Source organism: Tinamus guttatus, unplaced genomic scaffold, assembly GCF_059628265.1.
Source record: "Tinamus guttatus ecotype Peru unplaced genomic scaffold, ASM5962826v1 Tinamus_guttatus_pri_ptg000472l, whole genome shotgun sequence".
NCBI classification, from domain to species: domain Eukaryota; kingdom Metazoa; phylum Chordata; class Aves; order Tinamiformes; family Tinamidae; genus Tinamus; species Tinamus guttatus.
Genome location: NW_028289006.1, coordinates 347,323 through 488,110, shown reverse-complemented (window position 1 = coordinate 488,110; position 140,788 = coordinate 347,323). Strand labels below are relative to the sequence as shown.

The 140,788-nt window shown below is 45.6% G+C and overlaps 2 protein-coding genes across 6 annotated transcripts; one reads left to right on the top strand and one right to left on the bottom strand.

Moving 5' to 3' along the window:
- The first annotated feature begins 29,865 nt into the window (after positions 1-29,865).
- On the top strand, positions 29,866-117,822 carry MRTFA (myocardin related transcription factor A). 4 transcript variants are annotated; one of them, XM_088532789.1, is made up of 17 exons: positions 29,866-29,956; positions 37,516-37,579; positions 46,868-47,129; positions 92,832-92,897; positions 105,696-105,751; positions 107,364-107,439; positions 108,106-108,267; positions 109,458-109,633; positions 110,064-110,219; positions 110,730-110,983; positions 111,315-111,486; positions 111,816-112,934; positions 114,069-114,188; positions 115,277-115,441; positions 116,281-116,457; positions 116,857-116,917; positions 117,287-117,822. In XM_088532789.1, exons 4-17 carry the CDS (start codon positions 92,891-92,893, stop codon positions 117,784-117,786), a joined length of 3,201 nt encoding a protein of 1,066 aa, XP_088388915.1. In that variant the 5' UTR covers positions 29,866-29,956; positions 37,516-37,579; positions 46,868-47,129; positions 92,832-92,890; the 3' UTR covers positions 117,787-117,822. The 4 variants fall into 4 exon arrangements, with proteins under 4 accessions (XP_088388915.1, XP_088388916.1, XP_088388917.1 ...); XM_088532790.1 differs by lacking the exon at positions 115,277-115,441; XM_088532791.1 differs by lacking the exons at positions 29,866-29,956; positions 37,516-37,579; positions 46,868-47,129 and adding an exon at positions 74,520-74,820.
- A 3,913-nt stretch (positions 117,823-121,735) lies between these two features.
- On the bottom strand, positions 121,736-140,080 carry SGSM3 (small G protein signaling modulator 3). Of its 2 annotated transcripts, XM_010221349.2 has the most exons (21): positions 139,737-140,080; positions 138,436-138,521; positions 137,167-137,233; positions 135,547-135,755; positions 135,301-135,408; positions 134,606-134,749; positions 134,044-134,239; positions 133,695-133,840; positions 132,531-132,758; positions 131,509-131,563; positions 128,187-128,314; positions 127,744-127,899; positions 127,092-127,146; positions 126,625-126,674; positions 125,103-125,255; positions 124,951-125,021; positions 124,561-124,609; positions 124,179-124,264; positions 123,720-123,842; positions 122,491-122,551; positions 121,736-122,146 (listed from the first exon to the last, which is right to left on the bottom strand). In XM_010221349.2, exons 1-21 carry the CDS (start codon positions 139,741-139,743, stop codon positions 122,063-122,065), a joined length of 2,262 nt encoding a protein of 753 aa, XP_010219651.1. In that variant the 5' UTR covers positions 139,744-140,080; the 3' UTR covers positions 121,736-122,062. The 2 variants fall into 2 exon arrangements, with proteins under 2 accessions (XP_010219651.1, XP_088388920.1); XM_088532794.1 differs by lacking the exon at positions 138,436-138,521 and having other exon boundaries at positions 121,842-122,146; positions 139,737-139,813.
- Positions 140,081-140,788: the final 708 nt, after the last annotated feature.

Genomic DNA, 140,788 nt, shown 5'->3' with positions numbered 1-140,788 from the left:
TCACAGAATGGTTGTGGTTGGAAAAGACATCTAGAGGAGTTACTACAAAGTAGTTCTAATGCCATTTTGGTTGAAATGTGTGGCTGCTAGATGTTTTAATTCAGTGTCCTATGTTTTGGCCTGTATGACTTGAAGGAGCAATTTTATTTTTTCTGGATGCTATACCTGTAAGAAGAAAGTAAATATTGTTACCTAACTGAAAAAACGCTCGTCTATCAGCCAGTGTGGTTTCAAAGAAATAAAACAGTACCTGACATCTTTCCAAATACAGTAAAAACTGCAACATGGAGTGCTGACCCTTGCTGGGTCTTAGCTAATCTTAGAAATTTTGCATTAGATTCTGCTCAGCTCTCCTGACCAACTGTGCTATTAGTTTCATAATAGGATGAAAGCAAAAGCGACTGAAGGTGGGAGTATATCTAAATGCCTCAGTGATTATATAAATATCAGGTGAATAAGGTACATCTTGTTTTGAAACTTCATTGCTTCCATCTTTTTGTAATGTTGATTTAGATACTAGACTGAATCCACCAAAAAGCAGCTTAACCGCAGATGACTGAGCAAAATGAGACAGTTTAGGAATTGTTCAGTCATTTGCTCAATCAGCAGGTAGAAGTTCATGTTTCAGGTGGTGTCTTAACTGATGATGAAATTCAGAATTGCTAAAATCATTTCAACAGGGCCACTAACCCGTGTGGCGTTGGCGTTGGGAGCCGCAGACATGGAGTGCGAAGCGCCACGGCCACGAGCGCTCGCAGTGAAACCCTCAGCTCCAGAATGGCTGAGGCTTGTGCCCTGCCTTTCCCTTGTGTGCCCAGCGTGTAACAAAAAATATCTTGTTACTTCACTACTAGAGAACTTTCAGAAGATACCTTAATCTCAAAGTGAAAAATATATATATTTTTCCTTAATACTGTTTTTGAGGGGAGGAAAAAGGGAGTGATTATCAAAAAGGTAGTTGTAGAGCAGGTCCTCTGTCTTTAGCCCATCATGGATCTATCCTTGACCTTAGTTTAGGAGATTTAAATGTAATCCTTGTTCCCCCACCTTCCTTTTGGCCCAAGTGAGGAGACTATTGTGGCATCGTTGTGCTATCTGAGGCACTTACCTGAGTACCACTTTGCTACTCAGCCTAGTGCATTCAGGACTGAATTTTGTTCCTGCTGGTACTCAGGAGAAGCATGTTCTAGCATATGTTCACTCTTTGCCTAGTAATTAATACTGGGATCATCCTTAATACATTTTAGCTTAGTGTTACTCAGAAGTTGTAACCTGGGAGGACCGGTACCCTGTAACCTGGGAGGACCGGTACCCTGTAACCTGCTAGTTCTTACAGGCCATATCTCTATAGACTAGTAAGAAACCTCAGATTAGAAGCTGAGCTGAGGGTATAAAGTACACTTTTTGTCTTAAGTAATGTTGAATTGCTGAATACTGCTAAGTTGTGCGACCTGTTCCAGAGCTCCTCGTACATTCTTGGAAGAATGAGTCATTCCACAGTTCAGTTTGCTGGCTAACCCAAACAAAACTATTAAAATGTGAAAGCTGTGAGGGAAGAAATACAAGCTTTGCCTCCAGTCTGTCCAAGAGGAATACTGCTTGCTGCTCTGCAAAGCCTCTAGAACAGATTAATTTTTCCGTTACATATCTCATTGCTCATCTGCTGAGGAAGGGGAAGGGAGGACTGCTGACCCGGCTCCTTACCCACCTTTTGTAGTGACAGCAGTGAAATACAGCTCGTTCAGAGGTGTAGGGGCAGCGTCAAAGCAAGTTTTCATAATGTAGAGGGGGCTCATGTCAGTTACAAAAACTAAGGCAGCAGCGAATCACAGAATCACCGAATGGATGAGGTTGGAAGGGCTCTCTAGAGATCATCTAGTCCAATCCCCCTGCTCCAGCAGGGACACCCAGAGCATGTGGCACAGGGTGGCATCCAGGCAGGTTGGGAAGATCTCCAGAGAAGGAGACTCCACAGCCTCTCTGGGCAGCCTGTTCCAGGGCTCTGTCACCCTCACAGGAAAGTAGTTCTTCCTCACATGGAACTTCCTGGGTTTCAACTTGTACCCATTACCTCTTGTCCTATATAATATGTATGAGGTTGTTCATACACCCAATGTATAACTTCACTAGTGTCTAATATAAGGGTATGATTTGCTTAATTACTTTTATTATTATTATTTGTAGCACTAGATCAAGTAAGGTTTGGTTTCAGGATTCAATAAAAACTAGCAAAATAGAGCTCATTTTGAATTCCTGCTGCGCCATGTAATAAATTGCCTAGTACAGTATTTCTTCTAATGGCTCTGCTCTTTCTTTGGCTTGTGTTTTGAAGAAACAGGCTCCAGGACTTCTTGGAAAATAATAATTTTAATAAAAGTTATGTCCATTGTCTTATTTTTTTTTGGTATCTGGTTACCAACAGTCTTCTCTGCTGTTCATAAAACTGCAACAAATCCGTCAAGACGGCCAGGAGTGCAGAGCAGTCAGTTTCAGGCAGGGAGCACAAGGCTGTGCAAGAGGGATTTGCAGTAGCGATTTGTTTGCGTGTCCTGGAGATACGGGTGCAATTGCTGCAGTTGGAGGAGGAGGCGACGATTAGAATTTGAAGTTGGTCCAGACCGGAGAGCTCAGCAAGAGAACAGCCTGCCACCATGTTGGCAGCCGTGGAGCTGTGCGTGTGATAGCCGGGGCCAGCGCTATTTACAGGATGTTCCCAGATGTACAACTTCAGCATGTTAAAAGACACTGACGTAGCATTTATGTGGTGGGAACCTGCTTGCAGAAATGCTATCAAAGCAGTAGGGAACTGCACGGTTCGCATTATAATCTGAGCCATATCAGCTGCACGAGTCTGCCTTAAAAGATTTTGCAATAGCTAGCTGGAGAAATTAGGCATGTATTCTTTTACTTTGGTGCTGGAAGGGCTTGGGTGGGCATTTTTTTCTAAAAGAATTCCCCATTACCCCATTACTTTGCATTTTCCATTCACAGAGTTGCTCGATAGAGTTTGGCGGTAATTTTCGAAGCAGCTGGAGGAAGTAACGTGTGTGCCTAGATTCCCAGGACTTTCATTTGGATTTTGGTTCCCCAGGCTGCTTTAAATTCTTTGGAAGGTCTCACAGCAGCAGTGATAGGATATTGTAACCGAGTCTGGAATGACTTAAAAGCACAAAGTTGGCTTATCACATTAGGGACAGCATCTTGGATGAACAGATGTTTAACAACAGAGATCTTTTTTCAAAATGTTGCAATTGCAGATTTATCTATAATGCTGCATGCCAGCTGGCTACACGTGTGCTGCACTTGAGACATTTGTGAATGAAGAACCTGGAATCAAAACCTGTTTGATTCAGTGTTGTGGCATCAGCTTCGGTTTATCCTAGGAAAGCGCGTTTTTCCGACCTCCCCCGTGATCGGCTTACACCATAAGAGTGGTGATCATCAGCACTTGTTACCCTGCTGTCGTCACTGTGGATGTTGGTTTTATTTTTGGTAACAGCTAATCTCTTTGTATGCTTACGTCCAGGTACGGAGCATGCAGTTCTCTTTCTTTCAATAGGATTTATTTGGAATTAAGAGACAAATGCTCGCCGGTCTTTTGGCATGCTTCATTATTGCTCCCTTACTGAAAATAGTCACTTTAAATTTCTTGGCTTGGCCTACTTAATCTTAACCTGTGACTATTAGAGGATTTCAGTGTGTCCATGTGGATTAGAGAGATGATAGGGCCTAGTAGCCTGTTTTATTAGCCCAGGCGTGATGCAATGTTGAGAAGCCTGGACAAAACATCTCGACTATCTTGTTCTTAGGAAGTTTGCTGGGATTTTTTTAGCATCCTTCAAGAGCTATGGTGACTTGCCTGTGTGAAGCTTGTATACAGCACTCTCCTTCCCAAAGGCTGATGTGAGAAAGCTGATTTGATGGATTTTTGCCATTTTCTTTTCTCATGCAAATGCCCGTGCGTTCTTAAGGCTCAAAGTGATTTGCTACATATGAAATAGGTATCTTGCCTTCTCCTGAGTTTCTATTATTTTGACTGTACATGAAAAAATATCTTGATACCATGTGTTACAGTTTTAAAACGGACCAGATTACGGTAGGCAATGTTTTCGCATTTTTCACAATGGGTGATTTTCACAACAGAAAGCTTTTTAACTCCCTGTTGCATTTTGCTCTTTCCTTAATACTTCAAATGGTATGGATTGGAGACTTTATGTGCTGTTTTCAAAACTCTGAACGTATTTAGCAGGAATAAGATATATTTTTCCAATAAAACTGCAATATTGTATTTAGTTTGTATGATAAAGTGGAAAAAATTCCTCCTTTCCTCGTAATTAGGGAAGAGGACAAAGAATTGAGGAGGGGGGAAGCTCTCATTTTTTCATTGCTTTTCTCCATAGCAAATACATATGTAGCTTATCAAAGTAGTGGAAGAAATATTCATGGAAACCCTTTGCTGTTGTTGGATGCATGTTGGACTGACCATAACGAAGGTGTCTGTTTGACTCACCTTTTAAAAATGAAAACTCCATGAAAACTCCTCTTGTAGCTCCTGTGTCTGTGAGGCACTAGCTGTTCCTGTAGCTTGTCAGCTTGTCACTGTTGTTACTAGCTGTAAGAGCTAATTATAAAAATTTACTGATTTTTGAAGCTCAGCAATCACCCTGTGCATGTGTTCTCCTTGAAGTCATATTTATTTTTGCTGTTTTTAGAGGAGTCTGACTCTGTTGAGCAAAAGGGCAATGCCTGTAATACTAAATATTATTTTTTTCTTTTATTAAATGTTATTAGACTTAATTTTTCTTCTTTTCTTTCTTTATTTTCTTTCTTTATTTATTGGTGTTGTGCATAGGAGGAAGAAGCCCTGCATACCACCAGAGGGCAGGCAAGCCCTGCTTCCTTGCCTGGGTAGTGCAGCTCGGTATTACCAGGGAAAAGAGGAACTAACTGCGTTGTCCTTAAAATGCATGCAGAGGGACTTTAAAATGATCAAAAGAAAATCCAGTGATGATCTTGAACCTGTGCTGGCTGAGGATTTCAATGAACCATGAGCCTTAGCCTGGAGGAAGAACACACAGGGGCTGAAAACGAGGATAAGATCTATGGTATTCTGCGTAGAAATGCTATATCTGACAGTTGTGCTAATGGGTACTTCCTTTTACACAACTCCCAATGCGTCATTTGCACAGTTGTACCAATTTAATTAATTTTTCCATGATGTGAGTGTAGCACACGTGATTTAAAACCCTAGATGAAGGCAAGGGCTTTGTTTTAAATATGAGTACAATTTTGTTAGATGTGTGTCAGAGTGTTAACAAACTGAGTATTTTGCCTATTGCATGAGATGTTCCTGAAAAGAAATGCTCTAGTTAGGTATATATATATTGTGCAGGCCAGTTTGGTGGGGAGAAAATTAAATCGCTAAGTGATGGGTTCCAGTGTACGGCATCTCAGATGCAGGTGTAAAATCAGAAACCCTGAAATTATACGGAATGGAACAAAACCAAGCTGCAGGGACAAAGAATTTGAAAGGTGCTTCTGGCTAAATGTTGTGTCTTGATTCAGGAGTTTCTGGGGATGTGGCAGGGATGGGAGGTTTATATTGCTGCCACCACCACGAAAATGTGTAAGTTCATTTCAGTGTGATCTTCATTTCACGGATTTGGCATGATTTTGCAAGAGGAATACCAAGCTACTTTAGCTGGCAAAAGTGTTTGTTGTTGCTGCGTGTGACACCGTGTTTGCATTTGGGGCGAGTTTCAAGCTGAAGCTTGGCTTAAAGATATTACCAGATAAGTTCACAGTGCCTGCTGCACTAGTGGTTTTTCTGTTTTTTGACTTGTGCAGTTACTTTCTGACTCCTTCCAGTTGTATTAGACCTGAGCAATCCCTTCTCTGCCCTCCTGACTAAGGAAGATAAGATATCTTATCTTCCCTTTTCTGATGAATATGCTTTTTTAGAAGCCTTATAGTCCAAAACCTTCCTTGTTTGTGGCAAAGACTTCAAAGCCCTGAGTTAAGTTCAGTTCAGTAACTAAGTTAAGTTCAGAAAGGAGTGGAATTTAGGAAATCTAGTTAGCTTTTACACAGCAGTTATCTTTTATTATATACTAGGACAAAATATTTATTATATACTAGAAGAAATTATTTATTATATGCTAGAAGAAATGCAAAAAAAAAAAAATCCAAACAATCTGTTAACTGCTCAGCAGAATGACTGTGAACCCTGACAGTGATAGTGGTAGCACATGATGGTGCTGCCTGCATTGCGCTACATCTCACTGGCTCTTCCATAGGATACAAAACATCTGCGTACGGGGCAAGCAATGTGCTTCAGTCCATGTGAAGAGACCTCAAGTGTCTCCTTAAGGAGCTATGTGGACTTCCCTGCTTAACAGCTTGGGCTCTATCCTCCAATCTTTTTATTTCGGTTCAGACCATGTCATAAATCTTTCCAAGGTCTCCCATGCTGGCAGGCAGTTGGGTATGCGGAAGCTCTGTGGATTGGGGGACGCTTGCAGCAGCAGCCCTGACAAGTCTGTGCAAAGAGTAGTTTGGGGAGGGGGAAGGGAGCACAAGATGCCTTTGGTTAAGGCCTCGGCTTAGGCAGCGGTGAGGAATGCTTGCCAGTCTGGTTTTCAAAAACATACAGTAAATCACATTGTTAAAAAAAAAAGTTTATTTTTAGGAGAGCTGTTCTGTGGCTAAGATGGAGAAGCATATAGATCACGCAGTGCATATAGCTACCTTCTGAGTTACCCATTTGTGTAGGGGAAAAAAAAAAAAAAAAAAAGGAACAAGTGTGTGATTCCACAACCAGATTTGGTCCTTTTGTGCGTCTCATTGTTAGTAAAACAGGGAGAGCACCTGGTCACACTTGCTGAGAGGAGATCACTTTGTAAAAACAATTCCATTGTTCAGTGCTTTGGAGTCAACACAAACACCATGTGAGCGTGAACTGCTTTCAAGATCAAAAAGTAAGATTGTTCAGCAATGATATTTGAAGTGGCATTGGCTAGCACAGATGTGGCCAAACCAAATTCCGGCCAGATTACAGAAAACCAAGTCCATCTCTAACAACCTACAGGCACAGTTCCATAACCCTGTCTACGCTGGTGGTGCTATCGATGAGACAAAGCAGGAATTTTGGCTTAGTACTCACTGCTAGTTCTTTATTCCCATCTAGATGCAGCTTCAAAAGGTCCCCTTGTCCAGCATACATTTAGTGAGAGATGTTACCTGAACGTTTCCTGTTTCTCTAACCACATGTGGAGGTGTTTAGAAAAGCCCAGCATGACCACCGGGAGAAGCTCGGAATTGCTCAGGGTGGCAGTTTAAGATTTTTCTTCTCTTGGCCATGATGCAAGTTCTGGCTGGGAGCCTTCTCAGCTGGTGAGTGATCTTTAGGAGACCTCCAGAACCTCAGCTCTGCCCACAGATGTCGTAACCAAAGGAGTTTCCCTGTGGCGGTGGCTTTGATAACTTGTGTTAACTGCGTTGTTGGATGCAACTGGCTGCCCCTGGACAGGACTCTATTCTGCACCACCACCATTACAGCTGGTAATGATTTACTTCTGCCCTGTCTTGCAAGGACTGTGGGAAGAGAAGCCCAAAGTTAAAGAGACTGTAAAAACTCCCTTCCTCCCAGTCTCCTGGTGCCTGGGCCTGCTGTGATGCAGCCTGTTACGGTAAGTTCATATTTTACCATGTTAACTAGTTCAAACTATAAGCTTTAGACTTTTTTGAAGGTGAAGTTTATGTTTTTCCTCTATGTGTGACTTTGATAGAAGTGTCTCTATGCAGAAAAGGAGACAAACTATATATAGTTTATTTCTCAATGGCTGGAATTACTTGTGCAAAGCAGACATTTATTCTTTCTCTCTACTTTTATCTACTAAAGAGTGTAAGAGTTGGGGGTGAGGTGAGTCAGTTGGCTGAGCTAATTCTCCCCTGGGGAGAAAACCTTTCTACTTGAGGAATCTTTGTCCCTGTCCTTTTTCACAGTGGACAGAGCAAAAATAGGATGTGAGCTAGAAATACTTGGACAATTTTCTTGTGATCCTCCTTATCTCGACCATCACTGCACTCAAGGGAGTCACAATATTGCAAATTGATCTTTCATAAAGCAGCTGGGATACATTAAGGGTTATTTTTGGCTAAGATTGACCAGAATGGAGTGTTCCTCTGTTGCTTTACACAAAGAGAGGACTTAATGTCCCAGGATAGGAAAGAAATAACCCTGTGGGCTAGTTAATAAGTTCATGTTGTTTCCTGCACGCTTGCATGAAAAGTTTTCATCTGCCCCCTTACTGCACTCGCTATTAATGTTTTACATTCCAAAACTTTTATTATATCCATTTTGCCTTCTTCTCAGGCTTCCCATCAAACCTGCACAGGGGAATTGCAGGTCACTCAGAAGAGCTTGGGACTCTGATGTAGAGTGAGAGTTGGTCCTGTGAAGTTTGGGCTCTTCAGTGAAAAATATTGATTAACTCAAAATGAAAATTGTAATGATGATTGAGCAAAGTTGTGGTGTGACTACTGACTCTTCCAAGCTTAATCTATTTCCTCAGTATGTATTTTTAGGTGCAAATTTAACATATTTTAAATCAAAAGAGGTACTTTTTTTTTTGTTCTCTCAGAGAGTTCTGTGGATTAAAATCAGATAGCAGTCACCAAACTCTTATTTTGAAATTATGTGTAGATAACTGCTTAAAAGAATCACATCAGGTAATTTAAAAATTTTTTAAATATAAGCTTACTCCAAAATCTCTTGTGCAGTTATATGTATATGACTTCCCCCCACCTTTTGCAACTTAAAGCACTTGTCAAAACATTGACAAGTCTGAACTGCGAGTATAGTGGTTGTTTGTTAGAGCTTATCTGCGCGTGAGACAGATGTTGGCACGCCAAACCAGCAGTAGTGGGAGGGTGTTGCTGGCACATGTGAGGCAGGCAAACTGGCCCTCTACCCATGCCAGCTGTGCACAAGCACGCTCCCAAGCAGTGTCTTTTGTACTCCTGCAGATGCTCCAACATCACCAAACATGCTGGCCAAAAGCTTGGCTTTCAGTGGGAAATAGGCACAATTCTCTAGGCCAATGAGGGGATGTCCCAAAGGGTCCAGTTCCTCCCAGCCCACAGACACATGGCCCTTTTCCCCCTTCCACCTCTGAGGAGATGAGAGAGCTGTAAATGGGAGGTTGCTGTGGCAGGAGGTAATTCATCAAAGGGGAAGGGATCTGATTCCCGTTTACGCAAAGGTCTGATTACGCTGCTGCGATTACATAAAGCACCTTCAGGGGATTGCAAGCTACAGTTTCACCCGCTTTGAGATTCCTATGAGATATCGGAGGGAAGAAATCTGGTTTAGGTTTTGCTTATATGGGGACTTGTTTGGGAACAGTTGATGAAAATGAATTTCCTGAGTAACTGCATCACTTTAGGAATAGCAGAGCCCACATGGGCAGAGTTTAAATTCCCACTGTTCTTCAGTTCCCATAAACTTTTGCAGATGGACAAGTCTGCAAAGACCACCAGCCCATGGCAGGCAGAGGCAGATTTTCCCATTACCTGCAAGAGCTGATACATTTTGCCTTTTTCTAAGCCCTTTCTTCTTATAAACCCACACTTCATTTACCCAATTGTCTAAAAAACAAAAAACACCCACACACCTTCTCTCTGGAAACAAACTGAAAAAAAAAAAACTAAGTGAACGAAAGCCACTTTTTGGAAACTAATGTACACAGCGCTGGCCTCCTCAGAAGGCTTGGTTTGCTCCAGCAGACACGGGCACCGTTTTCAAGCTAGACACATAGAGCAACCCTGCCCGTGGTAATTCTTTGCTGCCAGCTGTCTTATGTGTTCCTGCTTGCTGTAAATCACTACCTGAGAGAAATGCCCAACCACTATTCCAGACACATTTGCTACCTATAGAAAATTGACAGCTGCACCCACTGCTTATTGTAGGAACGGTGCCGGGCTCAATCTGCATCCTTAAATTTCACCTCTGATGTGCTGCATCCTGTAAGCTCGCAGTGAACAGAGCTAGGTGGAAGGCAGGTTGTCCTCATGATGGCCTGTAACATGAGCAAACTGCTAATCTGTGTGAAAAAATCCCATTGCATCCGCTGTGAACTCTTCCCTCTTGCCTGCTCGCCACTTCCTTCCACCACCAGGTCCTGCCTGTTAACCTGGGAGCTCTGTGGAGGCTGGGAATGTCACTCACTCTTTTTGTACAATGCCTGGACTTTCACATGGTTCTGACACCCACCTAAGCATACTGCTACGTAGCTACTGTTAAAATGCGCCTGGCATCATCCGGCGTTACTATAAAACTTTCAGCAAAAGCCCATCCTCATCTCTCCTTCTGCTGCACCTGGTTCACTGGGCATCCTTTCTTCCTGAGCAGCTTCCTTGTTTCCCCCAGAAAGCAGGGTATTTGGGTTGCTTTGGGCCAAAGGGGCTTGTAGCTTTCTGCCAAAGGCCGTTTCTGCTGAACACACCTAGAGCAGCCTTCTCTTTCAGTTTAAGGGAACCCCCAGTACTACAGGCTTTGTTGTCCTTGGAAAGTACAACACTATAATACAGCAAAAAATAAAAGAAAATGGGCCCTAAACCACGAAGTACCATGGAAGTCAAAACCAGCCAGTAGGTTGCTGCCCATGGTCTGTATCTCTTTGCATTGACTTAGACAAGCAGCCGCCTCTAGAAGGAGGAATGGAAGTTTCTCAAGCAAGCAAGAATCCCAAGGGGAGCTCAAAACCTTGACTGATTGACTGACCGCCCATTTCAGCCTGTTTCAGTGACAGCACATTGGGCTGTCACTGGGCACTAATGCCAGCATAAACACAGGTGGAAATGGAAATCTGCTCCAAAGCATCAGCAGCTGCAGCTGTGGGCACGCGACCTGCCCGCAGTCCCCCTGCCAAGCACCTACGACATCCCAGATGTGTGGTGCAGGGTAGCCAGGCCCATTGGCAGCCAGTCCCTCTGTCTGCCAAACATCTGTGGGAATTCCCACTCCCGTAACATTTGCAGATGTGGAGGAACAAGTGTTGGTGGGTGCCCAGATGTGTTTTGAAGCAGTGAGGAGGAATGGTTGTACATGAGCATCTTTCCCTTCATTCCCCTTCTCCGAGCCGACTCTTGGCCTGCCTCATTCCTGCTTGTCCGTTGTGAATTCTTCAGTTCTCTGCTGCTCGCCGGCCTCTTGTCCCTTCCCTGTGGCATCTGTCACTCAGTTTCCTGGGGCAGTTGTTGGCCTTTCTGGAGGTGTTGACCCAATGGGCACATTATTGGTATTGTCATTACTAGTTATTTTTGATTGCGGAATTTGATACTGTGGCCATGCACTTCCAGCAGCAGCTTCAGAAATCACAGGTGGTTTAGAGGTGTGAAAGGATGAGTTTCTTTTCCTGGCTTCTGAATTTAAAAGGCAGATATCCTCTCCATTTTATTTATTCTTAACAACAGGTGAAGGAGTTTTTATTACAGCCCCACTGAGTACTCTTTATATTTCACACCTACATGACCCTGCTTCCTCCTGTCCATGTCTCAGCCACCTTCCTACTAATTCTGCTGCGTCTTGTGAAACTCTTTTCTCTCTTCGGCAATCAGCGGACTCTTTCCCTCACTCTCCCTTCAACTGGCAAGAAGGATGTGCTTAAAGAAAAGGCCAGTTCTGTTGCTGTGGCAGCTGTAGGACATCCTCACTGCCAAATACCGCCTGCGTTATCAAGGAGGAAGGAGAGCAAGGGAGGAGAGCCTGGTGGGTGTCTTCTCTGTGCAGCTTCTGACTGATTTGCCTGTTATTTCCCTTACCACTCTGGAGTTGTTGTTCACAAGCATGGAATGGTGGGAAATGGGGATCCTCAGGCATTTCAAAACAAGTGACAGGAGGCTTGACCCCTCGTCCCACACCCAGGGCCTGGAGGGGACCCATGGGAGGTGACTGCAGCCCCTTCTTGGAGCTGTTGGCTCTGGGTTGGGAGCTCATCTTTAACATATACCCTTGTTGGGGCTGATCCTGACTCCTTTTGCTAGGGGCTCAGTGCAGTGATGTTAGTAGAAGGTCTCCAGTGAGACCTGCGAGTTTGGGACGTCGGAGCATACAAGGACCATGCTGAGGAGGAGGCCCGAGCATGGCCCGCCTGGCCGCGACACGGGGCCGGGAAGCAGGGCTGAGCAGGAGCGCGGGGGGAGACGTGCGCCCCGGCCGGAGCGGCACCCTGCTCTCCCTGCGGGCCGGGTCCTGGGGGAGCCTTCAAACGGCTGCGCCCGGAGTGCTACTGCTCTGGGGACTGGGCTTGGCCGAGGTTCAGAGCAACGGGAAAGAAAGAAGTAATTGTCTTGTACAGGACCTTTACATTGCTTTTACTTTTGAATATATGTGTGAGGGCAGGTGGGAGCAAGCCCACCACGTCCCTCGGGGCGGGTGTTTGGAGGCTGATTGCACGAACTACTGCGCTCATCCTTTTCCTGTTCATCCCTCCTCTGATTTCCCATCCCCTTTCTCATTTTCTCTTCCTCATTACTTTTTTTTTCTTGCCAGTTCAGCTGCTCTTGACAGGAGCGCTGCTTAGCAGGTTTAGCAGGGCCTACCAGTGCTGACACAGAAACACACTGATCTTTTCTCCTGTTGGTTTTCCCCTTTTCCTCTTCTAGGGTTAACTTGCCTGGTCATTTCCAGATACCAGCAACAGAAAACCTGACTTCTTGCTGAGAGAAGTCATTTTCCAGCACTATAACAGTTGCCAGGACCTGATATTGCTTCAGCAAAGGGAAATTTGAAATGGGAGAGACCTTCCAAAAAGACCTTCAGCTGTTCCCAGAGATTTAGAAACTGAGAGGCACCCACAGGCTCTGGCAGAGGGGATGGCGAACAGGCAAGGTCTTCAGAAGGAAAATTGCTTCGCTGGGTCAGCACTGGTCACACCAAGGGTTCAGAGCTGGTTAAGGAGTAGAGGGTCGACCCAGCTCCCTAGGAGCTAGTTTGGCTCCTGGGAGCAGGTGATCGGCAGCACCTGGAGCTCTGTATGGATTCACGTGTCACCTGATGGGAGCAGCTGGTCCCCATGGCATTCAGGTGGCTGCATAGAGGTGTCCGAGCCTTGGTGTTCAGGTCCTCACAGGGGAGCCCCTCGTATGCTGTGTCAGAAAGGAGTCCACCGAGGGTAGAGCTGGCTCAGTAAAGTGTGGGTGAAGCAGCAGATTGAAGCAAGGAGGGGAATAAGAAGCTCTAGGGCAGGTGAGCACAGGGCTGGTGACGCTGCACTGCTTCATCCAGGGGCACCAGTAATGAGGCCAAGACCTTCTCCTCATCTCCACAGGCTATTTCTATGCCATTGCTCTATGGGAGACTGATTTCAACACCTTTACCTTCAACTATCCAGATTTTGCCCATAAATAAATCCTATGCGCCTTGGTTTCAAATGGTAGCAGTCTAAAGGAAGGACCATCACCTTGATTTCTCCTTGGGTGGTTTCTAGGGTGAGTGTTTCTGAGTGTTTCCTGCACTTCTTTTTCTTCTGAAGGGGCCAAGGCACTTTGGACTCTAAACTCATGACTCACCAGCTTTTTCCTTCTGATCTCCTGCTTGCAAAGTAGGAGAAAGCTGTGTGGGTCATCCCATTTAGCATCTCCCACATGTTGGAGGGAAGTGTGAGACACATGCGGATGTCAGCATGAGCAGGATGCTGTTTAGCACCGCTGTTTCTGACACTGGCCACCTCCTCGCAGTGGGAATGAGGAGGTGTGAGCTCCTGTGGGAAAGGGATGCGGAATGAAGCAGCTCCAGAGCTGCTGGTACAACTGCTGTTCCAGCCAAGGCCGAGGGGGTGGCCTGCGTGAAGCTGAGCAGAGCTTGGGGATGTTGGGATGAAATCCTGCTGCCTCCAATACAAGGCTGTGCTGCGTCAGGGGCTGAGCTGCTATTCTTCAGCAGTCTCTGCTTTCTCCTGGGAAAAATGGGAGAAAAAATCCCATTCCCGTCCCATTATATGTGCAGGGGCCTACGCAGACCCAACTTATGACATGATGGGAGCGACGACTGCAGAAAAAGGGAAGGGTGCTCCAAATGCTTGGCTGTCCTTCCCCACCGCGCTAGGTGGGCGCGCTGTGCTGGGCCTGCCTGTATTGCAAGCCCCAGGCTCTCCTAATAGCACCTACCTGCCCGACTGCTTGAGGCGCCTGCCACATCAAAGCAATTTCTTCTGATGAGCTCTGCCGTTCCAGTGCAACAGCCCACAGGATGACCAAGGCTCCCCAGGGCGGCTAGGCTCCAGCAGAGGGAGTTTGTTGGCATTTAACAAAGTTAATACTTCTGTTTACATCTTTTTAGAAACAGAAATGAAGATTATTTCCCACAAAATTACCCCTCCTCCCCTTTTTTCTGAAATGCTCTTACTTAAAATTCCCTTTGGCTGTTATTAACTATATGCACAATTTTCTACGTAACTTAATCTGTCTCAATAAGGTGTGGGGAAGGGCCAAGATCCAACACATGTGTTGCCAGTATTCCTGCCACTTTAAGCAGAACAAATTGTATTAATCTTTATCTAGCAGTAGGAAAACAAAGCAATAGCTCAACAACAGGGAAGAGAAATATCTGCTATCAACGAAGCCAAATATACCACACCTTGGCCATGCAGCCAAGCTCACAAACACAACGCAGAGGACGCGCTATCAGGACACACTATCACGACAGGAGGTGTCTGTGTTTCAAAGGCACACCAGCACCACCACGGCTTGCAGGTCTGACACAGAAGTTGGGCGGCCACTCTGCCCTGAAGTCACTCGAACCGGCGTATTTACTTACGGCACACCAAAAACCCTTCGTGACTGATGTATGAGCAATCAAAAGATGGGATGAAATTAAGTGGGAGACCTGTCAGGCGCAGGGGTGATATTTCCAGTGCTGTCATTCACACCTGCAGCTCTGGAGGTCCTTTGAAGCGCTTGGTCTTTGGCTGCCTTGTGGCACGGCCCCTCCTGAAATTCTCAGTGCTGCAGTCAGAGCTGCCATTAGCCAGCACAGCCCAGCTGCTCCATATCTTCCTAGCTGTTTACTATCTATTTCCAACAAACCAGCCCAAATACAGAAAAACTCATTTATTATTTTATTAAGAAGTGAATTTATTGAGAAATCTGTGAAAAGTTTTTGTTTAGCTGACTGAAAACATTGCTTTTCAGCCTCAAAAGAAGCATGCGTGATCTCCTATAGTGCATGTGAAGCAATTAAAAGGGTGCTACTACTCAAGGTCATTTTTTTTCAGCAGTGAATGTAGTTCTCTTTTCTTTAAGAGGCAGATAACCATTCTCCCAGCTTCTGTAGGATGCAAAAATCAGCAGTTCTTGGTACAGTGACCGGGCAGGATCCCCCATCTACGTATCCTCTTTGCTGCCAAGATGTTGCTACCAGCATTTTATGATGTTTGCTTGGAGCACAGCTGCCCACTGGGGTTTTTCTCCGTCAGTCACTGGCAGAAGTCAATGAGACGGCAGCTCCAGTGGGCAAATAGTCATCATGGATGCTCTTCTGGGGGCCTGCATGCTTTTTTTGTGACTTTTGTTCATCTGTGGCAAGTGAAGGGAAAGCACCAGCTGGTGCAAATGCTGTAGCCCATGGTTTTTGTGACACTCGCCTATTTCAGTTCATTGGCTTCCTCTTTCCTCCTTGACCCTGTTGTGGGCTTGGCTGAACAAGGTGTCATCTCGGTGGCGTATGACATGAGAAGGTCAACGCAGAGGGTTTTCCTGGGGAATCTCATGTTCTTGCCTGAGGCAAAGAACAAGCCGTGCGGTTGGCAGGGGGGCATTTCATCTGCCGCTGGTGCCCAGCTGCGTCATGGCCTGGTGCGCACGGCAATGGCAGCGCTGGATCTAGGGCCGAGTGTCATAGCAGACTCGGTGCAGACGTCTTCTGCAGGTGCCACTAGTGATACCGGTGGCAGATCCCTTTGGGAGTCATCCACCTGGGCATGCACCAAGCTCTTTTCCCTTCCCATAAGGATTCATGGGCGCAGGCCGCCACGCTGAGCCCTGTCCTGTTTGCTGCCTCCGTGCGTGGTCTCCAACAGTTGCCATAACGACTGCGTTTCCCAGCACTGGAAATCGTCTTTCCTGTTGTTCGGTTTTTGTTCTTTTAATACCAATGGGAGTCTTTTGCTGTGTTTTTCTTTTTCCTTTTTTTTCTTTTTCCTTGTTCTACGGAAGAAGTCAATGCATTGCTTAGCTTCCTCTGGAGCAAACCAGCCGAGTTGGGAACTGAACTGTATATGGATGTATCCATGGCTGCAAACGAGGAGAGACAGATCTGGCGTGGCTACTCTAACACAAGGGCTGCACTGATTGGCACTAAAGACCATTGCCTCGTTTGCCTTCGGCCCCAAGTTCACCTGTCCCCATGGCACAGATGGGTTGAGTGGGAGAGGCAGCCTGCAGGACGTGATCTAAACGAGGCTCACTCACCGGGGAAATTGTCCTGGGGTGTTTGTGCGATCAAACATCTCACCGTGTCTTGGCTCCCAAGTTTTGCCTAGCGTATTTTGCATCTCTCTGTGTAACCCAGCAAGCAGCTGTGCAATCCCAGGGCAAGAGGGATGCAGGATGATGAGCAAGGGCACAGTGGCAGAGGGTGTGGAGCTGCTTTCATCAGACTTGCCCAGCCTGGCTGCAGGACCACTGCTCTTCCCTTCAGTGGGGAGTGATCCTAACTGAAGCCTTTAGTGACTCAGTCCAGGGAAAAGACCTGGCAGAAAGGGCTTTTTTGTTGGGACAGGATGGAGAGTCCTGACAGCCTGGAGGTGCTTTCCTGGCCACAAGTAAGATTTAGTGCTGGAGGAGTGCATCTCCACTTCCTAAACTACGAGTAACTCAGACCACCTCCTGTGGGGCTTTGCTTGGCCCGACTGTCCCTAGAGAAGCCAGAAATGCTTGGGGCAATAGGGGCTGAACTTTACTAGGGCCTCTTGGAGACGTTCCCGCTCAAACAAGGCTTGGAGGCAAGGGCCGGCTAAGTCACAGCTGCCGCCCTCAGATAAAAGGTCTGGGTCTCCAGGAGCTGCCAGTACGAGCACTAAATTAAGTGCAAGAGAAACATGTTGTGCCTTAAAGCCCAATTTGCTGCTCCTTTTCATCACGAGAGCTTGCCCTCATGCTTCTGTTCTGCCCCTTGCTTTTTAACTGTAGCGTGGGGAGCATTTACTATCATTGGCCATTTTAGCAACAATTTTTGCTCCATGTTCAGCCCACACCCATATGTGGGCAGCTCTTTTGGGACTGTGGTTTAAGTGAGTGGCATGCTTAAAAAAATATACTTGCAAAAACCTCTACACTGCTGGAGTAAGAAGAGCTCAGGCTGCAGGAGGCTTAGAAGCAGGGATAGCTGTCAGCTGTGCCAGGGGTGCCCAAGAGCTCGGTAAAAGGAAGCAGAAGTGCAATTAGAGCTGGGATCTGTGGCTGTGATTTGAGAGAGTGGTTTTTATTAGGATGTAACAGCATAAATGCCATCCGCTTTGGAGAGTTTTGTGTTCGCAAAGTGGAATTACCAGTGAAATCCCATGCATTGACTGTTTTCCTGTTACTCGGTCTTTTCTTGCTCTTGGAAATACTCTCTTTCACTGATTCTTTCTTCAGTTGCTCATAAGGCTCCTCAGTTGCATATAGGCCTCTCGAAGTAATGTTGGTAAGATCATTTCTCTTTCCTCATATTTCTCTTGAGTGTTATTCTTGCTGGTTTCTCACGCAACCATTCTTTCGCCCGTCACCAGAGGTCTTCAAGGGAACCAGCTTGATGTCAGTCTTTGACACAGAGGGAAAAAAATGCTGGTGAGGGAGGGCGCTTTTCTGATCACTTTTGTTTACTGAGTAGCAAAAAAAAGTGGACATCCCACTTTTTCCATTTGAAGGTTACCTCTTTGTGCAGTCGTGTGGAACAGGCTTAGTCAGGAGAACAAGTGAAACAACCACGCACCTGGGTTTTCTTCTGATGCATTTGTTCCCCCTGACACCGCCCACAGACTGTTATCTGGCTGGACGATGACATTTGTCTGAGATTTCCAGCTGCAGCCCTGACCCAATTCAGGACATCTGGAAAAGCCAGCACAGCCACAGACCATGCTGTGCCTGACTCCCAGCTTGGTCTGTTTGGGAATGCAGGCAGGAACATGGGATCCCTGATCTATTGCTTCCAGGCAGAACCGTTTGAGCCTCTGGGGCTTTATTTTCATCGAGGGCTTTTTGTGGTAACACCAGTTCTCCTCCTATTTATTTTTCTAGATTCTAAATCTGCTCCAACATTTGGATCTATAAACTATCGTGCTGGCACCGCAGAGGTGACGATGTCCTGAGATGTAGCTGAGAAAAGGAACAGTTGGAGGTGTAAGGGGGGAAGCTCTGGCTCCGTAAGGCAGTTACTACTAGTGAGGAGCTTGAATTGGGAGGGAATGGCCTCAGATTTATGTCCAGAGAATACCATACAGGTCCAGAAATAAAGCCTCCAAGCAGGATGGGAAGCATTTATAGCTTGTGTAGCCCAGCTCACAGCAAATCCCAAAGCACAAATAAGCACAGCTCGGGACACCCTGACCTCGCTGACATTTGGGCTCTCCCTATTGATGTTGCTAGTGAACTAGCTCTGTAATGAGCAAATTTAAGAACACTTTGCCTGTTTGGAACAGTGCCTGTTTTTTTCTTTGGATACCTTAGCTGTACCCTGTTGAAACAGCAAGGAAAGACGTGCATGCAGACTTATTTTTGCTGTGCAAAAAGCTTCTGATGTGGTCACATCCAGATACTTCCATGACTGCATTTTCACCAGCAAGGACAGAACCCATAATTAATTCATCAGTGTTGCAGATCCATCACTAGTAGCAATAACCCAGGTGGTATTCAGAGAGAATGGAAGTGTTCTTGCTCTGCACCACAAGCCATCCTAAATGACTGGATATCCCCTTTTAAATTAGCTTTGTCCTTTCACATTGCTGCCTTCGCCACAAGACTGAACGGTTTGCTAAATATACATTACAGCTTTCTGAAGGGATGTGTGGCTCCAAGCCTAACTGTATCACTGCAGATCTGGCAGCCAAAAAGGCTGCATTTAACTATAAGAATCACAGGCCATAAGACAAATGTAGAATAGCTGAGTTTACCCATCTCTTTTTCTTATCAAGTCTAGTTTAAAGTTGCTGATAACGTTTCCAAGTAGCTCAGGCAGAAACTTGCCTGAAACCCCATGTCGGGTATCTGTCTGTGGCCTGTTTGGCGCGTGGAAAGTTTCAGCTGAACAGCTCAGCTATTTCTCCAAACCTGACTAAGGAAAATGAGCTTTGCTAGTGTAAAAAGGCAAACCACATCCTTTTATTTCAAGAAATTGTAACATTGATGGTGCTTTGGATCAGGGACTTCGGATTTGAAGTTGGTCTCCCTGTTGTCCTCTGCTGCACAACTGCTGAGGTGAAAAGCTTCTAAGGGAAAACATGGAGCACCTGCACCTTCCTGCCTGCACCTCAGTCGGCATGTGGTGGTGGTGTCCCCAAAGTGTCCCCTGTGGCATGCGCCATCCTTGGAGCTTCTCCCAGAAACTGTTGGATTTGATGATCTTGAAGGTCTTTTCAGCCATAACGATTCTATGTTCCTCCCAAGGTGCAGGATTCTGTTGGGTTGTTGGTATTCCATTGCCTCTACTATAATGATGTTATCATGATTATCAGGATATGTTGTATTGACAGTAAAAATTATTCTTCTGCTGAGAGAGCCTTCTCAGGACTCCTGTTCAAGTGTAGGTAGGTAGGACAGAGAGGATAAAACAGCAAACAGGAATTAAAAACCAGGGGTAGAAGTTTGGAGCAAAAAGGATAACAAATAAGATCTGAACAGGAGGGAAGATGGGATGTGGAAGAGAGGAGAAGACACTACGCTCAGTGGCGCGACCAGGCATCTCCGGACTTTGCTGGTTCCTGGGGCTCGCAGCTCATTTCCTCAGCACCGCGTGTGTTGAAGCCGTCCAGAGACCTCGCTAACGTCGTGGCAGCAGTGCCATCCCAGGGCTGTCCTGTCAAGCAGAGACTGAGCAGGACGCCACGGCCATGATCCCTCTGCGCCGGGGGCTGGGACAGGGCTGCCGGCTCTGGCCTAGGGCCAGCCAGGGAGTGAAAAGAAAATAACCCCAGTGCAGCTTCCAGACAGATTTGTGCCATCTCAGGCTGGATGGTTTGTGCTGGGATGCAGTCTTGCCCAAGAAAACGTGCAGACACCAGTGCGTGCTGGTAGTTCTCTAGGCCTTGTATGTTCTCCTCATAGAAAAAAATAAAACAAGGATTTTCCCAGATAAAAAGGCACATCACTTGGCAGACAGCTACATATGAGTAAAAACATCCTGAGAATGCTGGCCTTGCCACAAAACATCTGAGAGCTCAAAAACACGAATGCCAGGGAACGCAGAGTGCCCCGATGCGACGTGTTGCCATCACATACCAGAAACCTGCAGTCACCGCTGACCATGTCTAGGGCAAAGGCCCGAGGGGACCCATGGGTTGGTGCTCACCAAGCAAGGCCTCAGTACCCAGAGCACGCGGGACCCTGTGCCCGCGCTCAGTGCCAGCGAGCGGTGCATAGACTGTGCCAGCTATTGCAATGTGCTGTTTTAAAGCTGTCAACCATCATCTCCAGAGAGCACGCCAAGCTCTTCGAGCTTACATACAGAGCAGCAAGTATCCATTGATTGCCCGTTTGCCTCTTTTAAGTGCAGAGGAGGCGAGGAGTTTATTTAGTTTAAAGCTTCTGCGCGTTGCAGAGTGTTTGATTTCACCAGCATGCCTAGTGACTTTTATGTGACACAGAAATGAGAAGCAGACCACTTTAGCGTGATCTAACAGTGGAATTATTTGATTTGGGGTTTGGTTACATACTGAAAATACAAACAGTTAGAACCCTGCAAACATGGCTCAGCGGCGCTTTGCCTCCCCGCTCCCACAGGAGCCAGCGGCTACTAGAAGCAGAAGCGGCTGCTCCCCTTGACGGCACCTGTCCCGCTGACCAGGGACAAGCCGTGTCTTAAAAGTATGTCTGCCAAAGCACAGCTATCAGCTATGCAGGTATTTCCAACCTTTGCTTAGAAACCATTAACAAAAAATGGAAAGTCTGCCTAGGAAGCTCAACTTTGACCTTCAAATAATATTTTTTGACCATTAAGATGACTTTAAATTTCCACTTTAAATGTTGTTCAAACATTTTCTTTAGCTACTGCTACATTTTTTTTCCAATACAGTGCATGAATTTAGACTATTAAGACTATTTCTGTTCTTAACTGGAGTTTTAACATTTTCTCCACTTGGACTAAATCCACTTTATCATATCATTTAAGACCCAGAAATACCCCAATGAAAAGAGGGTGCCCTAGATGTGAAAAGCAGCACCATTTTCTCAGTTTCAGATCCCTCATCTGTGCCAAACTTTCATACAGATTAGACTCCTTCTCCTTGCACTTAAAGCTCACCCGGGAAAGGAGGAAACAAACAGAGAAAAAGAGTGGATCAATTGTGCACTAAGAATACAAATCACTGTTGTCAAAATTATTCGTCTCCATAACTGGAAGAAATACTTTTTATAGACCAACAGATTTTAGAAATGGAAAATCATGATGTATTTGTCCTCTGCATGCAGTGCCCAATAGAAGATTGTGCCATTCTTATATGCGTCATTTGCTATATGTGCCAGGTTTCTGTTCAGTTTTAATTTACTGCTTTTAAGGACCTCAGTGTCTCCCTTTCAGGGTTTATTCAAAACAAGCAGAGATTATTGTCAGCTCATTCCATTTTAGGCAACCACCATCACCGTAATTTTTAAGTGGCTCCCATATAAAAATTCATAACAAGAGTGAAGTTCATAGAGAACTTAATGTAGTATCTAATACTTTTGCTTTTCCGAAATAACGACTTGGAGAAAAGGTTTTGTTTGGTTTCTTAGGCTTTGTAAAGTTACTTATTTTAGGTTGTTTTATTTAGCTGATACTTTTGTTCCCTGTTATTGAGCCAAAGTTTTCCTTTTCTCAAATACATTTGAGTTTTCCAAGCTATCATACTTGTAGCGCCAGGCATAAACAATCCTTCTTCCTTGACTTTTATATCCTCTAAAGTTTCATGAATAATCTTCACATTTTCTTCCAAGGGTGTCATTCAACCAAATTATATATTTGGCTAGTTTAGACCTTTAAAAGGATTCACAAGGAAAATGAAACACTCTTTGAAGTGCCTCTGAATTTGAGGCACCTGTACCCAAAACATGATACCTCTTTGTATCAAATACTTTTAGTCTTTGACTCGCTGGCTCCTCAGAAAAGTGTGATCAATCCCAGCCAGTCTTGGGCCATTAACTTGACTGAGAGACCCAGGTATTAGTGACAGGTCTCACGAAGCACAGTCTACATGTGGGAATGGGCCAGCTTGAATATATTCCAGGATGATGGGTACCTTTTAGGTGCGATAGAAGATAAGAGTCAGGTACTATAGGTATCCACCACAGCAAGTGATAGCTACAGCAGCAATAGCCCAGCAGATAAAGAAAATCAGATATACAGCAACTGCAGCGCATTTAGCTCACTTCAATCTCAGCTGAGCTGGAGCAACAGCCTAAATGTTTTAATGTATCTCCATGCAGGCAGTGGCAATGGGCACAAGATGAAGGGTGAAGGATCAGAAAAACTGGCATTATGCCCAGATAGGTCAAAACCTCTACTAACATGCCTTGGTAGTAAGAAGCATCCAGAAAAAACACTGCTGCAGGCTACTATCCTGTCTCTGGTGGAAACCAGCAAAAGATGTCTTCAGGAAAAGTTCAAGAAAAGGATAGGATAATTTGCCCACAAAAGAAGTTATTTCTAATCCTGGGCTTTACCAGGTTATTCTGTGCCCTCAGGTTATTCTGTGTTCTCAAACATGAAGGAGCTAATAAAAGTAACAGCCTCTAATTATATATATATATAGTTTTTATTCTAATCCTCTTTAAGACCTAAGCTAATTCTTGTTCTCAGTGATAGTCCATGAAATTCATACACATAACATTACTCTGTAGTAGATATACCTCCTGAACAAGCACAACATGATTCTGTAATAAACACAGCTCCTGTTTCCATTTTAAATGTGTCACCTTTCAGACCCACTGAGTCCTCCTTCTATACAGGAGCAAGCAACAGCCAGTAGAGCATCTTTATAGTCTTTTTTATTTTCTGCTTTCTTTATTATATTCTCTTTTCTGCATGCCTCCTTGGTCACAGGGGGTTTCAGCACAGCAGTCCCTCCACTCCTTTAATCATATCTGTCATTCAGTTCCAAACATATTCTCTTTTTTTCCAGTATCCTTTTCTGAAATGAGAGTCCCTGGGGTATTTCAGGCAAAGCTGCCTCCTGATGTTATATAATGGCACCAGACCCAGTTCTGGAGAAACCAGCTCTGCAGAGAGGCCTTTATCATCGAGCCCTTTAACTCGATGTTTAACTCTGACCCTAAGGGACGGCTCGCTGCAAGCCAACGGAGCCGCAGCGCGTCACCATCGAGGGCGCTGAACGGTCCCCAGCATTTACTAACCACCCAGGGGCTGCTGGCTCTGCAGGTCACAGGGGCTGGAGGGCAAAGCCCTGGCTGGGGGTGGCCAGCCCAGCCCTCTGCTCCAGATGTGCTGTCAGCAGCTGGGAGAGTCTTTGGAGTCTGACAGGCAGCGCTGCCACTCAAGGATATTTTTCCTTGGCAACAAACTCATATGGCTTCATCTGCTCAGCTTCAGTGTTGCTCTGAGTGGGGGCAGAGAAAAGTGGAAAGCAGCTCTGATATGCCAGAGAAAAAGAGCTGGTTGATGTTCTCGTTAGAGATGAATTTCAGTCCTACTTCCTTAGTTCTTGCCTCTTGTTTTCTGGGGTGCTCACTCCTGTATTTGCCTCTGCTGTGATCCCCAGATATTACTATCTTTCTTTTTTCCTTCTGTTTGATCCATCTCTCTCTTCTCAGACACAAATCAGCATACTCTCAGTTCCCTCTAGAGCTTTTATTTCCACTGTTTTTAATACATATTATAAATCACAGGTTTAAAATGTTTACTTTTTCAATTGTAAATCCTGGCACTAAGGCTGAAGGGCTAAATGTTATGCTAATAAGCCCTACACAGACGAGGGAGAGTTTGGGAAATACCAGACAGGGTAGTTGAATTTCAGGTAAACAGATCACCTGAGGCAGAAGGGGAGCCTGCAGTCAAGCTGGTGAATCCCTGCCACACTCAATGTATTCCTCAGTTGTGCCACACAGTTTCTGGTACTCCAGTGTGAAGTGTATTTTCCTGGGCACTGCCAAATTCCTGCTCCAGGGACTATGTGATGCAGCAAAGTGATCTGAAGGTGACAGGCGAGATCAGAACACTGAAGACTTTCCAGGGGGATGGTGGTTGCTCTGCCCAGTTTTCTGCCTTTGCAGTCCATTTGCTTTGAAGTCTGTGGGGTCACGGCAGCCTCCAGTTTCTGAGCGGGCCTCTCGGGCGCTCTTGGACAGCCTGTTCTCTGCCCACCACCTCTTCCAGCAAGAGGGACCCCGTGGTGCAGTTCCCTCGGGCGCTGAAAATAACTCTGAACTTTCCCAGCCTCTGCCCATGTTCCCTGGAGCTGTAGCCCTGGCGGGTGAGTCAGCTCTTTGGGGATGACATTGCAGCTGAGATCAGAAAGAAAAGCTCTGCAAAAAGGAATCTGAAAAGCCTCTTGTGCTCCCTGCTGCATCGGAGACATCTAAGCCAAGTAAACATGCGAGAATGACACACTTCCTCTCCCCAGGCAGATTACGCACCTCTCTGGGGAGCCCCCGGGTTGCGCCAGGATCGGATCTCCTCTTTCCAAATCCTCCAGCTGCACCTTTTCTAGGAAGGAAGTGGCTTGTCTTGCTTGGGGAACATAACTCCTTCAAGACTAGACTTCAGACACAGAATATCAGCTAGGAAAATAACATGAAAATGACAGGCCTTAGATTATGTGCTAAACCAGAGGAGGCTCCAACACCTCTTCTTTCTTCAGAGCAAGCTGCTGGGTAGGCGGCTCCATCCAAAAAAACTGGTCTGGCACATGAAAACCCGTCCCAACTCCCTCAACTGTTTGGTTGCCACCAGCTCTTGTTGTATGGATAAAGGACAGGGACTACTGTAAACGCAACCAGAGGCATCACCAGGATATTGCTGACAGTCTCAGTGCTTCGATTCTTCTTTTCTCGTCTAGTATGAACATTGAGTGGTAAGACAAGAGGAACAGCCCTCTAAATTTGAAGGCCTTTTGGGAAAATTAGCTCCTCTGCTAATTTTCGGGCTGGCAAAAGGGAACTCTGTATGTTTTCTCAGGCACCTCCACAACACTTCCAAGTCAAAGGTAATGAAAGCTGTTGCCAGATCAATAAAATCAGTGTGGTGATATTTACTTTTGCCCTTTGCTAGGGCATGAGTTGCTTTGCACTGTACAAAAGACAGAAGATACACGATGCCTTCCTTTGCCTTTGAACTGAGCAGGGAGCTCTGATTCATTGTCAGAAGGTTATCAATAACTTTTAAAATCCGAAGACTGGAAACGCTCACTTCTTACCCTGTAATGCTCTTACCCTCGCTCGGCTGACAGATGTTCCTGTCTTCCTTGTACCTTTCTATATCCTCTAATGCCTTATCCACTCAACTCTGCAGAAGAATGGACCCACAGCCAAAGCCCTGATATAACATTTAGTTTGGAAGGTAATATTTCCAACATCTGAAAAACATTTCCCCTTTGCTGTGTGGGAGGGTTGGTGCAGATTAGGGCTGTCTTGTACCACACTGTGGGCACCAACCTGGGAGACAGGGTGACAGTGTTAGCTGGGCAGTCCAAGGGAAAGAGCAGGGCATGGGACTTAGAGCTGCATGACCCAAACACTCCTGCTCCAGTTTTACTCTGTGATTTGGGGATGTTGTTGTGCTCATTGCTGGTGAGTTGTGTGCGGCTGGACTCTGTGAGTCTGGCTCCATCTATGGGGAGTAGTAAAACACTACAAGACTACAATAACTACAGAATTTTGTCAGTGAGAGGGCGTCAGCTCCATTCCTTTGGGACCCGAAGATTACGGCCACCCTTCAACTTCTTTCATGAACCACAATGTATCTTTAACACCACACTTTTGGACAGATGGTAAACACGTTTCCACCCATGTGCCTCATGACTTAGAAACCACAGCCTTAAGTTAATAATTTATATATTCTTTGATGGAATACACTGTGATTATTAAGCCTGAACTTTGATACCAGTCCAGTTATTTTTTATATACACTTGCCATTTCCTCAAACAACTTCCTTACCTGAAATTCTTGCACTTGGTGTCCGCCAAAAGAACCTTTATTATTATTATTACCATTTTACATTTCAACTGTTTTTTGCCCTCCTTTTCCTACATATTACTATTTTTTTGAGTAGGTGGATGAGCAGACAAAATCCTTTCCTGGAAAAGACAGACGGGAAGGTAGATCCCTTGCCTAGCACAGCTTACAATGACAGTGCAATGTTAGCATTTACCAAACTAAAACTGCTGGCCAACTTCAAAGAGAAAATCCCTTATAAGATAGGAAAACCAGTTGTTTCTTGTGCTTTGAACACAGCCACTGAAATACCTCTCTAGGATATTTATGTCCTCTCTCAAATGCCTTCTCAAGAGGTACTCGTGCTGTGGGGACTGCAGGATGGCAACGAGACACTGATGTGCAGGACATGAAGGACAAGAACAAATCCACATGAAATACCTGATTCTACTGAAAATCTGCAGGCAACAGCCACTGTGTCAACTACCTCCTCCCAACCATCTCTCATACTTACTTGTCAGGACTTGATTAAATACATCTGAGAACCCACCAGCTCCTCCTAGCTCAGCCACACAACCCCAAATTCAACTGCTGCCTCTGGGAGGAGTTTCCCCAGGGCCATGGAAAGCCCCTGCACCCAGTGGCTTACGTGGCTGGGGCCCTGCTGTTTAGGCTTCAATAAATTCAGCTACGAGTGCTGAGCAAATGCTGTTCTATCCAACAGGCCCATACAAACCCCTGGGAATGTCGGGAGAAACGGCAGAGATGAATACAACTAGTCAGAAGCCTAGTTAGCAGAATTCATTACTTCCACATAAAATAATGTTTCAAGCTGGAATGGTTAGCTGTGCCCACCAGGTTACTTTTTGTTTGATTTATTCATTAACCTAAAGCCAAGACAGTAAACATTATTAGGCATGTTCTGAGTTGTTGGGGCATTAAGGTTTCTTTAATAGCTTATGGTTTTAAGCACAGTCATCTTCAAATGTCTGTAGGCCATCCAGCCTTTCAGGTTGAGCTTAGTGCTGAGCCATTTTAAGCACTTTATCTTTAGAAAAACTCTGAAGGGCCCCTTTTACTGTTTTTTTCCCCCTTCTTTTCTTGCCTTTCTTTAAAAAGACAGGATCTCCAAATACTAAAATGAATGCAAAAAAAAAAAAAAAAAAAAAAAAAAAGAGTGCAAATGTTAAGTGAGTGATGACATCAGGTCTGGAAAACGTAAGTATTTCTCCACAAGATTCCAAGCTCAGTTACTCATGGTAGGTACCCAAGGGTGACTGATTTTGTAATCATGCAGTTGTGTTCAGAACTCTGAAAAGAAATTACTCAAAGGCACGTAGAATTAGCCTCACTGCAAGTAGGTTGAATTCTGCTGTATTCCGATATATCTCACTGGTGATTTCTCTGTTGAATATAAACCTTCATCTAACAGTAAGTCAAGTGGAGGATGCAACATACTCAATGTGCTGCCTTCACCATTATTGTGGACTGTTCTTATGCACGTTATAAAACCTTCGTAATTTTGTTTTAAATTGTAGTGAAACTGAAAGCTACTGAAAATAACAGAGAGGCCTTCAAAAGTAAAATAAAAACTACATTAATATCTGTTCTTCACTTTTTATTATGCTTGCTGAGGACAATAAGTTTTTACGGGCAAGCATATTTCTTTCTTCATATTTGATATCTCTTGTGTATTTATCACAGTCTGTAAATATCCTTGGAACTTTAGAAATATGTAGCAATAAATACCACGAATGACCCGTAGTATTGTCATAACACAACCACATTAGGGACCTTAGCAAAAAGACAATATCTAAGCACAAAGATAAAGACTTCCACCTCTCAAACGTTCATCTGTTTGAAGGAGGATAGGGCCTGATGAATGGGACACTAGCTTATGAACTAAAAATCTAGGAATTCCTGCGAGTTCTGCTGCCAAATTGTCAAATGCCCTTGGACACTTCTTTTCTCCTCAACTGTAAATGGATCTATTAACAAGTCTCCCAAGCAAATGATCTCAAAACCTAGTTATACACCACTGCTACACCAGGGTAGAAGGACATCCTTCCTTTCTCATCTGTTTGGAGCTACTCCCTCACAACCCTAAAGTGCTATTTTTAGAAAGCATGGGAGGAGAGGAAGGTAAATATTCGGAGCTAGCCACTAAACCTAAAACTCCCTGAAATACCATCATCCCTGGGAAAATCTCATGCTTTTGACTTTCCTCTTTCACTGAACTACCTCTGGAGGGCTAACTCTGTCAAAGAGCATGGAGGAGAATCATGTTACATGAAGATTTATGTGCGGAGCCGGAGCGGAGCAGGATCTGGGGAATGCTGGCACGGGGAAGCGGGGCCAGACAGCGGCTGGCGAGCAGTCACTGGCGACCCTGCTTGGGCCATCGAGCTTCTTGTCAGGGAATTCATAGCTTAACTGTGCTCAAACATTTTTGCCTACCTACTTCACATACATTTCTTTGCAGTTTTATCATAGCCCCCTCATTTGTTGATTCTAGAGTTGAATAAAGAAGGAGAAATCCCACCTTCTTTATGCCATTTGGTATTTTATAGCTCCCTTGTGCCCCTTCTTCTTGGTTTTGAAGGATGATCCCCATTTCTTCTGCACCTCAATGCAAGGCAATCCCTCCCTGAGTGTTTTCTGTGGTGATTTATGTCTGAAACACCATTTTGAGATACAATATCCAGAAGTAGGGGCAGTGTTGCAGGTAAGGATACATCTATTAGTTGTAACAATACTGCAGTACTCCAACTATCCCATCCTGCTCTTCAGGCACAGTTATCGCTCCTTGGCTTCCTTCGCTCCCCTAAAACCCCCAAACCTAAGGTTTAGTTATAGGTGGCTCACTGCTTTGCTCCCCCCTCCCCCCCCTTTTTTTCCCTGCAGACAGTATCCATTACTTTGAAATCAAGAATCATTGCTCTTTTCCTTAAAAAAAAAAAAAAAAAAAAAAAAAAGTGCAGCAGTAAATAACACGTAACTTGCCCGCTCCCCAGCCCCATGCTCGGCCACCCACCTCCGTACCCCCAAAATGGCCCCGGCAGTGGGTTTTGCCCCAAATTAATGGCTGCTAGACCAAGGGGGTCTGAGACCTTCAGGAAATACCACCCTCCTTCACAAATGAATTGGAAAATTAATAAAAAATAAACCCATCAGCCAGGCCCTCCCCGCAGCGAGTGACAGACCCACCCGCCCCGCCGCTGGCCCTTTAAGAGAGCAGACACGCCCTTCCCTCTGCCCCCGCCTCCGCGGGGCGCCCCGCCCCCCGCCGATGACATCATTCCCGCCTTGCGATTGGCTGCGCGGCTCGTCAGGCATCGTGCGCCCACCCCCCGGGCGCCGCTCGCCCCGCCTCCGCCCCGTTAGCTTCCCCAGGTGCCCGAGGTCGATTGGTCGGCGCTGCTGACACTCAGTCCCCGCTCTTCGCTCCCATTGGCGGAGTCCGACGCGTGTCTGCGGGCGAGGAGGCGGCGGGGCGGCAGCTTCCGCGGTTGCGAGGCGCCGGGCGGCGGCGAGGCCGGGGCGCCCGCGCGGGGGACGCGCCTTGGCGGTGGCGGCTCCGTCGGGGCAGGGCGGCGGCGCGAGATGGAGCCGTGACCAGGTGGGCACGGGGGACGGCGGGCGCGTGCCCGGGGGAGCCGCCCCGGCGCGGGCACTTCGGGGCTCGCGGCGGCAGTTGGGGTGGGGGGAGAAGCGCCCCCTCCCCCCCTTCCCTAACGGTTGCGGCGCAGCCGGCAGCTCCGCTCCGCGCCTCAGCGCGGGGGGTCCCCGCCCCGCAGCTCCCCCGTGCCCCGCGCCGGGGCTGGGTGCCCCGCGCTCCGCTTCCCTCGCGTCCCGGCTCCCGGCGAGTCGCTTTCTCCGGGCGCGGCGGTGGCGGCAGGAGCGCGATGGGGCTCGGCCCGGGCTCCTGGCCTCCGGGCCGGGTTGCGGTGCGCCGGCGGGGTGTGCGCGTGGGCACGGCTTGGACGTGCCTTGGTCCTGCGAGACCGTCCGGAGCTCCTTCCCGTGGCGGTGCAAGCCGGTGGGAGAGAGCAGCGTGTCGTTATGTGTCCCGCTCGTCATAACTGTGATTCAATCCAAAGCGTTTCATGTTAGGTGTAAGTGAAAACATCTACCATGTATTTGTCAGCAAAAATAATCTCTGGAGACTTTTATGGCTACATTTGTGCACCCCAGCAATATTTAATCCTGCAAACTTTGTGCTAAACACACTCCTGCCCTGGTTCTGTTTTACAAGGTGAACCTTGAGTGAGGTGAATATGGGCTTTCAGGTTTGCTGCTGCTTATAGCACTTCCTTTTGATATCTTATTTGTATCAACAGTGTGAGGGCTTCTGGCATCAACTGCATCTTAGTCCACACTGAACAGAAAATACATTGTCAAGGCATTAAAAATGCTTCTGTTTAAGCCTGCAGTGTAAGTGTAGATCATGGTAATCAAAACACACTTTCATTTCTTGGTAGCATTTGAAGACAGAGCTCTGTGTCTTTTGGAAAAGATAAACTGTAGTTATTCCAGGCTGAGAGAGTCTGCCTCAACATTTCAGCGTGGAGACTGAGAAAAATCAGTGTACGATTCTGTCTGTATTTTAAACTTGCATTTGACATTCTGGTTAGTTAGCCTTACCATAGCAGACTTATTAAAAGGGTGTAATTCTGAAAGTTAGTTTTTGTTTCAGGTAGCAGTACAAATGAATTTCAGCACTTATTCAAAGTGTGTCTGTCTGCTTGTGCATAAAACGTCAGTCAGAAAAACAGATTTTGTAAAACAAACAAACACCCCACTTACAATCCATACACTATAAGTGCCATTCCAAAAATACTTCATCCTTTGCTGAAGAAGAAATGAGAGGGAGGCCCATTTGTTCCTATTTGTTGCGGTTATTAAAGGAGTGATCTAATGGTTGTGATTAAATACATTCTAATAATAGATTTAAAAATAAGCATATGCTCGGAAGCTGACTGTGAATTCCTTTTTCTGATCTTTAGACTCCTACTTCCTGCTGAAAGGAGAAAGTGTCTCACAACTGAGAGTAAATGCCTTAAGCTTTTCACAAATGGGAGAATTTACACCTTCTCAGTCACTACATGGGAACCTACTGGGTGCTTTTCAGTACTTTCTCATTTATAATGTAGGTACCAAATAGGATTTCACAAAGAGTGAAATGTTAGTTATTGCTTTTTGAGCATTGTATTTTTTACATATGAAATTTAAGTAACACTGTGTTTGCTGTTTCCAACAGTTACAGAAATAAATTTCATTTCTATTTAGCTAAGGCCAGCCAATTTATCATCAGGTGGGAAATAAACACTTTTGAAATGAAAATGAAGAATCTTGGGGCAACAAAGCAGATGGTTAAACACAGAGCAAAGAGAAGGAGGATAGAAAATGCCTTGACATAGAACTGGATGAATATGGCAGTTGTCTAAATGTATTGTTTCAAACGACGTTAAATTTTCCTGCCTTCAAATACAAAATAATGGGGAAGTCTTGGAAAGGAGTGCTTGCTTGTGACTGTTTCAAAACTTGCTTCTGCTGGTGTGGTAAAGCAGAGGCATTTTGTGCCAGCTCGTTTATTCTTGAATCTCCAGGGGAAATGTACTTTCAAGCTGTCAGAGTACATCTAAAATTAAATAAAAACAAAACTCCAAACCTAGACTCGGCCTTCACTGTTGAGTCATGATTACTTTATTGTGTGGTATTTGGAGGAGGAAAGTAGAGAGGGACAGGAGGATCAGAACAAACTTGAAAGGTTTTGGCTAGTAGAGCAGAAAGCAGATAAATTCTTAGGATGTGTGTCAAAACCTCAGAACCTTATCAAGAGAAATTGTTTGCTTGTTTGGAGTGGATGAGATGTCCAAGTATATATGATGTGTTTCCATGTATACTTTTTTTGCCTAAGAAGTCGAATTTATAGTAATTCCAAGACTCTCCCGTCTTTGTGTACTCAGCTGTACTTCCTGTACTCCATGTGATGCAATCTGAATGTCTCAGGATCTTTTTCATTCTGACAGCTCAGTATTACACTTAAGATCCCTTTTGAAGAGTACAGTTAATTTCCTCTGTGTAAGAAGAGTAACAATTAGTAAATCTTACTATGGTTGTGCAATACTCTTCCTTGAAAGAATTTTATCAAAGATGTCCTGAGGGTCATTGTCTTTTCCTGAGAAACTACCGAGGAGGAAGCAGAAAAAGCAACTGTTCAGCAGTTTGAAACCATCAAATACCTACTCTGGGAAAGACAAATCTAATTATTTCCTGCTGGACACACAGCTGAGCTGAGACTGAAAACAGAGGATGTGGTTACACAGATGTTTCTTTTACTGGCGGGTCCGTCTTAAACGGCTTATATTCCCATGTACTTATTTTATTTCACTAGTTTTTTAATCACCGTGTACTATCACCTCAGTGCAATATGTCTGTATGCTGAATCAGATAAGAGAACTGGCTTTTAATCTATGTATGTTCTGTTCCTCACACCCTCAAAATGTAAAGGTGGAGGAGGGTAGAAGGAATGCCTTGCTGGAATGGGGGGAACGGAGAGCTAAAGCTGATTAGTAAGTTCTGTGGCCAAAAGTAACATATTTGGAGCCATAGCTGACAGCCAGCCCTGTGATTCATCTTTTATGAGCATGTTTCAAATAGCAGACAAAATGTGAGTTTGTGGCAGCTCAGAAATTCTAATTTCTTTGTCAAATATTCTGTTCTGTGCTTCAGGGAAGTGTGTGTGGTTAACGTGTATGTTCCACCTTGCCTCCTGTGAGTGCTTTATGGAGTGCAAACACAGTTAAGTGGCTTCTTCAAGGGAAATGAATGGCACTGTAGGGAAGAGAGTTTACATTACCAGGCTTAGGTATGTCAGAGTGGTCAGTCAATGTGTTGAGATTTCCAAATGTGTGTTGTTCTTGCAGAGGGCAAATGATGCATGCAGCTTATACAGGAACCTTCTATAAATCGGGTACTATGTTTTCAGATGTAAGAAATGGTGGTGGTTACAGTGACTCTTTTTTTTTTTTTTTTTTTTTTTTTCTTTTTTTGGATTCCTCTCTCATTTCTGCTTTGAGACATGGTAGGTAAATTTGAGTTTGTCCCTCAGCATGGTACTGTGCTTGTTTAAATTTGTTTGTTTTATGTTTCAGAAACTGAACTAGTGAGTTAAGCTTGTGCAGTGTTCCTTCTCTGCTCACACCTCCCCATTTTCTTGTGTGTGTACAGTATCGTTATTCCTGGGTGAAGAAATACTTGATTTAGGCACATAGCCATGTTGATAAGAGCTCTTAACAACGAAGAATGTGATTTATTTATTTATTTTTTTAATCTTGAAAACTAAAGGCTTAGGAGATCTTTTAATTCAAGACAGTTTTTGACCTTAACTGCCATCCATCCTTCTTTGCTCTCCTACCGCAAAGTAGCATCTTCACTACTTCTACTTACCCTTTTTAATTAACTTATGCTCCCTCTTTCAGCTTGTTTTGGCCCTGCTGATCCAGAAAAGCAGGGTTTTGGTGAAGCACATTCAAGGAAGCTTGTAGCTACAGCTGCTGGAATCAGCAAGCTGTTTGTAAAGAGCTGATTAACGGGGCTGCTTCTGCAGAAGTTTTAATTCACTCAAGTAAAAATTTTCCCCTTGAGCACGGTCAGGAGCTGCTGCTGCTGTCATCTGTGCTTGCCATGAGTGTATGCTGAAGTGTTTATATACCATAATACAGGAACCTCTGGTGTAAAGTGCAGAAAATAACTTGTTTTTTCATCTTCCAGTGAGGCAAATAAATATGCAGACATCACATCTTTACAGCACCTTCATATTTAGGGGGACATGAAACTGAAGTAATATGTCTGGTCTTGTGAAATGAGCTTTCTCTGTAGACAGGAGTCTACCCAGCAGATTGGTATAACCTTAAACTAATGTTTCCTGTACCATATGGCCGTTCTGACTTGTCTTAGCCATGCTAGGGAGGAGGAATGTGCGTGCTATGGTTCCTGGAGCGCTACCTTTTCTGTGGTGTAGCAGAGACGTTAGGATTTGGCTTCACAGTTGATCCATGCAGTTGACACCCTCTTTATCACGACTCGATTGACATCATCTCCTACACACAGTCATAACCATGTTATGATGAACTCATGCTCTCTGCAACTGTTCATGTGTGTGAAGGTACAGCTCAGTAAAGATGAGACAGGATTCACTTTCTGTTAATTACAGAGAACTTTTCTTCCTTCAAAAGGAAGGTGTTGGAAAAGCATTGAAAGACTCTTTCTGAATGCTTGTTTTTAAAACTCCCCTTGCTATTTTTTCTGTCTTCTAATAGGGATTTTCCCTACAGAATGTGATTGCAGTCTGTATTTTAATCTCTATTGCATTGTACAAGATAGACCTGGTTTACGATGTTTTTAAGCCTGCATGAAAGGCTTTTCTGGGTGATCGGTAGGGCCAAGTTAATGTTAGGCCTAATTTAACAACGTCTCTAAATTCTTTCTCATACCTCCTATCTTGCATACTTTACTGAAACGGCTCTCGTTGAATCTAAATCTTTTAAAAGCTTCCAGTTGAGAGGTAGTATGATTGTTAGAAAGATAGGGTATGAAATGTGCATTACCATGCTCGGGTCAGACTTGTGAATCGTGTTAGTGAATTTCTGTGTTGCTTAAATGCTTTCAAACTCCCAAGTCACCAGTGAAGGCAATAATCCATTGTAATCACTGGAATAGCAGCCATTTGGCTCGAACATGTAAACAGTGACGTATTAACATTTCCATTGGATGGAGAAGTTTATCAGCAAGATGAGCCTTCTGCATTTCTTAGAGATGACACTTTTTTTTTTCCTCCAGAAAATCTAGGACAGTAGAACTCAGCCTGCCATGACTGTATGGTCAGAGGAGAAAAGGAGGACTAAAGGAATGTTTTGATTATACTATAGGCAAGGAGTAATAAAAGCTGTTCAACCATGGAACTTAGCAAGAAAATACTTCAGTTATCAGATAAATCTTTGCTCACAGGCTGCAGTGTAGAAGGAGAAATGAAGAGTTGATTTTTCATTAGAACTGTAAGGATGCCTTGGTAAACTTATTGTGAAGTGCGACTTGATAACTGTGAATTGAATTTTGAAGGTTGCACGTGTCTGTTTTCTTTCTTCAAGTTGGATTGAAATTCCATACAATAATTAAATAAGGGTAGTGACAGAAATATGCTATATACCTGAAGCATCTCTTATTTGTATGGCACAGCTTGCCTATGGCAAGCCAAGTTATCTTCTTCCTGAGGTTCAGGTGACTAAAACGGTAAATCACACAGTCCTTTAACCACCTACTGGGGCTGAGCAGGAACTTTCTTGAGCCACAGGACTAAATGTTTTAATGCTGGTCTTTCACTGGCTCTTTTGGAGGATCTGGAAGAAAATTTTGGTTCCTGGGAGAGAAAGGAAGATAAGTGTGCTGCCCTGGAGGATGTTGTGAGAAGGGTAATGGAAGTGCTGGGAACTCTGGAGATATAAACAAACTCAGGCAAGGAAGGTATTGAAATAATTTGTCCTGTTTTCTGAGTTTGTGTGGATGGGTGTACATACACATGTATAGTAGCAAAGGGCCTCTGCCATGGGGTGCAACTGGCAGATCAAGAAGACGCTCTGTGCTAGAGCCATCTTGACTCAAGTGAGATTCTGGAGAACATGGATCTTCAGTCTGGAAACGAGAAGCTGAAGCATGATGATTATCCAGCTTTCAGTGGTGTGGCAACCTTAAATCAGAAGGGAATGTGCGGTGAACCAAGATTACTGGAAATTAGGGATTGATGAGCAGAAATAAAATATGTCACTAGTTGCTCTAAATTTTTGTGTGTGAAATGCAATTTCCAGAATGGTTTTATTTGTTCAGGAAGAATTTTGCTTGTTGGCTTATATCAAACTCCTACAGTGGTCAACTGCTTACTAGATTATTTTTTAAAAAAATTATTAATTTGAAAGGTTTTCCTTGGCTTCTTGAGGCTTCAGAACCAAGGCCCTTTTTGTCCTTGCATTTCTTAGGAAATCTAAGTTTTATAATTCTGTAAAAGGCACTGTGTAATTATAGACTTGTTTTTGAAACCTTTCGTCATTATTGTGTCTTAATTACTGTTGCATTAGTTTAGTCTCTTTAAAAATATATATATTTAGTCTCTTGCTGTGGATTCCCACTATTAATTAATTATTTAAATAATTATTTATTCTAAATATTGACTTGCCATGTCAATGCTGAGGTGTCCTTTGTTCATTTGGCCTGAAGTTTGCAATTGGGGAGGTGTCTAGTCTCTTGTTTTCTCTCACTGACAGAACATTATATCATCTCAGCTGTGGTACTGTGCTTCTGTAGAGTGGTACTGGTGCCGTAAAGCTTGGAAAGTCTTGAAGCCTGAAAGTTTGAGAAACTCAGAGGAGAAAATGGAATAAAAACTTTGTGGTGAAGCCTGCATGTGATAGCTCCTATTATTTTTTTAATGGAGTTAAGGAATGGGGTGAAAGTACAACAACTGCAAATCAGCTTCAAACCTTTACTTTTTTATTGCCATTTAAGACAATGGTTTTACAGAGGCTCTGAAGTAGCTTTTTTTTTTTTTTTTTTTAGTTAGTTAGCTAGCTAGCTATTGCCTCTACATGTATGTTAAGAGTGTCGCCAAATAAAAATGGCTGCATTACTTTAATGTGCTTTTATGGAAGGTGTTTCCTTCTGCGCCACAGAAACGGAATATCCACTGCAGTCTTGGCAAATCTCTGCAGTTTACTTTGTTACCTTTCTCTGTTTTTGTTTGGATGGATCACACAGTGTAACAAACTAGTCATAACAGTCTCCAACTTTCTCCATCCCATGTTAAAGAATGGTTCCAGTGCAAGGACAGGAAGATTGAGTGTATCGTTTGGTTAACGTTCAGGCTTAGTAAATCTCAAACAATGCATTCTTCAGAACTAACAAACCAGCAGTCCCAAAGTAAAATTTCCACTCTGGAAGTAACACAAGTATGGGTATAGCACGGTGGCTGTTTTCAATTGTATTTCAGTCCAACTTCTGTTCTGAATGTTAAATTATTTAAAGATAATGTAGGAAAAGAACACTAGATGAAGGATTGCTCCTTACTCTTAATGGGCTTTATTATTGGAAGGTCTCTGAATATTTGTCTCATGTTTTCCCTTTCAGTGACTGGGGAGAGAGCTGCTGGCATGGAAGTGAACTGGGTCTGCCCGTGGGAACTCTGAGTAAGGTATGTATTGTGTTCTCTTTGCTGCCTCTACTGTGAACCTTTTAGGTACTGAAGTCTTGCAACTACTAAAAATGAGTCAGGAATCTGTTGAAGGTGAAATATCTTCAGGTGCAACAGCTGTCTGGCAATGACAAGGCCAGTGGGCCCATTGATGCTGCTTTAGAGTTTAAATACACTCTTGTTCTCCTTTTGCTTCTGTCCAGTAATTAGTCACAAACTTGTCACCAGTTGACTTGTGCTCTTTGGCAAGCTTTCTCAGTACTACCTAGGCTGAATCTTATAGTAAAGAATAGAAAATGCTTTAGTATAGTTCTAATGCCTGAACAGAAGTCTTTATTTTAGATGTCCTCCAAGCACTGGCTTTCAGTATTGTTGTTTCAAAGCAAGAAAATTGTGGTCCTTATTTTATTTTATTTTCCTGTAGTGAAAGTTAAATCCTTTGAATTGGCAAAGAACAGCAGCAGTAGTACTGTTCCCCCCCACACATTTGCCCACATGCATTAGATTTACATACCAAGGAGCACGTCTTGAGTATTTAATACTTCTTTTTGATAAACTGGTTAGCCTAGACGGGACAGTGATATTGAGACCTGCTTCTCTAGGAATCACTGAAGACACTTCTGCTCTGCTCTTTTTTTTTTTTTTTTTTCAGTGGTGGGGCAATCCAAAGGTGCTAAGTCAGCTCTCACACTGAATAAAGGGAGCAGAAGAATTGGTAACAGTGTCAGTTGATGGACTTAGCACTTTAAATTAGTGTCATGTCAGGTAGCTACATGCCAGTGAATTTAAAGAAACTTAAATTCCATATCTAGTATTCATTGATGGGGAGGAGAAGGGAAGTCAGTTCAGATTGGTCTAATTTCTGGAGACAGACTGTTATACTGTCATGACTAAGGAATGTGACTGGGGTCAGAAAACTTCTTGCAGTCTTTGTTTCAGGGTTTAATTCCACACGATGCCTGTATGGGTAACTGAAAGCTATTGCTTTTCCGTGAGCCCTATTACCTTTTCTTCTTGTGTGTGTGTGTGTTTTTTCTTTCTTTTTTTTTCAACTGGCTGAAATCTAATTACTTTTCCTTCACTTTTTTTTTTTTTACTTGACTTTTTTTTTTTTTAATTTATTTTGGTTTTTACCTAGATTAGTTCCCTGAGCTATCTCACCTTGCAGCTCTGTGAATGGTAATGCCAGTACAAGGAAAGGGACTGAAATGCATGGCAAGAACAAGAAGACTGCAGCAGCTAGACTTGAGCTCAACTTAAGCTTCTGAAGCAGTAAAAAAAGAGAAAGGGAGATGGAAGTGGTATAGTGGATAAGGATACAGCAAATCCATTCCTACTTGCCCAAGTCCCCACTCTGTTACGCTCTGGATGCTCCAGTTCTTGTCCCAGAGTTCAGATCTCCTGGGGTTACAATCATTGGGCTATTGGGGAATTCCCGTCTCCTGTGCCTCTCTCTTGCCAGTGTGCCCTAAATCTACACTCTGCATGAGTTGCTTTAGTCCTTGCGAGACCTCGGTTTTCCTGACATGGATTCCCAAGTCAAAGCTCACAGCTGGCTGCAGATCTTCAGCATCCCTTTTTCTAGTTTGTTGGTGCTTCCCTGCTTCTGTTGATTGCTCGTCACATGCCTTTGCTGAATTCATTGATTCACCTGCTTGTCCTTTTGCAGGGGCAGGAGGATGCCTTGCCTCCTTCTCAAATAAATTAGAAAAAAAAGGAGCACCAGTCAGCAATTGCAAGGAAAGCAGGTGATAAAAAACAGGTACAGAGCAGTCCCATCCCATTCTGAATATGTCACAGTTTGTGCATTTCTTTGGCAGCAGTGCTGTCTTAAACAGCTTGCTCCCCTTTGCTGCTCCCTCTGTTTTACAGCGTAGCTCTTTGTGTGGCCATGGTGAGCCACTTTGGAGAGCAGATTCTTCTGGAAAGAAGTGGAGTTTTTTTGCTAGATTATTTTCATCTGGTCCAGTACACGGTGTCTCCATAAGCTTGATGCTAGTCTCACGTTGAGGAAGGTATGAGAGTGGGAACGTGTAGCAGGCTGCTTAAGCTGGCACTGCTGCTGGCTGTTTAAATGTGCTCTTTGACATTATAGTCAAGTTGCTCTTTTAGTGAACTGCTCTTGCAAAGGCTGGTCTCCCCTCCACACATCTGTGTGTTCATGCTTCTCCCTTGGCATCGGAGCTTGTGCAGCTGCAGGGCACGTCCATCTAGCTGACTGATCCCGTAGAAAAGGATTTCTAGTCTTTTTGCAGGTTGTTAATCTTGTGCTGATTCAGCTGCCCTGACTCACTCTGTGGGTGTACAATCATTAGATTAGACCAAAGGGGAACAGCAGGCATCCACAGAAGGCTGGATTCGCTTTTAGCTACAAAGATGATCTATATCATGACCAAGGCCTTATATATACACCAGTCAGTGGATACACTGACACATGAACTAAACATCAACATTTATTGTTCCTTGCAGTTGTATTTCAGGTTGTGGTTGCTATGGACCTCCAGTGGAAAATGTTATTTATTTGTGAGCTTTTATCTTTAGTCTCACAAACTAGGTTGTGAAGTATCACAGAATTAATTGCCTATAAGCAGCTACACCAGTTTAAGGCTTAGCATATCCTTCACTGAAATGAAAAGGATGTCTTGCTCGTTCACACTTGGACTTAAGTAAAAACTTAAGAAATCAAAGGACTCCATCCTCTTTGAGCTAGGATTGTTTATTATAACTCTCATTGTGATTCTTAAGACTAGTTTTGGTATTATCTGTTCTTATGTGTACCCAGAGTTCCAAGAGTTTGAAAACCAAAAAGTTCCTCCAAATACATACTGAATCATGAAGAATACTATTTAGAAAACATTTGGAATGTCAAACTACATTTTCAGACTATTTGTGGTTTTAAGAAATAGGTACTTAATAATGACTTTTTTGAGCCTTTTGAAAACTTTTCATCATTGTTGAACAGAGGAAAATGTATGCTATTATCTTATGAAGGAAACAGCTCTCAGAAAGAGGAATATGGTTCTTGATGAGCAATCTTTAAAACCATGTAGAAGGCTGTGTTTATCTGTAGTGATTTATCAACAGCATGATGCTGTTGATTTCTTTACACTAATCATGTTCTTTGCATTTTTTCCCCCCTCAAGCCCCAGCATCTCCAGACAGCTGTTTATGCCGTTTGTCTGATAAGCTTTCTTGCTATTCTTTTGCTGGCCCCAGCATGTCTTTTTGCATCTTGTGCTGGTGGATTTGCTGGAGGCTGTAGTGGAGAGACTTCTGGTGAGGACGGCATCTGTTGCTGTAAGGTTACTGGCACAGCATGCACACGGGTTCAGCTTCTTTGCCTCATGTAGGAAGCTGTGCCGATGGACTTACTGGCACCTTTGTTCATGTATTGCAGCCTTGCTTTTTTTAACAGAGGCCTTGAAGGATAGTGTCTCATGATCACTGTAAGACACACAAACGTCTTCAATCGCTGCTTCTAAGCAGAGGTGAGTTTTTTTTACTTTCTGACTGTTACTGTCTTTTGCCCTCTACCACCCCCAGTTACTGTGAGAGTGAAGGAAGATGATAACCAGGTCATTTTCCAGAAGACAAATGCATGTGTCAGCATGTGTATTAAAACCTTATCTAAGAAGATCTCTCAATAATGGCCCAAGTAATTGGGCTTCTTATTTTAAGATAGTTCCTCAAAAACAAGCTGTTGTGAGTGTGATATACTCAAGAAAGTAAAATCCTTTTTGCCTATGCTGTTGCAGACTGCACTGTGTGTACTTTATGGGCAGTGTCGTCAGTTTTAACTCTCAAACAGTCGGAGGGGTAATTCTGCCAGCATTTGCCTGCCTAGCTTCAGCTGCCTGACAGGAACCTGTTTTCTTTGACACAGACCTGATCTCCTACTGGTGACTTTGGTAGCTAAGATAAATGTGTGTGTGTCATTTCCCTCTGATCATCTCAGCCTCTCAGGCTACTGAGATCCTACTGCTTCCATCTGCCACAAACTTTTCTTCTCCTGGGTGGCTGTTGTGTGCTGACCTGGGGATAGCATTGCCTTTGGGCACAGCGTGCCATTCTCTTCCCATTTCCTCATTAATTTCAAAGATTCATCCACTTAAAGCCACTTTGCCCCAAGATTATCTCTTCTCTTGACTGGATGATCACAGCTGGCATAGTCGTTTAACAGAAGGCTGCTCTTAGGTTTAGAATAATAATAAAAAAAAATCCTGTCATCTTAAAATAGCCCAGCTGCACACACATGCTGTTGCTGTTAGCTGCTGCAGGTTGCTTAGCAATCCTTAAATTGGTAGGAAATTGCTATTACCCTGGCAACTCGGCCCCCAAAATGCAAACAAGATCTGAATGAGGGAAGAGCTGTTTATAGAGGTATCCTTGCTTTGAAAGTTATGCTGTGGATTTTTCTTTCTTTTTTTTTTTCTTTTCTCCTTATTTTTTGTGCCTCGCTGATTTTTATTTATTCTTCAATTCCTTTTGTTTTAGAAGTTTTACGCTGTTTATTGATGTTTCATGTCAGGGAAGCTAGTGCTGTTCTTTGACTCATTTAAATACTCATTTTCAATATTTTTGTTATACCATGAGTATGTGAATATCGCTAAAGTCAAGGGAAGTCTAATGCATGTGTCCAAGTCCAATGTGAATATGGGGCAGGGAAACTGTACAAGAACAGCTGGATTGTAGTCCTATAAGCATTTTAAGCTGATGCTGGTACCAAAAGTAGCTATCTTGATTTCTTTTTTCTTTCCTTGTACCTCTTTCTTCTTCAGCTAGCCCCTATATTTGTGTGGCTGGGTAGCAAGCCAGATCATGAACTGATGAAGATTAAAAGTAGCAATTTCTGTGGGTGTGTGTGTGTGTGGCCAGGTTAAATTTAACTCCAGTCAGCTCCTTGATCTGGTTTAGCTTGTACTGGCCCACAGCAGGCACGGAGTGAGGAAGCTGGTCTGCTGCTTTTGTTGGCAGTGCCACCTTAGTGCCTAAGCAGAGGATGTGGTCTTATGATGCAGCTAAGTTGACCTAAGAGCTAGCCCTTGCCAAAAAGAGCAGGTCTGGCTTCATGACCCTTTTGCTTAGTGCTTGTCTGGCCTTCTGATGGGCTGATTAATGGAGCTGAACTGGCAGAAAACTAATCCTACACCCCTTACTCTCCTTCCCTCCCTGCAAAAAGTTTTCTTCCACTTATCTCCACAAACTGGCTTACTGTGGGTCAGATGGGTGTCTGCCTCTGCTGTTTCCCTTTCCTATTTCAGGACTTTGAGCTGCTCTTGGGGGCTTCAGGATGAACAGCTTTATGAGTTAATGGATGTAGCTTTGTCACGTAGTAGAGTGCTCTTTTGCCAAGGAGTAAGCTAATCAGACTTGCCTGGCTTTTATTGTGATACAACATTGAGATGAGAGAGAGCTACCATGAAATAGCTGTAGAGTAACTTTATCAAACCTGCAAATTACAAAGGTTAAGATAACATTGTCCAAAATTTCTTACCGGCTGTGATTCTTAATCTTGCTGCTTGCTCAAAATTCTCTCTGCTGTGTTCGTCTGTCTGAATTTAAGTTTGACAGATGTCTCCAGAGCATCCAGAGATGAGAAAAGTAAGATTATTTGTATATTCAGGAGTGATGTCTAATGTTTCTTTCAAGAAACTTCATCCTGTCCCTAGTGCTGGGTCCATGTTTTCGTTGTTGAGGCAGTGGTTTTGTAGCTTATAGTAGAGTAATTTAAGCTCTCCTGGCTCCAAAGAGCTTGTTCCTGCTCCTGCATTATGGTGACACAGCTGTGTGTGTAACTGGCAAAGTCTAGGTTGGAGAACTGATTTTGCTGACTAATAGCCCAGGAAAAAAAAAATGTTGTTGTTTTTCAGTTGATTCAACTCCCTAGTCTAGTTCCCTGCATGGCAGCACACAGACATTTTGGCTGTTTGAAGAAGGGACACTGTAGAGACAGAAGTGAGGAGCTGGATATTGAAGATGATGAGGAGTGTTTAAACTGTTGCTGTAGAACATCTGTGGGATTTCTTTCTTGTTCCAGAAGTAGGAAAATGCCATGATAGGAAATTTCATTTGGTTAGGCAGCAGATATCAACTCTGGGGAGCACTCACCCTGAAACCCTTGCTGGTTATAAGGAATCTTTCCTCTTAAGATTATCCATCTGCTTCTGGATGAGTTATTTAAATTGTCTTCATTCAATGGTACATTTCTCTGTGGGAAAGTTTCTGGCATGTTTAAAAATGACAGGCAAACAAACATTTTAAAATTTTAATTAGGTTCTAAATATTAATGTACGTAGCTGATTCATTCTACAATGACACTTATGGAGTGTTGTAACTCTCTGGGAAGTCTAAAAACAGCCTTGCTTTTGGTTACAGAAAAGTACTCCATGTCTTTCACACGGTATCAGTGTTTTCCAAATAACGATGATAGTAAATCCTCAAAGCTTCTTCCAAATCCCTGTGTGCCCTCATCAGACTTTTAATTGAAAACACTAAAATTAAATCGACCCGATTAGAGCATGCTGTAGTCTTGTGGATCAGAGTTCAGGAACTATCACTTAAACACATTTCAAGCCTTGTACCAAGTTATACAGAGAAAGCCTAAATAAACCACTTGTTCCTTTCTTTCCTTTGAGGAGGTGATTTGAAGCTGTACTGCTATTTATTAATTATTTCTTTATGAAGTGGAGGTATGTTGCATATTAAAACTTGACATTGCTGTGGTATTAATGGTGTAAACAGATCTTGCCGTCATCATGCTGGCCCAGGTGTTGATGTGTCTGCAAGACACTGCCCCTGGGACCTGATTTAGTTGGAAGGAACCAAATATCTGGGTTTTACGCATGGATCAGTTTTCTCAGTAGTTCATGTGTTATTGTAAATGCTTGCGCTGGCCTGAAATGATAGGGAAAGGAGGAAATAAAGTTTTAGTGGCTGCAATGACTCGTTGCCGTTTAGCTTCGATGGAAGTGCAACTTTCTTCATCTGAAATCGAATAACACAGCAACTGGGATTCAGAAGACACCTTTTATCTGTATTATCTATCGCATGAGTTAGGAAACCTGCAGCTCAAGGTGCAACTCCTTAGTAATAATCCAGCCCTTGTTACAGTGCTTAAATTCCATGGCATACTTTACTAGGAGAACGGGTTTATATCAGGGTTTATAATCCCACTCTTAGTTAATCCACTTGCTATAGTGCTGTTTTACATGGCAGATTGGTGTGTGTGCGCTCATCGATTCCTGCCCCGGTCTGGACGAGGCCAGACAGCTTTTGCTGTAGCTTGGTGTTGTGCTTGAAGATAAAGGATGTAATTTCAGCAGACTGGCTAACGCGAAAGTACCTAGATTAGGAAAATAGTTTCCATTTTAAAACACCACTTTAAATTTGTTTGACAGGTGATTTGCCTAGTTTATAGGGGTTGTGAATTCCTATTTAAAAGAAAATCCAGGGTGTCAGAAGTTTCTAAGTATGTTTCCTATTTTTGTAGTCTATACAGATCTTACATCTGTGATATATTTCTCATTCCCTTAGAGAAAGGGACTATTTTTCTTTTTATTTTCTGTTCTAGGGTCGATTGAGTAGGTTGAGCTTCCTGCCATCCCAAACCCTTATTTGGCAGGGTTAGGCATCTCTGTTATCAGTCACTTCATTCAGGTTGGCTGCTCTTGTGCTCTCCTGTGATGTCCCCTACCCACCATTGGTACCCAGCAAAACATAGTGGCTCCAGTGCATCTCCTCAAGAAGGCTTTGCCTCCAGCTGGGTGTTTCTCCTGGAGTGACACCGGTACTTACAAGTCCAACTTGCAACCAAGCAGTTACTCTTCCTTTAGACCCTTTCCACAGGCCTCCTATCACTACAGGTACAGGGCCTAAGGCCAGCTAGGTTAGTCACCATTTAACTCTTTCCAGCCTTTACAAGGACTTTATAGTTTACCAAACTCAGACTAAGTCTGTGATTCAAGGGAGTGTGTATCTGTATTTTCAGGCTTTCTTTACCCACTGTAAATAAATGAAAGGGCACAATCACACTTTTTTTTTTCTCTTCGCTTGTTACTGTTAAAATTTACTTTTAAATAACTGAGTGATGTTTGTTTTGGACAGGGAATATATCAAGGAGGAGGCAGGCACATTCTAGCCCAACTGTAACTGAAGTAAAAGCAAATACTTAATACAGCAGTAAGCTTTGGCTCCATGTCATTTGTTTTGTTAAAACAAGCACCAGTTTCAGTTGGTGGTTTTTGTATTTTTTTTTCCCTCCACCCTTTTCCCTCATTCTCTTCAGACCATGACACAAGGTCCTGGGAATGAATGTGTGACAACATGGATTAAGTTGTGTGTATTCGCTGCCAGTTGCCTTGAATGTACCCTGAACATATTTTATAGGCGGGGATGGGGGGAAAGCACTACTGTTTATGACTTTGGTCTGGAGAGCACAGAGTAAACATTAGAAGTAGAGTGAAGTAGAAAAGAAAAAGTGAACAAAATATTAGAATCTTATTAAACAACATGTAAACAAGCAACAACTATTTGAGCTGCTTTATCATCTGTTGAATGTTGTCACGCTCATCCAGGTGAAATCTATATGTTAAGTAGGGGAATAGTTGTTAAAAAATATATTATTGTGGACTAGGGCTATCCTATGGGTTTTTGCTTTGCTTTTTTCCAGCTAAGCCTATTTGCTTCTTTTTGAAGATGGAGAGCCTCTGAAAAAAGACTTTTGCTTGATACCTGGCAAAAGAGTTATTTGTTGAAATGAAAATGATTTCATTTGAAACTCTTTGGCTGCTGCACTCTGCTGCCCGTTAGGGTTTATTACGTAGGATTACTTTAACTGACTAGATCTTAAATTAATAGTTTTCCTTTTAAAACCGCATCTTGGTTTAAGACAAGGAGAGTAATGAAGAAGTCAGCAAAATTTTAAATAAGCTGATTCTACTGACAGTATTGAGTATGGTAAACAACTCAAATCATGGTGATTACCTTCCTAGCCTTCTTAAAATTTGGTTTAAGTACCAGAAGTTGAGAATGTCCTCATAAGTTTTAAAGAAAATGATAATAATCAGTAGTTTCATCAGTAGTCTCTGCGGTGACCCTGTTGGAGGCTTCTACAGGCTTATAAACTGTTGATCTTAGCAAATTTGACATGCTTGCTGGATTTGAATTGATAATGGTGGTGCAAATATGGTGATAAAGAACATGCTGCTCTTGAATACAAAGGCACTGGAGATACAAGTTACGTCTGTCTAGTACAAGACTGACTTTTCTTTATTTTGCTTCCTCTTGCAGGTTGCCATCACGAAAGCCAAGGTGGATTTCTCCGGGGTGGTGTGCCTGCCCCCTTCCGTCATTGCTGGAAATGGGCTGGACGGAGGAGGGGCTGGCGAAAATGACGATGAGCCGGTGCTGGTGTCGCTTTCGGCGGCCCCCAGCCCGCAGAGCGAAGCGGTTGCCAATGAGCTGCAGGAGCTCTCCTTGCAGCCCGAGCTGACCCTCAGCCTCCACCATGGCCGAAACCCCAACCTGCCTCCCCTCAGCGAAAGGAAGAATGGTAAGTGGCACGGTGCGCTCACGTGGGACGCCCCTCCTGCTCACCGTTCTGGGGATTACAGGGGTGTTGACGTGGTAAACGTTCTCATGACAAAGCTGCTTCTTAGTAGTGTTTTATTTGTAGGAAGTAATCATAACCTAGGCCTGGGAAAAGTGGTTTACGTTGTTAGATGGGAAGGTTTCACATTGCTGGCTGTGGAAGTTCCAGAGAACGCTAGGAATGAATGCTCATGGGTTATTGTCTTAGATGAATACCGGAAATAACTCCCATGTGCTTTGTGGTGCCTAGAAGTTGTGCAAAATCAAGATGACAGAGTCAAAGGAGAGGCATTAGCTCATCCTCAGACTAGGGTCATCAAGGATTTGTACATTTTTCTGTGTCATCTTGGCCTGTACTTGGCCAGGGTGAGTTCCCTTTCTCACTGCCAATGTCCGAAAAGCTGTGACCAGACCGCTTCTCGAGTTGCAAACAACTTACAAACAGCTAAGCTATGAATCGCTCTGTCCTTTGACTGGCACCAGAGTCCCCAAGTATGGGGTCAGTAGTTGACCAGAACTCCTGCTTGTGGAAGAGCATGAACTGTTTGAACGTCGGGGTTACCAGGCTACCAAATGAAGCCCGTTGCCTATTGAGCCCCATTCTGTGGCAGGCTGGTGAACCACTTTGATAGTTGGTGGCTTCTGCCTGTCAATCCCTGTGGATGATCTCTGTTCAGTCTGCTCTCTGGGGTGTGTGTTTGGTGGCTCTCAGCAGTGTGAACGTTTGGGGTTTAGTTGCTAAAGTCAGAACTGCCTCAGGTTGCTGTGCATTGCAACGTAGTTGAGTCATAGGTGTCTTAAAGTGCTGAGCACTGTATGTTGCATCTTAGGGGTTATACAGAGTTGCATAGCGTGGAATGCTGGGGACATTTGGACTTCATAAGCAATACTCAGTGCTTATGGTAAAGTGCTTTAGAACATGCTAACTGTAGGGCAGTGATTTGTATCAGAGAGATACCTCACTTGATGTGCTTGGGCGTTTGGCTCCAGAAAATGAGCATGCTCTTCTCTGAAGAGTAAAACAGTGTTGTACTAGTTGAAAGAATTAATTGACTTCAAATGAAAATGTTATTTTTAACAGGATGAAAGCAGGGAAGTTTCCTTGTCTTATGCAATATGTGGTCTTTACATGATTACTGTTATGTTTAAAGGCTTTATGAATGGAGAAGCTAGAAACTGGACAAATATAGAACAAAAAGCTCCTATTCTTCAATATCTGTAGTCCTCCAAGTGTAAGATTGAAAACCAACAGGTGATTAGAGCTAAATGGTGGTAGCAGGAAATAAAAGAAGAAATTGCAGTATTAATGTGGTGAACTGTGGCCTCAGCACATTACAACAAGAAGTTGGCTTGAATATTTTATAGTAATGTTGGTAAGGAGGGATATATAATGAAATTTAAATATGATAGTTTTGAAGGTGGTAAAGGGCTTCCCAGTCAGAAGGCACCATGGGGAAAAAACATGAGTTTTTGTTTTCATCAGCCGACCAACTGAAGGGCACAGTATGAATTTATTGGAGACAGGATTCCCTTTTCCTAGTGAATAAGAAATGATGGAGACTTCTGAAGCGGGAACAAGTAGGTTACACTTACTGCCGGAGGGAAAGGGATGTCTGTCTTGGGAACTAACAGGAGTTCAGCAAAATGAACATTATGGCAGCAGTTTGAATGGATGCAAGCAGCACAAAACTGTCTTTTTATGGTCAGAGAATAGGATATTCTGGATATGATTCGGTTGTGTGGATAGGTATAAAAAAGGCGGTATCTTGGAAGCATTTTACAGAAATAGTTTCCCCTCTATCATATTAATGTTAATTTATGGACTTAAGCTGTAATATACGGGCTACAAGTCTACTTGATTGGAACAGGTAGTATGGAGTTTAAAAAGTATCTGGAATGGAGCCCCTCTGCCCTTAACTTTTGCCAGAGAAAATTAGAGTATTCCCGGAAATGACTCATCAGGTGGGTCTCTTCAGAGCCGATACTTTATCAGGACTGAGTACAATAGTGGGAATTTTACTGCTGGATGTGCTGCTTTTCAGACAAGGCAAAAAGTCCAAAGTCCCTGGTCTGAAGTACCTCAATGCTCCTTATCTTCAGATGTTACAATGTGCTTTTCTGCTAGGCTGTGGCCTGTTGCTGTGTGCCGTTTGTGTGCACATGCAATAAAGTGGCGTAAGGAAAAGTGCTGCACAAATATCATTACATTTACAAATTGTCACTACACAGACTCAGACTTGGCTTAATGAGTTGTTGAGAAACACAGCGGATGCATTTTGTTTTATCAGATTGTTCCCCCATACGGGAACTTTTTAGCTAAACTGGGGTAGACGTTGCACAGCTGTTAAGAGCTACCATTAAAGCGCCTTTTTTTTAATATGGTGTATTTTGTTGTTGTGTCTTTGGCTTCAAACACTTGCAAGAATGTTTGCAGTCGACTTGTCAGTTGAGATGGCAATCTAATTAAACATTTGAGCAATCCCAAGTGGTTGTAGAAACGTCTCGTGCAGTGAAACTGCTTCTGTGACAATTTGCCATATTCAATGTATGAGGAAGATTCAAGGTGAGCAGCAGCAGGAGGCGGGGAGATGGTAAAGTAAGAGACTTGCTGGAAGCTGCTTGTCTGTGTGAAAGGGTCTGTGTTTGCAGTTCTACACAGGCATTGCTGACTCACAGCTGAGCTAACTACTTATGCTGAGTGTTGCTCTAGCAGGTTAACCCTTTATATAACTTTTTTTCTTTACCTATGGATGTCTGTAGAATAATGTGACCTGGAGTTACAGGAGACTTATTTCAGGCAATGGGAATGGAACACAGACTGTCAGCTGCGATGAAACAAGTTTCTTCAGGCTATAGAGTGTCATAGAACTCTATATGGTGTAACTTGGAGAACTGGGAGTGCAGCCCTGTACACGCATGCCCAGGACAGCAAGTTGCTTTTATTCCTGTTCTTAGAGAACTGCAGAGCAGCAAGAGGTTTTGTTTTCTTCAGACCCAGGTTTCCCTTTTCTTCCTACTTAATGCAGGTGCATACAAATTATATGTCTCCAGAGAGATGGGTGTAAAGACTTTATAGCTATTGAGTGGATAGTTTGGTATCAAATTCTACTAAATGAAAATGAGATGAAAACTATTAAGGTAATGTGTAAAAACAGTGGAACATAAATTGTTTCCTGTCCATCCATTTTCTTTTTCTCTTCAGTGGAAGAAACTTCATGGGGTAAGGTGCTGGTAAAATAGGTAAAATATTTTGACGCTCTTTTTAGTTTCTAGTCTGACATCGTACTTAATGGAGCATTTAAAGGGTAGTTATTTAGCCTAAGTGTGCTTCAGAGCAAACTTTCTATCCCAAAGTTCACCTTCCATTTCACCTTTTTTACCCAAGGCCTTCTTCCCGCAACCTTCCTTACCCATGTGAGATTACCTGCAACTGACTCATTCCTTGTTGTACAATCCAAAAAAAGGTCATTACAGAGCCATGTAAAATGTATCTTGATTTTTCCCAGATGCCGAGATAACTTTCCCCAACCCTTAGGGCAGGGTTGAGAGCAAGGCCTTGATAGATGTGGTCACAAAAATGAAGGAAAAGCAAAACACGATCACACAAATAGTGTACAGTCCAATCAGTTTTGATCAAAGCTGTCCCTCTTATTTAATTTTCATTTGTAATTATGATAATTGCTCCTCTAGTTTACCGACGTTTTCTCAGCCCAATCTCCCTAGGAGAATTCATAATTACCTCTGTCCAGAGGTCATGAAAAACATTTTGCAAGCTGTCGAAGGCTCTTCCAGGTCCCTCTCAGTGCAGGCTTGTTTAAGGTTAGGTAAGATGGAACAGTTCATTCCAAAGAATGTGACGATTACAGGTTTGGCCAAAGCTTGTAGCAGCTTGTCAGCTTTTCAGTTTTACTTGTTCTGGGCTGATTGCCTTCTGCAAAGCACTGTGTGCCCTGGGAAGACAGAGACTGGGTGGAATGTGTGGAATTTCAGTACGACCCTAGGCCCTAAGTCGTTTAAGAGGCATGTGCCTTAAGTGTCAGGAGGCGCTCCCATTAGCGTAAAGGCAAGAGTGCTGCACAGAAAGCGTGGGGTTGTAGCTGGTTGTACCTGCTTACAAATTGCAGTGCTGAAGTTTTTTAATGCTTCTAAGGAGTTAATGTAGTATGGGCCTTTGTTCGTGTACTGTTAAAAGATAAGTAGTATTTTAGATATTTACTAGGGCACCTGGTTTTATTTTAAGGAAATCTGCTGGTGGTTGCACTTTTTTGTTAGATTACGTGTTCCTGTTTCCTTCCTCTTCTTACCCTGTCCTATCGTTGACTGTAGTTACATTGAGTGCGATCACACTGGGAAGTTATTTTCAAATAGAAGTTGCTAGGATGGTGTGTGTGTGTGTTTTTTTTTTTTTTTTTTCTCCCCCCTCATATTTTATAGCTTACCTTTTTGCTACTCTGACTTCAAAAACATTCATAATATATATTTTTTAAAATCATGCCATAAATTACTACTTTAAAGTGTCTGCTTAGACTCAAGGGTTTTTTTTAATAATCCCAAGGAAGGGTTTTTAAAGAAACAGGATTTTTCTGAGGTTATTTTCTTGAATTTCTTTGTTCAGATGTATAGAAGATTTCCGGAGCAGTGTGACTCAGAGTTGTGTTTCATTACCAAGTGGTGGTTATTGTCTCACCCAGAGGTTACATGTAAAGATTGTGCTTAAAGTATGTATTGGAACGAAAGAACCAAGGCAGGAAATATATAGCTTTCTGTGATGTGTCCCCACACATTCCAGTGAGGCTTGCTGTCCTCAGCTCTGTAGGAGGAATGTTTGCTAGAATAAAAACAACCCGTCTATCTTGGATGGATTTGTTAAGAGACGTTATGTCCCAGGAGGCTATAAATTCAGTATCTGTCTGAAATTTTCTGATAGAGCTAAGAAGTTCAGAGCTAGAAATGGATGGCTATTACTGATGGGAGTTACTGAACAGCTGAGAAGCAGTGATCTCTTGAAATACTTAAAACAAACATTTAAATAGTGATGGGAGAACAGATGAGCTGGAGGGAGTAATTCCAAAGACAGCTTTAATGTGGTGGATTTTAAAAGTTAGCTCTCATCACAGAGCTTGTTTGTTTTTGATGATGTTAACATCATTATAATGCCCTTCCCCAGCCACTGGCTTGTAATAATATTTTTTTTCTCCCCTCTGTTTCTCCCTTGCAGTTTCTCTCTTATTTGGGTTGGCCTTTGAGATTTCAAGGTTGAGGACTAATGGGTGAATATTAGGCATACAATTTGGTAACTGCCTTTTTCTTTTTTTTTTTTTTTTTTTTTTTTAATCCGTATTCAAACTGCTTGCAGAAAGGCCCAGAACTCGGCATTTATTTATTTAATGTTGGTAATGTTGGTTAGGTCTTGCTCTAAGCATCGAGGACAGTAATGAGGAGAGGAAGGCAGATTCTTTAAAGGCCACTCTGCAAGCCTCTTGCTTTGCTGTATTGAAGAAGTGAGTGTCTCTTTCAGCCACGAAAGACCCCTGCCCTGCTAGAACCCTGTAAACTGAGCCCAAGCTTTGGGTGATAGTCCTTTTCTGTAATGTGTGCTTTCTCCCAACAAAGAATTTCGGGTTCTGTGTAATTCTTTCATGCAAATTCTTTGTAATCTGCTGCGGTGTTCCATATTGCACCAGGGGAATGTGAGCTCTTGGGCCAAAAAAGGCTTTTTTTTGGTGGCAAGGCAAACTAATACTTTCAAATCGGATCCAAAGTTGCACTCTAATAGTGACATATTTACTTTTCAGCGTAGATCGGTCATGCCCTTTATTTTTCTCCTACCTTTAAGATGTCTGCTCTTACGTTGTATTTTTAAAATGTCTTCTGCTCCCTGTGCAACTGTGCTGCTTTGGTTTGTCCTGGTTAATGCCTTAAATCCCTGAAGTATCTATGTATGCAGTGTCAGCAGTGACAGATTGATGCTCCTGGATGCTGGTGGAGGCCCTTTCCCCTTGGGAAGGGGTATCGTTCTCTCTTTGTTCACGCTGCTTCCCCTCTATTGCCTTGTATCACCACAAAGATAAGGTTACATACTGCTAAAAATCACCTGTTTCTTAATTTGTAATAAATATGGATATCAGAGATAGGTATTTAAGGTTGTTATGATTCATTTCTGTGCCTAGGTCTCTTAATAAATTCCTAAGATCCAGTCCCTGAGTGCAGTTCCTCTCCATAAGGATTGCATAGCAAGAATTAGCATTTAGGCCTGTGTCTTTTTACACAGCCTGGCTGTGAATCTCGAGCTGCACAGGTGGCCCTTGAGAATGACAGAAACCCAAATGACCTGCATTCCTGTCCTTTTACAACACACTACTAGTGTAAGGAGGCTGGAAATCAGATAAATACCACAATATCTTCACTGCAAGGGATTTTCCTTGGTTTTTTACAGCTGCCGCATGAGTTTGGTGCCTCCTTTGAAGCCCCAGATATGTTTGTGCGGGGAAAGGAACCTGTCTCACTAAAACCTGGTGTGCTCTTCTCTCTGTTGTCTGTCAACAGCTGCTGGGAGTTAGGCATCATCTGGGAGGCAACATCTAGGGAGTTAGGCTGGGAATTAGTTCATCTGAGCAATGAAACAGTCCTGAAGTTATTTCAGATTGGAGGGGTCAGAAACCAGTGCAAAAGTAGTCTTGTACACTCAATTACTCATTGTCATGAATATGTCGTGACAGGATGGGGATTCTGACCTGCTCCAAAGGATTTTAAGTCTAAAATTGGTCTGTATCTTTGATACGGTACTCAAAATATTTTGGGGGTTGATATAAATATATGCAATTCCTTATTGGCAGGTGACCTAATGAGAAATGGTGATAAGCCTTGAGGAAAGATGTGGAATAAGGAAAGCTCCTCTGGGAAGAGAAGCATTGGAATTAGTTTGTTAAGATAATTAAATTATCTGATGAGCAAATTGCTTGAGACCCTTCAGAGACTGAAACTGAATTTACTTTCTGTTGGGAACTAAAATGATCTAGTAAGGAAAGGCTTTTATTTTTAGTTGAGAAATAGTTGAATATAAAAGTTCTGTCCGCTATCCCAAATCGTATGAAACTACATTATCTGAATGTGGGAAACATGGCCTTATTTATTTATTTTAAACCTAGTCATGTTAGATGAAAGGTGTGATCGCCAGTGAGGAAAATCTGAGGGAGAAAGCCTGTGTGCTTCTGTTCTTAAGAAGCAAGAGCTGCCATATATTTGGGAGATGTTCCGGTCCTCTATTACAGTGCCTCAAGTCTAGTGGCCAGCAAGGAGGCAGACTCTGGGGTAGGGAAGCAATGCAATTAGTAAGAAAAGCAGAGTGCTGAATTAATGCGACTGACCTGTGAGCAGCATGTAGCATGTTTTGGACTCTGCCGTTTCTAGGCTGAGGATCTGCATGTTTATGTTAACATTGGCTCTCCTTGTCCTTGGAATGAAATGGCCGCCTCAGCAGAACCCCTTAGGGGAATGAAAGTCTACCCAAGACGTCATCCTTCCCTCTCCAAAGGGGCAAAAACAGCCAGTTCTAGTGCTCTGACCCTTTCCTCCCTGCTTTGCTGGCAGAATAGCAAGGGGCAGACACCACTTTTGCAGCCAAGCATCTTACACTCCCCTCAGAGTATTCTTCAGTCTTCTCCTAGCAGTAATTTGGCTGTGGGCTGTCCCAACTTGCCTGTAGTGAGTAAGCTGGGAACAGCGTGTTAAAAAGACCAAGTTTCTTCAGTAACCAGATGTTTTCATCATACAAAGATGAGAATTTCTGGAAAGTTTTGGCCAAGATTGAAGTTGAGAGGTTCTATTTTTTATTTATTCATTTTTTATTACATATCTATAGCTGTCTGTCTATCTGTCTAGAAAAAGAGTTTCTAAGGCATTGTAAATGTTGAGATGACTCTTCTGGAACCAGAAAAGCCAGTGGCCACAGTCCAGTCGGGTATCTGACCGATCATGTCAGGGCTTCACAAGAGATGATTTTATCTTTCTGTTCTTCATTTGTTGGGCCCCAGCATTAAATTATGCCCTCTCTTGAGGGTCAGAAAATCCTCATCGAAACTAGGGCTTGTTTTAAAGAAAATACCTTCATTCAGGAGGATTTAGGTGGTTTTATTGTTAATTATATTTAGTGAAACATTCTTGATAGTTTGGGAGGAATTTTAAATGGTATCTTTTGGGAAAAAGACTTTGGTTTGAAAGCTTTCCAATACATTTTATGGCTTAAAAGATTGTTACCTTGAATTAATAATGTTATTGTTTCTATAATTTTGTCTCCAATATTTTTTTTTTCTTTTTGTGATCCTGCACTTTTCTGTCAGATGAGTGAGGAGTTGTGTTTCTGAGGTATAAATAAGACAGGGTAGAGTTAGAATTATCTGTTAGTAGTACTTTTATCTGTGACTTTTAGGACGTTTTGTAGTCACAAAACCTAACAAATGTGTAGATATGAGTGACCTCTGTTCCGTATATGTGAACAGAGACTGGACCATAACCTTGGGAAGATCTCTCAGTAAATTAGTAATAGCCTAGGAGTTTGGCATTTATGTATTCTTAATCTGTTAGGGAACACTGTCTAGAAAGCAGGACATCTGTAATGCCAGAAGTGTCAGACAGATTTGTTTTTAAAAGTTGAATGCTTTTTCCTTTCCCCCCCCCCCTTTTTTTTTTTACATATTTGTAGTGATTTGAAGGGAGACAAATAAAATAATAACTCCATGGATTTGCACATGCATTTCAGATTTCTTTCTTTTAAAAATTATTTATTTTCCTTTTTTGTGACTTTCACTTAGCATACAGTCTTATGTTTTGTACGATGTCTACAAAAATGTATGTGTCTGTACCTGTGCAATATTTTATAGTTTTAACATGATTGTATTGTTGTTTGTTTTTGTGCAAGCAAAATTGTATTTTCTATGTCCTGATGTAGGCAGAAAAGGCATGTGAGGGTGTTCTGGCAGGGCTCCATCTTATATGGAGTACTTAGTATCTGTGTTCATTCATAAAAATTACAGAAAAGTGGTTTGGACACAAGGCTGTCTGTCTTTCCTCTGGTGATACTCAGATCTATGAAGTCTGGAGCTAGGATTAAACCTCAGTAAGGTGCTTGGCACCGAGCAGGATGCATATGGCCAGCCAGTATGTAATTTCGTATGAAAAATTCATTTTTCCCTTGATATGACAATCTTCATGTGAAAGCCTGAAAAACAACACCTTAGTTACATCATCGATTTTGTAGATGATGTTTTAGTTCACTGCAGTATATTTTGTTTCTAATTGTGTTGATGTTTTGTATACAAGAAAGTCACAAAATCTACAGTTCAGGGCTTCATGTACTGGAATTTGTGCATATTTGGAGAAAATCATAGAATAATGCAAGGCCACTATTGACATAGGTACTAAAGTTCACTTTACACATTGATGAACACGTCCTTAATATTTTTGAGACAGCTTGGAGGGACGGGAGGAAGAATAGTACTTTATTATTTTGGAATGAAACATAAACAAGGAGGAAAGGCTTAATGCAGAACAGAAATAAGAGTGAAGCAGAAACAATACAGTGAGCGAGATGCATATCTTACTAAGACACTTAACTGTGTGTGTGATGTCTGATTGGGCTGCCGAACTTCATTTGAAGAACTACAGTTGCCTACCCATTCGAGAGAGTTGTGGAAGACAAGGCAAAATCCTACATTCCTGTTCAAGAACGTGGTTTGGGACGCCCTCCGTGTGCCAGTTTGCGTGTTTTTATTCTGTTGAAAATGCAAACCAATGCGTGGGGCTGTACCAAGCTCCTGGCAGTGGGAGATCCCTAATTATTCTATTTTTCTAGGGATTTCTTGGTCCTTTCTGCTGCCTTTTATCTCCCAGCTACCAACTCATTTGTTTTTCCTACATTTATTTGCTAATTTCGAAAGCTTGCCGTTTCCTTCTCATTATCCAATTCAATCTAATCTCCCTACGTACCCTCGTGTGCCCTGCCAGCCTTTGCTGTATTCATGTCACTGCTGAATTAGCCTGTGTGGAGGTTTTGCAAATTCCTTTTGTATTGGTCACTGTTCAGGTCACCATCTGAACTGAATGGTCTGTTGGCATCTGGCTTTGTGTTGTAACAGACTGACTCATTGAAGGACTGAGTCAAGAATATATATATATATATATATATATATATATATATATCAATATCTAGATATACACACATATATAGATATAGACACATACACCTTTATTTGTGCATGCATGTGTATATGTGTGCATGTGTGTGTGTGTATATATATATATACACACATACAAAATAAATATATACATACCCACACCCACCCACCGCCCCCCAAAAAAAAATAGAGGGAAGATGTCTGTAGGAATACTTTTGATGCAATCTCCAATGCAGTAACACTTAAAACAGGTTTTGAACAGTCATCTAAGAACTCATGAAAGTTAGAGCAATCTCTGTAGCTTTGGATGTGCTGCTGGCCCCCCCGGAAAGCTGGCAATAAAGAAACTTCCCATTGGAATGACATCTTTACCCATGACTTTTGACGTTTCTGGGTACCCTTGCAACCGTCTCCATATTTCAGAAGCGCACTGATCATAGTTGCAGCTCCCAGTATTTTTTTCCGTAGTGATAAGGAAGAACTGTGAGGTTACTGGGGTTGTTTGCTTCTTGCTTTGTTCTGTTCGTTTCAAGTTCTCCTTGTCGGAATAGTGCTGCCGGGTAAAGTCTTATCTACTGAAGGATAGATTTAATTTTTTTCATTCATAGTATTACTAAATTCTGCCTTTATTTATTTATTTATTAGTTCAGCAATCTTGGCAGAACTAGAGATTTTTTTAATATAAATGTTTTTACCTGCTTTGGCACTTCTGAGGAGGTTGCTTAAATGGCAAATGCTCACTTCTTAAAGATAATTTCTCTGTAATTATTCTTAGTTATTTTTGTTCACAACTTTAAAAAGACTTCTAGAAGGCGGCTGTGTGGAAATGTGTGTTGTGTGCACTCCCAGAGATGGAATCATTCAGGTAAAACTTGAATTTCAGACCACTTTTATACACACTTTGCATGGATGGCTAAGGGTTATGGTCCCTTTGGATCACTCAGGTTCTACAGTGCATTGTCAGAATTAATGCGCAGTAGCACAAACACCCTTGGCCAAATTCCTTCTTTTGTTAATCCGTTTCATTTTCCCCAAATCTTCCTCTGCACTTACTAACTTCTTCATTTACTGTTCTGGGTAACTGCAGTGCTTTGTTTCTGTGCACTGCATTGATATACGTTACTTGTTAATAATTGTCTCTGTAATCTTAATCTCTTTCTGTGAGTGTACAAAAGAAGCGAAGACTCTTCATCGCAGGGTGATCTCTGATACATTGCAATGTGTTGTTCTGTTGGTAGTCTGAAAAATCTTGGAATAGATTGGGGATGGAGCCAGGTGTGCAAACCAGAAGTTATTTTTCTAAACTGTTAGAGGGGTGATTTAAATGAATAAACGGGTTTTCTAGTGCATGCCTAGAAAACCAAAGAAGTGTTATTTTTGGGTCAGTGCTCTAAACAAGAGTAGACCAGAGAATTTTTTGAAGTTTTATCCTATTTAATTGTTAATTATTTTTAATTTGCTACATTGTAAACATTTCTGAAAAAAAAATAGTACAATAGAACAATAAATTCAACTGAAAATTAGTGTTATCCTGAACATAAGTCAGTTTTATTCAGTTGTGGGGGAAAAGTTGCGTTTTGAGCCCCTTCAGCCACTTTTATTTATATATATGTATATATAAAAATCTGCTTAGATTAAACTGATGCTCATTTCATTCTCTCTTCCGAAAGCATCTCCCAGGCTCTCTCTTTCTTCTTTGTAGTAGTCAGCTGAGGTGCCTTAGGGATGTCGGCTGCCAAACCATTTTTAATGGGCAGAAAAGGGACAGTGTGTCTGCAAGTTCAAAGAAGGAGGGTGGCCTCCTCTTCAATTCTTTCAGCAATGACAAGTGACAGTGCTGCAGCTCCTTTGGTTGGTTTTCTTTTTCCCCTTTTCAACTAAAATTGAAATTCTCTGCTGGATTTTGTTATTCATAGGAGTAATCTCTCATTCATGTACTAAAATATTTTCTAACTTAATCCTGTATTTAAAGCATCTTTTAGGTGATTAGATGATTTCCTTCCTTAGCTTTATATTTTCATTTAGCAGTAAGACGGATTTTTAATTGTGACTTTTTTTATTCCCTGTATTTTTGTCTTTTTTTGAATAGCAGAACTTAAACCCTGAATCCCCTTCTTGTTTTGAGCTGCAAGATTACAATGTGTTCTTGAATCAAAGCAAACGGGATTTTGGTTTTGGATGGAGAGGGAGGGAAAACGTTCCTGGCTTTATAGCTTACATCATCATCACTTTAAAAATAGCACTTTTGATTACAATTTGGAATCCGTGGCATTTGGAAATGTAACCTTTTGTATCTAGGTAGCAAGTTCCTGGGGAGTGTAAAGAGTTCCCTTGCTGCTGGTACAGCCGGGATGTGTATATTCTGAGTAGTGATAAAATGACTCTTTACTGGCTTTTAACCAGACTCCTGCATGTGATCCAGTGCCTGAACAAAGTTATGTGAACTTCATCGTCATCGTGCAGTGGGAATTCTTTCCGAAGCAGCAAATGGGATTTTCTTGAAGTCAGTTTTAAATATGGAAATCTTTACGCCAGAGCTACTAACTGCGTGCAGGTCTGTTGGCTCTTGGAAGAAATGGAGTGAGGAGTGCACAACTGTGAGCTGCAGCGTTACTGAGTTATTCCATTCATGAAAGATTTGAACACAGCCTTTTGCTGCCTTTTATCCCTGTGATTAACTATTAAGTAATCGAATCACTGTGGTGTTGTGTCAGCCAAACCAGAGTTAAAGGACTGTGCTAAAATTAAATATGTAAAGGATACCTTTTCATTTTTTTTTATTATAAGTGGTAGTCTGCAATAAAGACCACTCATTAGATTCACTTAATTGAGCAGAACCTTTTTCTTCTGAGATCTTAAATTTTAAAAGCAAAATGGATGGAAATCCTTTTTAAGACCTGGAGTAGATATTTGCTGAAGTGGTAAAATACCTTTTTTTTTTTTTTGAGGCCTTTGAAAATACTTTTATCATCGAGTTTCTGCAGTGAGTGCTGCACTGCAGGTTGAAACTGAGGAAAAAGGAGAAGAAACCCTGGGCAGCTCTTTGTCTTTATCCATTCAGCGACCTGAGATGAACTGCAGGAGCACAGGCACATCTGTCTGAAAGCAGTGAAGAGAGGGTAGACAAAAAGCAGTTACTCGCTGATAGTACATATTTTGTTTGTTTGTATTAGATTTAAGACACTATTCACCTAAACATTCTAATGTCTCCAGATTATTTTAAAATTTAACTAGCAAGAAATAATTTTAAAGTGTATGTGCATTTTAATTAGTTTCTGTCTCCATGCCATGATTATCATAGTGCATCTGCAAAGGAAAGTAATTTTTTGCATCATTCACCCATTGCTATTAAAACACTGAATAAAAGTTTAAAATGTTGACTCATAATGAATTTTATGGGCTGCAACTGTAATGATCAAAGCAGAATCTTCCCTGCTAAGAAATTAATGCATTGTGTTGTGGAGCATATTTAATTACTGTCACTGTATTCGGTGAGTTACCACTTCAGTTACGTGACAAATACGCACCAGCCTTTCAGGAGCACAGCTAAAGTGCACAGGGAAAATGAAGCAACAAAGAATTATTTAAATCACGACCTTTTTAGATGTCTCTAAGCACAACTGTATAAAAAAACATACTAGATGAACATCTTAGATTGACTCAACTTGACCGCTGGCATCTCTGTGGCCTGCCACTGATTGAGGCTCTGGGTTAGTATCTGGTCGTGTATAATGACAAGTGTTGGCAGACTGATGTGAGGACACAGCGTGGACACTCATTCTGCCTGTCTTCTAGGTGCCTGGTCACTCTTTGCTCTCCAGTGTTTGCCAGATTTAAGAGATGAGTAATGTTTAACAGGGCACTAAAGTTTCCAGTTCTATGTCACAACAGAAATTTTGATTAAGGTTTAGATTAGGATTCTTTTTAACAATGGCACGCGTGTCCAGCCGACACTTTGCTTATATGCCTGAAAACGTGAATTTCCAATATTTAGGAAACATTATCTTTGCTTTCCCTGAATCTTAAAGGGCTTCCGGAGCACTTAAAACAGCAGCAGCAAACCCCACGGCAGCCTCGTGTGATAGCGGGACGCTCCCTGCAGCAGTGCTGATGTGCCCTCGTCCAGCCTTACAGCACCCTCTGCTGTCCTCACCCTGGGAGGGATGCCCAAGGAGGCACCCAAACCAGCTTCTCATAGGGAGAAGTCTTAGCAGGTCAGCCCAAGAGGGTCCTAACTATCTTCATTTGTGATGAAATAAACATGAGCCCTGTTTTATGGAAGTGAGCTAGGTGGTTTTTTTCTTCATATATCTGAATGGAAGAAATTATTCCCCTCACTTTCTTCCCTGAATTAGTTTGTCAAGGGAATGTCGCTAACAGAATCAGTGCAGGAAACTAGTTTAATGATGCAGGTACTGCTCCCTTTTGTGATTAACTTTGGGGTGGTTTGTTGTGTAATTTAGCAGAAGTTTAAATAGGTAAAGAGGCATAAAGAAATGGGACTGGAAGGGTCCTTCAGGGTCCCAGACGCCAATCCTCTAATGTTGTAAATAATCAGGTTACGTCCCCCCCTTCCTAGTTTTACCAAGCATTCTTTTATGTATTTATTATTATTTCTCACTCCCAGCAACGTATGTGGGGAATCTGTCCCAGAGTCTTGTTCTTTGGTTAAAAGTCTTCCACTTTTCTGTATTAAATGGGTTGGCTTGGGGTTAAACTGCCAGGGACCTTAAAGCAAGGTAGATGCCATCACTAGGAGAAGCTGTACCCGCTTAAAGCAACCTAAACTGTAGACAAGCACTAAAGTCTGTTTTTGTGACCTGCTGAATAATGTTTTGCATCTTACTCTGAAGCTTTTTTTTTTTTTTTTTTTTATCCAGAGTCTCTAAATGATGTTAATGACACTTGCTACACATTATGCTGAGCATTAGAATCCCAACCTGTTAGGAGCCTATTTAATTATCCAGGTTGATAAATGTGTTTATGGTACTTTGTAGTCTTTATCATTTTCTCTGCCCTGATGGTTTTGGTCAGACAGAAGTGGATTCCAAATAAAGAAGCTACAGTTACTGATGAAACAGAGGCTGCCTGCAATCAGCTTTTAATAAAAAGCTGGGATTTTTTTTTTTTTTTTTTAGGGGAGGATTGCTTCTTTTTCTGCTGGAGATTCTCTAATTGAATCTGTTTCTCTTTGGCTTTCGTCTTGCAGTATTTGAGATTTGGAATATCAACTCAAAATTGAGAATGAATCATAGGGCTTTGATTTATTAAAGATGCTGTCTGATACACGAGTCTCTTCCGTTAAAAACACAAATCCCCAAACTTTTGCTTTATCTCTCCAGAATGTATCTTGCGCTTAACTAACTGCAGCTCTTAAGGTTCAGGCCTGCTGAAGCTCTTCCCCTGAAAGCTAAAATAAACAGAAAATGCTTTGCTGACCCCATGTTACCTCAACCCAAGCAAGAGCAAGATCCAGATTAGGAGGCTCTTTGTGGAGAAACCCCTATGGCTAATTTTACCTTGCAAATCCAGAGACTAAACGAAGGCTGGAGCAGTGTAGCGTAGGATACGGAAAGTAGTTTCTCAGGCAGGAAAATTCGGGCACATTTAGAGGTCAAAAATAAGGTGGAAGCTCATCGGTAGGTAACATAGATCAAAGAAGAAGAGCAGTTTTCAACATAAATGCTGTTTTCTACAGAAGCTTAAGTTCATTTTTGGAATTCTAATTTCTATATCAATTAAAATTTACAATCCTCCTTATTTTGGGTGTTTTTGTTATGTTGACAGAGTAAGTGGTAGATGGCTCCACTCCTCCCCCGTTTCCTTAGAGAGAGGCACGAGCTGTTTGCTCTGCTTGTTGATTTAGTGTCTGGGAAGAATGAGGGGGTTTGGGCCACTTCCTCATCACCCTATCACTAAGGGAGCCTGCGTCATTGAGAAATCTTTAACCTTCTGGCCCTGAAGCAGTACTGGAAACTTTGCTGACAAAATCTAGAAGCTAAAGCTACATCTTGAAAATGCTATTTATGCGAAATATCCTTTGATTTAATTAGGACAGGAGATTGCAGAGCTTGATTTAAGGGTTTGAGTAGCTAATAATCTAGAGACTGAGGGGGAGGGAAAAAATAGTTCTTTGGTGAAAGGTGGTGAGCCAGTGGTTTTATGGGGGAAGAGAGAAAAATTGGGGGAAGATGACAGTGTGAGAGGACTGCGTGGGGAAAGACTATCCTGCAATCCTAATTCTAGCATTTTCTGCTAGCTAAACTGTTCTCTCCAATTTGTGTAAAGAGACCGGCATTTTATTCATTTGACAGCAAATTAATGTTTTCAAGATGGTGATAGCAGGAGCGCAGCCTGACAAACCAGTACAGAAGAGCTTTTGGGCTGTCACTTGAAGTATTAGTTGGCTGTGGAGAGTCAGGGGGTTGAAATTGTGATAGGAGGTCTCATATTCAGCGCTTTGATTTACTAGGAGCTACTCCCTCTCCATGTAAACCTTGCTGTGCTTATGATCTGCCTTGTCTGAGTTTTCCAGACTGTCTCCTTTTTTTTTTCCCCCTATGTGGAACCTGAGGGTTCTTCTAACCCTTGTGCAGGATCTCCAGACGTCTGGCTACCCTGCTGGGAGCTACGCCTCAGTAGCTGACAGGGCAGAAGACATTTAGAAATCCCAGACATTTCTACAGTACAGTCATAATAAAGCTGAAGTGCCTGGAAGGGTTGTGGCTTTGCAAATTAAGAGTATAGTGTGCTTGCAGTGCAAAGAGTAATGCTGGCATGGCCCCGGCCTTCTGGGTTTGTTGTGCACTCTCTGGCAATCTCTGCTGCGTGGGCTTGTATGTTTATCCTCAGGATATTCCAAACAGAAATGTGGAAGGCCCGTTTCTAGGCGTCCAGCCTCCTTATGGTGAACAGCTTGAAACAAAAATGAAGAAGTTTGCCTCAAGGGGGAAATCGCAGGAAATGTTTTGAACTGACCTAATGATTTGTCATGACTAAGGGAAGCGAAAGGGCCCTCCTTTCTTTCCCTCCTCTGCTTTCATTGCTTGCAGCTCAGTGCACCTGCCACTATCCTGACCTAGCTTGGATGCTGACTGGCCTCTTCTGGGAGCAGTCCAGCTCGCTTTTGAAGAAAGCAAAGCCCTCAGAATAAATGTTTTCTGCTGAGTTAGTGAGATGAATTAACTCAGTGAATTGTCTTATGAGAGCTAGAGCCATCAGAAAGAAAGGATGGTAAGTGGGAGCAAGGTTTTATATTATTTAATCTGTTTGTGTAACATCACTCAAATCGTGTGCACAGTGTGAAGCTAAATAAAGTAGAAGGGAGCCACTTTAAAGGGCTAGAGTCATCACTCGCACAAGAAAACTACTGAGCAAATATGTAAGGAAATGAATTTAAATCATTTTTGCTCTAAAAAGTTTGTATTTATAAGCAACTTCTCTTGAACCATCTGTTAGATGCATTGGGAGTGGGCCTCTGAGCCCTCTTGCATCATAAGCACTGGCAGGCATGTAAAGAACGTAACCTTTCCAGTTGCACATTCGTCTGCTTGATTGTACAGTAATAGGTTTGCTTTTATTAAGTCCTAAGTTAAGAATCCTTGTCTTGTATCTGGACTTATAAAATTAAAATTTGGTAGGCAAAGAGGATGCTAGCATTTCTAATTCTGTTTCTGACATAAACTCTTTGATAAATGTAAATCTCTCTGCTTGTTTTAGCCCAGATTATCAAAGTGGATGATTTTTAATATAATTGAGTTGGCTGAAATCCATAGAGTATAAGGTCCTTACTAATGAATTTTGGTATCTCATACCAGAGTGACAAAAGAAGTTCTTCAAATAAAAGAGTGCCAGAGAGCTGAGAAAAGGTAGTGACCAAAGACACTTTCATACATTTCAGGTGAACTCGTACTTGCAGATGCAGGGAAGCAAAACAGGCAATAGGCCAGAAATAACAACCTATGCAACCAGTAAAGTGCTTTCAAATATTTTAAGCCATTTTTGGATTAAAACTCGTGCGACTTGAAGCCCAATGACTTTAAAGGGCAACAAAAGAGATTATTCTTCTCTGTTGCTTGCTTTTTCTCTTTGCTTCCATAAGTAGGATTACCAAACTGTTGGATTTGAAACCTATACGGTTTTAAAAGTAATTTTGCTCCTTGCAAAATGCGTCTGATACAAATGTGCCTCTGCTTTATTCCACCTCTTTCTTTGTAGTAATCTCATAAATCAGACTATGTGCAGGGTGTTGTTGTACTCTTCCTACATCTCTAAAATCTCTACACTGCAGTTGCGCTAATGGTGTTTATTACTGGTGCTTGAGAAATTGTATCTTTTTACATACATGGAAAGATCTTGGGTAGAGATTTGAAACATGGGCACATGAGCAATCTGTGCAGGCTCATCTTGGGACATAAAGTAGAGCATTGCATTTTGTATATATGTGATCTATATGTGATTTTCTATACGTGATCTTACAGTGAGGTACCAAACAATAAAGGCAAAGTAGCTCACCTTTTTTTTCACTGAAGGGAACTCTTTATGGCTTTGTCTGTATAAAATTGTCTTAATTTTTGTCTTGATTTTTTTGGCGATCTTTTTCTATCCAGAAATGGTTCTTCTTGGATACCTGAAAAACTCATTTTCTTATTAAATGTGTGAATATTTCAGGTCATTTGAGGTTGCTTGGGGAAAATACAATGTTCTGAGCTGAATACTGTCACCAACCACTGGGGTTGGTGTTTTATTTAGTGCGGGCGTTACATGAAATAGGAGAAGTTGGACATTTCACGTCAAGAATCTGTCTTCTCTTATATCCTTAATAGCTCCAAGAGAAATAAATCTTAAGTTTTGTTAATGCAGGATGTGATTTATTTTAAAAAGTAGGCTATGGAGATGGAATGGTAGTACTGTCAAAACAGCACTCCTTAAGTGATAAGTAAGTAAATCCCATGAGGACATTAAAGGTCACTCCGTTCTTACCACAACCAGGATATTTTTTCTCCTAAGGAAAAGCAGAATAATTTAGTAGCAGGCAGGAAAGACCCTAAATGCAAACTCAGTCTGTCGCCTTGTTGAGGTGAATGTTTTGTCACATTTAAGGTCTGAAATTTCTGCACATGCAGAGGGGGGATGAGTTCATATGAGATCCTAGGAGCCCTTCCATTCCGTACCAGTGCAGTCCATGTCATAGGGTTAAATGGCTGGATATTTTGACATTAATTCTGACTTATTTTATATCATAGCTAAAGTTTGCCAGTTGGAAGTGCTATATACATTTTTACATTGGAAATGTAAGTTCAGTAGTTGAAGTCATCATGAAAGCTTGAGGCTGGCATATCTCCAGGACACAGTTGAGTGCTCGGGCATTGAAGAGGAGCATGAGTGATATGTGATTTATACATCTTTGGCATAAAAGAAAACCTGAATTAAATTACTGTCAGTCTCCAATAATCTTGGCAATAGCTAGTTTTGCTGTGGGAGCAGATGAGCACCGGCGGCAGGGGAACAGGGGGCTACCACTGTGCGGGGCGGCTAACCACTGAATTGGCTTAGCAGTATCATCAGGCTTCCCCACTTTAACTCATCCCAACTTCTGCTGCTACCACTGTGATAAAGCACTTTGACCATTTTTAGGGAAAAAAGCAATGGTGGCAAAAAATCCCCCATGTAAAATGATTAACATTGGCTAATAACATGTTAAATAACTGTGATGGTGTATGTTCTTTTCCAAATTATACTTTTAGTAGTGCATGATTGTTTTAAGCCTCAATGCATTTTTGGCAACAGTAAATGGTAAATAAACCTTTTAATAAAAAAAAATTCTGGGCTTGCAACAAAAATTATTGTGCCTTAAAAATATTGTCATTGCCCACATAACTGGTAATTTCGGAGAATGGAAAAGCCTCAGTCATCTCGGTAAGCATTCACCTAGTAGCTATTCTGTTACTACCAACTGAGATGCACATGAAAGGTTTGATAATCCTTTCATATGCAGGGCATACACATCAAGTATGGCCTGGCTCTTTCTTCTCTTGCTCACATGTTAAAAAACCAATTGCTTTTTCCAAGTGTTTGTAGGTAGCCCCTTTGTGTAGCAGCAGAGGGGACTGATGTAAAACCGATCTTTTCTTGCCAGAAGCTTTAAAGGTGTGGGAGGGAGAAGTGTGGAATATTTTCTGCTCCACAAACACAGGAACTAATGACACAACTTCTCAAACTCCTTAGACGTGCCTCAGCATGAAGGACAGGATATCTGTAAATTTAAATTTTGGACAAATTCAAGGACCTGGTCTCCTTTCCTACTCTGTCCTGCCCAATACCCACTTTGGTCTGGCAGACAGAATTTGCTTTTTTTTTCTTTTTTCTGGGAAAATACCGAATGTTGTGGGATTTCCCTTGTTTGTTTTCACTTGTTCACATTGGTTTAAATTAAAACATGGAATATCTACAAGAATAAATGTTTTGAGTCTTCTTGTGCTCACTGCCCTTGACTGGGCACAGGGCAAAACTTTTCATGTCGCCCACTTTCTCATGTGTTAGATCTTCCTACAACTTCTGGATGTTTCTGTTTGGGTGTTGTGGTTGTTGTGGGGAAATGCACATTGATGTGTGTGTGCGTGTGAGCACCCTCCTCCCACCTACCCACGCAGAGGCTGGTGGTGGTTGGGTGCACGTAGGTCATTTAGAGGAACCTACTAGAGGAGGAGGTGGGAGGGCTGCTGAGAACAAATTTAACTGGTTGGGTCTTGGGTGACTACCTCTGGCTTGAAAACTTTGACTCTTGCTCGGTAGGAACCCCTCCTTTTGGACTGAAGAACCTGTTTTAGCCAGAGAAAGACTGAGCTTCTAACCAAGGGCCGTGGCATGTTCTGCTGCAGCAGGAGCAGCTGCAGGTTAAGCCGCCTCATTCGAAACAAGCGCCCCACACTTGGGAGGCTCTACGTGATATGAAAACGCCCACTGTTAACTTCGTTTGCTAAGCAAAGGTGATTTGGAAAAATCTTTCTAACTTCACAGGGAAGAAAAAAACACACACTGAGTTATGGTGCCCTAGCAGTGGCTGGTAAATTGAAGAGGGGTTAGTAAAGTTAGACTATGAGTTGCTGTGTGGCTGTGTTTGCATCTCACCAGAACTTATCAACCAAGACGGTAAAAAAGCAGATAAAAAAAGTATTTGGATGTGTGTTTCCAGCTTATTTGCTTGTCTCTGGGCCCTCGTGCTCAGTGGACTGCAGCCATTTGGAAGCTAGCTATAAAACTGATCTCTCTTGTTCTCTCTGGTTTCCTACCTCCTTTTACTCAGAAGTTTTCCACTGTGACCAGAATTCTTCTACTAGATTATTCAGAGAAAATCACTTGCTGGTTGGATTGTTCCTGTTGGAGAGAAATTTCTACATAGGCAAAACAGTTTTGTAGTAGAGAAACAAACAGCTTTCTGGAGGGCAATATTGACAGAACTGTTTTCAGGACTGGATTTAACTGGCTTGTCTTTAAAAATCACATTAATTTCTGTAAGTGTGTAGAGAGCAGGCCCAGAGCTGTTGTGCTGCTTCCTGCTGGTAATCCCAGGAGAAGGTGCTGCAAACCGCTTCTCTTTCCACACCGGCTGCAGTCCAGTTGGTTGCTTGACTGTTGCCTTTCCCTTATCACCCCCCGGCTTCCTAAGCACAGTAGGTCCTGGAGGGAGGCAGAGAGGAGGAGGAGGGCTATAAACCCTAAGGTATCCAACGTTTCTGCCTCCTTCCCCTTCTCCCTCCCTCTCACCTCTTCTCTGCCCTCCTCAGTGTTGCCATGGCCTCTCTTCAGATCCACTCTGATGGGGAGGGGAGAGGTGGGAAAAGCAAAGGTTTGGGCTGCTTTGCCCTTCCCCTCCCGCTTCCTCAGGTGCGTAGGGCCTGCGAGAGGGGCAGTGCTGGGGGACGCCCTGCTAGGCCGAGGGGGCCGGGCGCTGCTGCCGCCGCCTCTCCGCACCTCGCAGACAGCGGCCGCCTGCCCCGCTCCTCGGAAACGCTGTCTCCGCAGAGCTAATGGGATGCAGATGCGCGGCGCGTTGCTTGGCCTGCACTGTGGCCTGCACTGATTCCTCTTGCTGTTGGGTTTTGCAGATAGGCATTACGGATTTCAGGCGCATGTTTTCAGGGAAAGGCAAACGGACGGCTTGGCTGTGTCCCAAGGAATGGGGTGGGTGGCAGAGTTTATATATGTGCCGGGGGTTGATTTGGCCCTGGCTGCTGTGTAAAGTTCGCTTTGGCAGCCGAAAGCTGCCGAGAGAAGCACTTTCAGAATTAGAGACAGTGAGGTAATGAGAAAGTGCCATAGGAAAGGAAGTGGCGGGGGGGAAGGGAGGACTCAAAAGGCACGTTGACATCATCGGATAGGTTTTCCAGCCTGGGCAGTGGCTATTTTTACACTTTCAGCTCGCAGCACTTAGAGCTCAATGACAGCCGACTTGCCAAAAGAGGGGGCGGTGGTATATCCCCGAGTGGGCTGAGGAGCCACTCAAAAACTAAGGCAAAGATCCAGATTCCCAGACATGCCTGCTCTCCATGCCTTTTTTTTTTTTTTTTTTTTTTTAACATCTGCAAGTTGGTTTACCTTCAGCTACCTGTCACCTCCAGGAGTCTTCTGAGCACTGACCAGCAGCATTAACTGTCACCAGCTAGTTGAAAGGATCAAAACGTGCAAAGCTCAGGCTCTCCCTGAGAACTGGAGAAGCAGGAATGTACAGTGCTTCCAGCCTGGTGCTGCTGCCTCTTCCTGAAGGTCACGGCTGGTGGGAGGCAGGATCCTGGGAACATCCAGAGCAAACTCCCATCGAGTAAATGTGAAACTCAGCTGAGAAGCGAGCGGCACCACTATCTGTGTGAAGTCTATATTTATTTTCAGGTATAAAATATGCACAAGTAGGAAAGCATGAGTGGAGCTAAAAGACATCAAAACTATACAGTGATGTAGATTCAGGATTCTATTATTTCTCCACAATCTGTGCTTAGTAGAAAGTTAGAGAGAGATGTTTAAATGTAGTGGGCTTATACTCTTCTCAAAGGGCTTATTTGGCACAGACCAGGCTCAGTTCGTTCTCCTGTTGTCTGAGGGAACATATATTGCAGCTGCTTGCCAGTTTTTAATGGTGCCTTGCTGGGACTTCATCACTAAATTGTGTGCATGCAAATCACTGCAGGCACTGGGTCAGCAAGAATATTATTAGGGGGAAAAGGAAGACAGGGAACCTGCCTTGAGCTGCAGGGAAGCCTGGAGGTAGAAAGAGGAAAAACTGCATATTTTAAATTTGGTGGGTTTGCATCAGCAATTTTCCTATCTGCTCATTAATTTAAAGAATATGTTAGTTTATTTTTTGACGCAGTTTCATATTACGCCTAAGCTGCTTGAAAGTCTAGCCTCCCTCCAGACTGGTCGTGCTCTTGCTTCCCCGCTGTGTGCGCCAGCCACCAGCTCTGGTGCTGGCCTCAACTGTTGGGAAGGCTCTTCAGTAGGTTGCGTTGGCTCATTAAGGTATCAGATGAATGTCAGAACTGGTTTAAGGTCGCAGAAAGAGCGGACGGCCGGGAGAAGGAAGGAGAAGGTGGGTTGGGAGTGACCTTTTTGGCAGTAGTGAGCTTCAAATTCTCTCACCTTACAGTTCTGATGCTAACTTAGCACAGACAAAATTTTTATGTTCATGGGTTTGAAAGAAGCTCAAGCACCCGTGGCAAGATTATGGTATAACCTTAGGGTGTTTCACTCTTCGTGTTTTTCTTGTAGCACAAGAAATGCACTTGAGCAAGCTGCTGCTTATATGCTGTTTTGGTTTTTGAGGGTAGAAAAATAAAGGGAGAGAAAGTTAATGAAAGCATTCAAAATAGTGCATAAGTAATGACAGCTGACATTCAAACATGAGAACTGCATCCTGTGCTCAACAGGCCCCAGTGCAGCAGAGTCTGTGCAAGCCATATGTGCACCTGACGAGACTTATTACTTCTGGGTGAGGTATAAATAGTAATGCAGCCTCCTGAGGAGGAATACATCCCCACAGTCTGTATTGCATTTCAGACTTGAAAGTCAGAGGATGTGTGGCTCAGTAGATGTTTCTTGGAGTGATTATGAAAATTGTGCACGATGCTTTCCAAGCCAGAAATCTGTGGCAAATATCTCAGTACTGAGACACTGTATAGTAGGTGTCTTTAGGCAAAATGCTAGGTTTGACCTGGAGGTCCTACTTGTACAGGTGATCTTGCTGCCAAAAGTGTTGCTGCCAATTCCAGAGCTGGACAAGACACTAAATGTCAGTCGTGCACTGGAGTGGGTCAATGCTGCTTTTCTGGAACAGTTAAGCAACTGAAACTGTTGCTGGTATCTTGCCTGTGCAATGAAACAGACTTTCCCATCCACCCTGCTAATTTCCAAACTAACTGTCTGAGTTATTCAGCCAGTCTTACGTGTTTTTGTAGACCACTGACGTTACTGTCCATGTCAGCTCTCATCCCTTATCAATAGATCAGGACTCGAGAAGACAAATAAAACTCTTGTTTAACTTTTTGATGCCTGTCAACATGTAGCAACAGCATCCATGGATACATATCCATGAACGTCTTCTCCAGCTTGGGTCCAGCGTGTTTGTCCTTTTCCAACTTGCAGAGCATTGTTATCCAAGTTCCTTGTGGAATATTCCAGCCTGTGCTTTTCTGTTCCTTCTCCCAGCACAGTAAATAAGGGTTTGACACTATAGGACTAAATTTGCTCTGTGAAGTAAAGATTTTATGGAGATTTAATAGAAAATCTATAGAAAATAGAAATTCCAAAGGTCATTTGAAACTATTATTCAATGAGTCAGGTTTTCTGTTTTTCCCCCAAGCTATTTCCTCCATAAGAAGAGAGAAGGGTACATGCTGCAGGCCTGTCTCCAGCTCAGCTGGAATACACTGAGAAGATCAAATCCACATCAAGTTGGAGTCTCCAACTACAGCAGTAGAGGACAGGTTATTTCATTAGATGGCCCAAACTGGCAACACGCGTTATCTCACGTATAACTAGCCGCTTGGCACATCTTTTTTTTCAGGTCTTAAAGTTTGCCTCAGCAGAACTTGGGTGACATCTTAGGGCTGTTTCAGCAATAGTGAGTATCTGTGCGTCAGCTGCACAGAGCGGTCACCTCTGCTGGGCATTATACACCACACCAAGCCGTTACCTCAAGAGGCCTTCCTTGTTTGTCAGACAAGTGCTCCTCTTTGACCTCTGCGGCTGAACCTTTTCATTTCCCCCATCCAGACACCCTGCCAGGTGGCCTGGCGTAGTTGTTCTCCAGCAAACACGGCTGTTAGGGACAGCACAGCCCATGTGTGCAGTTGGGTGTTGCTGCCCAAAGAGGAGGTCTCGCAGCCGCTGTCTCCCTGCTCGGGGCTGGCCTGGTGCTCTGCCGGCCCCGCTCCTCGAGGCAGCGCCGCAGCGCTGGGCAGCCTCGTGGCTGCGAGGGCTCATGTGTGCGACCTCGTGCGTGCGCGAGCGGCGTCGCTCCTGCTACAGTAATACGAACTGCACTTGGCCAAAGCTCAGCGTGAAACTGAGCCTTTACCAGGCTCTTACGAATCCTAAATTGAAGATGAGGGTTTGCGCGAAGAGTTCTTTCTATTTGTAATGCAGGGATAGGCCTGGGAAATGCATGGATGGAGTAGGGGGCTTTGTCATAGCACCAAAGGCCCATAGGAATTTTAGAGCTTTTTTTTTTTTTCTGCGTGAAGGTTAAACATCTCAAGTGCGTTACTGAAGGTGCTCAGAAATACGGAACTGATGCCATGTAACATCATTACTTAATAAACAGGTAAAATTCTGTATATTAGCTTTTCGTCTCTTAGACCCCAAAAGACATTTTATTTTCTTCCGTGTGTCCCTTATGACAGAATTAAAGTTTTTTTTTTTAAGTTCATCACTTCTTTCCTGAGATTTTAACTTCATTTTCAAGATACTCTTTTTTTTGCCTTGTGCTTTTCATTCCAGTCTTACTCTGTAAAATGGTTCGATGCCTCTCAAACTAATTAGAGATGAGAATTTTTAGTCTCAGTTTGGAGTGGGGTGAGTGGGATATGGAATGGAGATTGTTTCACTATTTCGTTAACGTGTATAGTTTGAAATACTCACCTTCTCACTTCTGTAAATCCGCATGACTGACTTTGAATACTTTGAACTTGTAGGATGACACCAATTTACTATTCCTGCTTCATTCTTGAAAGATACTGGAATACTTTTTGTCAGATATGCATATTTATTGATGACTTTACTGATTTATTCTTTTTTGCCTTCCGACTCCATTGCATCTTTCACGGTGAGTGTTCTGCTGGGCTAAGAAACAGCAAAGCGTTGGGCCTCACTGCTGAGAGCCCCTGCCACTGGCGCCAGGGTGCTTTGTGCCCTTCCCTGGCCGGTTCCAATTCCGGGCCCAGCCTGGGTAGCCCACGTGGCCACGGATTGTACGATGCCCACTTGTGATGGGCGTGAAGTTCCTAGTGACGCAGTGACCTCCGAAAGAGCACCGAGTCTGAAGCGCCAGGAGCTCGGGGCAGAGGGTTATTGATCGAGGTCTGCCGGCTCTCTGCAGCTACGTGTTCCTGCGAGCTTAAGATCTGAGGGAAGAAGAGGTGGGCTGGTATTGAAATAGCCCGCAGTTGCATGCATGCAATCGCAGAGTGCAAAAAAATGCAGTACATCTAAGAGCTTTGTTTCCAGCAATGTCAGTTTAGCTTTCTTCACAAAAACTATTCTCTAACAGTTTTAAACAAGGAGGGGCAGAAAGGCAGCGTGGCTTCTGCAGCGCGAGCGCTGCGCTCGCCTAGCTGTGCGTACAGCGGGGAGGTGCAGGGCCAGCGAGGGAGGGCAGTGCTGCAGCACGTGGTTCTGCCTGGCAGGTGTCTGCGATGTGAGTAGAGAAACCAACTGTTCACTATTTTGGGTGAATGAGGTTGGCTGTTACTGCAAGTGGCCCCATGAAGAAGTCCACGCGTCTGTTGATAAGCGCAGCTCCGCATATTGGGACCCTGAACGCTTACGCCCGCTTGCTGAAACAGGGACGGGGCTGCCCGAACTTTGAGATAGTAGGAAGAAAAGTTTTGCCAAGAGACTTGCTGATTCTTATCTTTAGATGTTGGCTCTCAGGATTTTTCTCTGCCTGGAGTATCTCTCTGTTCCCATGCAAGCACAGCCTGGACTCTAGCTACGTTTTTTCTCCTCTGGGTGCAGTGACAGAAACCTGGTAGAGGGGGACTGTGACCACGTCTCTCGTGAGGATTAAGCATCCCTTCCACAAGCCTGGGACGCCTCCTCTGTTACAGAATCTACCTTCGGGTCCAGGGATTTCCTCAAATATGTTGGATAAAGCCAAGACACTCCAGCCTGCCTATGTCGGGATTGTGCCGCTTGCAGAGACTGTGTCAAAGCAAGGGAAGAGCTGCTCAAACGCATATCAGGATTCGTACCACAGCTTGCGAGAAGGTTAGCAGGCTTGGCGTGCTTTGTTTTAGGCACTGTACAATCGGTTTGGGGTTGCGGGGTGGTTTTTCCTTGCATACTGCATCTGCTTGCTTTTTCTTTTCTGTCCAACCTGGGCAGTCGTCCAGATTTTGGGGTTCCCAGTGACTCCTGTGACCTGTCATTCCTGAGGACGCCCATAAGCATATCACAGAACTAGGTTAGAGCTAAGTATGCAGAGACTTGCAGTGCCTAGATCTTGGGATGTTGTGTTTCGAAGTTTTAATGTCAAAGTTTAAATGTCTTCCTCTTCTCTGCCCTTCTAGGGCTCTTGCAAACAGTGTTTCAAGGCTGTTTAATAGCAGCGTAAAGGCTGGTTTTGCAGTGGAAGCTCTTTGTCTTGAAGGGGATAGAGTGTCATGTTTTAAGTTTCAGCATGTTGCTATTTGGAGAGTGTGGAAGGAGTGGAATGTGTATATCTAAATATGATTTTATTTTAGATAATGGTATTCTGCTGCAAATACATGTGCTTTTTAATGGGCCTTTAAGTCATGCTTCTGAAGGATTATGTAGACAAATAGAGGTTAAATTTCAGGAGGTGATATCTACTGGGAGAAAAGAGGATCTGGAGGGATTTCTTGGAATTTGCAGAAAAGATGAGGAAGATGAGAACAGACAGTACATTTGCAGTGAGCAGCATCATAAATAGCAGCAAGCAGCAGGAAAGATAAGAGGGAAAAATAAAAGAAGAAGCTGCAGAAGTAGTGGACCTCTCTAGCTAGAGGTGAAAATTTGAGAGAGACTTGTGGGTGTGAACAAGGGTCTTGAGCACAGTGGCCTCAGAAGGTGATGATTGATGTCAAGAGGGTGCAGCGTGACCTGAGAGGAGAGGAAGATGATTTTCAGTGACATTTTGGACAGAAAAGTAAAGAGTATTAGGAGCTGAGGACAAAAAGCCAGACAGAATAAGGCCATGTTTTCTTAAGGAGAAGAGGCCAGTGCATGGGAGATGTTTTTAAACAGTTGTATTGGAGGCTTTTTCTCTGTTACACAGCTCTTGGACTGCTGAGCCTGCCAAACAAAGCTGTTAAATTTCTACTCCCTCTACCAAGCCTCTCTATCTGATATAAAAACCAGTTATTTATTAGATTTAAAAGATATTATTGATATTTTTGCTACTTATTTTTAATTGTTTCTTTGAGGGTGGAATAGTCTTGTCCAATAAATGCAGAAAAAAAAGGAAAACTGAAGTTGCAGTCTTTGAATTAAAACTGGGAGTCATCAATGCATTAGTATTTGAGGTATTTCCAGTTTCCTGTGTCTGCTTTGGAGGCAAAGAACTGCAGCAGACATCAATCTTGGAAGCAAACAAAACAAAGCAAAGCAAAAAGCCAGAACTTGCAGCTTGCCTTGTATTTTTTGCAAGGCATTGATTTTGCAGAAGGTGAGCACTCTGCAGCTGGATGTGCCAGGATACATCTTTCATCCTGTCTCTAAACATCATGAGCTCTTGAGTGGGTTAAGATGTAGAATGAGGAAAATGCCATTCTATAGTTCTTTAATCAGTAGAACAGTGTTTGCTGCTGTCTCAAGTTGAAAGGAATTAAGATAATTGCATTCTTATATAATTCTAATAGTTTGGAACAGTGTGAAGACTCCCCGAAGACTGGCAGTATTCATCTGCCCACTCACTCTTTATTTCATGATATTCTAGTACCATATGTGATGGGGGAAGGCTACTTTCTCCTAGTTACCAAACAGGAAGGGTAGGAAAGAGAAGCAGAGGCTGCCTGATTCTTCAGCTTCAAAAGAGAAAAGAATAACCCTTTAGCTTTGCTGCTGCTCCGTTCAGTCCCCTGCGTTCTCAGGATGCCTTTTGTATTTGGGTTGTCGCCATGCGCTGCATTTTGCAGAGCCAAATCTTAGAGGCAGTGGAGAAGCAGATGCACTCGCATCTAAACTCCTAGGGAAGCTCTGGAGCTCAAGAAATAGCATTGAACTGAAACTGGAAGGGCTGTCGTGTCCTAGTTTTGGCTAAGAGTGGGACAGTTTAGTTCTTTTGTCAGCAAGGTCAGAAAATTCATGCATTGCTCTTCCTCACTCATTATCAGCAAGGGAATGGGTGCCCGTCTACTTGCTCCTCTCAGCTAAAGCTAGTCAAGTAAGAGGCATCTGTATTACGTTGACGGTGTTCATTCCTGTTCACTTAATGTAGGTCATGAAATGTAGCTATCTGTATTAGACAAAGCCTCTGCAAAACAGATGGTATCCTAAATCTGATATTTTTTATTTGGGGCGAGGGGCACATGGGACTCGACATAATGAAATTTGGGAACTGCTAATTTTTTTCCACACATAAAAGTGCTTGACAGAGGGGAAGCCAAACAACATATGCTTCTGTTTTTCAAAGTATGTGTTGGGGCAGCTATTTGTAGAATTCCTGGAATCCAGAAATCCATAAACATGTTTTCCATTCAAGAATGCTTTGGAGTGATTTGATTTTTGCATACTGGAGCCCAGTTTGCAGTTCCTAAATCATTTAACACAACAATATGGTAGGGCTTCCTGAAAGACGAGTCAAAGGAATTTCAGGTTTGGGAAAACTTCATAAAGCTACTCTGAAGCTGATCAGCATTCAGATGCTTAAAGGTGGATGCTTCTAAAAGCAAATGCCAACTTTTCCACTTCTGTGCAACAGCTTTCACTGGTTGCTGGAGCTAAATGCTTTGGGGAAAGCTCCCCTTCAAAAATGTTCAACTTGACGTAGCGTGCGACAGTGAAAATTCACCTGTCTTTTTCCAAGATGTGTGTACTGGGGCCCAGACGCACAACAAGTTCCTGCATGCCATCTGATCCATGGTGACTGGGTGCACATTCTTGGTCTGCAGCAAATGGGAGGTAATTTGAGTTAGCTTAGCCTTTGATTAAACTATTAATATCTGTTCAGCGCTTTGAATTCAGAGACCAAGCCATGCAAGTGCTTGTTAATAAGTGTCTTTTGGCACTGGTGGGCTCAGCCTCCCTGCCCTGAGTGCCGAGGCACATGAAGGCAGAGCGGGACCCACACGTCACCCAGCCCAGGGCACAAGGGCCCCCGCAAAGAGACTAGGCCGCTCTCAGCACCGCGGATCCCCTGCAGCAGGGAAGCCTCTCGCTCTGAGGCACCGCGGAGACGCAGGGCAGCGTGGTCTTCTGCAGGGTGACCCTGTGTCTTCCTCGTCCGCAATGGCCTCGAGGCCGCCGTGGGAGGTGTCAAAGTGATGCCCTCAGGCCAGTGCATCCATAGGGAACAGAGGAAACAAATCGCAAGCTGAAGGGCACATCTCCAAATGCTGGCCAGGTGCATCCCGGAGTTCAGACCTGTCTATGCAAATAGTACTGTGACACAATGATGCAAAAAATGTGCCTAAGATATGGGGAACCAGCCTGCTGGCTTTTCCTGTGGCAAGGCCAAGGTTGCAGCCAGCCTGTGCAGTTACACTCTCAGGTAATCAGTGCCTGGTGCTGCAGCTGCTCCTCACCAATGTCTGGGCCCCAGTGACTCTGCCTGTGCTCAAGAGATACAGTGGGGAAAGGAATGATTCATCAGTGGGAGCTGCTGGCAAGAAGATGGCAATTAAAATATTTTTTTCCTTATTCCCAGGGTGTCTCCTTTGACTGTTTCAGGGTATTAACTTTATGACATGGATACGTTGAGTGGGAAGCTGAAAGAAAGGGCTAGTGGTGTTTGCAGAAATCAAATCAGTGGAAGGAGAGTTGCAGCTGAAGTTGTGTCCCTGAAGTTGAATTCACATATTCTTTTTCATCCTATTGCTCTAATGTGTTTTCATTTTTTTGGGATATGACATGTTTTCCCCTCTCAGAGTTTACTGAACTATTCCTGTCAGCGTAATGATCCCCAGCTGTTGCATTTGCCCTAGCTATTTTCATGCTGGGAATGGGAGGAGGAGGAGGAGGAGAGGGACAGGCTAGCTTGTTTACCACATGGTGATCTAATTCATTTTTCAAAAATGCCTACTGTAATTCTTTATCTCAAAGTAGCGCTAAAAGGAAAGCGGTGTAGACTCAGGCCTGCAAGAGCAAGAAGATGTAAAGGACTCAGCAGCCGCAGGAGAAAAAGGACAGAAGACGGGTGCAGTGCAGGGAGTGCAGCTGTCAGGAGCAGTTATGCAGACAGTGCTCCGAACTAGTGATGTTACCAAATAAAATTTGCAGTAAGAACTTTTCATGCGCTATCAACTTAATTTTCTTCACAGTTCAACTGAACCGTGCATTCAACAGCGGTGATGCTGGTGTATTGCTTTTCCCAGGATCTGGGAGGCCCATGAATAAACCTTGGAAAAAAAACTTGTGTGGCTTTGCAGTTATTAATTATTTGATAATCATTTGTTGTTTACTTTAAAAATAGGTCTGTGTCTGTACTTTTAAACAGAAAATGACTGATGCCTAGACTTTCTGGGAGCTGTTCAAAATCAGATGCTTCCTTGAAAACAAAATTGTGACACTTAAATGCAGATTGCCTGCTTTGCATCCAGAAACAACTTTTGTAGTTAGCATACTTGTTCATAGTTCTTGCCAGAAACATGTCACCATGGCTCTCCTGCCAAAAGAAGCTAGGGTCAGTGATGACTCTGGTGTCTGCTCATGTTTTTCAAATCCACATTGGGCTGCCTATGTAAATCTAATCTTGATACTTCACCACCTGTAAGATCTATCACTGATCACCTTGGATTTTTCAGAATTCTGTTACACCTGTAAGTCGTTGATCAAGGACGAAAAAACACTTATACCAAAAATAAGTGCCTCCTTAGGTCTTTCCTTTCATGCCCCAACTCCCATCTACTCAGTCTTCTGAGCATTGGATTACTGATCTTGTCACCTGCTGCATCAATAAATTTCGATTCAAAATGTTAAAGCAGCACATTTCTTGGCAAGAACTTTTGCAGCCTACAGTAGAAAATGGGATAAGGCCCTGACATAGTTTAGTTTATTGCAATGGGCCATCATTAGGCAAATTCTATCACTTACATTTGCAGGGGGGCTGTTGATGGATGCATAATCTGCTTAATGGCATGACAGAAAGCAGAACTCCCCGTTTTTCTTGCTGTTAACTGAGCTAGTTAGCAGAGGAACGTAGTGTTTTGTCCTGGACCTATGTAAAATTTATTAGCATGCAATACCTCCTGCAAATTAAGAGCAGACCTGCAGTCACTGCGAAGCATGGCAATATGGTTGTAACTAATAAAATGCCACTTTTCTGTTGTTGTTGATCAGAGTCTTTGGATTTTTCTTTATGTTGTGATGAGAAGGGTAAAGAAACTGTGCAGGTAACCTGCTGTCAAGGCTTATTATTTATATAAATGTTTGCTAGAAAAAATAGATTTTAACTTTCTAGTCTGCAGTTCTGCCATCTAAAGTTAGACCAATCCTGATTTGGCCAACAAGGAATATGTAGGAGGGCTAGTAATAAGGAAGAGGTTATACTGCCTTAGGGCATCGATTTCTTCCAAAATTGACAGTGAAACTAGTAAAACCAAGGATTTCTGGACTCTCAGTTTAGTACAGTCTTTTTGATGTAAACAGTTTAAAGAAAATCAGAATAGCTATTGGCAAAAGAGTGTTTTATTTGTGGTTGTGGGTTTTTTTTGTCTTTTAAGGTTTTGTTTCATAGTATGAACAGGCATCTGTGTTGCAGCCTTGCAGAGGAAGATCTCATTCAGTGGTCTCCACTGCCATAGGCAGCTCAGGGAGCTGAAACTCTTGAGTGTGGTCTGAGAGCCCATCACCGCTCTGAGGATATTTCCTATAACTTGCCTGTTCTACCCTGCCAGCTGACACATTTAACAGCATTTTTAATAATACTCTTCTCTGAAAGTTACTGAGGCCCAAATATTTTGTTGCAGAGCTGGGTCGTTGCAGAAGAGCTGGGTGGTGTGTTTTGGTTGACAGAAGAGACGCACTCTGAACTTTCTGTGTGGAGTTTCCCCACCTTCAAGCTGCTAATTGCTTCTCTGGGGTTAAGTGCTGGGATCATCTAGCTGTGCTCTTTTGTAGGAACTGAATGCAAGAGCAGCTATGTCCACTGTTTATTTCTACAAATTTCATGGTGCTGGTTTCTTCCTTATTCTGGTGCTCCTGAGAAAAATTTTCTTTCTTATCTCCATTGATGCTCCTTTTCCTGACTTTCCCCTTCCTAAGGCTCCAGGCCTCTGTGTCATACCTGCAGCTGGATCACATAATCACAGAATGGTTGAGGTTGGTGGGGAGCTCTAGAGATCATCTAGTCCAACTCCCTGCTCAAGCAGGGGCACGTCCTTCTAAGCCTGCTTGCAGCTCCCACCTATTCCACGTTGTCAAATTCTCACTTTTCAGAAGTGGAAGATGACACATTAGAAGTTGACACGAAGCAAAGAGCACCTTTGTGCCTTACTGGGAGACTGTTTTACTGCTGCTAATAATAGTCGTCACATTGACTGCAGGCACTTTAGAGCGACGATGGTGTCTTCAGGACTGACACGTGATTGTGAATCTAACTACGGTGGTTGCAAGCGCTGTCACCGCTTTGCTATCCCTTTGCTGGCGGGAGGGAGAGGGGATGGAAGGGCACCTGCCCTTCGCTTGCCTCTGCTCGGTGCGTTAGCACAAGGCGAAGGAATCGGCCACCCTGCGCAGTGAGGGCAGGGGCGCCTGCTGCTGCTCTCTTCTCCGTGCCCTTCAGCAGAGAACCGAGGCAGCAGTAACATTTCAAGCACCTGCAGAATTTGTCTGCCAGTCTGAAGTCAGGGGTCAGGCAGGACTGCCATTTTTTTGTTTTGTTTATGTTTTTTGGTTTGCTGACTGATTTGCTACATGGAATGATGCTATTCATTTATTATAGCTATGATACCACTTGGGGACCACGTTGAGCATCAGAGCCTCATTTGTTTTCAGTGCTGTATATCTTCCCTCCTGGAAAAAAAACAAAAGAAAACAAAACAAACCCCATAAAGCATCTTGGAGAGTGTAGTCCAGTTTTGAGGGCAAATGGGTAAGCAAAGAGAAGTCAAAGGTAGTAGACAGATGTCTTTGATCGCAGTTCAAAGAACTCAAGGGGATTTGATATACGTTGTGTGTTTAACTTAAATTTGGAGGATCAGCTGTGGGGGAACTCATTTCTAATGCAGAGGAATATGATGACCACAGCTTAAATTTTTAATAAGTAGGTTTGTAATAGAATTTATACTAAATCTGTAAAGAGGCAGCAGAGCGGTGAAGTGCAAAGGCAGAGCTCTGTATCTGAACCTCAGAGGTCAAGCCTGTGGCCCGTGTTCATCACTAGCTTGGAGAAAATAGCAAAGATATTTCTCACTAGCTTGAATTTTAAAAGTAAGGTAATTTCTTGTAGCATCCACCAGGCTCTCTTGATAAAAGAGACGGATGGATTTTGGACATTAGTCAATGGCAGGAATGATAGCCAGGTAGGGGAAGCAAGCCTTGAGTCGATATTTTACCTGTAGTGTGTGTGTTTGGCCACCTTTGTTGCATGTCTGGTGAGTAGCTGTCAGCATAGTCAGACTGAAGCTTGGCAAGAGATGCTCTAGCCAGTTCTGATGACCAGTTTTCTGTGGTTGCTGTTTAACAGGCCAGTTAATGTCTTCCAAAGAACTGTTGTTTTTGTATCAAAATGTTCATACTTCTAAGTCTTTCTTCTACCACTTGCAAAAAAAGCTTACATGTTGTCCAATTTGCACTTCGTTTGATAAACCCAACTTTTATATGTGGTTAAGAATCTGCAACAATCTTAGGATTGCAGAATTATTCCATATCCAAGTGGGAAACCCAATAATATAGCTCATACCTGGAAGAATCAGAGTTCTTGCCACAGAAGTTCGCTGCTTTATTGACTATGAGATGATTTCTGTGGAGGGAGCTCTTGACTGTAATCTGTAGATGGTGCCCTGTATTTGAAGGAGGGTGCACATGGGGCCAATACAGTCTCTGAGAAATGTTTGAGGAAGTTTGGGTTTCTAAGAAGTTGCCAGTATACTGGAGCTGTCTGATGCTGCAAAAATTACAGTATGGGAGGTAAGCTGTAAATGGAAAATGCTAGGCAGCGCCTCTTCTTACAGCTGGAAGAAGCATGGAAAGATTTTCTTATCAATTTTAGTATTATAAACGTGTCTTATCAATCCTGTGTTTTACGAATGTGCGTTGGCGCTCAGGACTTGAATATTTCTTCTGCTTAATGGAAACACATAAAAACATGCTATCCATTAAGAGAAGAAAGCCAGTAAGTTCTTGAACCCGGAGTTTTAAATAAAATGAAAAATTGTTCCAATTCTGATTTTTCTAAACAGCATGTTCTTTCTTTTCTTCTGCTGTGTCATTTCTCAGAAAAAAAAAAAAGGCAAAAAAAACCCTCATATGTCTGATCTTTAGGGAAAATAAAAAGGCTGGGCGTTTTTCTTCTTGCAGTCAATATCTATCTTTATAAGAAAAGAAAACACGAAAAGGTTACAAACTTCTTTTTCCCTTGTTCAGCTTGCCTTTTGTGCTGTCATGTTAGTAGGCAGCTATAGATTTGATTGCCAGGGTACGTCTGCCCATTTCTTCTTTTTCCTTTATTAGTCCGAGTTATTATTGCCACATCGTATTAAGTTAGCTTGGAAAATTTATTTTGAGTGTCGTCTTTGCAAGGTGGTTCAGCACAGTGTTAGTTCCACCTTGTTCTTTGTTTCATGGAATCATATAGATCTGTACAGACTATGACTCCAGTTTACATGGAGACTCGCTGTCGGGAAATTCTCCGTGAAGTCGGAAACTTTCTCCCCACCCTCAATGCTTCACCTCGAGCTGCAGATAGCAACAAGGGATATATAGGTGGCACCAAGAAGCAGTGCTCACAGAAAATATTTACACTCTCAGGTGTGTCAATTTTATGTAGACTTTTCCACATAATATTTTGTAATAGATCTTCTTGTTGGAGCTTGCATGGTAGCCAGATTGCATAGATATGGGTAGCATGGGTAAGTGCCAGTATTTCTGGGACCAAACAATTTTATAAGAACCAGTACATTGCACAGAAAGAAAACAAACTTTTCCTATTGACAAGCTTGTTGCATATGTTTGCATATCGCTTATTTTGCTAAATATGAATAGAGCAAATTAATTTTTTAAAGCCCTGTTTTTAACAGTTCTAAGGAGTGCTAGACTACTGTGTGTACCAAGGTTTTACCAAAAAAAGTGGGCTTCCAGTCTATCAATTAAAAGAACACCTTTCTAGCAGTAATAAATTTTTATAAAGGATTTAAAAGCGAGATTTAATATTAACATTAAAGAAGACAAAAGCTGGCATTTCATTGAAAAGTAGCAACAATTAAAATAGCATTAACCCCTCATAAGTTTTACAGCTTTAATGGAAATGGTGAGAGTTAAATTATGAAAGAGGACCATAATGGCAAGTGCTGTAAGGTGCACAGAAACAGCTAGTGGTTTTTTTTTTTTTTTTTTTTTTTTTTTTTTTTTTTTAATCTAACATAAAAAGAACCCTGAAAAAATCAGGATAGCTTTTGGATCCTGGCTGTACCAACAGTTCGGCATCAATTTAGATACGTATCTGTGATTAATGCCCATGAAATAAGCACAGAAATCTCAGAAAAATTATAATTGTTTGCAACATTGAGGGCTGAGAGTTTAAGCTTCTAAGACTACGGCCTCGGTCTTAGTTTTGCCTGAGTAGAGCCCCAGTGCCATCGGGAGTCTTTGTGAGCCTTCAAAGAGGAGAAATTACTCTGGCCTGTCTGGAGGTTTGAACACATTAGGTTGTGCCACTTGGGCCGTTCTGCTGGTTTTGTTTGCTTTGTAATGTTATGTCATAATGAGGGTAAAATTACACTAAATGGTGACTTTATGTCTTCTAAATTCATTTTTTAGCTAATATTACTTGGTATTGAAGCCTCAAGAATGATGTGTCCAGGGAACTTGTTTCTCTGTGGACAGAGCATGAGCCAATTACCTTGTAGTTATATCTGAGGATGGAAATACCCCTTTTTGGTTTTGACTGTTTTGCTTCTGACTCTTTTTGGATCAACTTTGAGGTCTGCAGGCTAAGATCCTTGGTACTGCTCCATTAACATTATGAAAAAATCTCTATTTGTCTGTCTTCACTAAATTCACTGTTTAGCCTCTCATAAAATTGATAATAAGAAACAATGCATGTGATTCAGCATCCTTTAAAAAACATTTAAAAAACTGATTCATTCTTCATACTACTCCTTCAGCAGTATTCTCCCAACAAATAGCACTTGAAGGGAATATTGCCCTATAGCTGTTTTTTGCTTCTAGTTGTCAAAATAGTCCTCTGAAACACAGTCATATGCACAGTACATCTAATATATCAGCAGGCATGTGGGAGTTGCATGTCATGTTAATGACTATATACGAGCCCAAGAACATTTTGAGCTGTAGAAAATTGTAGAAACTTTGAAGAGGATGATTTTATCAAGAAGAAAAAAGCTCCTCTTCTCCTGAGGGTAAGAGTGAATTTATTCTATTCCTTCGTCCTCTTTTTTTATTTTAAAAGTCCAGATGAAATGGTTCAGCTTATTCCTTTTCTGCACTTTTCAGCTGCTTTTAAATGCCACTAGGCATTTGAGGGCCTAAAGGCTTTTGGAAATGCAGGATGGAAAGAAGAGCTAGTATTATGTGACCCACGTTACATCCCTGGACTACTATTAGCACATCTGCTGTGAAATGTTTTGAAAGATGCTGCTTTGTAAGTGAGGATCTATTTTGCTTCTTAAGAAACTCTTGAGAGAGGTTTTAAGTCTGTTTCAGGCAGAATTGTATTGCTGTTTCCATCTGTACAGGTTTTTAATGCTTATAAGAAGTTACTAAAAGGATAAGAAAGAAAAGGTGGTTGTGCAAAAAGTTTCAAATCCTCTGTACTGCTACCGTTGGTGCAGCTATATCGTTCTTCATTAAGCCTCCTGCTTGACTTTGTGTCTGTGACCTTCTCTGTTGCATTAGCAGAGCTGGGAAAGGAGGCTATCAGTGTTCATAAATTTTCACTAAAGTGATCAACAACACCTGGCCCCTAAGCATATTGCAGTTCACCATGCCAAGAAATCCACTTTTCATCATTCATGTGATCTGTAGCAAGCAACCACTCCTGATCCTGGTTTTGTTTCCTCTTCAGGATTTGCTCCTCTTTGGTTTTACGGAGACGGATTGTGATCCCACTTCTCCAAAGAGCACAACATGAATATAAATAAGTGGGGTTTGCCTCTGATGCAAAAGGCTCGTGTACAAATTCTAGGGCCTAAAGCGAATTTGCCTTCTGTTCTTCACCACTGCAACCCCCTTTTTCTCCCTAGCAGGGCTGCTACGGAAGGGATAAGGAAACGTGCCTGCATTTTAATAGCAGCCCTTGTTGCTGCAGTGGAGAAAAGCAGTAGTGGAATGTGAGAGTCTCAGATAGGAAAGCAATAGACTTCTGCTTAACTATCCCTTCGCTCAGGCTCACAACAAGCCTTTCTTTCAAATTTGCTCAAAGGAATATAATCACATCCCAGCAGCGGCAGATGCTTGCAAATCATGAGGCTCAGCAGCATGCCCTGCTGCTTCTCCTTCACCCTGCAAAGGGACAAAGTGTTGGCATTCCCTCCCCTGGGTTGCAAACTGCCATATAATCCCTGCAGTTTGGGTGTCGTTCACAGTCTGCTTCACTTAAATGCTTCTCTGTTAACTGCAGAGCCTGCTCAAACGCCGAGCCAGCATGTATTCCCCATCAGTAGTTAGGGGATTAAAATGCTGTTATGCTCAAAAAAATACCCTTTAAAAGAAAAAGGCCAAGAAAGTTGGCTTTTTCTTTGTTTTCAACCACCGTATTAGCAAATGCCACATTGTACGGTGTGTGGTGTTGACAGTGCAAGAAAAATGCACGTTTTTCTTGGGGGGGGGGGGTGGATTGTAGAAATTGTCAACCTCAGCCGTTTTAAAGTTATGTTCAGAATTGATTGTGACCACTGCATACTCACTCACTTATTGATCACAAACTATCATCAAACTATCATAGCTGAAATTTTTCTGGTCACTTCGTGTTGACACAACACCAAAAAAAAAAAAAAATCTGTAATTCTAACTGCCCTTTGCTGCTTTGGTATATAAAGATTTTGTAATTGGAACTGAGCAGATGCTGCTCTCGCTGACATATGAACCTGAATCTAAGCTGGCTTCCCGTTGAAGCATGAAAGTGCAAGTACGAGTCAATGTTTGTTTTTAAGCCAGCATAGTTGGAAAATGCTCGGAGATCATTTCTGGAGTGAGAGGAAGGCTCCCTCACTGCATCTCCAAGCAATTGAATTGCGTTAGAGATTGAGGGTTGCAACTTCCCTTCAAACCAATGACAAATGTGCTGCATATTGCAAAGCTGGGTTTGGCATTGGGTCCTGGGCCACTGGGACTATTTAACGCATCAGCAATTAGGAAAAAATACTCTTCTCAATGTAATCAGAGTGTCTGCAGGGGTAAAAGTGATAAATGCAATGGTGGCTTCACCTGTCATTGTATCAGTTAACATTGCACTTGGCCCTGTGGCAGATGCCATGGGTACACACGGAGCGGTGCCGAATTTGTTCAGGAAATATTCCTGTGCTGTCCAGGACTTTTGGTTGCATGGTATAATTAAATAGGTTGCATGCCTTCTGGCATTATCCAGAAGGTCCTGGAAAATGGAAAAATATGCGTGGACCCTCCACCAGAAAGATGGACGGGTTGATGTTCAAAGGGGCAGGTTTCATCCCAGCTCATGCACCAGAGCTCTCGAACGCGGTGTGCTGAGCAGCTTACGAGCAAATGGCCACGAACCCCTATGAATATTAAAAGTGCATAGTTTGCTTTTCAGCGCTTTTACTTGTGCTCGCGCTTTCCTCAGCTGAGCTCACGAAGCTGCGCTATTTTCACTTGCCCTTTGGTGGTTTCACTTTCTAGTCATCTCGCCAGGATGAGTGCTCGTGTGGGGCAGGCTGCTATCGTAGCATCTGCAAAGCCAGTAAATGATGTCCACGAGCTTCACGCCTCGGGGGAGCTCCCTTTGGCTCTCTTGATCTTCCTCACTCCCCATCCTGCCCCAGGACTGGTGTTGAGGTGCTGTGATCTGCTTATACTTGATCCTTACCTCTCTTGCGCTACTCTTCGTGCTTTTTGGGGTGCCTGTGGAGAAAAGGCTTTATACAAATGAGAAACTGGCCTGGTGAGCAGCCTGCGCTTACCGAGCGCGAGGCCTTGCCACAAGCTCGGGCCTAGAGCAGGACCATGGAGCCCTCCTTGCTGCCTTTCATGACACAGGAAACACAGAGCTTGGGTTGTCACCGAAAACCTGTCATGGCGTGTGACATATTTCCCAGGAGGAGAGCATTTTTTTTTTCTCTGCTAACATTTTCTGTGAGTTGCAGGGCTTGCAGTGCCATTTCTGGGGTGGTTCCAGCCACACCAAGCACGCGTGTGTAAGGGGAGGGCCGCTGGAGTCGGTTTAGATGTCACCCTCCAAAAAGAACAACTTAGCTCCCCATAACCGTTTGCCTTCGGATGCGCCTGAACTCCTGCTGGAGGTGTAAAGAGAAGAGTGTCCCGAAAGTGCCTGTATGGGCACAGCTTGCTACGTGCTTCCCCTCTTCTTCCTCGACTGTGCCTGCGGGTTCGCCACGAACGCCGCGCCACGGCGACACGAACGGAAAAGAGTTAAGTCTTGCTACGCCTCCCTTGCAGCACAAGCCCGTTGATAGTAGCGGTGCTGCAACCCTAGCGCACACCCACGCAAGTGCTTCCCTTCCCCTCGCCGAGCTGCTGCCAGCAGCCCGCTCCGCCGTCTTCCGGATTGCTCGGGAATGTTTCAGTAATTCTTGAAATACTTCATGAGAGCTCTGAAAACTTTGTGCCGACTTTAACTAAATCCCAGATTTTTTTCAAATTGGGAAATAATTACATTTTGCAGTGCGAGCATCAGATCAGCATGCAAAGTTTACAAAACGCTTCACAGATTGTGAAAAAGTTGAATAAAGAGACAAATGAGAAAATCCTCATATAAGACTTATTTTGTTGGCAGCAGATATGCGCCATCCTTTATATGACCCTTTTTTTTTCCCCCCTAAATTGAAAATTAGCTTAGAATTTAAGTACACTGGTAAAGGAAACCAAAAAAAGAGTTGATTTGTGATTGAAAGAGCTGCACCCTGGTTTGTCTTTAAGTAACTTTGAATTTCTCCCGTCATTTCTAGACTTTTGGCTGAGCTACACGTACAGCAGCCTTGGATTGGCTCTTGGGACATCTGTTAATCTATATATAGGATTCACACACTTGCACATGTAAACAGGTGATCTCCTAAATATATGAAATGGCGTTTGGAACTCCAAGAACTGATTTAAGCCAAAGTGGATTCAGGAGTGAACTGAATTAAACCTTTTCGCCCGCCTCCCTGTCCCTATAATCAGCTGCATTGGGGAAAAAGTGCATTTTGTGCTGGTAATAGCTTACACTTAATATCTACATATATGTGTTCATAAATCCCAAGAATCACTTAGTGCTAATTAAATATATTCTGAAAATGACCTTTTCCTATTCCCCAATTTAGTCCTCTTGGCAGTTGATAATTTCTTGCCATGGAGGGACACAGTGACCGAAAGTAAAAGATACATTTAATGAGTAGAGAAAAAGGGCAATAGATGGTAGGTGATCTATATAAATAAGTTATTTTTAGAATTTCGTAGGGGAAGCTAAAGTGAGGGAGAGAATCTTGTGTCATTTGAAGAAATCTCTGCTTCTGTTGCTAAGACTGATTGCTAGTAAATCTGGGAGTAGCTGTGAGACCTCTGAAGAGTGTAAGAGAAGTGACATTTTGCATCACTAGCAAAAAAGGGTGAGTGAGGTAAAGCGTTGCTAATCTGATATCAGTTCCAGGAAGAAACTGTGGAAAAACTGATAAAGAATTTGGATGGTGTAAACGCAGAAGCATAATCCTGCTCTTCAGCTTTTCAGTTTTTTGACAAGGAGGTCTGCTCAAATGCAGTTTTCTTGTTTTCGTACTAGAAATCTGGTGGCTAGAGCTGTTGTCTGGAATAGGGTCTTTCGGTTACTAGTGCAGTATATTTGATTTTAAAAATATCCCTGAATTCAACAAAGTATGACAATCTTAAATGGATTAAGAACTAGCTGCAATCAAAAGAAAAGAAAAGTATTTCTAGTTGGGATGAACCTGGGGAGTCTGGAAACAAATGTAGGATGATTGCTAGAAAGATGTGGGTAGAAGGCAGAGATAATTGTAACAGACAGTAAAAAGCTGCTTAGCTCATTTAGGCAGAATGAGACCAACTGTGCCCTAAGTGTGCAAATAGAGCTGAGCGCAGAGCTGGACAGCAAAGAGCAGGAAACCCAGTGGGTAACTGCGTGGAGGAGGTTTTCCCTGAAAATCAGTGACCCTGGGAGGGCAAGGGTAAGTAGCCCGAGCAAGGTAGATAGTAGGAAAGAGTTGCAAAGGTAAGTAGTCCTAGCAAGAAAATATGACAGTGCTGTGGCGAAAAGGACTAAAAAATACAGTGCTAGATGTGTAAGTAAGTGGGGAGAAGTGAGTAATAATGAGACTGTCTGCTAGTAAAGATGGGAGACCAGTGCTCAAGGTCCATGCCTCCTTTCTCTGCATTTAGTGAGACGTGCTAATTCAGGACATGGAAACAAGCCCCCCTCCACAGTGACTCAGGAGTGGAAAAAATACTACATAGTGAGAGATTGAATGTGTCTAACATTAAACGTTCACCTAGCAGAGCTGAAGCGACTTTGTGGCATGCTGCTGCTGAGAGGGGAAGTCTCCCCCCCACACTTTATGATAGCTTTAGCAGATATCTGCCTTTACAGCAGCGTCTACTGGACTCACCAGCCTGGCAGCAAACTATTCGCTTTTTAGGTTGGCTGTGTTTTCTGTCCAGTTAGTGAGTGCAGTCAGACGAACGTGAGAACTGTTGGGAGGGAGAGGCTGACTCGCTGCAGCAGCAAGCTGTGACATCAACTCAGTGAACTTCTCTCTAGGCTCCTAAGGAGTGTTTCCAAAGTGGCTTAGGTTGACTCAGGCCGTCTGCTGTGGTCCCCTGCGTCCTGTTGGCACCGGCGCTCATGTAGCTGTGTCATCACCTGGTTCCGCCTTTGAGCCACCTCAGAACTAATCCAACAAATAAAGAGCTCTGTGGACAGGCCAACCGTGAGATCATGTTAAGGCTCATGCCAACCCAAAAGTAGGAGTGCGACTGCACGGCTGGGTGGGAGGAAGACTCCGGGACTAGCACTTCTGTTTGCAGTTTCGCAGCCAAATGAAGGGCTGGTTCCTTCCCCTGTGCATTCCCTCCTCCTGTCTCCAGCTCTTGCCTGAGCCTGCACAGAATCAGCGTAGTGCTCTAAATAACTCCCCCTGATTAAAATAAACCCTCCCTCGGATGCGTATGTTAAGAAACCCGAAGTTAGCTTATGAAAAAGAAGAGAGGTAACCTGATGGCATACTGCATACAGAAGTACCTCCATAGGTTCTGCTGGTCATAAACCTTTAACAGAAAGATAGATCAAGAGCCTACAGAAGTTGAAGGTAGACAAGTCCAAATGAAAAATGCAAGTGTGCATTTAAGTGAAGGTGATGAGCCACTGTGCAAATAACCAAGGAAGACGCAAGATTTTCATCTCTCATTAGCTTCATATGAAGACTAGAAGCCTTACTGGAGGATATATCTTAGTCAAATGCAAACTTCAAGTAGGACATTTGAAGAAATAGATGAAACATGATGTTGTATGCAAGTACATCAATGGCAACTTTCATTATTTTGATCCCTACTTTAGGGAAAGTGCAGTAGAGATTTGGATGTACTGTGTGAAATAAATTTATTGGACAGTCAAAAGTACTTGAGAAAGGAAGTGTGATGGTTGTAATGGGATGGCATAGTTAGGCTGCAGTTTTGTGCTCTGGTGGTTCTGTTACACTTGTGTGGACTTCAGTTCTGTGAACTATACAACAGACATCAGCTTGACAGAGGAACTAAAAACAGGGAAAAGGCCACGTTATTCATTTTATAACCTGCTGTGTCGCGTACGCGCAGCATAATCTCTGATTGTAACAGGGTTCAGTATGTATTGATGTTCACCCACATTGACCTAAATTGATACGTGTTTGTGTGTGTGTATGAGTGTACGTGTGTGTGTTCTTCATTTTTAAAAGGTTCCTCTCACATGGGAGCTGTCCTTGATTGTTCTTAAGAACAATTCCCAAAATGCTATTTTGATTATGCAGTTCAAATGAAAACTGCTATAGTAGCCTAAATGTTGAGATTATGAGTGAAGATTTGTAATAGAACCGATTCTTGCATTTCATAAAAATAATACTTATATGCCATTTCATTAAAATAAATAGGCAAAAAATCTTCTGATAAAGGGATACCTTTTGCAATGGGGCAAAGACACTTCTAGCTATATCATGATATTTCACATTAGTTAGTTGTTCAGAAGTTAAAAGAATTTCTGAGCTGAGAAAGGAAATCAACCAGAAATTTCAGAAATTAATGACCAACTATTAACGACCAATATTTTTGTCATATCAGTTTAACCTGCACGTGGCCATTAGAGCTTCAGAGTCGTTTGCAGTTTGGGTGCCACTGTTTTTACTGGAGTGCGGTTCGCCTGCGTTTTTTTTTTTTTTTTTTTGATATTAATGGTTTGGAAAGAACATGGTGCTTTAGAAAAGAATTGAGAAACAGGCTTGGTTTGTGGATTTTATCACCCTGCCAAGACCCTTTGCAACTTCCTCTAACTTGTTGCCCGCAGCAGATACGGAAACCTTACTGCTTGAGGCTACTTCTGCAATTGCAGTAGTGCAGGGGAGCGGGCTGGGAGGGGGGATCTTTTTGTTCTGCTGCTCGCTAACGTCCTGGCATCCAATGAAGAAAACTGAATGCATGTGAAAATGTGGCCGCCCTTGTTTCTCGCACTGATGGGCTCCTTTCTCTTCCCTCTCTCTGCTGTTGTGCAGTGCTGCAGTTGAAGCTCCAGCAGCGACGCACACGGGAGGAACTGGTGAGCCAAGGGATCATGCCGCGTAAGTACCACTTAAACCCTTTTTTTCTTATTTTTTGTGCCTCTTTTGGGGTGGAGACTGGTTTCACAGGTGATTTCAAACATCTCATTCTCCATTTCTGCATGAAAAATACCCTGAAGAGCCCCACCCTCTTTCACTCCATTTTCTCCTTCCTGAGCGTTGGTTCTGTAGGTGTGGGGCCATCCGAGACTGAAGAACAGTGCGATGGCTCCAAGCCCAGCTGCATTCCAGAGCAGTTGTGCCTGATGGCAGTGGGGAACACTCGGACAGAGAGCACGCAATGTTAGCAGTGCTGCACATAGTCCATGCGTGCTGGTAATCGCTCTTTTAGCAGGCTTCCTGCCTCTGCAGTTTCTGTTCTTGTTTGTCAGCTCCCCACACCTCTGGGCCAGTTGTAACTTTGTGTGTGTATCTTCTACCAGCCCCATCAGGTCTGGCAGCACCCGCAGGTTGCTGACCAGCACGGGGCCCTGCTTTATGTTTGCAGCTTGAGACACAGCTAGGAAGAGCCCTATGGGCCTGAGCCAGGCCTTTTGCAGCAAGGAGGGGCAAAGGCTGAGCCTGTCCCGGTGGACATGTAGGACATAGTGCTCAAGATTTTTTTTGTTTTGTTTCCCCCTATGAAAGCCTTGCCCTGTGAAAAGATCTGTGACAAATAGCTTTACCATGCTTTGATTCCTCTGAGCTAGATGACATGCAGGTAACAAATCAAGGCAAGGCCAAAGAGCAAGGATTTCATTTTCCGATGCAATTTATTTCCTTTGTCACCTCCAGCAAGGGCCAGTTAAATGTTTTCTTCTTTCTACTTTTCCTTCTACTTTTCCCTCCCCCATCTCACACGCCTTATGGAAAGACAAGGTAATGGTGAGGATTTTGCACTCCTTTCTGGGGTGCACACTGTAATATGACACAGAGATGTGGCTTTGCTGAAGTCATATGGTTTGGCTGTCAACTCGCTCTGCATGAGGAGAACCTGTCAGCACCACTCTGTAAACTGAAGTGGCTCTCAGTTAGGGTGTGACATGTCCAAGGATGCTTCCAGGACCCCCCTCTTAAAATCTGGTTCCTAAATAAAAAAAAAAGAAAAAAAGGGCCTGATGGGATATAGTAAATCCTACCTCTTGTTTTCAGCCTGCAGAACTCAAATGCTTCTACCAAATACACTTACTCACTTTTAGATTAACGTATAATTTTCCAGTGAGCGGTGGTTTTACTAATGTTTCCCAGAAGAAAATATTTTCAACTTTTTTGTGGTCTTCTTCTTTAGATAGATAGATATGCATACAAATACTGTAGTAGATTATTTTCAGTACTGGCTTCCTCCAAAGTGTGGCTGGCCAAGCTTGTGACTCCTGAGAGAGGTCTGTTTTGCAGGCCCTTTGAATACAAGACTCTTTCAAGTTATTCAAGCAAAGCACCCAAAGTAATTAGCCAGTCTTACAGTTGCTTAAAACAGTCTAAATAACCAGTCTTTGCAGACTAGTACCCTTCCCTGATTCATTTGTATCTCTTAAGTGTGAGTTTTACCTCTGAATAAAGAAGAATGCTTAGTGAGATGTCCATGTAGAAATATTGGCAACACATTAAAGGTCCTTTTCTGTAATAGCAGCATCTTGGCAGGTGTGTTATAAACATGATTTAAAGCCAATTCCCTTCAAGTAGTGGTATCGTTTACCCATACCTGCCAATTCAAAATGGCTACATGGAGAGATACGTTTAAAACATTAATTGACTGGACCATTTTTAATGAGAAGATCACATGTGAGATAAGTTGTGCTGGTACAAGCAAAAGTCCTGTTTTTAACCTGAGGAGTACAGGAGATGTCCAAGGACTGTGTCGCTTTGGAAGGCGTCTGGGATTCACAACAGCTTTGCTTCTGCTTTCAGCACTTCAGAATAGATGTTTTTACTTCCCTGTGGGAATGTCCAGATTTCTCTGTATTCTTTCAGGTCTTCTCCCTGCACACTCTGTCTGTGAAAGAATTTAGTTCCTTAATCATATTTCCCCTGCCTTCTGCTAAGGTCACTAAGCTGCACGCTGTTTTTCCCTGCTGAGTTCTTCAGTCAGGAAACAGACAAGTGCCATATCATGTTATGGCACTTAAATAAATTGGAGATTGCAGAGGATGAATCAAATGGGCTGGTGTTCTCTCCCTGTGAAGTGCTACTTGGCTTTTAACCTTTGTTTTCCATCTAAAGAGCCTGGGCACTCCTGCAAAAATGGTGGTAGTAGAGTTTGCGTGTGCATTGGCATCCGAACTTGGGTCAGGAATGGGCTTTTGAAACGAATCTCCTGACTATGCCTGCCTGCCTGCTGGCCCTTGCTTTGCACCAGCAAATGGTCTCGGAGTGCAAGGGCTGGATTCAACTGGGACAAAGCTAAACTGAAGAATATTCTCCTTCAGCCCGTAAATATTCGGTCCGTGGACCAGACTATAGCTTGTCTGAGATAACACTCCCACCCTAAGTTTGTGGAGTGTTAATGTCAGTTCCTCAGGATCAACTGCTTTTCTCTGGATATTTGCTCCTATTGTGCTATATTACTTGTTTGTTTAGATTTAGCCTTTAATACACTTCAGTTGTTGGATCTTGTAGCTGAACAGGCCTGCAAAAATCTATTTATTTGCTGGGTATGGATAGAGTAAATTTTTTTGCTGTACAAGGTACAAGCTCACTTTGGCACCTTTGGCTCCCCTATCTGCAGCCTGGGTCTTAGATAATTCAGCTTGGTGCCCTAAACAAAGAACTGTATTGCAGGCTTCCTTTAACAAAAGTCTTTTAGACACAAAAACCGAGGAGTGGGAGAAGATCTCTTAGTAAAGGGGCTGATGCTCACATTAAAGTGATAGTGAGAATCATATTGCTCCTGTTTTGCTTGTTCAGAAGAGAGACAGGAATTGATTATTTTGTTCCCATGTGGAATTTAGTTTATATTTAGTTTATATTGTAGGGAGGAAAGACAAACGTTTCAACATTTTTTACCAAGAACACTTAATCTCCCTTGAATACCCTTTCCAGCCTGCCAGTCACCTACAGTAGAACTATGCTTTGCTGCAGCACATTGTAGGAAGAACTAAAGCATTTTAAATAGTGATAGAGGATTCAAATAACTGACTTGTGCCTTTGTTAATTCTTCTTCGTCTTCTGTTTTCACTTGTCTTAGCCTTTTGTCAGAGTGGGATTTCTTAGTTGAAGATTCTCAGTTGTCCACAGAAGAGGGGTGATGAGTGATTCTCCTTGTGGATTCTCCTGGCATACCTGTGATTTGACCTAGCTGGTCAGCTTCCAGAAACAAGAAGAATTGAATCTTCATATTTATTCAGGTTTTGACCTATTTTCTGAAGCTCTTAATAGAGGACAGCAAATGCCAGCAAACCATTGTTGGGGCTACTTGCATTTTTCTAATTGTGCGGAAGTGATTTTCATTTTCTCCCTCCTTGTATACTAGCTTAGTAATAAGGGAAAGGCCTGTAGCCAAGGTAGCAGTTCTCTGCTTTGCAACAGGCACGGTGCGTTTTCTCTTTTGCAAGGCTTGAGGCTCCACGTCTCCTTTGCTTTATCAACCTGGCTTGTGCTCTTTGGCTGCTAGGCACAGATGGGGGGTACAGCCGAGCAGGCCAACCTGTCATGGGGCACAGTCCTGCAGGAAAGCACATGTTCGGGATGTGACCCAAATGTCCACCCAAGTGCAGCAGAAAGAGTAAATTCTGCCTGTGGGTGTGCTTGGTGTTACTCTTGGGCAGTGCTTTGCAAATAGGTGGAATGGAAGACCTTGGAAATGGCCATTACCTGAATTAAACGTGAAAGGAGGGTGGCTGCAATGCAGGGACAGAATTTCTAGGAGTTTTTTTATTAACTTCTGTATTTGTGTCCAGATCTAGCTACTCTGATTGTGCTTGGATTCTTTAGGATGCAGCATATGACAGATGTATGTGGAAGGCAGACTTAAAAAAAAATAAGCGGAAGTGCCATCCGCTGCAGCATACAGTAGGTCTGTGTCCTTGTAAACTTCCTACACTCTGCTGGCAGTCCAGGATTTTTATCCCTCTTTAGGGAGCCTTGCTCTCTTGTGGCAGTTTGTGCAGGAGTTCATCTGGGATCATTTCTCTCTCTCTCTCCACGAGGGCCAAGACAGGTTTCTAGCGCTACAGTCTCATTAGGCCTCTGTTGTCACTAGCTGTCTGCTTTCCAACTGTAAAATTAGTGGAGAAAAGTTAGTATTTGTCGTAGAGTGTTCCCTTTTGGGGGCTGTGAAGCATCACTTAGAAGTAGCGGAGCTTGGAACTAAAGGAAATAAAGGAATTGCCTTTTCCTGGAGACACGTAGAATGCGATTGTAGGATGCATAACCCAGGTTATATTTTAGCCTATCTGTGTTGATGGTCGTCTAGGCAAACCTTTGTAACTGGTCCTCTTCATCCAGCCCAGATCTCATAAAAAGATGGTGGTCTTTGAAGTACAAATTTCTGTGAGGGAAATGCTTGTGATTGTGCTTGCTAACTTGTAATGTATGAGTTGCTAAAGTTAAACCATGTCTGTAGACTTTAACACTTCCACTCCAAATTTTGGCCATTGAGCCGCAGTTGTGTGTGGGAAGAGTAGCTAAAAATATTGCTGTTAAAACCTCTGCTGACAGTCTAATCACTGTTCATTTTTTTCTTAATTTTTAAGTAATTTTGTTGATGAATACTGTACACCTGTGAACTGTATTGCATGGATCTATGTTTACTATTTAGTTTCTTGTGCATGTTTTCTTATTAAGCTGACAGACTGAAACATGAAATGTCTCAATCTAATACGAGGCAGTAGCTGAGGCAGAGCAGTCATTTGTGGACATTGGCAGCTCCTGATTCCTGCTATAGACAGCGGCTGCAGTAGGCCATGGTGCAACGTTGTCAGAGGAAAACAAAACAAAACAAAAAATAAACCAGCTGTTTTAACACTGCGTTCGCTAGGTGTGCAGTGGAGGCATCTTTTGGTGTAAGTCCTGGAAAGGTAGTAAGCAGTTCAAACATACAGAGTTATATAAATGCATAACATTTTTGGAGGCAGGAAATGTTCTCCAATTGGGTCAATAATCTTAGGTGCAATTCTCGGCATCTCAACAGTATTTTATCGTATACATAAAGGCAGCTGTATAAGATAAACTGGTATGCCTACATGGAGTTTTACTGATGTAGAAGTGTTTCAGTGTGGCTATGCAGTATGCATTTCAAGATTGCTCTCTGTTATTTTGGCTTCCAGATAAATCAATTCCTTTAATCTCCTGGAAGTGCCCTGCTTGTTTCACATGTGAGAGCTATGGATTGTGCTCTCAGCTTTCTCTCGCCGCTTTACATATCAGGCCTTGGAAGTGAGAGTCCCTGTATTTTCTTAAGAAATTTTTGTAGTGCCAAAAATACAAATTTGTACTTCCCAATCATCTAGTGCTTGCTGTTCTGCCCTGTTACTGGTTGCTTCTCTTTCCAACTTTTCTTTTTCCACATAAGAAGATGAGATTGTACTTTCATTTAGGGTAAGGGGTTAAGGAGAAACATATGGAGTGAAGCTGTTGCTCCCAGACTGCTTTAATCAAATGTCCAAACTCAAGTTTTTAAGGTATAAAAATAACTTTTTAATGACTCAATCTCTGAAACCTTGTTATTTCCTGGTTCATTGCATATAGAGGGGAATCTCAAATCTAGAGGCCGCAATGAAACTTTTGATGTACTTGATGTTGTGTTGTGTACTGACAGTAAGACTATAACCCTAAGTAAAGTATCATAAAGCTTCAGGGGGCAGTTCCAGCTGCATTTCTGTTAGTGCCTTCTGGCACAGAAAACTGTAGCTGTTTTTATTTTATCATTTACCTGTAACTTGTCTGTTGGTAGTTATTTTCTGCTTCTTCACTCTTTGAACTCCTCTGTCGAAGAACAGTTTCAGTGCCTTGAGGCCAACAGCAGGTATGCGGAAGGAGCCTATGTGTTTGAGAGCCTCATTATGGCCAGCCTAATAACTGTGCCTGATTTGCTTGTATTTTAGATAGCAAAATGTGTTTGTCTTCTGTGTGTTTATGTCATCTGTCATTAATAATGGTTGTAGTTGGAAGGTTCATGGTGCCAGTGATCAAAATGTGATGTTGGCCCTTTCGGAAGGTAGAGTAGGAAAGGTCTGTGCTCAGGTTTGTTAGGCTGCATTAGTCCTCGGTCCCTGCAGCAGTAAAGTAAGATATTTAACTTGGCAGGTTGTTTGCCAGAGAAGCATCGTCATTCGCAAAGGGGCAGTTATCCATCCAAGAAATGGATCAAAAGCTTGCCCAGGAGCAGATGAGTCAAGGAGGTTCATTAGAAGTTCCTTTTGTTCCTTTTTCCTATTTTATTTTATTTTATTTTATTTTATTTTATTTTATTTATGTATTTATTTATTTATTTTTAATTCGGGTTTTAAATAACATCCTTCAGCTGCAAAGAGTTAAATGGACGCATGGAGCAAGTTAGGCATTATCTGTGTTTGCCGTAAGTGCTCTGTGAGGTGATGTTGTAGCAACAGTCACTTACAGATCTGATAACTGTTACTATGGGTGACAACTGCCATTTTGCTCCTAAAGAGGGTGATCTTTCCGAGAATTTACATGTAACTCGGGGCTCAAATTGAATCAAACTCGGGCCTTGAAAAATCTTGTCCGTTTTTGTTGATGCCCTTGGATGTTCCCTAGGCAAAACATACATCAAACGTACGTTTCGGGTTCTGTCCCACTGGCAATATGAGGCCTCCTTCTGTGCTTGTGTCCCAGTTCCTGAGCGCTGCAGAATTCCTCTGCCGTGCGCTGCGAAGCGCTCCGTGGAAGTGGGCTGGAGCCTGAGGGAGGGCAAGGGCTCTCTGCCCAGATCTGTGGTTTGAGATTCGTGTCTCGCCCAGCGCTGCTCGGGGAGCTCCACCCTGAGCCCACAGAGGAAGTCGGGGAGCGCCTCGCCGCACTTTATCTCATCTTTTTACGAAAGCACAATAAACAAGGGAGGAAAAACAGCTCCTGTTCAGAGGGGAGGCCCAGCTGCTCCCTTCCGAACGAAGGGGTGGGACACAGGCCCCTTTTGTCATAGCAGAGGAAAGCGGTACCTGTGCTTGCCCAGGTGACCCGCTCGAAATGTAGAATATCCAGAGCAGTGTCTTGAATTTAGCTAGAGCTGTCACTTTCTGCAGTCACTTGCTGTGACTGTAAAATCAGTGGTGATTTTACCAATTTCAGAAGGTTTTGCAGCCTTTCATCTTTGAATATTTGGGCTGCTGGACTTGGTGAAGAGCCTTTCATCCTGCTTTCTTCATTTTATTTGGCTCCTTGTAAGTCTTGGTGTCTTCCAAGGGCTGTATAAACCAGTGCAGGGTGTAGGGATACATTGACCTCTCTTTCTCAGCAGTTGGGTTGATCACCTTCCTCTGCTATGTTTCGTTCTTAGAGTGACTGGATTTTGTTCTGATTCCAGTAAATTTTTTGCACTAGATAACAGGAACTCGAGCATCTTCGTGTGACTCTGAAAGCTCTACAAGGCTAAAATGGACTTTTGTATGTAGCAGGGTAAACCCCGAACGGTGAAGGTTTGAGCCATTTCGCCTAGCTTTTTGTCTCTTCTGTGGTAGCAGAGATTTGAGTTTGGTTCCTGGGCCCTGGTTGCCCATGTAGGTAGCAGCAGCAGTTTGGTGCTTTGCAGCAGCAGCGTCTCCCCTCGTTCACACGCTGCCATCCTCAAGGTACGGCTTGGACGGAGGCAACGCTGACCTTACACACTGCAGTTTTGCACCCTTTTTCAGAGGAATTGGGCTTAAGGCGATGATTAGTGGCTTGCACCTCTGTGATTGGCATGGGAAGACGTGCATCATCCTAGATGTCCTCTCGCTGCTGCGAAGGCCGAGGTCGGGTGGAAGGGTGGAGGCGCCAAACTGTGGGCTGCTTCATCTCCAGGGTGACTTCTCTGAGGCAGCCAAGGGTGTGACAGCAGATGCTAATGCTTCAGGAATTCCTACGGAGAAGCAGCAAAATGTCCCACGACAACTTCCAAAGGGAATAACCGTATGTGGTAGGAATTTCTGCAGCTCCCTGCTAGCCGACCCAGCTGCAGTAGGAAAATAATGTCATCTTGTCGGCCATATGAACGCGAGGGATTTTAAGCCCATCTTGCAGGGCTTGCAAATAACGGGTTGTCTGAGTGGGACAAAAGCCCTCGCAGCTCGGTCAGTGAGGGGCACCTGCTGGAATGTGCCGCTCAAGCCGCTTCCAGCGACAGCGTTATCCCGCCTATTCTGCGCTAAGCCCTCCGTGGCGCTTGCTCAGGGCGACGTGCTGCCGGCCGCCGCTCTGCCAGGGGAGCCGGGGCGGCCGGTGGACACGGACCCTGCTGGTTCGCGGTGCAGGAGCTCCGGCTGCAGGGCTGCCTTTCAGCCCAGCCTCCCCTTTGTGGCCCTGCCTGGCAGTGCCGCTTCTGCTCCGGTTTGCTGACACGGTTATTCGTGGAGCCGGGCTGTAAACTAGACCAGCTACCGATCCAGGTTAGAATAACGCTTTCCAAACAAACGTGATCTGAGTCCACAAGCTGTTTGGTTGGCATAACGGAAGGCTAACAGGCTTTGTCCCGGGTCTGGGCACAGGAATGAGGGTGGAAAGCATATCCTCAGGTTATTAAGGATGAAAATACCATGCACATATAGAAATAAAGTCAGAGGGCGATGCATAACTAGAAGGAGGCAATAGTGTGAGTTACATCTATGTTCTGGCACTGCTCAGTAGCGGAGAAACGCCACGGGAAGCCTTCTCTGCTCGTCATAGAAAACAAGAGCCAGCGGCCAGCAGCTGGGGCTGCTCTCGTATGTGCCAGGCTTTGCTTTCTCCAGCAGCACCTTCTGCCCAGGTGCTCACCCCACGTGTGGGGAGCAGAGCTGTTGGTCTGTCGGGCAGTGAGCCAGACCGAGGAATCAAACGGAGATCAACAGCACCACTTCTTGGGGAGGGGGCAGCGGGATGGGCAGGACGTGGAGGTCGTCTTCAATAGCAGCCTATTGAAGATAGGCCTACCAGCCATACAAATACTTGCTGAGTAATGTCCTCAGGAAATCAGAAGGTTCAATGCCTGTTGGCACTTCAGGGTGTTACCTGACATTTACAGGAGCGAGAGGGGAGAACTTTAAGCTGGATGCACAGCTGGTTGGGTAACAGTATATGGAGTAAAGGCTGGATGCAGAATTGGTTGGACAGCAGTATATGGATTAATGGCTTGCTTTTGGACTGGGAGGATGTGTTGAGCAGGGATGGGTAGTGAGTTGGAAGGCCTATGTCTGGTACTGCTCAGTATTTTCAGTAATTTGATTTAAACGAGGGAATAATGTGTTTAAACTGGCTGTTTTTTAAGTTGTGAGGAGGACAGGACTAGGACTCATAATACTCTTCAGCAACTGGTGAAAGAATATAGAGAAGAAAATAAACAAATGCAAACTTTCTGCATTTTGGTAGGACTAGCCAGCGGCGTGTTGAGCACGGAGGATGACTAACCAGACAGCGATTCTGCAGAAGAGCCCCAGCCTTTTGGGAGCCAAACACAAGTGAACAGCGTTAGGCGTTTTATACACACACAGAAAAAGGCAATCAGCCAGGCCAGCCTAGGACATGTAACTGGGAAGTGTTCTGAAATAATCTTTCAGGCCCGTTAAAAGCCAGTACAGTCTAGGCTGAAGTATGTGTCCAGTTTTAGACACTGCACTTCAAGAAAAGTGTGAAAGGAGTCTGGAAGGAAGCAATAAGTGATCAAAGGTCTGTGAAACTTTGTCTATAAGGAAAGGTGGAAATAAGTGAAGTTGGTCATTTTAGAGAGCAGAAGATGCTAATAAAATTGAACAAATGCAAACAGATAAATGCAAAGAAGAGAATAAGTTGTTGTCAGTGTTTACTACAGGTAAGGCAAGGAAGGAAGGGAAATGTAGGTTAGTTGTCCAGAAAGACTCTCAAATAGTGAGGTAATTTCTCTGGGGACATCATACTGCATTTTTCATTAGAGGTCTTCAAGAACAGGTTAGAGAAGCTCCTGTCGAGAACAGTTAAGTATATTTTATCCAGTCTGAGCAGTCAGAAAGGGTCAAGTTGCTTGGGGTCTCTTCATCCCTTGCTGCGGTTGTCGTAGGCGCTGCTGCCGGCACCGCGGGCTGTGGATCTGCGGCCTGGCTCAGCGGTAGAGGCCGGGGCCCTGCGCCTACCTCTGTGCGTAGAGCTGCAGGTTAGTCCTGTCAGCTGCGCTTCCCATTTGTGTGCCCCCATGAGCCAGAGCCAGAAAATAGAATTTGGTCAATATGGGTAGTTTTGAGTGAATTTTTTTATGAGCAGCCCTCAGGTGAGCAGCCCAGCAGGAGTTATTCGACAGGGATGGGCACCCCGTGAGGTGGGAGAGGAAGGCGGGTGTGTGGTCCGTGCTATGACCTTCCTCACAGAGTTAACTCAGGGTCCAAACCAGGCAGTGGCCAGGCCTCCCGTGGCGTACGGATCCGGCTTGCCTCCTTGGGCGCAGTTTTTTCCCCATTTGCTATTACAGAGTCAGTGGAGTTGTTGCACCGCTCCGGGCCCCATAGATGTTTCATGGCCAGAAGGACTGTGCAAGGCTTAGTCAGGTTTGGATGGAGGGCGGTTTTACAGTAGGCAGCCACTTCTGACATGTGCGCCCCATCCTTGGTGGCCGGGGGAAGCGCGGAGGATTTGTGCCCTCTTGACATTTTCAGAGGGCGTCCTCTGTCGCGCTGCCAGGCCGGAGAGCCAGAAACCAGAGCTTGTTTCCAGGGGACAAGCCAGGAGAGAGTGGAGTTGTGGCGAAGCGGCTAGGAGACAGTTGCACAGAACAATTTCAATCCCTCCGGACTTGCCATGTGGTCGTGTTTTTTTATTATTATTATTTTTTGCATGGGGAATCTGTTCTTCTTGCTTGGTGCCTCCGTATTCAAGATTTTTCCTGGGCTACCTGTGAAATCGGCTGAGCTGCTGCAGTTGCCATCCCTGACCATTTGTTATGGTCAGGAAAATGTCACTGAAAGTTCATGGGGTGCCTCACGTCAGTGGCAGATGCAGGGAGGAAGGGGAGAGCGAGGAATTACTGCAGTGCCTGCACATTCTAGTGGCAGCAAGGGGTCCGCACTCCACATCGGGCCTGTTTTCCTTGTAAAAATCCTGGGAGGATTTTTGTAGTGATTTTTACATTGCATGGTACCATTGCTCAAGTATACCTGAGCATTAAGTAGCTTTAATTGCTCTTTTCTGTGATGTGCATGTGGTGAGAGAAACACGTGTTAAAGTGCAAACTCTTGCGTATTGAAAAGCAGTCAGTGTGGCCTGAAAACAGCATTTTCCAGTATGATTTCAGGCGGGCCAGGAATCGACATTTCGGCTAGCCACGGATTTTTTATGTATACGCTATTTTTTTCAGTTATTGCAAAATGAGTTCTCTGGTTTATCCCAATCTGTGCACTCCCCTTTGCCAGTTTGCCTAACTTTCTCAGCTGGTTTCTCAATAACCAGATAATATGAAACTATCTTTAATCCGAACACGATTTGCTCCATCATGGTAGGGATTTGTATGCTCACTCACAGAGGCTATTTCTCAATGTAGTTCAGTTATTCTGTAAATTATGCATAATTTATTTCTATAGTCTTGAATTCCAACTGGCTGCATGAGTTAAGATTTCTGACCTCAGGAAACTTACAACTTGTCTGCAAAGCTGAAGTTTAACAACTGTGCTGTTTCAGCCTGTGGTTATTTAAAAGCTCCATCAGGCAGTTGTAAATAAGAGCATTTCAGAAATATGAAAGAAAAGTTAATGTTCCCTTTGGCCATTTGTGCGTATAAACCAAGCTGCAGTTTTAGGAAAAAAGCTGCTTGTGGATTCGAGGAAACTGCGGGAAACTGGTGACAGTTCTTCATGCTGAGGCACAAGTAATATCACCTCTTTTTTTTCCCAGTTTTACGTGGGACGTGAGCTTGGGTGTCCCACAGGAGCCAGGCAGAGTGAGAGATTCTTCCAGGGTTAGTACGGTCCTGGACAGCAGAGGATCGGTTTCTTATAACATGATCCATTTTGGCTGTGTTTGTATACGAGGCTGAGGAGGGAGAGGAGGTTTCTTACAGAGAGAGCTGCTGTTAATTCCACAAGTCTTGCTTATCTGTCAGCAAACAGATGTCCTTTCCTGTCCAAGTGTTCCTGTTCTCATGATAGTCCCTCTCTTGCATGTAGGAGCAATATATATATGTCCCACTGTGGACCTGCTGAGTTTGTAAACCAGCCCATGCGTGTACACAAAACACAGGTGCAGATTAATGCTTGCAGCTTCCTGTGACATTACATGGTACTAGAGCAGATTTACAGTTCACTGGGATCCTCTCCCATCCTTCCAGACGTTTCACATACCCCTTTCAGTGCTTCAGTGCCAATCACTAAGGGTCCCGGATGGAGCCTTCAGCTCTGTACTGAAGCTTGTACAAGGCGGTTGCTGGGGGCGGTTTTTGACTCATGTTCTTGGGCTCTGTTTTGTGAACAGGGTCGGTGCAACTGGAAATGCAGCCCCTGTTATTCTTTTCAGCAGCCGCAAGAAGTCCAGGTCAGCTCCTGTGGCTCTTGTGTCGCAAAATGGAGTGTGGTGATTCCCATCACTTTCTACCAGCTGGAGATTCAACCAGCGTGTGGAAAGATGCAGAAGGCAGTTGCTGCAGTGGCACTGCTGCATTTGTTGGCCTGAAAGACCATGCAGTGAAAGAGCTTAACCAGTCTAATTCACTCTGCCATTGTTTTCTCTCAACAGCTCTGAAAAGTCCAGCTGCATTTCATGAACAAAGAAGGAGTTTGGAGCGGGCCAGGGTAAGATTCAGTTTGTGATTTAAGATTCTGAAGAAGTCAGTGGTTGTAGTTCTTACATGGGGCATCTGGTAGATACCAGTGAGATACAGAAGGGTCTTGTTCATATTCCAGATGCGATACCCTGCAAAGCCGCCTGAGATACATTGAGTGGGGCGTTTCTCTTTAGTTCATATGTAGTGGTGCTGATCTCTGTGAACTAGTCCCGCCTAAAAGCCATTGAAAGCAATGCCTGGGTTTTCCATGGAGGCTGCATTTTGGAGATCACTGATATTTTTCTCTCCTGCCATCGGTACACTTTGCACACTCATTTTTATGGTGTCTGTTTTGCCCTTAAGTGCTCCTGCTGTGTGGATCCCATTGAAGGGGGTGATTTCCAGCTTTGAGCCGAGTGTATAATTTCTGTGTTACAAACACATGATCTTGTTTATCTAGGGCACTAGAAATTCAAAACTTATTAGAGAAGATCCCCCAAAATCTTGTGAAACACTGAAATCGCAGAGGCTCCAGGCTCTTGAGAAAGAGGAAGCCAGGCCTGAAGTAGGAGACACACTTCATGCTGCACCTTCTTCTCAGACTGGGGGTTTCTTCATGATTTCTGTTCCTCAAAATGCCTCTGGGTATAGTGTTCTTTTCTGACTAGCCTACAGAGAAATAAAACCCATTACAGCTGTTTGCCTAAGTTGGTTTTTAAAATGAAAACAATATAAAACTAAAGATGTAACAGCTGTAATTGAAACCTGTCAGGCAGGGTGAGCACTTTAAATTCTGCAGAAGGACTGGAACAATGTACTTTGCATACTAAGAGTAGCGTCCCCAAGGGTTTTGTTTGTTGCTTCTCTCTTCTTCTCTAACCTCCTTATGAAGTTAATATTGGGCACGTGTGGCACGTGTTTGTGATAGCCTTTAATATTTATTTTCCCTAGGGATCCCTTCCGAGGGCTAAGTAGCCATCAGTACTTGTCAGTCAGGTCCCCACTGCTCCCAGATCGCTACTGCTGAGATGAGTAAGTGGTAACACGATCAGCTCAGGCAGGATCATCTCCGGGCACTGCTCTGTTGTGCACTCCTCAAAGAGGGAGCGAGAAGCAGCTCTTTAGTCTGGAAAGCTCTTTAGTTTTGAAAGTGTTTAGATTCTGCCTTAACAAAACACGTTCTGACTTAACAAAACACGTGCCTTTAAACAAATACAGGAATAAGGCCCAAACCACAAATCAGCCCTGATTGCTGGCAGTGTGTATAAGGATTCCTGTACATAATGGAAGCAATGCATCTATCTTGAATATAAAGAGAAAGATCTCGAATGTCACCCTGACACAAGCTAGTGGTGCTGTATAAAGGGAAAAACGGAGAACTCCTCTTGAAGTCCTCTGCTCTGTTCTCCAGGGTCAGTGGAGCACTCTCATACTGAGGGGATGTACCGTAGACGGTTGTCTTTAAAAAAAATTCATTCTGTTGGTGCTCTGGGACAGAAGATATCTCCCATTTCTGTTCAGTGTTTATTTAGATCTTTGTAATAACTAGAAGTGGTTGTTTTTCTTGCTTGTGCTACCCAAAATAACCTCACTCCTGTGTCTGATCGACTGTAATTGGTTCTTGTCTGTTTTTGTTGCAGACAGAGGACTATTTGAAACGGAAAATCCGGTCCCGGCCAGAGAGATCAGAGCTGGTTAGGATGCACATTCTGGAAGGTATAGCATACACTCAACAGGAAGACATCAACATGAAGTTTGTTATAGCTCCTTTAAGAGCTTTAAATTTTGCCTCACACTCCCAGATTTTTTCTTTTAGTTTTAAGTGGGCAGAAGGTCGTGTCTGCTGCATGGTTTCTTGGGAAGGATTTATGTCCTTGCATGATTTTTTAGATTTTCAGAATAATTTGTCATGTAAACTCAAATTCTGCAGCTGTTTTGTGCAGCTGAGCAACAATAAATTGAATGGGTGTGGATTGGTCTTCTGATAAGACACTTGAAAGTGTCCAAAATGGGAGAGAGGAAGATTACATGTAGTGAATATACACCTCAGTTTCAGGGAGGAAGTGCTCTACTTCTGCCGAGCACCACGTCTTTGGACACAACTGAAGGGGAAAAGATGAATGAGAAGCAAGTGACTTCAGTTTAAATGCAGTGGATTTGTCCTTTTCTAGAGTCATGAGATCTATTATAGTTGTCTTACACATAATATCTATAAGATATGTAAAATATTTTTATATTTTATAGTCATCTACTGTTATCTACAGGGATTTTTTTTCTGTGCAGTTATCTACAGTTACCTTTCTGAATAGAAATGAAACACTGCTGCAGTGCATAGGTTGACCATTGCTGGACTGATGCCATTTTCTTTACTTCCCCATGCAGAGACCTCAGCTGAACCCTCCTTGCAGGCTAAGCAGCTGAAGCTCAAGAGAGCCAGGCTGGCTGATGACCTCAATGAGAAGATAGCACAGAGGCCAGGTCCCATGGAACTCGTGGAGAAGAACATCTTGCCTGTGGAGTCAAGCTTGAAGGAAGCCATTATAGGTAACGCCAGAGGAGGACTGATTTTTGAGAGCATTTCCCATAGGTGGCTGTGATTTTCTTTAATTCACCTTCCTGTCTGTGGGATCACCATCCTCTCGTCAGTCTTGTTTTCTGGCCTGAGAATCCCAGCCTTTCAGCCCCAAGGATTCAAAAAACAGAACTCCTTCTGGCTCAAATAATAGTACAAAGACACTAAATTTTAAGTCCTGTGAACATCCCAGGATAGCGTGAAACCAGTCCCAGACTCTGAGAACTTGCAAGAGTGCTGTGGATTGCATTCCCTTGAGTCTCTTAAAAATCTCTGTCTGTGTGCAGTGCATCAGCAACCTTGGTCAGGGAGAACTGTCTGACACCCGGAGCAGAGAGACAGAATAGAAACAGGTGTGATGAAACAAAAGCTGTCTGTGGACTAACAATCTTCAGAGGATTCAACCCCTTTAAAAATAAACCAGAACAGATGGAAATCATGCCAGTGCCATTCCAAGGGCTGAAAGGAATGCCTTCCCACTGCCTGAGCAGTGAGTGCTCTTTCCTATCTCCCCAAGCTGAGCACCCTGCGCTTCAAATGCAGGCAGCTACTTCAGAGGCAAATCGGGCACGACTGAGCAAAGCTGCAGGGAAGGGGTAGTCAGGCAGGAACTCCTGCCTTCCCTATTGCACGAGAAATACTTGAGGAAGAAAAAGAGTGAACTTGTGAACTGCAACACTGGAGGTGTAGCATCTTGCTGACTGAAAGCCTGTCACATCTTGGTGCATTTCTGTCACTCCTCTGTTAAGTAGGAGTTGTTTTCCTGCTTACCAGGATTTGAGATAACTTGTTGCTTGTGGGACTTGTAGATAGGCAGAAATACTAAAAGTAGCCAAGCCACCACTTCAGACTCTGTTCATAGCCCTCCTTGCTTACAAGATTTAAATTCTCAATTTGGCAGGACTATGTAGTTTGTGCTGTACTTTTGACCTTCCTGCCGAGAGGCAAGGGAAGTGCTTCACTCCAGTCTGTATCGTTATATTATTTTTATTCCACCAATAGGACAACAAAGCCCAGACTGGAGCTGTTTTCACTTGGTACTTTAAGCACAGCTCAGACACTTCTGTCGCCCTTCCTTCGTGGTCTTTGGGAAATATTTAGCATCAAGTGAAATAATATTTTGCTCTGCTTCAAAGTCCACAACTGGTGTTTGTGTTTGCAGTTGGACAAGTGAACTACCCGAAGGTTGCAGACAACTCCTCTTTCGATGAGGACAGCAGCGATGCCCTCTCCCCAGAACAGCCAGCCAGCCATGAGTCCCAGGGCTCTGTCCCGTCGCCAATGGACTCCCGGATTTGTGAGCCTCTCCCTAGCACCACCGGCACATCACTAGCTCAGGTGAGATTGCAGTGGCCTCTGCGGTGCCCTGCAGCTTTGCAACTACTGCGGAGCTAAAAAGTGAGGCCCAGAGATCCTGGAGATGTCCCTGCTGGAGACAGGGAGTTTGGGACATGTCACCGGGGGTGTCAGCTCTGTGTGGTGTCAATGAAGCCCTCTGTTCACAAGTCCCCAAGGTGGAGATGTGAGGAAGTGGTTACGGGTGACGTGGCCTGTGTGTGACTGATTCTGGCAGGCAAAGGTGGAAGATACAGGTGTGAAATCCTGATTCGTTTTCTGCCCTAAGTAGCTGTGCTGCTTCTCGGGGACAACTGAAGCCAGGGTCGCAGGAATCCTGATTAATGACCTGTAGCCTGCGCTGGGCACCCCTTGCACTCTGTTGTTTCTCTTCTCCTCAGCGTGTGCCTCCTGCCCCTCTCTGTTCCTGCAGGGTACATCCCAGTTGCAGATTAGTGCAGACTCCAGCGAAACGCTTTTCCTGCCTGAACAGCCACCCCCACCTCTGCCACCTCCTCCTCTTTTGCCTCCTAATCTCACCAATGGAGCGGCTCTTCCTGCTGCCAAGCCCCCACCAACACTCATTAAGGTACTGTCTGCATTGAATCCCTTGCCGTAGTCTGAAAGAAATTAAGATGGTTGCTTCAAGGAAGGATTGGGGTTGAAGTATTATGTTAATATACGCTAAGAAGGAAGACTTATTGCTCTCTAATGTCTTCCTCTGACACTACTGGTGATGTATTTGATAGATTCTTCAGTTCCAAGATCTGTTCACCTGCTGTAAGATGGTCCTGAATACAAAATCTTCTGAAACTGTCAAGTCAGCAGTATCGCTGATTAGAGATGATGAGTCTATACTGGATGGACAGGGGGTCAGGTGTACTGGGAAAGATGAATGGTCTTCTGTCTGTCACCTGCTTCCTGGTGCTATGTAAGCTGCTACGGATGCATTGCCAAAGTTAGAGAAATATAGGAAGGCCCTGAGGTTAAATGTGGAGAATTTTGAAATAAAAATCCCAGCTTACTTTCTGGCCTACGTGGGTGCTCTGTTAGTCTGGTGTTTCCATTCCTATTTGCTTCCTCCTCTTGTTCTGAACAGCAAAGCCAGCCCAAGTCTGCTAGTGAGAAGTCCCAGCGCAGTAAAAAAGCCAAGGAATTAAAGCCGAAAGTCAAGAAGCTGAAGTATCATCAGTATATTCCCCCGGACCAAAAGCAGGACAAAGGAGCTCCCCCCATGGATTCATCCTATGCCAAAATACTGCAGCAGCAGCAGCTCTTTCTCCAGCTCCAGATCCTCAACCAGCAGCAGCAGCAGCACTACAACTATCAGACCATCCTGCCAGCCCCACCAAAGTACGGCTCCTGTTTGCCACGTGTCTGCTCTGGGACCCTCTCGTGCTACAGGTCCCTCATCGCTCTGTCAGCTCTGCCCATGGGGAGAGCCCCGGCTCTTAGGAAGGGCCAGTCCTGTTCCAATGAATCTTGTTCTGCTTGTGAGGTGTGGGAATGGCGGGTAGTCGTGTGGGGTTATGGTGGGCCTTGAGAACCACTGGGGTCAGGGGAATCAAGCAAAACAGCTCAAATGAGTTGGTAGAGTGAAGGGGAACGGATACAGTCAAAGGCGTTGGCGTGTCTCAGTGTCCTCCACTCAGCTGTGATGCCTCTGCTTTGTGTTTCCGCGCAGGCCCCCCGGCGAGCAGCAGAGCGGTGCCAGCGCCCCGGCCGTGCGCGGGCTCCCGGCCGCCGTCAGCAACGCGGCCGCGGCGTCGCCCGCTTCCAGCGGGCTGATGCGGCAGAGCAGCAGTGCTGCAGCGGGCAAGCCGGGCCCTCTCCCTGCCAACCTCGATGAGATGAAGGTAAATACTGGTGCTGCTGGCACTGCCGGCCAGCTGCACGGCCCTCGTTTTGCCATCCTCAGCGGAGCAGTGGAGATGGAATGAAGCGGCGGCTGCAGAGCAGGGCTGAGGTGGCCTGGCAGGAATCTGTGGTAACAGCAGGTGTTGCTACCCTGCAGGGCGAGCCTGACATGCAGGGCCATGGGCCTGCAAGAACTCAGCTTAGTCCTTCGCCTCATGAGTCTGGTAGTTGCCAATAGTTGTTGTGGTTAGTTCTGGTAGTTGTCAGTAGTTACTGTGGTTGGAGCGTGCGTTCTCTTGATGCCACCGTCTCTTTTTGCCCTGGTCAGGTGGCGGAGCTGAAGCAAGAGTTGAAGCTGAGGGCCTTGCCTGTCTCGGGCACAAAGACAGACCTGATTGAGCGTCTCCGAGCCTACCAAGAGCAGAACGGTGCAGCTGGCCCGGCAGCCCCCAATCCCAAGCCCAGCACAGCAGCCATTCTCCCCAAAGCCGCCGAGGTGGTGGTGGCCTTCCCAGCGGCTCGGCTGAGCACGGCGCCAGCCCTCGTCACCACCGGCATCGCCCCAGCAGAGGTAGTTGTGGCCACAGTCACGAGTGGTGGCGTGATGAAGTTTGGCAGCACGGGCTCAACCCCCCCAGTTTCTCCCACTCCTTCTGAGCGCTCACAGATCAGCACAGGGGACGAGAACTCGGCCACTGGAGACACCTTTGGGGAGATGGTGACTTCGCCCCTGACCCAGCTCACGCTGCAGGCGTCTCCGGTGCAGTTTGTGGTGAAGGAGGAAAGCGCCAAGGCTGCTCCGTGCAGTGTCAGCGCAGCCCCCAGGTCGGAGCGGTGCAGCGCCAGCAGCAGCAGAGACGCCGACGGTCGGGACAAAGACCAGATGCTGCAAGAGAAGGACAAGCAGATCGAGGAACTCACGCGCATGCTGAAGCAGAAGCAGCAGCTCGTGGAGATGCTGAGGCTGCAGCTGGAGCAGGAGAAGCGCTCGCAGCAGTCGCTGGCGGCCCCGGCTGCTGCGGCAGAAGGAGCAGCCCTGCCCTCCAAGCCGGCAGCGTTCGGGGTCCAGGTCAAGAGCGAAAACGGTTTCCTAAGTTGCCAGTCCGCAAAGCAATCCAGTGGCCAAACAGACCAATTCAGCCCTGCGCCCACCGCTAGCCAAACGGACGCTTCGGACGCAAGCGCAGTGCCAAAGAAAGCCGTGCTGGTGAAGCAGGAGGTGCCAGCTGCGGAAGAGGAGCCGCCGCGCCAGCCCCACAGCCCGCGGCTCTTCCTCGGCCAGCAAGGGAGCAGCGCCCTGAGCGACCTCATCAAGGGCATCCCTCCGCCCACCCTCATCACCGACTCCACAGGGACCCACATCGTCCTCGCCGTGACCAAGCAGGGCGGCGAGAGGCAGGGCCTCTCGCCCTGCGGGATGGCGGGCAGCAGCTGGCCAGCCTTGCAGGTAGGCGAGCGGCGGGGCCGCCTCCCGCCCTGCGCGCGCGGGGACTCCTCTCTGCATCCTCCCGCTCGCCGCGCCGGCCTTCAGGTTGCCACAGGGTGACTGCACACGTTGGAAACTCGGTGCAGTAAATAATAAAAGACAAAAAGAAAAGCTAGGCTTCTTGCTATGGGGGGCTAGTAGCTCTGTAGCTTTGTAAAATGGAGCAGTGTAAGCAAATTTTTAGCAAAAAGACTGGAGTTTGGCACTGCTGAACCCTGTGCAGCAATGCAGGATTGGCTTTGCACATGGCAGGCTGTTAGCATTCCTGCAGACATTTGGCTCTGCCTTTTTGGGGCTAGATCTGGGCTCGGTGGACAAGTGTTTGCTGCCACATCTCACTCCAGTTTTCAAAAGTGTGTTGCACCTCTTGTTCTTGTCTGTTGGGAGCTGAAATCAGACCATGGAGGCAGCCTTTTTGCTTTCTGACTGCTCCTTGTTTTAAGGTGGCGTCATTCTGTAAGAAGTGATGGCAGACTCTTTTCTCAGAGGAGATCATCCCTCTTGGCATGAATTCAGCACTTAACAGAAGTGTTCTGAGTGTTTCTTCCAGGAAGAGATAAATATGCCCAGGCTTTATGACATAAGTCAAACCCCAGCATCTTCTGTGTTATCAGAAGAGATATTTATTGTCTCCTGCCACATTCTGTGCACCTTCTGCCGAGCGGTTGGCAGTGTCCTCCAACAGACACTGAACAGGCTGCATTTGCAGTGTCTCAGGTGAGACAGTTGCCAAAACACAGGCATCCTGTGCCACCATTGATGCCCCAGGGTGTCTTACCTGTGCTCCAGCTGCTGCTCCCAAAGAGTCCAGGTCCGTCAGGGATGCTGGGTCAGCGCTGGCAGCCGCAGGGGGACGTCTTGCTTAGTCTAAGGGGTTTAAAGTGGTGCGACCTCCTTGTTTAGGCCACCAAGTCGCACCTCAATCATCTGATTTCTCTGGTCGGTGAAGTTGAGAATGACAGACCGACTAAACAACTGACCACTAAAGAATAGAGAGTCAGGAAAAATGGATTTCATAAATCATGTAAGAAACCAAAGCCTTGCTCCCTGTCGTGTCTGGGCAGTAGCTTCTCACTGACACTCTCCTCTTTGCAGAGAGTACAATCATCGCCCTCCAAACCCTGCAGCCAAGCGCCGTGCCAGCCGCCCGCAGGCAGCCCGCAGCCGCCCGCGCAGCCGCAGCAGCCCAGAGGACTGCACCAATCTGCCCGAAAGGTAGCCTGCACCTGCGTGCGTTTCTTCCTTGTTTCCTTTGCCTGCTGTCAGGCTTGCAGTGCTGGGAATGCAGGCCAGGGACATCAGCAGGGCAAGAGAGGGCTCACAGCTCTCTGCCACAGCTTGCAGTTGCGTGGGGCGTCTGTTTTCAAGCTTGACTGCGGCAGCAGAAGAGGTACCTGGCACATATTCTCCATTCTTCCGTGTTCTGCTGACCTAGCTGTGCTTTACTGTCAGCTTTTCAGGTTCCACAAGGTATTGCTTGAGGGGCAGCTGTGGAGGATACAGGAGTTTTACAGCAAAGAGTTCTGGACTTAGCCCTAGCAATTACTGCCTTATGGTCAACACCCTGGACAGAAGAGCAGCTGGTGTTTTGAGCAAGCATTTTCTATCAGTTGAAAATGAAGAGAGGCCAGAATGGGCAACTTTGGTTTGCAGCAGTGCTCCCTATTCTTGAAGTATTACTGCTTAAATTGAAAGGTGATCAGTGCATGGAGAGCTCTCACCAGAGGCTAGCGTGGGCAGTACGTCTGCTACAGAAGGTGGGACACGAGCTCTGAGAGGGGCAAGAGGATGTGACCTGTTAGTGACTGCTCCTGATGAGCCTTGCGGAAATTTCAGGTCCTGTGTCTGAAACGTATCTGCTAATTACGTCTGTGCAAAGGAGATTTAAGGAAGAGAGCACCTCCAGCTTTACCCCTTCTCCAGGGGGCATCTATAAAGATACCTTGCTTGTGCTTCTCCTCTCATTCTAGCCCTGCTCAGGGATATCTAACAGGTAGTCAGGATAAAACACGGAAAGATTATGAAGAGCTTCTAGACCTTGGAGGATCGCTGTTGAGTCAGATCCTGAAGCAAATGTGAAGACAGTCGTTACTTCTGGCTTGGTCAGAACATGCTGTCCTGTCAGGCACGTTGCAAAGGGGCCATGCTTTGGGTCACTCGGAGACCTCTGCCGAAAGGCAGCGGTGAACAAAGACACCTTTCTCCCCCAGCCTCCTTTGCCCGATGGCAGTCAGTGCCTGATCTTAGCTCACGTATTGTGGAGGCAGCTGTAGTGACTCTCCTAATCTTTTTGCCTCCTGTAGGGTGAGAAGCCAGGCCTGCAGGTGGGCACGGGGCAGCTGCCCCACACCATATTGTCTTTCTCAGCACCTCCAAACCTGCAGCCCTTCTTCCTCAACGGTTTCCACAAAGGGTCCCTGAAAACTGGTGCTCCTGGCAAAGCCGGCCAACCCAGTGTGCCAAAAAAGGTACCCTCCCAGCAAATCCCAGTGGCCCGGGCCATAATGCCAGTTTCCAGCCCCTCTCCAGTAGAGCAGACCCCAGAACAGCTCTGTAGGGACCTGGGGGGTCACTCATGTACACCCAGATCAAAGAAATGATGAGAAGATTTGCCAGGGAAAATGGGCTGGGGAGGAACAGCAACACGTGGTGGGACTGGAATTCAGCTAGTGTGCAGGATTCATCGCTTCAGTGGAGCCAGCTTCCATGTAGCTCCCTCACAGTCGCTGTAGAGGCAAAGGCCTCATCTGTGTTTTGGTGTTTCCTCTGGGCAGTTGCTTGCTGACTCACTGGTGAAGCTGAGTCACTAGCACCACTTCCTGCAACATTTTGGGGTTTCCTTTGGAGATCTCTGGTGTTTCTGAGTGCTCTGGTGCTCCCCACCCACCTTCAGGCTGTGGTATTTGCTGCCAGTGAAGCTTCACTGTCCCTGCAGCAGGCCCTGCCGCGAGCGGCGCAGAGGAGACAGCTCCTGGCCCATACATTACGGAGCAGCGCGAAAGCCGTGTGGGAAATGCCCTGCTCTCCCCAGAGTATCAGAGGAATGTCCCACCTGGGCACACCAAGCTCTCTGCTGGTGATTTTGGCAGAAGGTCTGGAGCTGTGATTCGGAGGGGAACTGCGTCCCGCTGCCGCGCAGCCAGGGCCGAGCACGCGGCTCCCCTGGCAGCGGCCGGGCGGTGGGAGCAGAGCTGCAGGCTCCGGCGCAGCCCTCGCCAAGGGGGCGAGGGACTCTCAAATCAGCTGTGAAGAGGGAAGCTCATGGGGGTTTCCCCTACTCACTCCTGCTGCCTTTTTGTCTAAACAGCCCTCGTCACAGCCCGGCTCTCCTGCTGCCCCTTCCCCATCCCAGATGGACCTGGAGCAACAACAGCACCCATCGCTTTTTGGAACTCCTCCACCTCCTCTCCCTGTTCCCTTGGTCCCAAAGAAAGAGCCGCCAGGCTATGAAGAGGCAATGAAGCAAGAGCCAAAAACCGAGGAGGTGAGAGCACTTCTTTCCCCTGCCTTCCCTGAGGAGCATGTGAAAAGATGCTGTTGTAAAGCCACTTAAATATCCAGTCTGAGCAAGTAAGAGGAATCAGAACCCAAACAGGTCCTTTCTAGCTGATCTTTCCCATTCGAATTCCTTCTGGAGGGTGTGGGGAGGATCCAAACTGCAGGTAGAGATCCCACACTGGTCACTTCCAGAGAAGCGTTCACGTCGCAGTTGGTGAATCTGCCCTCATAGAGCCTGGGGTTATGGCCGGAGTCCGGTGCCAGGGCTGGGTGTGTTTATCCTGGCTGGGCGAGACCGATCCCTGGGGCGAGGGAGGAGAGGAGGCGGCTGAGGCGGCTGCAGGAGGCCCCTAAGCTGGAAGCCCATCTTGTGCTCTCTTCCCAGGAGAACGGCTGTTCCAGCCAGCAGATGGACGACCTGTTTGACATTCTCATCGAAAGTGGGGGTAAGGAGACGAGCCCCGTGGTGGGGCTGGCTTGGCCTCCGAGGAGCATAGAGGATGAGGCGTGTGCACCATGTCTGCGTGGCCCAGGCCTCTGCTCTGCTCCTGTAGGGTCTCGGATCATTGTTGTAGGCCATTGTTGCAGTGCGGAGGGGCTGTCAGTGGGGCGCTAGTGGCGTCTCTGCCGCACTTGTTCTGGGTACATCGTCTGCAGTGTGAGGAGAGCTGAAACCCCTTGGCGTGCCAAAGGGCTTCCCATACCCATGTGTGCCCAGGGAGGGGGTTGCCCATTGCCACGGTGGGCAGGAGGGCTCTTCCCTGTGATGGGCAGAGCCTTCCCTCACTCGGGCGCCCTGCTTGTTCCCTGTGCAGAGATTTCTGCTGACTTCAAGGATCAGTCATCCCCAGCTGGGAAAGAAGCCCCCGCGGCGCCAGCCGCCCCCTCGCCGCCCAGCAGCCACCATTCCGCGGAGCTGGCGGCCCCCGGCGCCCTGGCGCAGACGGTGCTCGTGGGCCGCCTGGAGGACTTCCTGGAGAGCAGCACCGGCCTCCCGCTCTTGACCGCAGGCCACGACGGGCCGGAGCCCCTGTCGCTGATCGACGATCTCCACAGCGAGATGCTGAGCAGCTCAGCCATCCTGGACCACCCGCCTTCACCCATGGACACCTCGGAATTGCACTTTGCTCACGAGCCGGCCGGGGGCATAGCCCTGGATCTGGCTGAGGCTAACTTGGACAGCATGGACTGGCTGGAGCTGCCAGGGGGGCCTGTCATGAGCCTGGCTCCCCTCAGCACTGCCGCTCCCAGCCTCTTTTCCACAGACTTCCTTGATGGACATGATCTGCAGCTGCACTGGGATTCTTGCTTGTAACTCTGTGAGCAGAGACTGAAGGGAATGGGTTTGGGAGGGCATGGGCATGCGGCAGGGCCAGGGGGAGAGGCCAGTCAACCAAAAAAAAAGAAAAAGAAAAAGCGCTCCTAGTATTTGTACTGCTCCCTCTGAGCAGGGGCCTTCCTTCCTGGGTGCAGCCAGCTGTGGCAGCGAGGCCGAAGCGGCCGCCTGAGCCACGGCTGCCAGGGCCGAGGCTGCGGGAGCTGCGGGGCCAGCGGCCTCCTGCCCTCTGGCTGCAGCCCGGCCCCGGGGGGCTGCAGGGAGAAGGGAGCTGCCTCGCGGCAGGACTTGCTGTGAGGGGCCTGTGCTCTGCTCTCTGGGGGCAGCAGATGTAACTAACGGGGGTGCAAGAGGGTTCCACCTCCAGAGTGGGTGCAGAGCGGAGCCCGCTGCCTGTGGGGCTGGGGGGCAGAGGGCCAAGGTCTGACCTGCCGCTGGGCAGAGCGAGGCACTAGGCAGAACGGGCACCTGGTGCCACTGTGGCCAAACCAGGGTCCCCTTCCCCAACCATGGTATCGTCTGAGCTGGTTTCCCAACTATTGCTGAGCTTGGCAGGGGCCTGCCCTGCCAAGCAACATTGCTTTGGGCTGCAGAAGATTTTAAGGTGCTAAAACCGAGGTCCTTGTGTGTTAAAATCTGTCTTTGCTGCCTCAGACCTCTGGCTGTGCCGTTGGGCTCGCTCCCCGCTTGTTCCCAGTCAGGTCCCTAGTGACAGGCTCCCCTGGCTGGTAGCAGCCGGCATGGGGCAGGGCTGAGCGAGGCCGTCGGCCTGCGGCTAGAGCCAGGTAGGCAGCCGCAGGCCGAGGGGCAGAGCTGGCCACGAGCAACATATCATTAGGGGCCACGTGCAATTTGTCTCCGGCCTTCAGCTCTGCTGTTGTCCCCCTGCTCAGCTCAGGTCCCGAGCAGGGAGAGCGAAGGCCCTCCGGGCACGGGGCCTTGCCTGGCCGCGGGGAGGCCGCTGCGCCCTGGCCTGGCTCGCAGAGGGCGTGCGCAGAGGCCTGTCCTGTGCCTGCTGCGTGCGATGCTGCGGCCGTTACGTTCCCACACCGATGCCAAGGGCAGCTGCCGGCCGCTGAGCAGAGGCAGGTTGTTCCCCAAGCCCCTCTAGTGAAGTGACGCTGCTGCTGCTGCGCAGGTTTTTGTTTTGGTAGCGCGGAGCTCTCGCACGCTGTTTCTCCTGTCATTTACAAATTCCTCGTGTGTCTGTTGGTGGCAGCTTGCTGCAGTATTTACCAGGTGAGCCCTAGCCCAGCTGCAGCTGCAGGGCCTCTTCTGGGTGCAGCTCTCCCCGGTTGGGGTCTGCTGCAGCTCTGGGTAGCGCTGCATCCTCTACTGCTGGAGACGGGGCAGCGCCGTGGCACGGCCTGCACAGGAGGCAGGTGGGGCTGGGGGACCCTTCCTCCTGCCGGGAACAAGGGGAAGAGCTGTGAAAGATGAGGCGCTCCAACTAGAGCAAAATCAGCTCCTTTTGGCCCAAAACGAGCAGCAGCCTCCACAGCAAGAGCTGTGTGACCCTTTTTGTACAAATAGGTAATTACAAAGTAGTGACTAGCACATAAAGAATAAAACCATCCAAGTGCAATGATACCCCAGAGGAAGGTGGGAGCGGGCCAGGCGCAGCCGCCCCCACCCCATCCTGCAGCGCTGGGCTCTGGCTGGAGGGAGCCGTGCTGGGAGCACAGCGCGCGCTGGCCGAGAACCCCCAGCCCGGTACTGACTGCGCCTGCCTGGAGCAGCCTGTTACAGCTCCCTCCCCACAGGCAGGATGAGCTCACATAGCTGCTCCCTTTCTCCTGTACCCAACCCGCTGAGTTGTGGAACTTGTAGCAATTTGATCACATTAAACGTACCCAACACACTTGAAACTGGCTGATGGGCTCGAGAGCTTTTGAGTTGCCGAGGCAGGACAGAAGCGCAGCCCTCCTCTCCTCAGCAAACCCAAGATCTGCCCAAGCCCCTCTGGCCCGAGGCCTCCCGCTAGGAGAGGGGGTGACGGCCCTGGGCTGTGGGGGCAACACGGGGCCTCAGCGCAGGTGGAATTAGAGCGGTCTCCTTCCCCCAGGGGCTCAGAGCCGCCCGGCACAGCAGCAGCCCAGCCCCCTTCTCTGCTTTCTTACTATTATTTGTTTGAATAATAGTTCAATAGGTCTGTGTTGGAAGAGGTATTCCCCTGGATATACATTTTTTTTGCACCCCTTGGGAAAAAAGAAACAAAGTCTGATGTTCTGCCTCTACCTTGAATGTAATCCTGAATCTTTCTGCTGTAACCACTACTTGTTTGTAATGTGTATTGACTAGCACGCACTCTCCCTTCCACTATGCAGCAAACAGCAACAGGTGAGCGGCGCCGCCCGAGACGGACCGTGTCAGGGCAATGGATCCAGAGCACGTATTCAACTGGAAAAGGACAAGAGTGAGAAGTTAAGGGGGGAGAGAATGGATCTTTAAATTGAATTATTTTTTCAGTTACAAATATTTGAAAAAAATCCATTTTATTAAAAAAAATCTGAAATCTGAAAAAATCTCTGCTTAAAGACTTCACTATGCGGGTGGGAGGCCTGAGAGCATGGGGGTGGGTGTGGAAATTACCTACTGTGCCAAGGGGCCAGAAGTTGGCCTCATGGTAGGAGAAGCAAGGACAGCTTTTAAAAGCCACCCCCAGCCTCCGTGCGCCAGCGTGCAGTACCTGCAGGCCCCACTGCTGGAAGTGCTTGGAATGGAAACGCGCTGATTTTCGCCTCAGCAAACAGGGCTTTTACTCTTTCTGGCTTGCGTGAACACACGTTCCCCTGGACACGCGCTCGGGCACGAAGACGGTGCCACCCCCGCCACTGCCTTCTCCTGTACCTGCCCTCCCCTCCCCCCGCCACTGCCTTCTCCTGTACCTGCCCTCCCCTCCCGCCTCAGTGTCCCAACGTTGTGGAGCAGGGGCTGCCCCGTGCTCCCTGCTAAGGGCGCTCCTGCTGCAGGAAGCTGCCCTCCCTCTGCTTGGCCTGGTCCTCGGGCCCTCCGGCCTCGCGGGGCTCTGCCGCAGCCGGCACTGCTGCCCCAGGGCAGCTGCTGTGAGCGGGGACCACGGGCACCACCACCTCATGCACCCACAGGGACACAGACAGAGGCAGCGCCCTGCTCAGCACAGGGCAGGACCTGGCCCTGCTGAAAAACCAAGCCCAGACCTAGATCTCTCCCAAGATGCAGTTTATTTACAAACCCACAAAAAAAAAAAAAAAAAAAAAAAAAAAAAGAAATACAGTAAGAATCTAGTGTCATTTCATGAGTAGTTTGTGCTCACAGACAAGCGCTTTCAGTAGAAAGTCACAGACTCCATATCCAGAGCCACCACCACAAAGCAGCAAATCTCCTCTCCTGACCCGCTCCCCTGCGGCTGCCGCAGGGCGAGGACGAGTTAGTCTCCCTGAGCCGGCTCCAACCTGAACCCCATCCTGAGCTACAACAATGCCAAAATATACACATATTCCTACAGTTAATTTACAGCTTTTTGGTTAACAGTAAAAATAATCTAGAGACTAAAACGACAGCATGAAACACCTCCTAAGGGGAGAGTTGGTTCTTGCCTGCTTCAGAGCCAACAAGACCCATCCCCTAAGGCCGCTGCAGTGGTAACGGGCCGTGCGCTGGGGCACCTCCTGTCAGCAGCCCCATGCTCACGGGAGGCGCCCAATGGCACCTTCCCCCTCTCTGCTCCTGGACAGAGGAACTTGTCCAAGCGCATCAGGTTTTGCCTTCCCCTTCCTGAGGGAGGCAAGCCCCTGGCTGCCTCAGTGCTCCCTGCCCCCGACACCAGCTCCCACAGCTCCAAGCTGCCCCGTGAGGGCTGCCTCCTCCCCACAGCTCCCACGTTGGCACACGCACAGAGCTGCCGGCCGCCGCGTGAGGAGAGGGGCTGTGTGCTGCGTCCCTTGGCCCTGGGGGAGGCAGGGCAGAGGCAAACACGAGGTCTGGGGGCCCGAGGGTGAGAAGACTGGGAGGGGGACACTTGTTTTTGTGGACAGAGCACACTCGTCCCTGCACAGCATCAGGCTTGACCATCATCTCCCTCGGGTCTGCAGTGCATCCCCTCGGCCCTGCTGCCCTTTGTCCCAAGTGGCCTGGCAGCCCCCGAGGGGGATTTTCTGTCACAGATACAAGTGGGAGAGGAGGGGGTTGGGAAGGCGGCGGAGGGGAACTGGAGGAGGACGAAAGAAGAGTGTGTGCCTTTGAGAAGGGTCCCCAGGGCAGGGTGGGGTGCGGGTCACCCATCTATGTCCCAGCTGAAGAGATGGTGCTTCACCAGCATGTCCTGCACTCCTTCCTTCAGAGGCTTCTTCTCCTTCTCCTGCAGGACAACACAGAGAGCCAGGTCACCAAGGCCCAGAAAAGAGCGTGAGCAGCGCCCGAGCATGCGGCACAGAGGACCATGGCGCTTGGCCAGAGCAGCCTCCTGCACTTCCACCTTGGGGCAGCTGAAGCCGGGAGAGGCCCTGCGGTCTGGAGAGCCCCAGGGCGGGGATGGGAGGTGCCTGACATTTCCCTGTGCCCCGGCTGGGCAGGCACAGGCAGCACCGAGCTCAGCCAGGAAAGTAGCCTGGCCCACGGCCCCTGGCAGCAGCTCAAGAGGATGCGGAGGATGGGTGAGAGGAGAGCCAAGGGGCCCCCGGGAAGGAGATGCTAAAGACTCACCTCCCTCTTTATGGGCAGCTCCCAGTCCTGGGAGAGGCTGAAGGCGAACTTGCAGAGCACCCTGTGGTGGAGGGGAACAACGGTTACTCGAGCACACGCTGTGTGCCCCCAGCCTGCGCCCTGCTGCTCTCCCCAGTCACACAAATGCAGCAGCTCCTCAGCCTGCCCCAGGAAGGGCACTGCGAGCTTGGAAGGAAGGAGATCTGTGTTTCTTAGCATTGAAGGGGCAGCAGTAGCAGCAACCACTGGTTCCCCCATCCCTCTGGGCTTCATATCCATCAGACTTGGGCTGGGAAGAGAAGCTTGAAAACACGGCTCAAGTGCAGCCCCTAGAGAGCTTCGCACAGTAGTGCAGGGATGAGCCGCAGCCCCCTGCTCACTGAGGCTGCAGGCAGCTGTAACGAGGGGTGGCAGGTTCCTCTCCGAGGAGCAGACTCCTGCCAGGAGCACCTTGGTGTTTCTGCCCACACCTGTGTCTGTGGGCTGGGAGAAGGCCCCGACCCCCTGCGGATTCCCCATGGGAATGACACATGGAGCTCCCTCATGGGCCCTGGTGGCAGACATCTGCCCTGTGGATGTGGAGGCAGAGCCAAAAGCCAGTTCCTGCAGGCTGGTGGCAACAGCAGGGCTGGAGGGGGCAAAGCGGGGCTTGGCCCCAGCCCCATGGGACTCGCTCTGGCCTTGCTGAGGGCTGGAAGCCAGTGCTGGGGATGCAGCCGCTGGATGCGGCGCGTTCCGTGCAGGCTTGGGCACGAGAAGCAGATTTCAGCCCCTGACACCTCTCCCCGCCTGAAGCGGCCGCAAGCTCTGGACATGATTAACCACCTCCCAGCTGGGCTGTCGGCCCGGCTCCCCAGCAGGATCCCGGCTCCAAAGGGCTCACAGAAGCAAAGGTCCTGACGCGCGGGGAGGGCGGCAGGGGCAGTCTCTCCATGAGAGCGGGCGCGGGCACAGCAGCAGGCTGAGGCCAAGCAGACGCTGCCTGCTTGTCACCGCGGCTCCCCAGGAGCCGGGCTCTGCTCTTGGTGAGGGGGCGCAGCACATCCCACCAAACTGCCTATGTGGTTGCTGCTGCCTCCGCACACAGGACCAAGACTGCAGCAGAGCAGTCTCGGCAGCAGCACTGTTGGATGGAGCTGGCTCCAAACCCGTGGCAGGAAGACCTACCTCCTGCACAGGAGAAGGAAAGTCACCCCAGGCCCTGGTGAGGCCTACAGCGATGAACTCACCTCAGCTCACACTTGATCTGCACCCAACCAGGACTGCGCAGGAAGGACCAGGGATGGAACCACTTCTCCACAGTCTGCAGGCTCGAGCAAAGCACCTCCAGCCACAAATGCAGCACTTGCTCACTGCAGTGATGGGACAGAGGCACATTTCAGGGCTACACCAGGGAGAGGAGCCCCATCTCTTTGGATAGGCTATTTTCAGCCCAAGCCTTGTCCCCCATGAGACAGGATACTGCAGGAAGCCTGAACAGGCCACACTAAGCAATGAGAGTTGCTTCTTCCAGCCAGCAGCCAGGCCAGCGCACGCAGTAAGAAAGAAGCAGCTCTTGGCTGCTGCTGTCAGAGGGGAAGAAAGCCCCCATGGTCCAGGCTAGGGATTGAAAAAACTGCTGCCTTTGAACCTGCTCTGCCCGTTTCCAAGCTCCTTGTACCCAGGATACCAGAGACTGGATGACTTACTTTAGTCCGATGCAAATGAGGGAACGAAGCTTCACGTCCATCTGTGCATGTGCAGCGTCGTGCGTCATGTTCACAGCCTGAACTGCCTGCGGGGTTGGAAGATGTGGTTACTGTCTTCTCCCAGCTCAGCCCCAGGCTGTGCTAAGCCCCCTCACCTGTTCCCCACCCTCACCTGGTGCCACCTGCTAGGACTCACAGGGCTGAGACTCCCTGATCAGCTCAGCCTTCTGCCTTTCCTTGAGCACCTGGCATCTCTACTGCTCCAAGGGAAGATTTGGGAGGCTCATAAGCACCTCTGTAGGGGGGCTGACTCATGAGGATGCAAAGGATGGGCTAGGGTGCAAAGCCTAGGCACTCTAGCTGGCCTGGGGACAACACTCACCCGGTAAAGGAGCTCCTCTGGCGTGAGGACTTTGCCATCTTCATCGAGCCTGCAAAGATCACAGGAGAGAGCTAACGAGCTCCAGAATCACCTGGGCACCTGCAGCCCTGCCCCCTACACATCCCAACAGCAGCAAGAGCTCCCCTGCTTCATGCTGAGCCTGCAGGTGACCCTGCAGCTGTGAGAATGCAAGTCACAGCCCCAGCTGCAGACACAGCAGCCCAGGGAAGGGGCCCCAAGCCAGCACAGGCACAGCAGTTCACTGACAGCAGAGCCGTGGGAGGAGGAGGTAAGCCATGACCTTCCCGAGGTGGAAGGCAGTAGGAGTTTGACAAGAACACAGGAACAGGGCATAGACTTAACTGTTTGGTGTGAATAAAGCGGCCTTACCTGTAAGTCTTGCAGAGCACGAGGCGGGAATACACTGAATCAAAGTCCCGTTCCACTTCCCGACTTGCAGCCTAGCGGGGCAGAGGGGCAGTCAGGACACAGCGCCCCACAGTCCCTCACCCCAGCCCTCTGGCAACACCGAGACACCTCACCTCCTCAATGAACAGCCAGGGGTGGCAGGGCCCCCCTAGCAGAGATGGCTTCTTCAGTCCATGTTCAAAGATGGACTTCAAGGCTGGGCAGAGCGTTCCCCGCACCAAGTCCGTAACCCCTTCCGTGACGGTGTCGTCGCCAGCGATGGAGTACTGTGGAACAGGCAGGGCCCGCACTCAGCACCTACACCTTTTCCACACACGCCTCACCCCACGCTCAGGTGGGCACCAACTCCCTCCCTCACCTCCTCCTGCCCTCACCAGCTTGTGCACGAGGCCCCAGGCTGGGCACTTAGATCTGCTGGGACACCAGGAGCTCTGTGCCTGCTGCTGCCCTGGAGAGCACAGGGCTGAGAGCAGTGCCACCGTGGCAGCCCATGGGCGCTGCTGTGGTTTGGTGGGCACCTGGCTCAGCTAAGGCACGGGTGGGGACAAGCACCAAATCTCTCAGCTCTCTGGGACTCCATCAGCTGCTAAAGGGCAACACCAACAGGGAGAGATGGGAATTCCCAGGTTGGCTGTGTTGCCACTCAGATACCGCCCCTGCTTGCTGTTAGCTTGGAGCTGGGGGCTGCTGTTGTAACAGCAACATGCGAAAATTAGGATGACTGGGAGCCTCTGTATTTCCACAGCTGGGAGGACAACGGCTCAGGCTCAGCAGGAGAGGCTGTGTGTTTGTGCACTTAGCAGTACGCAGCCTGTGTCTGCGGCACCAGCCCCAGGAAGGCACTGGCAAAAGCAGCTGCTAAGTATCAGTAGCAGCATCTCCCTAGGGGCTTCACTTGCGCTCTCACTCAGCCCTCAAGCCTTCCTTCAGTCTCTGAATGATGAGGAGCAGAGGGAGATCAGGGCCTCCAAACTGCCTAGTCCGAAGTCTGATGACCTTTGCTTCCTTACTCACAACCCCAGCCTTGCAACTATATTGAAACTATCACATACAGAAATGTTTGCTGGGCTTTTCCTTCTCTCACTTCTAGCACTAAAACCACAACTACTGTAAGACTGGAGCAGGAGCCACGTCCGAGCGCTTCCAGGCAATGCTGGACAGAGGCCAGCTCTCTCACCACTGCAGACACGAGAGGAACTGAGAGAGAGGACCCGCCAGGCAGCGCCACTCAGGGAATCCCACCGTGAAGGCCACAGAGCTTGAGCAGGAGCAATAGGGACAGCCCCAAAGGAGAGAGTGAATGAGCACAGGCAGCCAGGGACAGGCGGAAATGCTGGATACCTCCATACCTCATTCACAGCTTTCCCAAAGCTCATCTCTGAGGGCCTTGCAAGCCCTGGCCCCACACTCAGCTCCCCCCAAACCTGTGGGGCCCCACTCCATGCATAGCCACCACCAGGAAGTTGAGCCAACACGCTTAGGAACATAAGCTGCTTGGTGACACCATCAAGCACTAAACAGCCAGAGAGAAGCAGACTCAAGCAGAGAAATGCATGGCTCTCTTCAACTACAGTTTTTCAAATATACATATTTATTATTATTATTATTATTACTATTATTATTAAAGAAACTTACTTCTTTGCTCCGCTCATCCAAGATCTCAACAAACTTTGCAGGAAACCAGCCTACAAAGGGTGAACAAAAAAGACATGAGCCTGGCACGGACACTGAGAAAATCCTACAAGATCAGAGGCCAGTGACAACAAGGGTTCACAGGATGGCAAAGAAGACAGTGAGCAGCCTTAAAATAAAAATCAGGGCAGCTGCAAGAGGAAGCCATTTACACGACACCACCCCCAGGCAGCAGAGAGAGCAACCAGCCAGCCACTGGGTCCAGGAGAACCCGGCCTGGGACTGGTGTTTGCAGAAACGAGGGGTCTGCAGTGCTGCTCTCCTGCCCGGCTACAGCAGTTCCTCTTCCCCGACGGGCGACTGGCAGTCTTGGCTCACACGGGTAAAGCACATGGAGAGCAGCTGCTGTGGATGAAGGGATGCTTCCCAGCCCGCCCCACTTCTCCCAGGCCAGCCCTTCCCGCTCTCACCTCTCAGTCCATTCAGCTCTCCCACCCAACAGTGCTCATCCTTCTGGGAGATGATCTGGAAAAGGAAGAATGGAAAACACTGGTTAAGAGGGGATCAGACAGTGATTTCTGAACACTGACAGCAGGGCATAGTGCTACCTCCCACGTTTTCACGCTCTCCACAGCAGAGTGGGTACAGGGCCAGGAGAACTATGCTGCCTGGCTGTGCATGCACAGCGAGGAGTGACTTTTTTCCCCTCAACTATTGTGCCAGTGTCTTCTTCCTACATGGCTGAGAGCCTTGAAGAGCAAACGACTGCTACAAACACAAAGCCACCCCCACTTTCTGCAACTGTAAAGGGACTGGTGACAGATAAAAGACAAATGGAGGCCTTTTCAGTCCCACCACATCCCTGTGCACAGCATTCAATCTGGACCTAGGTTGGACCAAATCAGCTGTTTGGCAGCCAGAAAACAGACTGTGTGGCTGCATCAAGGATGACCCATTAGACAGAGCTCATGGGACCATGTCTTGCCCCCACGCAGTCCCCAGAAGCCCACGCTGCTTCCCTCGGCCCCCTGAAGCGGGCTCCGAGCCAGCCCTCCTCTCTTGCGCAGCGCTCCCCAGCCGGCTCCGCCGGCTCCTGGCGGCCGCCTCGCATGGCGCGCGCACCGTGATGATGTCGTTCTTGCGGAAGCCCAGCTCGTCGTCGTCGTGCCGCTCAAAGTCCAGCAGCGCCTTCGCTCGCCGCCGCCGATTGCGCGAACAGGCCACGTAGTTCTCGTGGTCCCGCTGGTGGCTTTCCATGCTGTAATCCGGAGTCAGATCCTGGCACGCATGTGCATGAAGAGTAAAGACGAATGGAAAACAACAGACAACTCAGCTGCTCTACTAAAGTGCAACCTATTCTCCCCCGCCTAGCAGGCCACAAATCTCCCAGCACAGCCCTCCTGCTCCAAGAGTAGGTTGAGCATCCCTCATCTTCCACCCATCACTCCAGCCTAGAAGCCTAGATGCTCCAAGAGCGTTAGGGCAGCCCTGGCCTGCAGGGCAGCAAATACCCAACCGTTATGCCTGGAGCGCACAGCAGTGCTGAGCCAGCTGTCCCCACTCACAATGCTGCAGTTCTTGGGATCCACGCACTGGAAGTGCCGTGCCACCTGCAGGATGGCCTCCCGCAGGTCGGCCACCAGCTCCGTCTGCTTGATGTTCTTGGCTTTCAGCGCCTCCAGGTCATCATCCCCTGGGGAAGCCCCCAGAGACAGAGAGGAGAGGAGGGGAAAATAAGTGCATGGCATTTATTTGTTGTTCAGATCAGAACTAACTTGATTTACATAAATCAAACAAGCTCAACATTAAGACTGACTGTGTCAAGGTGTATTTACTCCCACCTATTTAATAGTGTAAATAATATATCAACAAGACTGCCTCAAACTTTACAGAGCTGCTATTTCAAAACACATATGGAACTGGAGTATGCCATCTTCTATCTTTTCGGGCAAGCCAGTATGCCAAGGCACCGTGTGCTGCATTAGAGAAGCGTCTGCGTGGTATGCAGAGACAGCAGAGTGAGGGGTGAACCCAAAAGCAGGAAACTTTCAAAACTTCTCTTGAACTGATGAAATTCAAACAGTTTTTGTTTGAATTACTTTTGATTTTGACATATGACAGCTCACAGGCTGAGGGTCCTCAAAAAGCACAGGTGAAATACCAAGATAGCCCACTTCCCTATGGCAGTCTAGGGGTTAGAGCCATGAGGGAGAAGAGCCCAGCTCCCTCGAGACCTCAAGCTCCCCAAAAGTCAATATTCAAGGGTACGGATTGTGTTATCAAAGCACCTGCCAACTTTCACCAATTTCCACAGGAGCTCTGAGAGCTTCTCTCTGTTAATGTAGGCAGAAAGACACCTAGTGGATTAATTCTTTAGACACCACTTAGTACACCACTTGTCTTCTATCAACACTGCAGGAATCAATACAGTATGGTGTGAGCTACACAGCCACTGTAGTAAACAGTTACATATAGATGACGAGTAGCGCCCCACTTAATGAAAAATGACATCCAGTATCTTTTAATTATAACTGATACCAATTAAAAGCACCAAAATTTTTAAAAACATAACTGGAAGCACAAAAGTAGACTAAAATAACTGAGTTTTTAAAATTTTTCCTCCTATTTGCCAAATTAAAAGATAAATGGATGAGATTTAGCCAAGGAAGGCTCAAGAGAAACCCAAACTTCTAATCCAAGCAAGGAAAATTAACAATGCCACCTTTGCAACGTTTCTTTCCAAGGTTAAGAAATACAGCATATAAGAAGCCTCACAACAGATTCAGAGATACAAGATTATAAACTGATAGCTGATCAGGCAGGTGTTGGGAGTTCTCAGACAATTCACGTGTTAGAACCAGAACATGACTAAAGAAACTACCTGAGTGCAGCCACGTTAGCTCAGTGGGCCGCTCTCATTCCTGCAGATGGGCTCTTTCTTTTATCATTTGGCCTTGTCTGGCCAAAACACTGTGCTCCTCCCTCTGTATCCAGCTGAATCCCATCCAGACACAAGTATGAGATGCTATTCTGCACCCTCCCACCTCAAAAGACACAGATTGCAGAGGAAAGCAACTGGGGATTCCACCAGATGCACCTCACTGCACTCCACACACCTGGGGGATTAGCCAGGTGTGGGGAGGCTCAATTTTGGGCCTAAGTCATGCTGAGGAGCGCCCGCTCTCCTGCATTTCCTTGTTGCAATGACCATTCAACAGAAAAGGGGAATACATACATCTCCCCTAAACTACATTTCCTATTCCCTCATTAGCAACCTGATCTGTCTCCTTGAATCTCTGCTAGACAAAGTCTTGGCTGACCTGATCTAGTTCTGGAACTAGCTTGGAGGAGGAGATGTTTAGGCTAGAGACCTCCAAAGGCCCTTTTCAAACAGTGCTCCTGTGGCTCTACAACTGCCCAAGTTACTCTTAAGACTCCTCTCACTTTAAGGAAAAAGAATTAGATCCTAGAGAAATTCTTCTTCAGGCTATGAATCTATTCCACAAAACTGTCACAGGCAGCAGATCTTACAGTTAAGATTGTCACTTTCCAAGATAGTAGCAGATTTATCACACCAAGCTTTCCCTTCCCTCATTTAGGCATTTTGGACACCTACTGCAGGATGAGACCTTTTTAATTTTAAACAACTTTTTAATTATCAGTAACAACATGAGCGCAAAATCAAGCCATGCATTGTTAAAAACAAAACAAAATAACTTAAACAACAACATGAAAAAGTGTTACTATGTCAGTGATAGGATTCTACGTATTCCTATGTTTTGAAGCTTAGAGTTTAAATTTGCCTTTGCACTGCGGTGTAGCTCACTAACACTCTTAGAAAAGCTACTCAGTCTGGGCCAAGAGGAATCTCCATCTGAGACAAAAGGAAAAAAAAATGTATTTTGCAGCTAAGTTCCTTGCAGGTTCATACTGCCTGTATGATACCATTATGCACAAGAAGTCTGAGTTCAGGCTGCACAAACAGCTTTCCTGCATTTCTTCACTTCTACATGCTTAACTTTACAACTTCATCAATCGTCCACTGTCATTTTTATATTCAATGCTGTACAAGCTTGTAGAAGCTTTTGCAAATGTGTCAGCTTCCTGGAGAACATTAAAAAAATCCTCTTTTCTGAAAGACCAGCAAAACCCAGTTCTAGATATTTTCAGGCCATTTCAACCACAACAGGAACATTATTTTGAACCCTATAAATTCAGCACATTCTCCTCCCCCAGAAAAACAATTTCTGTGGTGAGATGTTGCAATTTCAAGAAAACTAACCACTTACAAGGAAAGTGATGTCAGTAAGGTTTACAATAGCAAGGGCTCTTATTACAGAGATGCAGAAGCAAGTTATTTTTAAACCATGCAAAAGCTACCCTGGACGCACGCTGCCTGGACATACGCTGGCTTAGCTCATAAGCCATGAGAATTAAGATGCAAAACCGCTCACAATATTGAGCTCAGAGTAAGAGAGGGGGAGCACAGGCAATGCTTGTGTGTATAAGTCTTGACAGGTGACACACTGGACCATCCTGCCCTGCCTCAGACTTCTGGAGATGCCGCTCTTGAACTGAGAGGAGACAGATCAGCAGAGCACAACATACAACAGACTGGAGACAGCCTGCCAGGAAATGAGGTCGCCCTGGCAGTCAGTGCAAGGAGGGCATTAGAGCTGGGCTGAGCCACGGTCTGCTCTTAGTCGGCCTTTGAGCGCTCACCTGAAGTCTACTTTCTGAGCTCAGACTTCTTCCCCCTTATCCTTCAGCTGTGGCTCCTTTCACATCATATCATCTGTCCCAGTCTTTCTCTGCTTTCTGTACCCTCCTCCCTCCCAGGGCACTACTTCTATTAACAGCATGTGAAAGTCACAGGTTTGTCCTCACCAAAAAGCAGAGAGGTGATGCCAGATTTCCTGCGCTGAGTTCTGCGCCGCACAACCTGCGGGATGGGGAAGAGCAAGAACAAAGTGCATATGTAAGGACAGACTTGAGAAATAAAATAAAGCATCTTCCACATGAGCTATCTCTGGGCAAGAGGCCATTGCAAGGGGCAGGCAAGTGACTTTGCAGTCTTAGATGTGAGTTGTTCTACTTCTAAAGCAATGAATCAGCTCTACTGCTTGATCTGGTCCATGTGCAACAGGTTATTTATAGCTCAATTATTATGAGAGCATTACTGAAATTCCAGAATCAACCATGACTCAAGTAAATAAATTCTAGGTTTACTTTAACCTGTTGCCAAAAGCAGCTCCATATGTAATTATATTTAAATTCTTAAGTGGATACCTATTACTTTTTAGAACGGCAGAAATGTCTTGTGATTAGCATGCAGACAAACAGCAAGAACCTATCTTCTAAACAGGCTTGATGGACTACTAATGAATCTTATGTTACATCTGCAACTGTAGACTGCAGTCTGAGATTAAACATAGATGTATTTTTCACTCTGCTTTTCAAATGCTGCTGTTGATGTCTGAATGTGCCTTCCAAAAAGGGTTATTTTCGTGTCTCAGCTTCTCGCTAATGGATTGATTTCTATTCCTAACTCGTGCAGAGCACAAGAACAGTTCCAAGCAAATTCTGCCAAAAGCATATGCTGTTTCTTTTAGTGTCCATTAATGAAATGCATCATTTTCCATCATAATTTTCACTAACGACAACAACAGTTAATGTCCATATCTTTCTTGCCTAGGGCTTCGCAGCCAGGAGACGTTTGGCAGCATTTCCTGTTTTACAGACCTTCCTCCTCACTTCTGAATACCTTTTCTTCAAGGCATGACTTATTTATCCTTAAGCCAAACCCATCTCAAATAGAAGAACTTCTTCCTCCCAAAGAGCATTTGGGAGGAAACAGAGCCGCTCCGTTTCCACCATTGCCTTGGAGGCAGGTTGGACTGCGCTCTCACCTTGGATAAACTGTTGACGGTGGAGCTGGAGTTGAGCAGCTGCCCCTGGTCAGCAATGAGGTAGGCCAAGTGCTTTCGGCGCTGGGTCTCCACCGCGACATCAGTCAGGGAGCCGGCCACGCGCATGGCCTCCCGCAGCAGCACGTCCGCATCTTGGATCTGGCTCGGGATGTCTGAGAGGGTGTTGAAGATTGAGGCAGAATTCTCAGACTGGATTAGCTCATCCTCCTGTAAGGATGCAGTCACATTGCCACACAGAACAGTGAACCCGACAGCTATGCTCTTGGGCTGCTAGCTGTAATTCTATGCTCACCACACAGCTCAGGCTGGAAACAACCCAGGTACAATTATTCACCTCCATAATAAAGATCTGTTAGGAAAAGTCCAAGCTACCCTTGGGAGAGAAGCAGCATCTGTCACCGAGCTGAGATCTGCTTTAAAAATACTACCTGGCATGTTTTTACATCACAGCATCCATCACTGAAATGAAGCCAAATCACCAAAGACAGACAAATCAGAAGCTAATCTGCATCTACCACCATCACTGGACATAGCAAGGATCTTTCTGGGGACAGGGAAGCAAAAGCTGACCAGTCTCGCACATTACACAGCATCCATCTACCATGCCACTCAGCACTGCACCTTCCCCTTGCTCCCAGCAAGTACCTATCCCTTCACATACCAAGCTGAACCACAGACTTGTTCCTCACATAACAGGGAAAAAGACCAGGTCAAATGCAAATTAGAAAAAAAAAAAAAAAAAACCACAGTCCAGACAATGAAACTGATTTGCTGGAGCATTCAGCAATGACAAAATTTCTCCCCAGATGGCTGCAACCTTGCTTTTGTATTTCTGCTCTGAGATGACACAAAATCAAGAGCTCTCTTGGTTCAGGTAGGATGGACCCTCAGGTTGGGATCTAGAATGAATAGAGGGGGCAGCTGGCAGGGGTTAATCATGAGACAAGGAGGGAGGGAAGGGAAATAGCATTCCCTGAATGTTCAGCAGTGCACTAGAGGTCTTCACAGCCCTAGTTCTGAGGGAGGCAGGGCATCTTCCCTGGCACACTCCCAAACCACACGCAGGAAGCAGACAGACAAAATGCTCTCATCCAAAGCATGCACAGTCAAACACCAAAGCACGAAGGAGGAGGCAGGAATTACCTTCATACTGAGCATGCCCAGTGTGAGCTGGAACAACACCAGGGAGCCCTGGTAGAAGAACAGGTCCCAGATACGCAGCAGCAGCTTGATGTGGACAACACTAGCGAAAGAGGTGAGGAACCAGTGCAAGGTGATGAGGGACAGCTCTGTGAATGGAGACACAGAAAGGAAGCATGACAGGAGAAGTCAGACATCACTGGTGAAGATGCACTCTCCTAAGTGCTGCTCTCCCAGTTTAAAGATGTCAGTGCACTGCAGTGGCCTGTTCTCTCTCTGTGAAACAGGCAAGTTAACCTTGGCCTGCACACCACCCTGGCCAGAAAACTGGGCATTTGAAACAGTCTTTTACCGATGTCGTGCTCCTGCAGCAGCTTGTCCAGACGGGGCAAGTACTGCACAATGAGCTGTCGCAGGACACGCTGATCTGTCTGCACCCCCATCAGGGTGGTGCTGAAGTAGGAGGCAGGCACCAGCTCCTCAATGATAGCACACATCATCCAGAAGGCATCTTCTTCCTCCAAGAAGAGCAGCAGGGAGGCTGCTACCTGGGATTTTGAAGGGAGAATTATTGCACAGCAGGCATGTCCTAAGAGGAGCAGGACTCTTCCCCAACCCTCCAGACCACTCCAGTCTAGGCTGCCAACACCTCTCCTCCTCCACAACAGCTTTCCTGTAGCCTCCCACTGAAGGGATTTCTTCTCAGCAAACTCCCTCCCTGGCAGACAGACCAAAGCACCCCATGTCCTTGCACATGTGTGTTACTCCTCTTTCCCTTCCCTTGGAGAACAGCTCCATTTGGAAGGGAGTTTGGTTCACACAGCGTCTGGCTGTTCGGCCTCAAATCGCTTGCCTCAGTGCAGCTACCTCAGACAGAAGGACCCTTAATGCAACAGCAGTAGAGAGCAGGTTACCATGCCAGTGCCTTGGCAATATCCTATCTCTGGATAGAGCCAGGCAAGTCCCCGGAGTATCCTGCGCAGACGTGGCACCCCGATGCTGTTCATGTTGGAGAAGCAGGCGTTGCTGGGCATCGTGCGGAGCAAGTCTTTCTCAATCTGCAGACAGCCACAAGCAAGGAAAGGGTCAGCCAGCAGCATGGGAAGAGTCCCCTTCTTTCTGCTCCCTGCACCTCTCCCTGCCCTAGCCACATACTCTGCTTCCCCACACCAGAACTAAGCGCTTAAAAGCACCCAAAGTGATGGCCCTGTCCAAGCACTTGGAGTCAGCTTAACAGCCTTGGCTGACACCTGGGAGAAGGCCAGCATGGACATTGATCTAGTGGCCCCAAAAAGCACTTGCATGAACTTAGCCCCTAGTTTCACACCGAGAAGAGCATGTGTGTGACTGCAGCACAGTCTTCTAGTCCACAAGTAGCATGGGGCAAAACCCTTCCCTGCCCTCCTATGACTCCTCCTCTGCCCTCCTCCCTTACTACCCCAACAAAACAAAGTAGAAGTATGCCCAGTTGGGTAAGATGCAGTAGGATTCAGTCTCCCAATTGCTCCTACTCTGGGCATTAGGCAGACATCCCTTTCCCCTCATGCAGCAAATCCTGCCCTTCTCCCCACACTCCTGTGTTCAGTTGGCAGCAGGCTGTGTGTCCCACCTGTTTGGCAGCAATGGTTTCGTCATTGGAGCTGTTTTTCACAATATCCCGATACGACATCTCTGAATTTCTCTTCTTCTGCAAGGCCCCAGACAGACGCATCCATAGCTGGGATGGCACAAGAGACAGCAAGAGTCATGAAGAGAGCCACAGAAAGCCATAAGGGGACACCTTCTCCAAGTGGTCTCACTCCACAAGCTCTTATCCCAGGCAAAAGGGTCTGCCCAGAGCAGGCAGCGCACTCACCTGTGGCCTCATGCTGTGTGGGATGCCAGCCAACACCAGCGAGCGCAGCTTGTCTGAATGCGGTAGGGTGACCTCAATTTTGTCCCACGTGAGGTCACCCACGTCATGGTTGTGTGTGAACTCCAGGTGAGCTTGCCACTTGAGCCTCTGCTGGGGCTCTTCTGTCAGTGGGATCCCCAGAAGCTTGCTGCAGTTTGGCTCACCACTGTCTGCCTCAGCAGAGGAAAGGGAATGAAAGGGAGAAGAGTCAGAGTCAGAGGAAAGCATGCAGGGGGAGGCCACCTGAAGGAGGTGCATAAGAACACGCGCACCTTGCAGCCAGAGCAGGGGAAGGCAAAGCTTGGTTTCTTCTGCCTTCTCCACACAGCAAATTTTGTGGTCATAAGCAAAGGGTACTGGGGCCTTGAAACGTCAGTGTGGTCAGCAGGCCTAGTCTCCATTTATGATTTAGAGCAGAAGGTGGCTGGAACTGAATGATCCTCTGGTAGCTGCAGGGTTTTGCAAGGATCTGTAAATCGTGCTGGCAAAAGCACAGCAAGCCTCAGAGGGGGAAAGCAGGAGCTATATGCTCATACAAGGCACAATGTAATGTAATGTACAGATGTAATGAGGCACAAAACATTAGCATCAGGGATATTTAATAGCCCTCCTCGTGAAAGCTTCAGTAAGGCCACTTGTAAATTTATTAAGAGAGACAGCTTTAACCTGGTGCTGACTTTCTAAAATAGGCATTTTAATGTACTACAAGGCACAGATTTGACATAAGGCACTCTGTCCTTCATCGTCTAACAAACAGATTCTAACAATACAATCTAAATGCTTTTTGCTGACTTTATAATGCACATGTCTATCAAATATTCTGACTGGAGAAAACTGTCCTCTGTCCTGTCCTCATCTGCAGATCATTGCTTCAAGGAGCCTCCTCTGTGACTCAGGGTGCCTCAGAGCACACACACACACACACACACCCCCCTCTTTTCAGGGTTCCTACAATGCAGTTTCCTCTCAGAGCACAGAAAGCATTTCCTACTGCCCCTCACTCCTTCCTCTTCTGCCTCTTTTGCAGAAGCAGCTAACTCTCTCACTTCAACCCCCATCTACAATAGCTCTCCAGATCTCCACCTGGTCTCCCACCTCTATGCCTTGCAAAAAAAAGTGTTATATTGGTACTCAAATATCCTTTCCCAAGCTGCTGGGATGAGTAGAAAACACAGAAAACCTCGCAGCCAAGACAAGTGTCTACAGTATTCAATACACAGCACGTGTCACTGCCTGCTAGCATTGCTCATGGTGCTGCTGACCAGAACAGGGAACCCACTGGGAACTGGGAAGCCTGCCTCTCCCCAGCACTCAGCTGCTAATGGAGATAGATTTTCCTCTCTCCTTTACCCATGGCACAGAAATAAATCTGTAACATATTCTAGGCTCCAGGTGCCTGCAGGATCAGCACTTCTAATACATAGCCCTTTGTAACAATGATAAGACAAAGAAAGAAGATGGATGGGGGATAGAGAAGACCTAGCACAGAAGGATTGGAAAAATCACCTTTCCATACTCAGGAGAATGGGAATAGCTGGAATTGGGGCATATTTGAAGGGTGAGGAATGGGACTGGCTTTACCTTCTTTATCAACTCGGAAACCAAATTCATCATAGTGGAACTCCTGCTGCTCGATGGATTCTTCTTTCTGGGGGACATGAGAAAGGAGAAGAGACCTTCAACAAACCATCACTGAGCAGCTGAACATGGACATGTGGACACTGCCCCATTCAATCCCACCATTGCCAGCTCTGTGCCCCCTGAGCAAGGGGATTAACTGTTCTCTAGACCCTTATTTTCTGTGTCTCGCCACAACAGCAGTTGCAGAGGTAGAACACACTATTCCCATTCTGGCTTCTCTGTGGAAGACAGCCCTGCTTTCTCACCCACATATTTCCCCAGCAGTCCCTTTTGCAAAAGGCCTTAGTACACCTTGTTGAGGATGGCATCAGATTGATATCAGAACTTGCAGCAGCCCCTACACAGAGGGGCACACAGTCCTAACACCCTCGGGATTTACAAACACCAGCTAGCAAGGTCTCTGCTGTCTGTGCCTCTTGTACGCAGCTTGCCTTCTCTGCACATACACAGAAAATTCAGCTCCTGGCATCACCCCTTTTCTTGCTTGCTGCTTTCAGATCTTCCTTGAAGACAACAGGATTTGCACCCATACAGCAAGCCTGAATTCCAGGCCAAAGGAATTAAGCTCCATGGCCCAAATCTCACCTTTGCTCACCCATATCTGTGGCTAGTACCAGAACAGATACACGGGTGTTTACAATCAGGAGGCTTATTCCAGGAGTGAAAACCTACCGGTATCTTCCCATATGTGCAGGCCCTGCACCCACCCCTCTTGTACGGTCTCAAAGGAGTTGCACACAGGCACTGCTCCAAAGCAAGCTTCAACCTGCTTCACTGGGCTCAGCTGTCCGCAGCAGACACTGCGGGTAAGGTTATGAAAGTCCATGGCTGCTTCCTTCCTGCTCTGTCCCCACCTGGGGAGAAGTCTTGGGGCTAGCATTTCCTGCCAAGCACAAGTCATCCTGATAGCTAGATGATGACAGAGACTCCCTCCCCTAGAATGTCAACACTTTCACAGTGGAGCAACAGTTGCAAAAGAGCAGAGCAATAACTCAAAAACAAGCAACAAGTTTCTTTACACTCTGCAAGATCCTCTTGCAAGAGGATGCAGCCACAAGATATGTGAAGTTTAAGTAGCAAACAAGCTTCCATAATCCACTCACAAGGAGGAGTTCATATCCCCCTTCTCCCTGGAGCTTGCAGAGACCAACAAATCACCAGTACCCCTTTACTTTTGTGCAGAGCCCGAGAACGCGTCCCACTCCGTACCTGTGCATACTTTGCCAGGATCTCCTGTGGCCAAATGCTGGGGGTGAGCGCTGAGAAAGGACCCCCAGCAGAGGGAGTGTGCTGCCCTAAACAGACAGAGACAGACACATGTAACAGTGAAAAGCCACGAGGGCTCCCCTGGTGCGCACTCAGTGCGGACACAGTTCCACAAGAAAAGGACTCTCTGAGCAGTTTGTCACTACTGCTAATCTAGACATTTAGACAACTCTTACTATATCAAGGAAGAAAATAACTTCAGAAGCTTTTATCCTGTATTATTGAGCAAAGGCACCGAAAGGACAAATTGAGTTCCCTAAGGGAACCAAAGGGACTTTCGGGGAAACAAAATAATTCCATGGTATCGTGTGATCTTTCCTCTTCTTGAAAAGGTGGGTTCTAACGTGCCAAGCCAGGAAACTATTATGGAAAAGTTGTTATGGAGGATCATGAGCTATCTATGGACTCCAGCAGCCCTTCACAGTTCCCTGAAACCTTGTCACCAGGATGCGAGTCCTTAGCAGGAGGCCTGTCTGCTCCCTCTGCCGCAGTGGCTGCCAGCTCCAGGAGAACAGAGGGGCTGGGATACTGCTGCCATCGCTGCAGGTTTGCCAGACCACTTGCAGAGCTCCAACAAGGAAAGTAGCATCTTATCTTTTGTGTCCAGGGAAAGCACCCTCCAAGCCTCGGGTAGTATGCCCCTCAACTGCTTCCCTTGGAATAAAAGCAGAAACTCTGAAACAAGATAAGCACCCTCCAGGCTGCTTGGCATCACCAACAAAAGGGTTTGCTTGGCTCCGAGGTCTCCCCTGCTACTCTACGCCCTGGAGTAACCAGCTTTCTCAGCAGGGAATGCCTGGATAAAGGCATGGGGTGGGAAAGCTGGCCACTGCATGAGGGATGTCCTGGAGGAGACCTAGTACCAGGAAAACCTGTGTCTCTTGCTCACTGTTGCAATCCTGTTACTCTTCACCCATCTTCCTGTTTTAGAGCTAGCAGTTTATAGCAAGAAACCTTCTCCATGTCTGTAACACCTACTTTGCGAGCGGTTCTTGGGATGCAAAAAGAACTAAGCAAGTCCTATGGAAAATGTGGGAGGCAGACTAAAATAAATAAACTAAATTCACCCTGAGTGCAAAGAGGGCTGGATCACAAAGAATAGGGTTGTCTCCTCTCCCTAGGTTTGACGAGGGCAGTACATTAACGTAAAGAACAGCTCCTTGAAACAGTAACTTTCTTTTAATAAACTGCAGCTGAAGAAAGAGCATGCAGCCAAGATATTGGGTCCATTTTTGTCTTCTTACCTGACATTGCACTACTGAAGGCTGAGTGGCAGAGGCTGTCAGTAGGTATCCAGATACACTGTTCTCAGAGGTGAGGGGTCACTGCCCTGTTTTGAAAGGAAAAAATAAGAACTGATGATGAGCAAACAAAATCAGCACCTGAGAATATAGTGGGAGACAACTCCCTCACACACAGATTCCCCACACAAAAATTACTTCCCTTAGAATTGAAGTTCCCCAAGGGAAAAATCAAATTCTAGAGACTGGAATTCCCTCTAGGTTTCACATTTACCCATCAGCTAGAAAGACCTCAATGATACTTACCAAATTCCTTGCAAGAGTAACAGAATCTCTGATTCAAAGCATACCAAAAATCAGGTCAACTTTCAGCACCTTTTATATAAATATGAGCACTAAAAAAAAGAAAAATGTATACCTTCATTCTCTGAATTTGCTGCCCATGGAGACAGAGCCATAACAGTGCAAGGGGCTTTAGGGGATGTCACTAGATGCAATAGCCTAGAACACATTTGGGGAGTAGCATCACAAAATGCAGAAACAGCGTGTGGAATATGCTCCCAAAGGGAGCTGCAGAAGCTTCTGACATGGATTTTGTGTGATGAACTGGACCAAACTGTGGAGAACATACTGCAGAGCACCTTGGCAACAGGCTAGGAGCTGAACTCCTCTGAACGAAGCTTAATGACTGAGCTTAGGGGGTGAAACAGGCTGCACAGCTCAGCTCCTTACCTTCCTACTGGCACTTTGAGGCAGGTTTTCATACAAATTTTCCAGGGCAGCAGGGAACAGTTCAGTAAACACTTTGCATCAAATAAGGAAGTTGCTATGATTCTTTATTTTTCAGGCTTTAATAAATATAGACACCTCTTCCCCCTTCCTCAGGGATACATATTTTGGACTCCACGAGCAACATCCTAATTCTGGGAGACAGGAGGGGTCACCTCTGCCGAGTGGATGCTCATACCTGCTTGGAAGAAAACCTGAGGGAAACTAACACTTGTGGGCCTTGCCTTGGTTTTCCAGCTTTCCCTTTTCAGCAAAGCTACTTCGGT

Bases quoted from the DNA above. Each gene is read 5' to 3' on its own strand.
- MRTFA (XM_088532791.1), top strand. From the start codon at position 74,694: ATGTTGGATAAAGCCAAGACACTCCAGCCTGCCTATGTCGGGATTGTG. The intron at 111,487-111,815 runs GTAAATACTGGT...TGCCCTGGTCAG, and splicing joins CCAACCTCGATGAGATGAAG to GTGGCGGAGCTGAAGCAAGA. The intron at 116,918-117,286 runs GTAAGGAGACGA...TTCCCTGTGCAG, and splicing joins CATTCTCATCGAAAGTGGGG to AGATTTCTGCTGACTTCAAG.
- SGSM3 (XM_010221349.2), bottom strand. The intron at 128,315-131,508 runs GTGAGGACAAAC...GGGCTTCCCCAG, and splicing joins CATCACCTCTCTGCTTTTTG to GGGATGATGACCTGGAGGCG. The intron at 125,022-125,102 runs GTGAGGTGTCTC...CTGCCCCGCTAG, and splicing joins CCTGGCTGTTCATTGAGGAG to GCTGCAAGTCGGGAAGTGGA.